Source organism: Meriones unguiculatus, chromosome 17 (assembly GCF_030254825.1).
Source record: "Meriones unguiculatus strain TT.TT164.6M chromosome 17, Bangor_MerUng_6.1, whole genome shotgun sequence".
NCBI lineage: Eukaryota > Metazoa > Chordata > Mammalia > Rodentia > Muridae > Meriones > Meriones unguiculatus.
The window spans coordinates 36,396,883-36,512,257 of NC_083364.1; the positions used below are offsets into that span (position 1 = coordinate 36,396,883).

General features: G+C 43.8%; 2 protein-coding genes across 10 annotated transcripts; one reads left to right on the plus strand and one right to left on the minus strand.

Moving 5' to 3' along the window:
• Window positions 1–22,947: 22,947 nt before the first annotated feature.
• On the minus strand, window positions 22,948–86,240 carry Rubcn (rubicon autophagy regulator). 8 transcript variants are annotated; one of them, XM_060370250.1, is made up of 21 exons: window positions 85,768–86,240; window positions 64,758–64,911; window positions 54,968–55,051; window positions 52,575–52,734; window positions 51,961–52,067; window positions 50,965–51,121; window positions 49,445–49,978; window positions 48,035–48,079; window positions 45,174–45,289; window positions 43,340–43,550; window positions 42,789–42,890; window positions 40,751–40,825; window positions 30,860–30,917; window positions 30,026–30,158; window positions 29,291–29,436; window positions 28,620–28,684; window positions 27,958–28,196; window positions 27,322–27,383; window positions 26,771–26,924; window positions 25,664–25,757; window positions 22,948–25,449 (listed from the first exon to the last, which is right to left on the minus strand). In XM_060370250.1, exons 2-21 carry the CDS (start codon window positions 64,794–64,796, stop codon window positions 25,271–25,273), a joined length of 2,760 nt encoding a protein of 919 aa, XP_060226233.1. In that variant the 5' UTR covers window positions 64,797–64,911; window positions 85,768–86,240; the 3' UTR covers window positions 22,948–25,270. The 8 variants fall into 8 exon arrangements, with proteins under 8 accessions (XP_060226233.1, XP_021491001.1, XP_060226228.1 ...); XM_021635326.2 differs by lacking the exon at window positions 85,768–86,240 and adding an exon at window positions 76,936–77,202; XM_060370245.1 differs by lacking the exon at window positions 85,768–86,240 and adding an exon at window positions 76,855–77,193.
• Window positions 86,241–86,281: 41 nt separating this feature from the next.
• Window positions 86,282–114,891, plus strand: Fyttd1 (forty-two-three domain containing 1). Of its 2 annotated transcripts, XM_021635347.2 has the most exons (10): window positions 86,282–86,505; window positions 92,510–92,638; window positions 96,292–96,336; window positions 99,588–99,736; window positions 102,835–102,947; window positions 105,938–106,034; window positions 106,436–106,497; window positions 108,241–108,315; window positions 109,824–109,950; window positions 112,589–114,891. In XM_021635347.2, exons 1-10 carry the CDS (start codon window positions 86,403–86,405, stop codon window positions 112,685–112,687), a joined length of 999 nt encoding a protein of 332 aa, XP_021491022.1. In that variant the 5' UTR covers window positions 86,282–86,402; the 3' UTR covers window positions 112,688–114,891. The 2 variants fall into 2 exon arrangements, with proteins under 2 accessions (XP_021491022.1, XP_021491023.1); XM_021635348.2 differs by lacking the exon at window positions 96,292–96,336 and having other exon boundaries at window positions 86,284–86,505.
• Window positions 114,892–115,375: the final 484 nt, after the last annotated feature.

Genomic DNA, 115,375 nt, shown 5'->3' on the forward strand with positions numbered 1-115,375 from the left:
ATCGCATGCTGCTCTGAGCCCAAGGGCCCGGGAAGGAGAACCAGTGTGGACAGATGTCTTAGGAACACTTAGGAAATGAGTTTCTCAGGCAAGGAGCGACACTGAGAACTGTATTTCCCATGAGCCTCTCCTGAGAGGACTCTTATCCCTCAAGGGCCAAGGCCAAGTGCTCTTAGGGACACACATGGGGGGGGGGGACGTTCCTTGGGAATTTTAAGCTGGATGAACGCAGCTCTGGGATGGAGTGGACACGCTGACTGTGTCATAGAATGGAAAAGCCGGAAACTGGAAAGAAATTTAAAACTGTGTCAAAAGCTCTGTCCTGTCCTGTTTCCGGCTCTGTCCTTAAGAAGAAGCTTTGTGGTCTCAGAGTACTCTGGCCACTCTGGGCCTCAGTCAAGAAGAGCTCTGAGGGTTGCTAGGCCCTGCAGTCTGGGACTTGCCGCTGGGTGTGTGACACTGACTTCTAGAACTTTATTCCGTACTGAGGTGACAGGCTGCGCTGCCTGGGAGAAGGAGTTGCCATCTTGGGACAATCTTGGGGCACTCCTGGGTATGTCAGGTATGTCAGGCTCTTCAGAAGGGGTGGATGGAGTCTGTGTGGAGCTGCCTGCCACGTGGAGTTGAGGGTCTCGGGACCAGACCCACGAACACAATCTGTAGTCTGAGCCTGTCCCATCCTCCCCCTCACCTCAGCTCTGCACAGGTGGAGAGAGGAGAGCCACTGCAGGGACCCGGGTTTTGGGAAACCTTGTCGAGCAGCCATGACCCCATGTGAAGGGCATGCAGCAGGAGGGCAGGTCCTCTGGGTACTCTTCCTCCCTCTCCTGCCGCACCCCTGCAGGGCTAGGGGCTTCCTCATTCCTGAAGCAGGTAGGTCCCTACCTCTGAGCTTCTCAGTGCTGGAGTGCCTTTTTCACCCCAAGGAGGAATTCCCCCACTCCATTTCCTTTTCCACCTGGGGGCTGACAGCTCTCCACACTTGCCCATGAAGAGAAACAAACGAACAAACAAACCCTAAGATCTGGGCTAGTTTTTTTCTTGATTCAGAGTCATTTCCAAGCCTGGCTGGTGGCTGGTGGCTCTGAGGGCCATCTCAGACTTCACCAGAAAGTTCTTGGGCCATTTCTTCAGTCCGGCTCAGTTCACCCTGAAGAGAGAGGGAGCAGTTCCTACAGGAATAGGTGGATTTGCAAATGATGGAGGAAGAAGACAAGAAAAGACAGTGTAGGGGAGGGGCGGGGCAGGATGTAATTCATTCCAACAAGTGAGGAGGTTGTGAGAACAGCCAGAGAAAGGTCAGAAGCTGAAAGCAGGAAAGTTTCCCAGCTCCAAAGAGCTGCTGAGGTCAGAGTCACAGCAGTACAAAAGATGGAGCGCGGGGAGGGCAGCAGGAATTTTGGGGGTATCGGAAACGTCACTCTATCAAAATACAAATTGCAACAGAATTTAAAGATCTTTGGTGGCTTTGTCTGTGTTTCTGGAGTCTGGCTTCATCCCATAGGACAGAAGGGCCTTCCCTCCCGGTGAGCTCGGCAGGCAAAGAAGGAGGAAGAATATGACAAGAACAAAACAGCACAGGGCTCTGGTGGGGTTCACCGCAGGGCTGCAAGAAAAAAATAGAAGCAAAAGCAAACGGTGGCTCCCTGAGTTCAAATCTGCTTTCCTGGGAAGGTGGCAACAGGGAAACAGGCAATGAATCACTGACTGGCCAATAGCAACTCCCTTGTTTTTGGTAAGAGCTAAGAAGGGACTTTATCAGCATCACCTGTTCTCGAAATCTGGCCACGACCCTCTTCTGATCTCTAAATTCAGATCATTTAGTCTCAGGGACGTGAGATGAAAGCCACTGATTCCTTTTGGTCTGTTGACCTCACTCAGGAACCTTGTCCAAGACAATGGTGCCCTGTGATTTTTAACCTGACAAGCAAGGCGGCTGGAAGGGTCCCTGGAGAGCTCTGGGCAGAGTGCTGGGTCCCAAGTCGGGATTTAGAAGGCCAGACAGCAGGACCCCACTGTGGCAGCTGTGTCAGGAACAGCATAAAGACTAGGAGTTAAGTGGCTTTTGGCCCAGTATAGGCATGACATGGATGATTGGGAAAGAAAGACCTAGGAAAGCTCTCTGATTAGTGATACAGTTTGTTTTTGTTGTTGTTGTTTTGGTTTTTGTGGGTTTTTTTTTTTTTTTTGCTTATTTGTTTTGCTTTGTTTATTTTTTTGGAGGGGGGATTGGTTTTCAAGACGGAGATCAATGCAGCTTGATCTTGGGAGGTGTCAGGGGGGAGTCAAGGACGAGGGCAGACTCTCAGCTTGCACATCAGGAAGGATCCTGGAGTCACCAGCACCAGTTAGGTTTGGCTCTTCCACCTTCTGTCTGCCATAACACCAGGGCATAATGTAGGAGTGACTCTGACTTGGGACAAGGCCTAATTGACAAAGCAACGAAAAAAAAATGTCCTGGAATCACAAAGTCATCCACATAGTAGGCAAGGAACTGAGTGCAGTTCCACAAGCCGCAGAGGAATTGTTTTGGGTTTCTTGTGGAGACACCGTCTCTTTTTATCATCTTGGGTCTAGGAGTTGGGGCTTGAGTATCACCTGAGAGAGGGACAAACTTTATTTACAGCTGCACTTGAGTGTGCTCCGTAAAAATAGCTCACCGAACAGCCGGAATGAAATGTTTATATACCAAACTTAGCATGGGCTTGGGGTTTTGGGACAGCAAAGGGAACTCAGGAAAGCAGCTCTGAGGTTTGTTACGCTCATAGGATGGGCAGTCTTTCTCCAAGGCAGACAGAGTGGCAGGAAACTGCACACCCTGCATTTTGAAGGATTATATTTTAACCAGATAAATTAGGGTATGATATTGCCTGGCCCCCAGTATTTTCACCTTTAAAAAAATCTTCAAACAGGACTAAGGAGATGGCTTGGTTGATGATGTGCTTGCGTGCCAGCTGAGTGCTTGAGTCTGAACCCCAGAAACCACAGAAAAGTTGTCGGGGTGCTGTGTGCTCTCAGTCCCAGAGCTGAGGAGGTGAAGAGGATGGAAGCATCTGTCGGTCTTGCTGGCCAGATAGCCTAGTCTAACTAGGGAGCTCCAGGCCAACAAGAAACCGCGTCTCAAAAGAGGTAGAGAATGTCGCTGAGGATGCCGCCGAGATTGTCCTCTGACCTCCACATGAGTGTGAATACACGCATCAGCCTGCATCTGCACAATCTGAGAGTGTGCGCACACACACACACACACACACACACACACACACCCCTAAAACCTCTTCATGCCATCTGTCAGGGTTCTGAGAGGACTCCACAGATTCTGCAGGTTGTGTAAGCACAGACCGCGTGCGAGAAGCATGTCTGGAAGCTCACCCTCAAGAAGGGCAAACTCAAGATTGGTCAGGGCTCGAGTGAGCTCAGTGCCTGCCCGAGAAACTTTGTGAGACCCTGTCTTGCAGTAAAAGTTGAAAGTAGAGTTGGAGGTACGGCTCCATGGTAGAGAGTTTGCCAGTTGTGAGAGGCCTTAGGCACCATCGCCAAGTCCACACAAAATGATAGTAAACGTGCTTCCCTGGGTGCCCCCTTCAGTCATGTCCCCTTCCAGATGTGAGCATTCCCCCTCACGGCGTCACCATAGATGGGTTCTGGTTCTGAACCCCATGGGAACAGGAAGGTGCAGACAACTCAGTATTTGGCTTCTTTCGTTTAACACTATGTCTGTGAGGCTCCCTGGGCCTCTTGTGTATAACAACGCTTTATCCTTTTGTGCTGCATGGTTTTTCCATTGTAATAGCCAACCACAGCTTCTCCGGCCATTTCCTTATTGACGGATGTTTGGGTTTGGGTCGATTCCAGTTTGTCCCTGATCTGTGTGCCTAAGGCAGTTGCTCACTTTATTGCATATGCTTTGAACATATATTTCCAGGACTCTGCAGGCCAATTTGTAACCCATGGGTAAGGGGACAGGCATACTGATGTCACCAGACAGACTGCCTTTCAGACCCATTTCCCAAGGCCTCTTAGAAGATCCCACATGAAGCAACCCGTCAGCCGCAGCTAGAGCTGACTGGAGGGCAGGTCTTTGTGCTGGCTTTCCCTTCACGCCTGTTTTACTTGCCTCACCCTAATCCCATTGAGGTTATGTTCCTAAATAAATGACTCAGAAATGAAAGCCAACACAAAACCATTAGCCAAGAGCTGGCTCTGTGCCGACAGGGATCCTCGCTGGAGTCGGTTGCTCAGAAACCAGTGCTCAGATTAGCGAAGGCCTGGGCAGGGAGAATGGGTAATTCTGTTCAGCTGCAATCAAGAGTAGGCAGAGGGGATTAGCAGAGGCTAAAGCTGGAACTGGTGTGTGTGGGGGGGGCTGGACTGTGGTAGGGCAGGCCCAGCACTTTCGCCTTTTTTTTTTTTTTCTTCTTTTTTTCTGTAGAGAATGGAAAGCCACTGACCTCTCAACAAGCAAATGGCCACACAGCAGAGCTTTGGCGACGCAGTCTGGCCAGAAGCCAGTCAGAGAGCAGCACCAGGAAGGAGCCACTGACCTAAGACTGTAACTGTGGGAGTATAAACAGAAGGATGGGACATTGTGACATAACATTAGAGGAAAGTCATTGGCAGAGGGAAGTAAGAGATGACCCTGTGGCTAAGATCCAGGAGGTCGGATGCAAGAGAGCTACTCATGGCCCAAGAAAGAACATGGGGGGGGGGGATTACTTAACTAAAGGTTTTTGTTTCAGGTTCTTACTTTCTGCTTTTCTTGTTTGTTTGTTTGTTTGTTTGTTTAAGACAGGGTCTCATATAACCTGGGGGAGAGGGCTGTACTCACTATTAGAACAAAGATGACCTTGAATCATCTCTGATCTAGCTGCTTCTACCTCCTCCATCTCTCTAGTGCTAGGATAATGAGCAGGTGCCAGCATCCCTGATTTCTGGCGTGCTTATCACTGACCGCAGGCTTTTATACATGCTTGGCAAACACTAGCCATTGAGCTACACCCCCGGCTCCCTTACTTTCTACTTTCAAGTCACTGCCATATTGTAATAAATAGATCGTAATTGTATATACATGTGATCATGACAAAACGAGCAAACGCTATGAGCCAAGTGTGGTTTTGTAATTTTTTTATGGCTAATTCTGTGCACTTTTAAATGCACTCACAAGTCCAAGTTTCCGTTTTCCACAGGCTAAGCCAATGTCAGGGTTCATAGGATGGTAACTCATACACAGACACCCCTGGGCTGGACATTTGGCCCCTGCAAACCAAAGGTGACCTCAGTTCCACGGGTCCTGCTGGCCTTGGCTGGAGGAGGAGCTTTGGAGGAGTCAGGCTCTCTTCCTGATTCCCCTCATAGTTACTGAGAGTGGCCTTCTGGAGAGGGTGTGGAGGAGCTGCTGGACCTAAGTGAGCAAGGAAGCCCGTCTGAGTTGTTGACACATGTGGTCTCGTATTCTAACCATCCCTTGTGCCAGCAAAAGCCATGCCCTTCCTATTTGCTCTAATTAAGTTGTCACTACTGCCCTAGGACTCAGAAGAGCAACAGGCCCAGCAGCTAGAGGGGTCAAGCTGGGTCCCCCAGGTCGCAGGTACCAGGAGCCAGGACCCTCGCACCCCTTCCTCTTGTATAATAACATGAGGTGTGTCCATCTGTCCGTCTTTGCTGGGCTGAACACTTTGGGGACAGGGCACAAAAGGAAAAAGGAGGACAAGGAGGGATTGAGAACACAATTTGGCACGCTGCCAGTTTCTGTATGACTCACAAGCTAAGAATGTTTTGCGTATTTTTGAATGGGGAGGGGGAGAGAATAGTTTGACACGTGAAAATGAGATGAGATTCAAATAGAATTCTGCCCCAGTTCAAAGGACTCCTTTCCTCCCCTCCCTTCCTTTTCTTCCCCTTCTCTCCTTTCTCTCCCCTTCTTTCCCTTTTCCTCCCCTGCCCTTCCTTCCTTCCCCTCCCCTCCCCTCCCCTCCCTTCCCTTCCCTTCCCTTCCCTTCCCTTGTGTTTCTCCTCCTTCTTCCCTTACTTGGGTGGGTCCTAGAGGTCCGGAGAGGCAGGAGCAGTCTAGCCCCAATAAAGGAACCCCCGGGGGGGTTAACCAGGTTTTGCACCGAATCTTGATCCTTCCTGGCTGAGGCAAGTGGGCTCCTGTCCTCAGCACCACCTGCAGCACCATCTTGGGGGTGTGAGAGGCTGAAACACAGGGTGAAAGCCCCCGTCTTCATCCCTGCCTCCCAGCCCACGGCTGTTCAACATCCGACACTTCTCTGAGGACTCAATTCTGACACCTCCAAGCAAGGCCAAGCATCATGCACACAGAAAAAAAAAAAAAAAAAAAGATTGGGTCCACCACATTCCCCTATCCTGGTCTTCAACACCAATAGCTCAGCCTCTCCCCAGTGGGACCTAAAAAAGACTTGCTGGAGGAGCATGGGTGAAGCGAGCTGAGAGGACTCTGAAGACACTGCAGGGGTGGTGACCACCATCTAAAGGACAGGCTTACCTCTGCCAGTTACAGCACCCAGCTGTGCCATGGGTGGCCGTGAGCCTCCCTGAAGGTCACCAGGGTTGCAGAGGGCCCTGTGATCTGGGCAGCAGTCTGACGCCACACGGCAGAACTCATCGCAGTAGCAGTGTCCTCGCTTGCAATGGTGATCTGTTCCCTGGCAGCAGAGAGGCTGGGGTTGAGAACAACCGCCTGGAGAAAAGACATTGAGAGAGAGAGAGAGAGAGAGAGAGATTGAACAAACAATGCAGGGACAACCGGATGGGCACATACAAAAAGAATGACTTTGGATTCCCACCTCATACCATCTACAAAAAGCAATTCAAGATGGCTCAAAAACCTGGCTGTAAGACGTAAAACCGTGAGGCTTTGAGGGGAAAGGGTATAAGAGGAAGAGTGAATCTCTGCAAAGGGGGAGGGAGATACCTACCTTTCATTCTCACGAGTAAGTTTTGTCAACTCTGCTTCTCTAACCATTCCCCTAAGCAGCTCAGCTCACTGGTTACCTGTTTATCAACCCATAAGCAAACAGGTATACCTTTTTTTATTTTTATTTTTATTTTTTATATTAATTAGTTTATTCACTTTGTATCCCAGCTGTAGCCCCCTCTCTCCTCCCCTCCCAATCTTACCCTCTTTCCCTCATCTTCTCCTATGCCCATCTTCAAGTCCATGGATAGGGGAGGTCCTCCTCCCCTTCCACCTGACCCTAGCTTATTCAGTCTCATCAGGACTGGCTGCATTGTCTTCCTCTGTGGAGATAGTAAGACCTGGAGAGGACAGGAGCTCTACAAGGAGAGCAACAGAACCAATATATCTGGGCCCAGGGGTCTTTTCTGAGACTGATACTCCAACCAAAGACCAATCATGGAGATAACCTAGAACCCTTGCTCAGATGTAGCCCATGGCATCTCAGTATCCAAGTGGGTTCCCTAGTAAGAGGAACAGGGACTGTCTCTGACATGAACTCAGTGGCTGGCTCTTTGACCACCTCCCCCTGATGGGGGAGCAACCTTTTGAGGCCACAGGCACACCTTTTCTAAGAGTTGGAAAAAAATAAAGCATGGGCAGATAGGGATGAGGAATGGGTTACCGGAGAATCTGGTTCGTGGGAACGGCCCCAGATATCTTAACGCTGTTCTCTCTTTCCTTCTCAATTGAGTCCTGTGAGCTTAGCACCTGCCTAGGGCCTTGTTTAAGGATAAACTTGAGGACTTTCCGAGTTGACAGGGTCAACAGGAGCTGCCCAGTGAAAGGACGCATGGCTGGGTGTGGCTCGCCTGGGTGTTGTGCAAGTAAGAGCCTGATGAAAGGAGATCAGTGGCCTGGGACCTCTCATGGTGAGGGTGGGCTGGGCTGGCGGCCTCCTACAGATGATCTGTTTCCATTATGTCATCCCTCGTCCCAAGTACCTGCTCCATTATTCAAGACTAAGAATCAACCAGCGAGGAAAGAGTGGGAGAAGCCGTCCAAACTAAGACTGCCCTTGCTTACGAATCAGAGATCAAGCCAACGGCACCAATGTTTAGTGTGACAAGGATGGGATGGACTGGAGCCAAACTGGATTAAACAGAATCAAATCGACCTGCACACATTATATTCAACAAGAATAAGCTGCTTTAGAAATTGTCCTAACTACATGCATGAGTGAACTAGGTCACAGAACAATTAATGTTTATGAATATGGATCGGGGAACAGAAAAGCCTGAGGTCCCTCATCTAGAGAGACGCTCTCGTTCCAGAGATGGAGGATGGGCATGTACCTGAGGCCATGACTGAGGTGGCCACAAAACTGGGAGAAGCACCGTCCTGGCTTTCCTGCCACTCAGAGTGTCACTCACACAGGTGCTTGTCGCCTATGGCATCCATGTCCATTAGTCCCTGAATGCCCTGGCTGCACTGCTTCTGAGCCTCAGCTCGTGCGATGTCGCTTAGGAGGCTCATGCTATGCCAAGCTTGGAGGGCCCGTCCCTTCCAAATCCATCAGAAGGAAATAACCTTCCGTATAGAGGTCACACTGGAACCCAGCCTTCCTTCAGCTGTAAAGGAAAATGCAGTCATGACATTCGCAGGAAATTGGATGAAGCTGGGAGACATTATGCTAAATGAACAACCTCAGGCTCAGAAAAGACAAACATAGTGTCTTTTCTCCTACGTGCTGAGCCTAGATTTTAGTGACTACATGTGTGCAGGTATGTTGGGGTGGGTGTTAGATATGAAACTGCACCATGAGAGGGGGAAATGAAGCCTCAGGGAAGGGATGAGGAGGGGAGGAGAGAAAGAATAATGAGTGGGATAATGGAATACATGTGACATGAAAGCTGGAGGGACATTGAGGAGGGACAGGGAGCTGGGAGAAGGAAATAGAAGAGGACCAACAAAATTACTATTTGTCTGAAAATGTCCTAATGAGACCTGTATCCTTCATTCACTAAACAGACAAGTGAACCCAGCATCCCCAGGGCTGCTAAAGAACTAGATCGTTACTGTGGCGGTGTTCATCTGCTAGAAATGTAGTTCACTCGCAATTAGCTGGCCATGGTGACGCACATCTATAATCCTAGTACCCAGGAGGCTGAAGCAAGAAGAGCCTGAGTTCAAGACTTGCACTACATAGAAACTAGGCAATCTGAGACCAGAGAGAGAGAGAGGGGGGGGGGGCAGGTTAGAGAAATATTTGGTTTGGTGGTTAAGTGTGCATTTGGTTCCCAGCATCCATATCTAGCAGCTGACTGAAACTCCAGATCCAGAGGGGTCCCATGCTTCTAGCCTCTGTGGACACATGGTACCTCCCTACACATAGACATACATACATACACATAAATAAAAACAAAATCTTAAAGAAAGGAGGGAAAGAGAGAAAAAGAATGAGTTAAAAAAAATCAGACATAGCCAGTGTTGGCGAACCTGTAATTCCAGCACTCAAGAGGCGGAGTTAGGCAGAGGCAGGCAGATTTATGTGAGTTCAAGGTTAGCCTGGTCTACGTAGTGAGTTCCAGGATTGCCAGGGCTATATAGAGAAACCCTGACTCAAGCCAAACAAGCAACAAACATATCACCAGGTACTGATTGTACAGGAAGACTATGGGAGACCGGGGAAAGAGAAGATCAAATCCAAGAGCTGCTTAGACTGCAGAGTGAGTTCAAGCCAGCCTGAGTAACTTAGCGAGGCCCTGACTCAAAATTTAAAGCAAGGTGGAAATGTGAAAGACCCAGGGCAACCAGTTTGGCTCCCTCTCTGTTTGGCAGTCTTCTAGAGAATGGTACAGGGGTGTGGGAGTCAGGGTGCAGGGCAGCAAAAAGGTTCTGGGAAGTACACCTTCATTGAATTTCCTGGGCTGAAGAGATGGCTCAGTGATTAAGAGTGCTGAGGGGACCCAGGTTCGATTCCCAGCACCAATGTGGCAGATTACAGCTATTTCTAACTCTAGTTCCAAGATCTCTGGCTTTCGGGAGCATCAGGCATGTGTATGGCGCACAGACATACATACAGGCAAAGCACCCACACACATAAAATGCTACTACTGCTACTAAATAATGATAATGATAATAATAATAATAATAATAATAATAATAATAATAATAATAATAATAAAGTCGGGGATTTCCTGCTCTATTGCCAGGTACTTTTAAGCCAACCCGATCTAGTAGTGGCTGATCAGCCAGGCTCCTGGTTACTCTGGACCTGGGCTTGTTGCACTCACTCTCTCTCCCGATCTTTCACCCCCTCCACCAAAAGCGTACACACCAGAACCCGGTCTGAAGACTCCATGTCTCACCAACCAGGCTCCAAGCTCGCTGCAGAGACATCCGTGTGGACACCCAGAGAAGGCACATGAAGCACACTGGGATACAGGTAGCATGTAAATGGGTTACCTGATCAGATCAGTGAATGAGTGCTAGCTAGCCACCGCCAGGAGGCCTGCCTCACCAGAACCGAATGGCCAAGGGAGTGAGAACAAATTCGGGATCTCTCTGGCCTCTTGGCAGTCGGCTCAGCTGCTCACCTGTCTTCTGGTTTGGAATCACAGGGCCCAAGCACAGCAGGAGAAGAAAGACCAGCCGCATAACTGCAGGGATCAAGGCTCAGTTTCAGGAGCTACCCACCGGAGAGTGCTCACCAGGCATCTGCACACAGAGGAGGAGCCGGGCGACACCTGGTAGTTGGCAAGGGGGTGGCACTGTGGCCTCAAGGTGCAGGTGTCCCAGCTGTTCGGATTAACTTACCTAAACAAGGGCAGTTTTTACATCTTACAGCTTCCGAGCTCCAGGAAGAATCTGAAATGCCAAAGTGGCAGAGATGCCAGGGACCTCAGAGAGTATCCGACCTTCCTGTTGGATAGACAAGGACCCGGAGGCCTGGGGCGACATGAGATGCTTTGGGTTCACATAGGATAATATGGAGAGCTGAGGTGACAATGCCCCCCTCCCCCAAGTGCTGGTCCAAAATGAAGGATAAAGTAGGCGTGGCCCTATGTACTACAGCAAAGAACAGGGCATCTCTGTGCCCTTGCAGAGGTCCTCTGCCTGGCAGAGCCGCTGCAGTTCTAGCTCAGACTCAAAGGGTTGAGGGAAAGTCATTTCAAGGTTAAGGGATTAAGACTTTTTCCTGTAGCTCCTATTTAAAAATGAAAAAGAGAGAGAGAGAGAGAGAGATTGTTGGGTATTTGGAAATGACTAGCTGTAATTTGAAATTGGTTATATCTCTGGCCAAGCAGGTTCTGATCAAGCTCTGAATGCATCAGAGGGGAGAGTGGGTGCCTGGGACAGAAAATAGCCTGTCCTAACCCTAACCCGAGATTTTCCACTGGGAGCTGCCGAGAAGACCCACCCTAAAGCTGGGCCCCCCTTTCTGGTGGCAGTCCACATAAAAGACCACGGAAGAAGAAGTCTTTTGCTTTTTTGCCTGCCTACCCTTACTCATGCTGGCAAGTTCATCTATCCTGCTGCGGAGGCATTCTCCCAATAGTGTTAGAGCCTGCTCACTTTGGTATTCCAAACCAGAGTGGACACCAGCTGAGACATCCAGCCTCACTGATGAAGCAATTACCAGATTATTGGCCTTTCCGTCAGGAGACAGCCAATGTCGGACTAGCCAGGCCGTAGCCTTTAAACCATGTTAATAGATTCCCTTTTTAATATACACAAATTCTCAGTTCTATTTCTCTAGAGAACCCTAATACAGGACTCCCTTTCTCCTCTTTGTGTCCTTAGCATGTTTATTTATGCTCTTTAAAATTTCATTTTAGCTACTGTTTATTTTGTACGTGCAGACACACACGCATGCCACCCAGGTGCATTTGGAAGTCAAAAGACCAGTTCTGAGAACCAGCTCTTTCCTTCTGCGTGGGCTCTGAGGATGAAATTCAGGTGGGCAGGCCTGGAGAGCAAGCTCTTTACCCACTGAGTGCTAGCACCCTCTCCTGTCTTGATTAGCTTTTTACGTCCAGGGTTGTGGCAACCACAATCACAAGGAGAGGATGAAGAGAATGGCAACACGATGAGCCTGAATGAGCAGAAAGATGGAAGGGGACAGGGGTCCCAAAGGAATGGCTGTGCACAATGGAACCGGAGTCATCAATTGATGTGCTTCACCCTGGGTGGCTGGCCTCCTGTTGGGGTTCTTGCAACGTGCAGATGAAAACATAATGGTACAGTAAAATCTTTAAAAGTGCTGGGGCCGGGATGAAAAACTGGCTCTCGGGGAGCTGGCGGCCACGACTGTGATTTAGTGAGACCTGTTCTCTAAACTAACTGATAACACCACAGAAGGGACTTGTTTATCTTCTCACAGCCCCAGAACTCAGAAGTCAAACACCAGGCCTCACTCTGTTAGTTTAGATGTGTTTGTTCTTAGAAAAAAAAAAAATTCCTTGGGATTTTCTACATCATCACGTCATCTGCAGACAGAGACCAGTCTTACCTCCTTTTCCTGCCTCATAGAGTGGATAGAACTTGTTTCGCTGTGTTGACTGAAGAGAGTTGAGAGTGGGCATCTTCTTAGTCCCGATGTTAGGGAGAAGGCATGCAGCCACAGGCCCAATATCTGTGTTTCCGTGAGCTAGCTCAGCATCCTGAGGAGTCACTTAACACTGAACTTCCAGGGCCTTGAGTTGTGGGGTTTGGCATGGAAGAGATTTGTCTGGTTGTTTGTTTCAAGATGGAGTTTCTCTGTCTTGTCCTGGTTGCCCTAGAGCTCTGCAGACCAGATGGCCTCGAACTCACAGAGATCTTCTGGCCTCTGCCTCTCAAGTGCTTTTGGGATGCCTGGCTAGGAGGGATTTCTTTGTTTGCTTGCTTGCTTGCTTCTCTCAGAGGCCTATGGGTGTCATCATGCTGAGTTACAGCATGAGGTTTTCCACAGAATAGAAGCAAAGACCTAGAGGTTGCTGTTTCTCTAGGCGACTTGGCTATCTCTTCACCCACCGGGCCAGGTTGCCACGCTTGGGAGCAGATAAAGAGCCTCAGCAGAGGACTGGAGGGAGAGAAAGCGAATGGAGCAGAACACCAGGACCGTCAGCAGATGGCACCACCAGCCCAGGGGAGGACAATGTCCTTTTTCTCTAGGGGAGACTGCTGTAGGGACAGCATTGGGCTACTTCAAACATCACAGAGGAGTTAAGAAACAGTTCACTCCGGTAACCCCTCCAGATGGCACAGGGGCCTCTGGGCTGACGTATTTCCAGTGAGGTGGGAGTAGGAAGGAAGTCCAATTTGGCTTAGTTGAGAGTAGTGGATGTTCAGAAGTTGGCAGAAAACGTGACCATTGTTTTGGAGGAGTTTGGCCATAAAGAGGAAAGGGAGGGAAATAGGCTTAAGAGTGACTGTTTTCTTCTGTTTTTTTTTTTTTTCAAGATTATTTATTTGGGTTTTGTTTTTTTGTTTTTGTATATGGTTTTGTTGTTGTTTTCCCTGAATGTGTGTGAAGCACATACACGAAGAACCTGTGGAGGCCAGCAGAGGACATAATAGTCCCCCAAACTGGAGTTAGAAGCAGCTTTGAGCTGCCGTGTGTGTGTGTGTGTGTGTGTGTGTGTGTGTGTGTGTTGGGAACCAAACCCAGGTCCTCTGCAAGAACAGTGAACTGTCTTCACTGCTTAGCCATCTTGGCTGGGAGCCTGGATTTCTAAAATGGAAACCCTGTCTGTACTTTATCAGTTATGGTTCTACTCTCTCTTGAGAAGTTAAACATTCAAGAAATGGCCACGGTGGCGGATTAAGCCGCATCCTCCCGGGACAACAGTTCATTTTCTGTACGCATTGGGTCTATGGGATATTTTTATCTGGCTTATCTTTCTTTTCTTTTTTTTTTAAACAGGGTCTGGCTATGTAGCCTGTGCTGGCCTACAACTCAGAATCTTGCCTCAGCCTCTGGAGGGCTGGGATTACAGGCTGAGCCAGCACGCCCAGCTGGGGGAGAGTGCCTTCTAAACACGGTTCAGCATTTCAGCAGGGCCCACAGAGACTTCTGCATCGTGGTCCCTGTAACTTAGCGACAGGGCAGAGAATCACAGGTGGGGCCTGGCGGCAGAGTGAGGAGGGCGTCTCTTCTAGATGCCACGTTTTCCCTGTGACCCGGGGAGTGGTCCCTGTGAAGAGTGGGAAAGTGGGGGCTGGAGAGATGGCTCAGCGTTTGTTAAGGCTGCATTCAGCTCCTGACGATGAGTTCTGTTCCCAGCACCCACGGCGGTGCTCAAAACTGCTTGTAACTGCAGTTCCACAGGAAGTGGCCTCCACGGGCCCGTGAACCTATTGCTTCTCACCCCCACCCAGCCCCCACACACAGACAGTGCACACATACACGTACTTTAAAATAATAAAAAGAAATATTCTAATGTAAAAGTGAGCCTTCGAGAGACAGTATTGCCTTGTTGCTTTGGCCTGAGACCTACGGGACGTGAAGGGCCATGATTTAACAGTAGCCGACTGCACAGCCGTGTCCATCTTCCCCCAGCCCTGACAGTGGGACTGGGTGGCCCCAGTACATATGAGCAGGGATAATGTAGAAAGGGGTAGGAAGGGCGGGAACTGCTGGGGGTGATGCGCCAGGAGCTGGACTGCAGGGCCCCAGGGGTTGAGGAGAGAAAGATTTGTTTGTTTGTGTTTGTTTGTTTGTTTGTTTGTTTTAGCGCGGTCACCGCCCTGAGCCCCGGGGAGGGCTGGGTGCCCCCTGGCGGTGTGGAGCGCATAGACAACACTGCGGTGAAGGCACAGTACCCGCCCCCATGGCACTCCTGAGGCTGGGTGAGGGACCGAGCTTTCTAAACAAGCCTGGACCCCACCAGGTGGAGGCAGAGAACCCACTCCAGCAGGTTGTCCTCTGAGCTTCACATGTGCACCATGGCATGGCCCTCCCCACCCCACCCCCCCAAAAAAAAAAGAAAATTAAAAAAATGTAAAGCCAAGCTTTACAGTGGAAGCGACAGCAGGCTTCCGTTTTTGTTTTTTGTTTGTTTGTTTGTTTGTTTGTTTGTTTTTAACGACCAGCTGACCCTTTTGCAACAAGGGACACGTTTTGTACGGTTTTTGAAGGACTCGGATGGGCGCCTCGCAAAAGTGTACGTTCTGGAGGGTGGGCTTTTTATAGCTGAAGAAAACGCAAAGGATCAAAGTTTCTGTGCCGCTTACAGTGACTTAACACGATCATGGTTTGGGGCAGGCACCCTCGAGAGGTGGCCTCCCGCAGCTGCCCCCCTGGTAACTTGAGTAGAAGGGAGTGCCCGGGACGGAGGGAGGGCCTGTGCATTCCTGGATAACTTCAGGGCGAGCTTGGTCTATAAAAAGAAGGCTCGGCTGGGCAGCTAAGCCTCAGGAGACAGGGTGGGGTCTTGGGGGAGGGGGAGGCATGTTTGAGCTTTCAGGCCAGCTGTAGGTGAGCTGCGGAATGTGACCCCAGCGCTGAGCTCTAGTAGCAGCCATCCTCCAGAAGTGTAAGAAGACAGCAATTGTCTGAGCAGGGCAGGCACTCCAAAATTCAGTAATTCATACTCTCACACCCCATCCCCACCGTTTCCCTCAGTACACACCCACTCCGTTCTAACCACCCCTCCACACACACCTGCCATTGGCAAGGCCCGCGGACTTGGGCCTCCAGGGCCTTTCCTGGTTTTTACTGTCCTGAGTCAAGCCTTTTCTGGAGCACAGCCTGGCCCCCTTCTCTCTCCTTTTGCTTATCTTCTAAAGCCTGCAAGATTCAACCCAAGTGCCTCTTTAGAGGTTTCCTGTGAACTCAGGGTGGATCAAAGACCCAACTGCAGTAAAATGGCCAGCCATCCAAAATCCCAAATGGACCAAATGGAGTGTGAGTAAATAAAAATGCAGAGCTGACTGTGTAAGCACTGTGTGCAAGTCTACCTCATTCCTTTAAAAAAAAAAACCAACAACACATTACCAGCCTGGTCTACAAAGGGAGTCCAGGACAGCCAAGGCTACACAGAGAAACCCTGTCTCGAAAAATAAAAAAGTTGAAAGAGGGCCGGCAGGATGCTTCAGTGGGTAAAGGTGCTTGCAGTTTAAGATGATCTAAGTTTCTCCTCAGTCCCCACGGTGGAAGAGAACCGACTCCTGAAGGTTGTCCTCTTTCCTCCACACATGCGCTGTGCCGTGTGTCTACCTATACACATAGGTGCACACTCACAGACACGTACAATATTTTTTTAAGTTAAGAAAGAGATGGTGAGAGACATAAGCCAGCCTCAAGAATGGACCTTTATTTCTTGATTTATTTTATTAGCTGCTTAGTAATTTCTCAGGGAGGATCGAGGCTTCATGAAGCAGCCCCTTCTCCCTCCCTGATGGAATGACCTTGACAACAGCCTGATCTTCAGTGATCATGCTTACGGGGAGTTCAAAAGCACGAGGGCTATGCCGTGCCTGCCAGACAGAAGCGCTTTATAACACTCTCCTGCCTCAGGCCCCATGGTGTTCCCCAAGCTTTGGAGGGGCTGATACAGCTAGCCATGCGCAGAGCTTCTTACCTGTGTCATAGGAGCTGTAGGAAGAACGAGAATCGGAGACAAGGCTTCCGTTTCGGTCAGGTCAGGCTTGTCTGTGATCTCAGCGTATGGGTCCCAAGACTTGAGAAGTTCTCAGCAGCTTCCAGCTCCTGTGGCCTTGACTCGTGAGCTAAAATAAACCCCTTTCCCCTTAAGCTGCTTTTGTCCGAGTATCTTTCCACAGCAAAATGAAAAGAAACTAAGAGAGAGAGTTGGTGCTGAGAAGTGGGGTCTTTGGAGCTGATTTTTGGGAGGAGTATGGAAGGACACGAAGATGTTTGTGTTCCGTGTGAATTCTCATTAGATGACTTCTGCAGAGAAAGAGTTTAGTAATCAAGGATATTTATTTATAAATAAATAAATATTTATATTATTTATGACTTGCTGACGGCAGTCATCCGCTGTCCCCGGCCATCGCTGACACCACCCAGTAGACCCAATGGATCATCAAAGTGGCCATGGAGGTTGTGCATGGTCTCCATAACTTCCTCTCCCCAAAGCTGACATGGCTACAGTTGCTGCTGAGTGCCAAATTGGTCAGCAGCAAAGGCTGACACTGAGCTTCTGATACAGTGTTATTTCCCAGAGTGACCATCCAGTGACCTGGTAACAGACTGACTACATTGGCCCACTTCTGTCATGGAAAGAGCAACCGTTTGTCCTCACTGGAAATCATACGTGTTCTGGTTATAGATTTGCCTGTTCTGCCTGTAATGCTTCTCTGCTAACTATGGTCCACGGGCTTACAGAATGCCTTGTCCGCTCTCGTGGTATTCTGCTTTTGACCAGAGAACCTACTTCACAGTCAAAGAGGAGCAACAGAGGACCTGTGCTCACGGAACCCACTGGTTCTGCCATGTACCCCACCATCTTGAAGCAGCTGACCTGCTAGAATAATAGAATGGTCTTTAAAAGACAGAGAGCCAAATAGGTGGCAGGGCTGGAGCAGGGTACTCTGGAAGGCAGTACATGATTCGAACCAGCACTGGAGTATGTGGTACTGTTTCCCCCATAGCTAGGCCTCACAGGTCCAGGAAGCAAGAGGTGGAGGTGGGAATGGGGGACAGCTCACCGGTACCCCTAGTGACCCACTAGCAAAAGACTGTTTCCTGTTTCCTCAACTTTATGACCCGGAGGTTTAGGTTCTAGAGGAAGGAGTGCTTCCACCAGGAGGCAAAGCAAACGTCCCACTGAACCAGCAGCTTAAGACTTCCTCCTGGCCACCTTGGGCTCCTAATGCCTTTGAGTCACAGTTTCGCAGGAGAGTTTGATTCCAACTACTAAGGGGAAATTGGGCCGCTTTTCCACACTGGAGGTAAGGAAAGAGTGCATCTGGAACGCAGGAAGTCCTTTAGACATCCTGTGGTATTACCATGTCCTAACTACAACAATCCAATCCAGTCAGGATGAGAAATGGCCCAGGCCCTTTACAAATGAAAGTACGGTCACCCCTTTGGGTAGAGAGCCAACACTAAGGTGCTTGCTGAGGCTGGAGGAAATACAGAATGGATAGCAGGAAAAGGTGCTCATAGATGCCAGGTAAGGCCACGTGACCAGTCCAAAAAACGAGGGTTGTAATTGACATTAGCGTTTCTGTCCTATTTTGTTAACAATATGCTTGTTCATCACACACACATACACACATTAAGCAGACAGTTGTGTCTTCTTCCCTGTACTTATCATGTGATGGAACAACAATTAAGACAGTGTCGGGAGCTAAGTGTTGTAAACCCAGAGTATATTTAAGATCTGGGGCACTAAAAGCCTGTGGGGGCTGAAGAGACGAGCTGCCGGCCACACCTGCAGGGGTTCTCTCGCTCACATTAGTTAAGGTGAGAACGCCATACCGTGTGGGCATCTTCCACTGGCACCCAGAAAAGTGGGGTCCCAGGGAAAAGCTTCACTTCGGCGTCTCACTGGCGAGTCCGGAAACTGTTTGCCACTGTCACAGCTTCTCCACTCATCAGGACGCAGCTTTTCCAGACCTCCAGTGTGGGCCGAAGACCAGCAACTCTCCAGGGACCTGCCAGGCCTTCCACAGCACGCTGGAACTGCCGGGGCAGCCAGCCCTGTGTGCTGAGCAGCTACTGGGTTCTTGGCCTCTCCAGTACGAAGGCAGCCATTGTCTGCCTGCCCAGCCTAAATCATCTAAGACAACCTGGTGAACCTCTTCCATATCTACTCATTCTATCAGTTCTAGAGAATCCTGACTACTGGGATGTCTTAAGCAAGTTACTTAAACTCTCTCTGCCTTGGTTACTCGTTTAGAGTGGAATGATAATGCTACCTACTTCAACGAGTGTTTGGGAGGGTTAAGGAGTCATCCCATCTAGAGATAATCTAGAGTGGTGCCCGGGACACAGAAAGCACTCTCTGTGTAATACTTTCACTTATGTGCTCCCATCTTAAGAACTAAGTAGTAAATCTCTAACGGTAGGAACTGCAGCCAAGAACTAGTTACAAACACACACACGAAAAGGACCACACAGCGATGGCTTTGATCATTTTAACTTGAACAAGCAAAGTCAATATCCTGCCTTTGCTTTTGCCCTCTCTCAGTGTGTTCCAGGGCTCTCTCTCCTGTCCCAGTGAGTACCAAGGCTCTCTGGCCTGAACTGAGGTCAATCAGACTTTTAAGGCAAGTGCTTTATTCTCTGAGCGATCTCACTAGCCCTAACTTCTTTCCTTAACCCAAAGCCCATTTAGTCTCTAGAGCAGTGGTTCTCAATCTGTGGGTCATGACCCCTTTGGGGTTTGATTAACCCTTTCACAGGGGTCACCTAAGACCACCGGAAAACAGGTATTTACATAACAATTTATAATAGTAGCAAAATTACAGTTATGAAGTAGCAGCAAAAAGGATTTATGGTTGGGGACCACCACAACATGAGGAGCTGTACTAAAGTGTCACAGCAACGGAAGGTTTAGAATCCTGTTCACCCACCACTGCCTTACCCTCAAAAATTATACATATACCACAATTAAAATAATGTTAAACATGCTGAGAATGAAAAGATCCACAAAAGGAGGAAAGTACATAAAAATAAGTGTAGTTTTATTAGAATGAGAGATTCCTAATTTTAAAAATCAGTAATTCAAAAGTAATTGCAGCTGGGTATGGTGGTGCAGGCCTTTAATCTTAGCATTGGGAGGCAGAGGCAAGGAGGATCTCTGTGAGCTGAAGGGCAGCCTGGTCTCTGTTACACAGAGAAACCCTGTGTCAAACAAACAAACAGACAGACAGACAGACAAAACAACAAAGAGTAATTGCAAAGATACCACAGCTTAGGAGCAAAACAAGTTAATCCCCCTGACTCTAGGACTCCAGTAACCACATGGGAAAAGGAGACAGCCAGCAAAAGTGATAGCGGGCTCTGCCTGCCTGGGCCTCCTTTCCCTTCTCTTGGCTTAACTGGGCAAAGCAGAACTGGAGCATGCGGCACACCCCGGAGCTCTCTGCACTCCTGGAGTAGTGCTGGGCAGACCGTTTCCTTCCTAATCATCCTCATCTTTGCTGCCAGGAACTTCAAGCTCCTGAAGCAGGCAAGTCAGGAGCCCTTTGATGTCCTGGGCAGAAGGTAAGGCACGGGCTGCAGTTGACCAGGGCAGAAGAAGGGCAGTGATCATTCGTGCGTATTTTAAACCAAAAGTTCAAAGGGAAACAGCTTGGCTCCTAACTTAGCTCGTATCTCTGTTGTTAGTCCAGGCGCCCCACCCACGCACCACAGAGGCCACAGGAATGCACACAGAGCGTGGCCAGTGCCACAGCGTGACTGCTCGGTTCAGCTTCCTTTCTTTGGGGTGTCCCCATTACTCAGGAGCGCGTCTTCGGCTCAGCTGTTACTGTGTGGCCTGCCTTGCTGGCAGCAGGCTCAAGGGGAAGTCTTGGGATCCTTTGGTCCCTGTCCTTCCTGAGGCATCCCCAATTCTCCTGAGCCTCTCTACTCTACCCTATCTTGTGAAATGTGCTGTTCCCAACATTCTTCTCTGCTTAAACTGAGATGGGACTGATAAGAGATGGGCTCTGTCTTCTTGTAGGTTCTTAGGTGATGAGGCGACAGTCCAACAGAAGATCTTCTGAGCTGTGCTAGAGCCGCCTCCCCAGGAGAATATCCCGCTGCTCCGCCCTTTCTCTGCAGCGGATGATGGCTTTTTGACCAGTCACCCACCTCTTCAGATAAAACTCTTCAGCAGCTTTCCCACTGGCTAACTTGAGCTGCTGTTTTAAAAATACCATAAAGAGGGAGGCTTACCTGATAAAGATTTCTCTCAAGGCTCTGGTGGTTCAAGTCTGACATCAGGATGCTAGCAGGGTTGGGGTCTTGGTGACTATAAACTGGGCACCTTCTGTTTACAGGTGCCTCTGTGCCGCACCCCAACACGATAGAAAGAGCTGCCTGCTTTCTTGCATTCATTATAAGGTGTATCATGTGGCTGGGCTGTAATGATCACCATTTTTCTCCCAAAGCCTTCAATATGAGTTTTAGGAGAATACATTGTCTATTGCACCAATTATCAATATAAAAACCTAAAATTTCTAGATCTATTTAGAGGCAGACTCCAGGACTTGGAAGATGCAGAGACAAATGGATTAGTTTAGTCATTGTCAGCTGTACAGCAAGGTCAAGTTCAGCCTGGGTGATGTAAGTCCTTGTCTTTAAGGGGGGCAGGGGGAAGTTATGGGGAGATTACTCATCAGGTAATAGCAATAGCCTGATGACCCAGGTTCGGTCCTTGAAAACCACGTCTCAAACTCAAGTCTGATCCTCAGAACCCATGTGAAAAGCTGGATGTGGTGGTGTACATCATCTGAAAGCCAGCCCTCCTACACCAAGATGGGAGGCAGAGACAGGAAAATCGCCCATCTAGCCTGGGGTATGCAGCACAGCAGAAACTGATCAGAGAGCCCCACTCAACAAAAAGGGGATGGCTCCCTCCCAAAAGTTGTCCTCTGGCCTATACAAACGCTGTGGCACACACGCACACTTTTTTAAACTTAAAATTGTAATTGGCTGTGATGGTGCACATCTGTGACTGAGGCAGGAGAATTTTGATGCCGGTGTGGGCTATAGAACATACACAAATCTGAATCAGCAAGTCCTTTTATGTTCCTGCTCCAGGTCCTTGTAGGGTCCTCACACGTGCCAGCCCGTTTGGAGATCTCGGCCCCTGAGCCACGTTCTTGGAGAAGTTGTTACAGAATTGCTCTTAGAGGCTTTACCTTTCTCCAGTCCCAGTTGGGTATCTTGGTTTTTTGTTGTTGTTGTTTTCCTTTGTAGCATTAGCAGGGATTAATGACTAGCTGTGCCTTATCTGCAGATTGGTTCTAGGGTTCCCAAGATCCACCAATGCTCAAATCTTTCACATAAAATAGCCTAATATTTACATCTTAATATCATTTGCATATTCATAACTTTGCATATTGAAAATCATCTTTATGTAACTCATAATATTTAATGTAATGGAAATAGCTACTAGAGTGTGCTCTTAAATTTGTGGTAGCTTTTACTGTATTTTTTCCTGAATATGTTGGCTTCTTGAGTCTCCCAAGTGCTAGGATTAAAGGCATACGTCACCACGTCCAGCTTTTTAACCAAAGCCTGACCACACACATTCACCCTGGTGATTTTGTGCAGTGTCTGTCTACTGCACAGTGTTTCACTTCCTTATAGGTAGGGCCTGTCTACATTTTGCTCTCTGTTACAGCCCCACAGACTACCAGAGAAATTGGTATATAGCAGGGACCTGAATATCTGATGAAAGTGAATGAACAGGAAGAAACTGACATGACCCCAGACAACTGAGAAGAGCCTGAATTTGTGTGGGAGGGGGAGAAATAGAACAAGATACAAAAAAAAGAGACCATCAATGAAGTTGAGAACAGGTAGTGGGAGGGAGTCAGAAACAACCAGCTTTCAAATCCGAGCGACTGGTGGTTAGGCTTGTAGAGGTAAGTGTAGGTTTTAGACAGTGGTGGGAGATGATAAAAAAGACATTTAAAGAGCCATGTACACAGTGTTCGGTGTATGTGACCTATTATCCCAGCACTTGGGAGGCAGAGGCAGGAGATTCCAAGTTTGAGGCCAGGCTGGGACACATGGTGAGACCCTGTCTTTAAAACCCAACAATAATAACAATAATAAAAAAACTAACAAAAGCAGTCATGTGGAGAACACGCCACAAAAAATTACACGGGTAAAGCCAGGCTGCCGTGGTGCATGCATGCCTGTAATCCCAGTGCTGGGGAGGCAGAGGCGGGTGGGTCTCTGTGATTCGGAGGCCAGCCTGGTGCACAGAGCGAGTTCCAGGAAGGCCACGGCTATACAGAGAAATGCTGTCTTGAAACAAGAAAAAGAAATCACACGGGTAATTTTCAGATGTGGCTGCTTTTCAGCAGATACATCATACCACTCCACAGTCATCAAGACAGCAAAATAAAAGGCAAGATTTAATTTCCTTAGTTTATTAAAGATGACCATGAACTGTTAGGATCTGCACGAATTACAGCAGCTGAAAATCCAGTTCAAAACACAAGTTGTACACAAACAGAATGCTTTTATTTAGACTCTTGCTCCTTTTCTGTTAGTTTAGCACACGCTCTCAATCCTCGGCAGAGGGAGCCTCCTAAGTGCAGAGCACTCGGCTTCCACACCTCTCAGTGCCTTGGAGCTTGTCTCCCTCTGTACAGATGTGATGCTCCCCTCCCGCCTCACCCCAGAGGCAACTCTCCTCAGTGTATTGGATGCCTCTCCCCGCAGCAGGGGAGACTCAGATACTGTAAAGTGACAAAACAAAGTGCTTTCACAAGAAACACCCCCTCGGTCCCTTCTCTCCCATTCCCAAATAAATAAACATATGGGTATTTGGTCAGTAACGACAGCACAGAATCCGGAGCACTGCAGAGATCTGTGCTCTAAGGGGGTAGGGGGGCAGGGAAACTGGAAAGTCAGCGAGAAGGCTGAGGTCAGCTGGAGAGTGGGTGGCGGCAGCCTCCTCCAGTGTGGTGACTTGGAGTGAGCAGCTGGACGGGAAGTTAGCCATGAACTGGAACTGGAGGCAGAGTCTGAATCCGAGGTCTGACTCAGTGACAACTGAGTGGAAGGGACTTCTAACCAACTCTCTCTGGCCCTGGCCTCAGCTTTCTGCCTGAGAACAGGCCCCACCATAGAGCCGTCAGCTCCCAAGGCTGAAGCAGAGGAAGGCACCTGGATCAGTTAGTTCCCTGACACATTCCCTCTTGCTCCGTTAGAGCTCAGCTTAGCTGTCACGTTGACCGCCTCTCGGGGAGATCCCTCGTCCCCTCCGGCTCAGTTACCTGTCAGCTCCCACCAACCAAATGCAACTTTGTCTGGCTTCTTGGGGCAGTGCCCGGAGCAATGATTTTAGTAGCTACCACGGACAGGAAAACCCAGAAGTCAGCTCCAGAACAAAAGCATGGTGGTCATTAGTTCACAGAACCACCAGGCTCTGAGAGGCAACTTTGACCAGTCTTTACACAGACGTTAGACCTGCAGCAATTCAAACACCACCACAGACATGTCCAGCCTCATCCAGGAAACTTCTCACAGAAATGCACATTAAGTGATGGGGGGAGGGAGGAGTCTATTACAATCAGTAACATGAAATGGATGGTTCAATGTGTCACCGAGGCTGAGTGTTAAGTGCATAAGTGGCATAAAGGCGCCTGTTATTCTGAGCAAACAGAAACATTCACAAACTGTCAAGTTCTCTAGTGCTGCTGAGTGGGAGGGCTTCTCCCAACTCTGAGAAAAGAAACTAAGGCAAGAGATCAGCCAACAGGGAGGGCCCAGCTCTGCTGGGGGAAGGGGGTGGAGAACGGAGTTGGGTCACAGCTGTACTTAGAACCACAATGGTCACACAGTCAGACAGAGCAGTAAGGGACCCATGTTAAGATGGTGGGTGGGGCTTCTAGCCTCTCCTGAGGTCGGCGTCAGGGACTTGCCTGAGCTTGAAGCATACCTGCACTCAAGTTAGTTAACTGAGAGACTGAACACCCCAGGGGAGGCCGCCGGCTCCTCTGTCTGAATAAACATGCCTTAAGCACCAGTTGCAGCTTCACTTATGCTTGCGGTGCTGACTACAGATGGGCCTGGCCCAAGACTCAGTTCTGTTCTTTGCTTCAAGCCCACCAGAGTACACGAGCAGCTCGTGCCCACCTATGTCTGGGATATTTGAAACAGGGGAGTTATGGTTGCCTCTTGAGGTCTCTGAGGATTCTAGGACAATGACGGCTCTGTTCCTACCTGTCCCTTAAATACCTAAGTAAGTTGGACAGAATGCCCACTGTGTAGTCCCATTCTCTTCCGGGCCTCAGGACTGGGACAGAGAAAATACCATTCTCCTATTTCAGCAGCAAAGGAAAAGATCATTGGCTGAGAAAGGCCTGGCTCAGAAGTTGAGGACTACGTCAAGAGTGGGAATGATCCTTGAGCTGCAGCTGTAACCAGATCTGGTCCCAGTGGAGCAGGACAAACGTGTCAGAAGAGCTGGATCTTGATGTCCTGACAAAAGTCCCTGACAAGAGGCACTCCCAGTGTCAGTTCTGATGACAGTACTCGATGCCCACAGCATCTGTCACAATAGACTGGACCCATCAACCAATAAAGGTTGCCTACATCTGGACGGCAGACAAGTCATAAAAAAATGACAATATATATATTTGAAAAGGCCTCATCTTCCTTGAAGGTGTGGCTCAGTTCTCTATCTGACCCTAGTCAGACCCTTGGACAAAAGAGCTTAGGTGCGTTCCTCAGGTGGTCTCCAGGATGGTGGCCTCTAGAGCCAAGGCTTCTGTGGGCTCCTCCTCATAGTCAGATAGGTAGGACTCCAGGCTCTGCTTGGCCAGCAACTCCCGCCGGGCCTGTAGGCGCTCACACCGGGGGCAGCTTCCAGACTTGAAGCAAGCTTTATGGTAACATGCTTTACACTCTATTTGGTTGAAAAAGAGGGAGAGAAAAACGATTTGTATTAATCGGAGCTGGAAGCAACTCACCAGCACAGCCGCTTCTTCCCAGAGCACATGCTCTAGTGGAGGGCTGCGGAGCTACTCACTGACACACACTCTTGCCAACAGAGGCCTCTCGGGGAACACATTCACTCCGTGTCCAGCCTTGCTTGTCTCAATGCTAGCATCCGTCCTCACCTTCACAGGTCCGGCACTTATGCAGCTCAAAAGGAAAGATGATGTCATCCTCATTCTGGCAGAACTCACAGATGAAGCCCTTGGCTTGGCACAGCTGTGGGGGAGAATGGCATCAGGAGAGTGAGGGACTGGTCCAGAAGGGCTCTACTGTCCATGGTGTAGAGCCTAGGGCTGGACTTCTGAACATGAGAGCCAAACCAGGGCTGGGCACCATCACACAAAACTTAGGGTAAGGACAAAAGACACAGGCTTGAGAAGCCCTGGCCTCTGGAACAGCCTTCTAGGAAGGTATGGAAGGCAAGGAATGGTACTGAGTAAGAGGGTCCTCAAATCTGCAATCCAGTCTGAGTATCGATTTTATCTTGAAACATGTACCACGACTAATTAAGATGAAAGGTAGAGTCAAGGGTGTCTCCCCCAAACAATGCCCTCTAGTTGGTTACACTACATATGGCCACCCCACCCCCACCACACACAGCCCTCACCCCATCACAGGCCACAGACTGGGCAGCCGAGATGGGCAGATCTAAAAGTATCATGTCCAGATTTCTAGCACTGTTGATCCTATTATGAACGACAGTTAAGTTATACTTGTAAATAGAAGTTTCAGAAATGCTATCAAATAAGCTATTTCATTAGCCCTCAAATGCTCAAGAGGAAAGGACAGTTCATCTAAGAAATACCTTCATTCCAGAAAGAAGAAAACATGCTTACACAGACAGCAAACTGTTTGAAACTGTGATTGAATTAACAGCCTCTAGAATCTGGTCCAAAGTCCTCTGGAGTGTGGCAAGTCTTCACTGAAGGCTGCTCAGTCTAGCCCAGCATCGACTCCTGCCCAGATTCTTTTTAGTTTCTCAAGACAGGGTCTTGCTGGACAGCCCAGGCTACCTCTGAACTCATGGCCTCCTGCCCCAGCTCCCCAGTGCTCCTTTTCTAACCCCAGGTGAGCTCAATGCTCACTAAAGAGAACAGCAAGCCCTTCTGGTTTCTCTCCATGTCAACTGGCCATGTCAAGCTTCTGGAGCTAAATGGCAAAAACCCTGCCCCTCCATTCCTCTTTGCTAAGCAATGGCTAGGCTGCATGGTAGAGCTCAGCTCCCTCACCATGCATCTCTCCACGTGGGCAGCTCCTGCTCTAGTGAGCTCAGCCAGACGGGGCCCCAGTTCCCCCTTCTTGGTTGCAGTCAGGTCGTTCAGTGAGTATAGGTGGAGATCCTCTGTCAGGTGGCCTGGGACTATGTCAAAGGAATCCAAAAGCCTACAGGAGATGAGAGCAAGTGGGGGGGGAGAGGAAGCAAACATCTCTTACGGCATGCATGTGACAGTACAGAAAGCCTTACTCAGCAGGAACGAAGCAAGCGGGGGCTGGCGACATCCAGCCAGCCCAGGTATTCTAGGCTACCCCAGCTTCCCCATACTACCACATATTTCATTTATACACCCTGTAGAATGAGCTTGGAAAATGATGTCCGGCCCTGGACACGCAGTCCTTTCCAGAGAAGACACAGATGTAATTACTGTCAAGGATTCCCATTTACTGGTTTCAGACATTTCTGCAAACTCTTTCTGGCGTAGAACAGAGCCAACTGTTGGGACATGCTCGTTTCAGAGACAGCAGGGTGGCCAGAGGACCCTGGCCTCCGTACAAGACTTACTCTTTGGCCAGTCGGCACGTCTTAAACATGTTCTTCATGTGGCACAGCTGAACCCGCAGCAGCTGAGGACAAGACAGTGGAGAAGAGGAGAGAAGGAGCACTTAGAAGGCCAGGTAGTGCCTTCAAACCTTGCACTAAGTAGCCAGAGTTGCACTGCCCTTGAACCTGTCAGTCAACACCTTCCACAACTCACCTCAAAGTGGTCTTTGGCCAAGGAAGGCCATTCTTCTAGCTCAGTATGCTCATTCAGATACCTGGCAGCCACTGAGAACTCTGGGATTCACATTCCCAACCCTGTTCTCGGTGAGTGCAGAAACTGTTTTGCTTTCAAGTGCTATCTACAGCCTTAGAGCTACTTGAGGTTCGAGACCCTGGAAGGACAAGTACCCAGGAACTGCGGTAGTGTAGCTCTGTGGTACCCAGGATCTGTGGTAGTGTAGTTCTATGGTAGGGAGCTTGCTGGTCCTATGAGCATCAATGGGCTATGGGCTCAGAACCCAGCACTGAATATCAGACAGACAAGAAAGTACAGAGAACATGAATGGTGACTGTGACAAGGAGTGTGGTGACCTCAGAAAAGTGCAACAACAGACCCAGAAGCTAGGAGAGGAGGAACAGGCATGTCAGGTGTCTTACTCGGACTTGATTGAGCAGCTTGACCTTCCTATAGAGGGCGCTGTTGATGTCCTGCACGTTGAAGAGGGGATCATTCCAGATCTTAATGAGCAGGTCCTTGGAAAAGTTGCTGACATAGTACTTGCTGAAGTCCCACTTGCGCAGAATCCGGCTGGGGACGACCATCTGGGTGTTCTCGTGGCAGCACTGGCAGAAGTACTTGCCCAGGTACTCACAGTACCGAAGCCGCTTGATATAATCTAGGAAACCGGGAAAGCCAAAGGCCAGTTGTGACTTTGTACTCAGAGGCTAGTCACCATTCAAAGGCAGGCAGGGAGGGTCAAACGGCTTCTAACCACTCCTGTGGGAATTTTCTAAAGCTGGAAAAAATGCACACACTGGGATCTATGGTTCCTGCACCCCCTCCTGGAGGCCACTGAGGAATCCAAACCCACCAGAGTTGATGAGACCCGGTCTCTAAGAACCTAGCTGCCATGAAGCGGTTTAATCAGGATACTGTAGCGTACTGCTCCCTCAGGTAATTCCCCACAACTGCAACTCGAGCCTAGGCCTCGCCTCCTATTCCAGGCCCTTCTTCTCCCCTTCCATCTGCTCTGACCTCCTCCTGCTACCTCAGACAGACAGGGGAGAGGACAAAGCTCTGAGTCCCGATGGGAACTTACCAGGGTCTGTGCGGATGCCACATCCCGCACAGCGGTGATTCTGCTTGGCCACAGCAATCTTCCTCCTACAGAAAGGGGAAGGGTACGGGGCTAGCAGATGGCAGCTACACAAGGCTGAGGTGTGAAGGGCGAGGATACAAAGACTCTTGTTAAGGGTGGGAGAGCCGAGAATTCACCACTTCCTTTGTAGAGTTGGACAAAGCTCACTTCTACTGGGAGAACCAACACAAACTGAGTGTTTATGAGGTTAGGATTTACTGGGTCAGGCTATGGCAGTGATCGCATGATTATCCTCAACAATGAACCACAGTTTCTGTACAAATGCAAGGGATGAGGAATAATAAATAGGAAAGAACAATGGAAGATGAAAGCATTTATCTGAAAGGAGAAGTGAGCTGATGAAGTACTGGGAGGAAGGCAACAGTTGGGAAATGCTGATTTAAAGGGGGTGGGGAAGACATTTCAGGTAAGTATGGGGGAAAGCTGAAGGGCTAAAACTAAAATGGGGAATCTTCCTTCTCTGCTTCTAAAACACAGAAGTGTGTGGGAACCCAATGAGGCAGAGGCAGGGAGGCAGAGAGGCAGAGACAGAGAGGCAGAGGGAGAGGCAGAGGGACAGAGAGGCAGAGAATGGATCCTTCTGACAAAGGGCATGGCCACTGGGAACTCACGTTGGGGCTGGATGAACATTAAAGATGATCTGAGGCCGGGGTGGAGCCCACTCCAGGTTGCCACGTACACGGATACGCAGTTTGTAGATGTCCGCGTGCTGCCCATCATCTGGTGAGATGGGCAGTGAGTCGGGGATAGGCAGGAGCTGCAGGAGAAAAGAGCATGTGAGTGGGCTTGGACAGTCAATGGGAGCACATATGCAGTCCTTCTGGACACAAGAGGAACAGAGACGATGAAGCATATTTCAGAATTACCACTGGCCTGAGGCTTCAATGAACCCTGATTTTAAAACAAACTAGTAGGTACCACACTACCAAAAGCAGGATCTTGAGTTCCAAGAAGCAAAGGGAAACAGCATTCTAGGGTGCTGCTGCCTATTGCTGATACTGTCCCTACACTTCCCACAGCCTTTACCATGCCAGCTCACCTCATGTCTTAAAAGATTCAACTACGGAGCAAAATGGAGTTTGAACAACACACTTTCACAGTGTCTTAAAGTTAGCCACAAAACAGGAGTTTTTCCTATGTGGAAGAGCACAGTGAAGGAGCAACTGCCAGGGAAGACCTAGGCAAGCTAGGACTCACCCATCCAAACATTCACTCAGTCACTCAACACACTGTAGCAAATGGGCTTCCTGAATAAGGAAAGCTACATGCTTCATTCTAGACTGGGGCCATTCGAGAAAGGAAAACAAGATCATAGGCTCCAGGCGGGGAAGACTGGAAAGGCCTACCTTCTGTGGGGCATCATGCTCTGGAACTAGCCACTCCAGCTCGGAGGCAGCTGGAAGCTGCATCCCCTCAAACTGCTTCAGAAGGCCCATGGCCACCGCTTCAGCTGATGTGGAGTGTAGGAAGCAGTGGGAACTAGGGAAGACAGAGTCAAGGAGAGTTAGTGCCCACAGTCAGGAAGACTGGAGCTTCCTTTTAGGACCCAAGACCATATGCCTGAACTTCTCAGCTGCACCTGGTGTCTGTTGAGTTTCTTTGCTCATTGCCAGACACACGTGCACTGCGAAAAAATAGACAGTTCTGGGCTGGAGAGATGGCCCAGCAGTTAAGAGCACTGACTGCTCTTCCGAAGGACCTGGGGTCAAGTCCCAGCACCCACATGACAGCTCACAAGTGTCTGTAACTGCAAGATCTGACACCCACAGACATACACACAGGCAAAACACTGATGCACATAAAATAAAAATAATTAAAACTATACAGTTCTTAATCGTCATATGACCATACAGGAGCCCTGAGCTCGCCTACCAGCATTACGTGGTAGTACTACAGTACCTGTACTTCTGTACCTGTACAGTTCTGTATTTTCCTTTCTCTAAAGTTCAGTTTCTTTAACTAAAATAGACACTACGCCTGTTGATAAAATAAAGCCAGTAAAGCTGCTACTGTACCTCTCAAAGATGCAGTGGCCACCACAGGGCAGGGCAATCACTTGAACCCTGCCTCTTCTTGAAATGGGATGGCTTTCGCTGTGACCTTTCTCAACCACAGGCCACAAGCTGGGTTTGTTTCTCCATGTACCCCAAGGTTATTAACATGAATGAAAAGATACTCACAAGGCCTGGGAGAAGGATGCTTTGCCATTTGAGACCGCACTCCTCCGGATGTCGGCATCTGTGTGGAAACCAGAGATAAGGGGAGCAGGAAATGGGAAGGGAAGAGGAGCTGAGGGAACCGTCACAGGGTGCTGCAGCTAAGTGCCAGGGTGGCAGCTAGGTGCTACATTCTATGCAGAGTGTGGAGCAGGAGAAGCTTACACACTACTTCAGAGTCATCTCCATCCATGTCACAAACACGCCAAATTAGTGACATCATGCAAAGCACTGAGAAGGCCAAAGTGATTACAAATCGAGGGGGAAACACAAACTCGGATTTGGTGTAAGACAGTGGTTTGCAGGCACGTAGGAATGCATTCACTACAGGCACACACGATGATGACTAAATCTCTCCTTCTTGCTACAGTCTCGAGCTTTCTTAATTGAGATGCTCCCAAAGCTGGTGTGGTAGGTAGCTCTCGCCTGTAATACCAGCACTGGAGAGGCCGATGCAGGAGGATCGTGTGTTGACAGCACCTAAAGGTAAGGGCTCTGCCTGGCTTTTTTAATGAGCTGTTATCACCTAGCACAAAGCTTAGATTCTAGAGGTTTGTAATTACATCCCTGTGGAGCTGCAAAGTTGTGCCCAGCTGCTTACCGCTACCCCCAAACACAGGTGCTTTCTCCAGCTTTACAATAAAGTTGCACGGGATGATTTTACTTCCGGCTTGTGGCCAAGGGCGGGAAAGAATTTCACCATCGCTTGAGACCTCCTAGACAAGCCTAATCCAGCTTCCCACTAAGATTGCCAACATGCCCTTTACTATAGAAACCTCATGCATAATTACAGAAAAAAAAGAGACTTTCCAAAGCATCTCTCTTCCCAGACAAGGTTTCTCTGTGTAGCCTTGGCTGTCCTGGTCTCGCTTTGTAGAGCAGGCTAGCCTTGAACTCACAGAGATCTGCCTGCCTCTGCCTCCTGAGTGCTGGGATAAAAGGCATGTGTTATCATGCCCACCCCCCCCCAGCATATTTCTAGAGTCAGGCCTGAGCCCCCAGAGACCTCATTGTGCCAAATACTACAGAAGTCATATTCTAGAAAGTTAGTCAGCATCTAACAAAGTCAGGGAAAGGCTATTTTGGTAATTTTGTCTCTTACTTCCTTTGATACCCACCAAGAAGTTCCATTTTTCCTTAATTAATCCTGCACAATGACCAGTGTCCGCTGTTTGAGCCCCTCAGCAAAGCATTAGGCTCATATGACATCACTCTGCATGTGGCCATGAGTAGCTCAGTTATGCTTCATGTGTAATTGCACATAGATTCTTTCATATGTGCAACTGGATTACAGGCCATCTCTGTGAGGAAATGAGATTAAATCTAACTCACTGAGCTTTACAACATCTAATACACAGTTCTGGACACAGCGCAACTCAAATAATATTGTTCACAAGCTAATGGCCTCAAAGCTACATGCAGCTTTCAAATGCATTTTGGTGGGCAGTGCTGGACATCAAACCTGGGGCCTGATCATGACAGGCAAGCGCTCTAATACTGAGCTGTGTCCCAGCCTTTACTCGATTTTAAAGCATATAAAAACAAGACATCAACTTCTTTATTCTTTTTGCTGGCAATTACAGAAAGACCATTCTATTTCACAAGTATGGCATTTATGTCATATTTTCTGTCTGAGCTTGAGTCACTCAGATTGTATAGATCCCCAAACTGTTGCCTAGTCCACTGTCACTAGTGTTGGTGAGGAAGAGGATGAAAATATCTGGGCAACAGCAACCAGACCTTCACACAACTGTGTGTTCTGCACCAATGACTCGGGGATCACAAATGCTGCTTGGGATGAACATGACTCTTGTCAAATAGCAGTCATGATGCTTCCTATATGAAAGATTTTCAGAGAGACTTTCCTGAATGGAACTGGCTAAAAGCAATTATAATTTTTTCAGATTTCATCCTGCTTGGGAGTGATAGGGAAAAATTAAAGAAAATCTTAGACAGACATCTTTCAAGAAGGAGTTAACCAATTTTCAGACCATAGAGCCAGGCTGTCAAAGAAAGTGTTACATACTACATAGAAAGGAGGCAGTTGGTAACAGTTGTTTAAGAAAAACCATTGTCTCCATAAAACTACAATCATGCCACATAATGGTGTTTCTGTCAGTAGAGGCCAATGTATATGACAGTGGTCCCATGAGATTTTATCATCAGTCATCTCAGCCTGTATAAGAAAATTCTATGATCTGTGATAGTCACACGAAATCACCTAGGGATATATTTCTCAGAATATAACTCTGAATTTAAGCGAAGCATTTCATCTTCAAATAAGGAAGTCTTTTTCCTCCCTCATTAGTCTCTTTTCTTTACAGCCTATATAATCAAGCTACATTTAACATGCTTATTATTCTTTTTAACCAGATATACAAAAAGGTCAGAGGAGGTATGTGACAGGGGCCTTTTAGCTAATCATAAATACCACTAGTGTGTGGAGGACCACACTACCTTGGGGTAAGGATCCTACCCCAGAGCAGAGAGTTGAGACAGCACTGATGGCAAAGTGGATATGACGCCTGCTGCCCACCAAACGCCCTGAGTGTACTGAGGTGTGGGGCATCCTGCTGACTCGAGTTAGTTCAAGCAGATGAGTAAGTTGATGTGGTTGGACCACGAGTTGAGCACCGTGACATAACCACACCGAGGCCTAGAACAGTCAGGGAGGAAAGTGCTCTGTTGAGAACAGAAGGATGCACCGTCCTAGTGGAGTTTAACATAGTTACAAAAATTCTTATTAATCTTTTGAACAAGAACAAATATGTATTTAAAGCAAATACATTTTTCCAAGAAAATTGATTTGAAGTGCTTTTTGCCAGTTTCCACAGAATAAGACAATTATTACTCCAGACTGGGGAAAGTTATAAAATGCAGCAGGGGCTGGCAAGATGGCTGCATATGTCCAGGTGCCCTGCCAGCATGAGGACGCGAGTCAATCCCAGAGTCCACGTGGATGCTGCAGCCTGTGCCTGCCCTCACACACAGAACAGAAAGAAGACACACAATAAAGCAACGTCACATCGTGAGGGGAAAAGGTGCTCTACGGGGTGACTGGACTGATCAAAGGAGTGGGTACAATTTTGGCATCTTAGCAAAATCTACACATCTTAAAACAAAGTAAGTAAAACTTAGGACGTTAAATTCAGAATTTACTGATCACATTGATAATGATTTCCATTTACTTTCCTTTTAGCAGATAAAGTGACCTTCCAACACGTGGGGACCCAATGCCGATGAATTTTCTGTAATTGCTAACTCAAAGACAAAAACTGTAAAATGGTGAGCTATTATTATTGTTAAAAGATTATTTAAGTGGCTGGAGAGATGTCTCAGAGGTTAAGAGCATTGGCTGCTCTTCCAGAGATCCTGAGCCCAATTTCCAACAACCACATGGTGGTTCACAACCATCTATAATGAGATCTGGTGCCCTCTTCTGGCATGCAGGTTCTATATGCAGATAGGGCACTCATATACATTAAAAAATACATAATAAATCTTTAAATTTTTATTGGGCTAGAGAGATGTCTCAGAGGTTAAGGGCACTGGCTGCTCTTCCAGAGGTCCTGAGTTCAATTCCCAGCAACCACATGGTGGCTCACAACCATCTGTAATGAGATCTGCTGCCCTCTTCTGGCATACAGGTGTACACGCAGTCACATACATAAAATAAAATAAATCTTTTCAAAACTTTTGTTTAAAAGAATGAGAGGAAAAACAATTGATTACCTTGGACTTTATCCTAGTTAGGGTAACTGCTGTGATGAAACACCATGACCAAAACACTCGGGGAGGAAAGGGTTTATTTTAGCTTGCAATTCTGGGTGACAGTGCATCACTGAAGGAAGTCAGGACAGGAATTCAAACAGGAACCTGGAGGCAGGAGCTAATGCGGAAGCCATGGAGGGGTTCTGCTTACTGGCTTGCTCAGCCTGCTTTCTTATAGAACTCAGGACCACCAGCCCAGGGATGGCACCAGACACAATGAGCTGGGCCCTCCCCCATCAATCATTAATTAAAAAAAAAAAAACAAAACTTTACAGCCCAACCTTATGGAGGCATTTTTCTCAGCTGAGGCTCCCTTCCTGCAGATAACTCCAGCTTGTATCAAGTTGACTAAAACTATCCAACACAAACTTGATACAGATTTTTCTTATCAGAATATATAGTTCATGACTACCCTTCTTTATATATCTTTCAGGTTTCAATTTATTGCCTTTGAGCTCCAAATCTGCAGTGCTTCCAACATGTCTCCTGGGTCAGCTGGCAAGTTAAGCCTTGTCCCCAGAGGGCACTGGGAGGATGCTGAGGAGAAAAGAGTTGTCCTGTTGCAGTCGGCTGTGCTCCTATCTCCGTTGGCAGTTCAGTACACTGATACTGCCCAGGAAGTGTGTCTGAGGTAGTGCCACAGCAGAGTGCAATTAGCGGTTTCTCTCACAAAGATTTCCCACAGCAGTTTGGAGAGTTTTATGGTGTCAGCGGCTTAGCCCTTCTCCACCAGCTGCTCCCTAGTCCTGCCTGAGTTCTGAGGTGAGGCACTGAGAGCAGCTTCCCAGTGGAGGATGTTGGCATGACCTCTCCCTACGAATGGCACCCACAATGACACTCAAGGCAGCTCTGTGACTTCAGATGCTCCTCTGCCAGGCAGCCTGGATCTGAGACCTGGGGACATAGCCTGGTGCTGCTCTATTCCAGCCCTTGGGAGAGTGGCAGCCATCTGTATCCACCCTTTCTGTGTTCTCAATGGTTCTCTTTATTCCTTCTGTACTTCTCTACCATGACTTCAACTCCCTATTGCAGTGCAAAACTTTAACATTCAATGTTCCCTATCCAAACTGCCAGGCTATTTTCTGTCTCCTATTGGACCCGGAAGATACATATATGCAGAGGACTGAAACTCTAGAAAAGTCTACACAGGAAGAACTGATAAAGCTACAACACAAGAAGATGAAGGTGGGTGGGGATACGAACAACAGGATCTTAACCTCCAAAGTGAAAAGGCTATCCAGAATTGGAGGTTTATGGAATCATTTTGGCAAACACCAAGTATCAAACCAGTTTGCCAGATACCACATACAAAAACAGACAGAAGCAGGGATGAGAAATCATATACCACATACGGTGTGATTCCATTATAGGAAATGCCCAGAAAGGGCACATCTATAGGTGCATGCCTTAGTGGTCAACTGAGGCTGGGGCGGGACAGTTCATAACTGTGCACTAACACAGACATCTTATTAAAAGGAGAAGCACCAAAACTAGACTACAACAGAGGTTGCTCAACTCAGCAAATTATCAAATGTCGCTGAGTTGTGGTAGGTGAATTGTTATGTAAATTATACATCAACAGTTCTGCTTTTTAAATAAATATACGATAACAGATTCTCTACAGTTTCTAGGTTTGTAATCTTTACTGCTTTGAAGTGGCTTTGAAGTCCATTTTCCTTATGAATGCTCAGATTCATACAGTCTAATTATTGAGCCATAATCTGAGGAAAGTGATTGCATTAATCAGAGGTTTATGCAATATGCAGATTACTTATCGTAATCAATATCCACAATGCAATACTTCAACACCTTACTTTTTCAAAGCTGTTATAAATTCTGATAGCCCTCTTGATCAGAGTATCTGTGGTAGTTTGAATAAGAATAGCCCCTTTAGGCTAATATATTTGAATGCTTAGTTATCAGGGAGTGGCACTCTTTGAAAGGATTAAAAGGGTAAGGAAGTGTGGCCTTGCTGGAGGAAGCATGTCACTGGGGTGAGCTTTGAGGTGTCAAAAGCCCATGTGAGGCCCAGTGTCTCTCTCTTTGCCTACAGAGGAATATGGAGAACTCTCAGCTCCTTCTCCAGCAGTATGTCTGTCTGTGTGCCACCATGCTCCCTGTCATCATGATAATAGATTAACCTCTGAAACTGTAAGCAAACCCCAATTAAATGTTTTCTTCCATAAGTGTCACCTTGGTCATGGTGTCTCTTCACAGCATCAGAAGAATGACTAAGAGCGTATCCCAAAAGGATCTTCAATAGTATGGAATTATTTAAGGAGATCAAGAGGAAGCACACCTGAAAACCTCTGGTCAGTATCAGGGAGACTTCTCCCAAAAGTTTGATATTTTCCAGGAAGATTTTTACATAAGCCCAGTTAAAGACCAGAAGCAGATGACAATGAGCCAAAAGCAAAAAGAAAGCGGGGGAAATACATTTAAAGTTTTTATTTTCACAATTAGGAACCCATGTGTAGTAAGAACACAAAACTTAAATCATTACGTTAAAAATATTTATTTTTAATTACAAATATGTCGTGTGTCTGTGGGAATGCGCATGTTGATACAGACACCCCAGGAAGCCAGAAAAGAATATGGATCCCAGGAGCTGGAGTTACAGGTAAAGGCTCTGGGAAGCAAACCTGGGTCCTCTGGAGGAGCAGCAGGTGCTCTTTACCACCCGGTCATCTCACTACTTTTGAGACATCTGATCTCATCCTTCCTCTTGCCCTTCCGTGCCCCAAACCACTGTGTGGCAATGAGGGTCACAAGACAAAATGTAGGTAAATTTTCCTTTTTCATTCTTCTTCAAAGGTCTCGTAAAATCCAGCAGTGAATCTGCCTGGCCGGGGACACTGCTTCTGCTTGGGCCTTACTGCCTGCTACAGACCTGCCATGTCCGGTGAGCCCCTCCACTGGACTTTGGCAGCTCATACGTGTCTGGTAATGTATCTAGTCCTTTTAGATTACCCAGGTTTTTGCAATTTAAGTTTTCAACGTAGTCACAAATGATCCCATGGACTTCACCTGTATCTGTTGTAATGTCTCCTTTCTTCAATTTGAATCTTAATTTGGATCTTCTGGTTAGTTTGGCCCTCCATTTCTTAAGTTTTTCGAGACAGAGTTTCTCCGCCTAGCTCTTTATTTTTTAAAAATCTGACCTTTTGACTAGTAGGGTACTGAAATCAATCATCATTATTGTATCTGTCCCCTCCTGTCCAGAATTGTTTTATGAAGTTGAATGCACCAATGTTCAGTGTAAAGATTACAATTACCATATTTTCTTGTGTTCTTTATTACTGTGTGGTGACTTTACCACTTCCAATTAATTCTGGCTTACAATATAGTTTGTCCAATATAAGCGCAGTTACACCTGCCTGTTCTCAGCTCCTGCATACTCAGTGAGTCATTTTCTATTCTTTCTTTCAGTATCTCTGTGTGTGTCTTTGCCAGTGAGGCTTGCTTTTGACAACAAACAGTTGGATCTTGTTTTTATCCCATCAGCTAGCCTGCCTCTAGAACTGGAGAGCTGACCATTTACCTACGGTTTTTTACAGTAGCCAATGAGGGCTACCTGCTGAATTCTGTGATCTTGAGGATTGTTTACCTAATACTGTTTGTTCTTTTCTTTCTCTCCTTTCCGTATTAGCGGCTTGCTGAGTTGGCATGTCTGATTCTTTCCTCGTTCACCTTTGTAAGAATTCCCTTGATGAAGTTTATTTTTTCCTGAGCTTTTGTGTTTGTGACTCTCATCTTCCTGTGCATCTGCACTGTTGGCCTGGACAGACACTGTTTTAGTTCGTGCTTTTCCTGGAAGATTTTTTTTTTAATTTTAGAATTGTTTCTTGTGATTGAATGTGTGTGCATGTATGTGTGTGTGTAATGCATGTCCACATGTTCACATATGTCTATATGTAAGGTGTGTATGTGAACATGCATGCGGAGGCCCGAGGTTGACACTGAGTATCTCCCTCAATCTCTCCACTTTAATTATTGTATAGGGTCTCTTGCAAAATCCAGAGCTGGCTAGTTTGGCAATCTAGTATCTGCTTCCCATCACGTCTGCCTGGCTTTTACATGGGTTTTGAGGATACAAACTTCAGTCCTTCTCTGTGAATTTTCAATGATAACTTACACAGGACTTGAAATCGTTTTAGACTGTCTATTGAAAGGAATGGTGTTCTCTCAGTCTGCCTCTGTAAACAATGTGAATAAAGTTTGAACCTCTAGTTTGTATCTCAGCTACTTCTACCCCATGCTTAGGTTTGAACTTTTTAGTAACTATTTATTTGTAGAATGTGTACTTCTGTGTGAGTGCTTGTGTGCATTGGCAGACTGGAGATTGAGAACACTTGCAGGAGTCAGTCCATTCAGCTTGTGAGTTCTGGGAATAAAGCTCAGGTTGTTAGCCTTGTCAATAATTGCCTTCAGCCAACTGGGCCACTGCACTGGCCCTCATATGCACTCAATTTTTAAGTCCCCAAGACTGGGGAAGAAAGCCTCTACAGTATGCCTGATGATATACTCTGCCATAGACGACAGTTCCAAAGCAGAGTAAAAAGAAACTCTACTTTATTACATGGCTTAGTCTTATATAATTATTTCAAATCCTAATGCATCATGGTCTTAGCAGTAATGAAAAATTGTATTAGTATTACTAAAATTCTCTGAAACTAAAAGTTTATAATTAAAATTTTGAGATTTTATTTTTAAAAATTTCAAGTAGAAAACTTTTATTCTCTTTCAGTTAATTCTACTGACTATATTCCTATAAAACATTATAGCAGTAACTCCTAATTGTATATGAAGTTACCTAGAACAGATTACTTTCAGGGAGTCTGCTCTGTAAACTCAAAACTCTAAAGAGACTCTTAGCGTCATGCCATTCTGTCCTACCTTTACTGTTTGCAGGGGTCCCAAGCGCTACTACAGGTCTGAAGTTAAACTCTTTACAAAAATCTATGTATTTATATGTATGTGTGTGTACACATATGTGCGGGTGCCTGCAGGTCAGAAGAGAGCATCAGATGCCCTGAAGCTGAAGTTACAGATGGCTGTAATTGCCAGTGTGCATGCTGGGAACTATGCTTCAGTCCTCAGCAAGAACAGCAGCCATTCTTAACTGCTGAGTCTTCGGTCCAGCACCTGGACCTTCTTTTTTTTTTTTTTTTTTTCCTGACACAGCACTTCTCTATGTAGCTCCGGCTGTCTGGAACTCACCACGTAGAGCAGATGGCCTCAAAGTCACAGGAGTCCACCTGCCAAGTGCTGGCATTAAAGATGTGGGTTACCACACCTGGCTTGAACTTAAATTCTTTCTTTAAATGTGTTTTTATTATTTTGAAAATTATGTAGTGTGTTTGTGTGTGTGTGTGCATGCGCCCAAGTGAGTACAAATGTCCACAGAGTCCAGAGGCACTGGATGTCCTGGAGCTGGAACTGCAGGTGGCTGGGAGACACCCAACAGGGTTCTCGTAACTGAACCTGGGTCCTCTGGAGGAGCAGCAAGTGTTCTTAACTCCTGAGCCATCTCTCCAGCCCCTGAACTTAAATTCTTAATTTGATGGTTTCTTTTCTAATATAAACTTTATTATTAAAAAAAACTTGCAAATAGATAAAAATATCAAACGCCAAAATTAGCTAGACCTAAAGTCTGTACAACTCTGAGTTTCTATACAGTTAGAGTAGGCATTCAAAAAGGAAGCTGTGGAGCTTCACATTGAATTTTACTCAGCATGAAATATTATGCCCTTATCCACCATCAGTACCAAAAACCCAAGACAGAACTGTTTTTCTGGTTTTGACTATTTTTTTCTAAACTTTGGCTCCTCCAAGTCACATGACCACCTAATCTAAAACTCTCACTGTGCGGGGGGATGGCAAGGACTGCCTGGGTCATGTGTGAAAGGGCATCTGAATATCTGAATTGCGCCTGTATTAAGACTAGTGTTTTTCAGTTACTTCTCCAGGCCACGTAATTCTCATAACCTTGACAAGTATCACAAGGGCAGACATGGTCAGAAGCTGGTGCAAACATTCACACACATGCGTGCAGAAGCACACCCACACTTCCAGCATGGCTACCTGAGAACAGCGAGGCCAGTGACACTGAGAGTCCACTCTTTGACATGTGAGTCAGGTTAGAGCCTTCACTACCATCTGTGTAATAATAATTATAAAAAGGGGCCCTTTAGTTTTCTGCAAGAGAGTTGCTGAGACTGACAATTTCATATGGTATGTCCTTGGGACCAGGTTGTGACTTCTGAGCAGCTTTTAAGAACCCACATGCATGGGAAGGCTTGGAAAACAGTTACTGCTACTTCCCCAAACCAGTCCAGCCTCAAGCACCTCCTCAAAAAGGAGCTAAGGGCGATGTCAGGAATACCTGGCCGTGTTTTTGACTACTGAGTATGAAATTAGGCACTACTAGCGGACGGTGTGTAGAGGCCGGAGATGGTGGCAAAAACCTCAATCTTTAAGGCAGTCCCTCCTAACAAAGAATGAAAAGGGCCTAGAGACTGAGAAATCCTGCCCTATGACTGTTTCCTTTAAGGATTTCTGAACCAACAGGGAATTAGCTGATTACACACATGCTTGGGGCCCACAAATGAAGTAACAGGTTCCAACAGGTGTCCACTTTGTGAAAATTATGGTTAGAAAGAAAAACCACATACAAACTAAGGAGGGAAATGGAGTTTTAAGTGACTATTATCATCAAATAATTAAGAAGAACACAAAGAAAACTTTCTTAGAGGCCTGGAAAAGTGGCGTAAAATCTGAATTTCTGAGTGGGAAAGAACTCTGGTTACTCAGGGGGTGAAGGAGCAACTTTGAAGACTAAAATAATAAAATACCTAGTTGTTATCATTTTACAGTGTTTCAATGGAGTGCAGACAATTCAGCTCTATAATATAGTTGTTATCATTTTACAGTGTTTCAATGCAGTGCAGACAATTCAGCTCTATAAGAAAATTATGGTTAGTTTTACCATAAACTCTACCATGGGAAGAGTTTATGAGCCTGAATTGTTTTGTTTATTTGCTTGCTAGTTTGTTTGCCTCTTTGTTGGGACCTGAAGAAATCTATGGTTTGCAGAACAGGGCTGTTGCGAAGCACGCTCTTCAAGCATGACATAGCCACTGCCACCTTGGAATCAGGGCAGCCGACCCTGGCCAGCCTCAACAAGACCTTCCCGAGATTGAACCTACCGATCTTCCCTCATATGAACCGGGTAGAAGATCATACCCTTGCCTGAGAGTTCAGCTACTCATTTTCTCTTGTGGCTCCACCTTTCCCTGCTTGGAGTAATGCTGTACCAGCTGCATGTGGTCTCAGGTTAGCTGAAGGGGGGGGGGGACTCCATCTATGCAGCTCTTGCGAGGCTGTCATTCACTGTGTGATAGTATTATTATTATTATTTTATTACTGGTGATGCAGCCTGTATGTAAACCAATAAACCCTTTGACTCACCAGGTTGGACTTGAACCTGTTTCTTTGATCTGTTGTCAGTTTCCCTGCTGGGGTGATTAGTGATGCCAGAGGAGCATTAACCTGCTTGACTATAATGTCTTCCCAGAAGGCAGCCCCTCTCCTCACTACACTTGATTCCAACAACGAGGCTAGGATTCTGCCTTCAGACTGCTAAGACAGAAATTAAAGCTCTACTTTGTAAACCTGATTGTTTCTCTCTCTCTTTTCCTTCTCCTTCAATGATTCTTATCTTTTTTTTTTTAAATTGCAATAAAACTCTTTTTTTAAAAAAACATTTTGGAAGAATTTCAATTGTGTTGTGGAGCCCAGGGAAACATTCTAATTCATGTGGTTTGGCTCAGCACAAAGTGCTGGAAGGAGGAAAGTGCTTGAGGACCCAAGAGAAAGATACAAACATAAGGACTGAGAAGCAGGGTGACTCCAACAGCCAGCCACCCTCTTCCTGTCAAGGCTCTTGTTGGCGTCAGTTTTAATGGGGTTGGTTTTAGCAAGAGTAGCCATCCCTTCCAATAACTAGCAATGTTCCCTAATGGGCATAATGAAGCGCTACTTCAGGGATCACTCAGCCTAACATTCCACACTGAAAGAAACAAGTGGTGAACACTCCCTTGTACCACATCATGCTCCTTACCGTGGATGTCAAGTTCATCAACATCCTCAGCAGAGCCAGAGTCGGAGAACTGTGTAGAATCACGTGAACTGAACTGGGAGCTGCTGGAGGTGACCCGGAAGCCTGTGACGGTAAAGACCATCATCGTCAGATACGGAATAAAGGGCCTTTCGCCCTTCTCAATGCCACAGTAAACAACCTAGACTGTAACAGAGGAAGTGCATAGAATCTTGGATGGGACTGGCCCTTCTTGCTGGTTCACTCAACTTTGGAGAAGTCCATCTGTGACCCCTGGCCTGGGAACCCATTTTGGAAGAAAGCTATTTCTGATATAGGAAACATGGGTTCTAGCAGTATTCCTAGTCTAGCAAGTGAAAAAAACAAACAAACCAACAACAAAACAGACCACCACAGTACTACCCAAACCACCATAGTACTACCTGTTGATTGCAGAGGTACCCTTAGCTTAACATAACACCTCTCCTGAAGAGCGGAGGAGAAAGCCCACCTGGCCCTGAGCTTTGTGACACTGTACAGAGGCACGCATACAGATGTTCACAGGCCTCACTCACTTCCATGCTCAGTCTCCTGGTACGCGGGGAGTAAGTTTTTGGTGCGGATCTGTTGGCGCCGAAGGCGGATCTTCTGTTTCAGTTCCTGGATCTCTCTGTCACTGTCTTCCTCCTCTACTTCCTCCTCTTCTAGACACTGGCTCATCATGTTGCACTTCATCAGCTCAATGGCGGCAATCAAGGACTCTGAGATGCTGAAGTGGGCATTCTCCTGGAGGAAGGAGGGCACCAAAGACATTGCTTGTCAGGGGACTAGAACTATGAACACCTTGCTGAGGATGATGTGGGGAAGCAGAGCTTCCAAGACACATGCTTTCCAAAACCCAGGGGAGATGCATGTGTCTGCTGTAAGGAAAGCAGACAGGCACAGTCTAGAGTCCTAGAGTCTCTCTGCTTTCAGTTATCTCCTCATCTGTTTATCTTCTCCATAAAAATGAGAAGAGAATCTCAGCTGTCAGCCCAAGATCCCAGTGCCAACCTTAGTCCCTGTGCTCTGCTCCACACAATGAAAGAAATTATAATTAAGAAAAAAAAAAGTCATCAAACTGCAATTACAGGGCACATTGGTGGGAAAGCAACTGCTTGAAAAAAATGTGCTTCACAGACCAGCCAGAGAGATGATGAAAAATGTCAGTTCCTTACAGAGGGTAGGCATAAGACAGTATCTCGGATACCGAGGAGTATTTACACACAAAGGAACCACCTCCACAGCCCTAACATTCAGGTGTCTGGCAGCAGACATTTCCACATTTCCACCATCATTGGCCACTGAGAAAATGCAACTGACAACACCACTCTGGCACTTAGACCAGCTGCAGATGGTCTGACGGGCTGAAGCTATGCCCAGCGCATGATGGGAAACACCACTTGCCCTGGAGATGATGAGACAACTCCAGGCCTTCTAGAGAATTCTGATGACATGGCTTCTAAGAATGAAACAGAATGAACTGAGTCCACTGCTGAAGAAGATAAATTTGAAGTTTTACCAGCTGCTGTTTTCTCTTATGACTGCTTTTAAACATTACTCATGCTGGGCTGACACCACACACCTATGATCTCAGCCCCCAGTGGGCAGAGACAAGAGAATCCTGAGGATTGAGACTAGCCTGGGCAGTACAGTAAAACCGTGCCTCAAAACCAGCAACAAAAATGTTGTTTATAGCTGGATCAAGTGTGTGTCTAATAGTTTTAGGCCTATAGGACATGGCAGCTCTTTTCAGATGTTGCTGGTAGATAGTTCACTCTTTGCCACTAATTAAGCTGATGAAGCCAGGCTAATGAAAGGAGAAAACAAGGCATGAATTCCAAGCAGGGTCTTTTCCCAGAGTCATACACCCATAAACACTGTAGTAAGGTAAATATCATGTCCTCGTGTACAGATGTTATTTACACATATTTAAGCCCGTAAATGTAGACCTTGGCTAGGCAGTGGTGGCACACACCTTTGATCCCAGGAATCGGAGGCAGAGGCAGGTGGGTATCTGAGTTCAAGGACAGCCTGGTCTACAGAGTGAGTTCCAGAATAGCCAGAGTGACACAGAGAAACCCTGTCTCAGAAAACAAAAGAAAACTTGATTCTCGTAGAAGTAGTTATGTGAGGTCATAGGACCAAAGAACAATAATCATGTGACTAAAATTCAGTGTTTCTGCATAGAGTAGCACTGGACTAACGAGGAGCATAAGCTCCCTGAGGTGTTGCCCAGATAAGCTCGCTTACTGCAGTTCATAGGCACTGCCAGGTACTCAGCTCATTAGACAAGGATGGTGGCAGCAGAGACCATCAGGCCAGACGCCCTGCTGAAGTCCCTCCTGATCTGCCCCTTTAACACCTCACCTTTTCGAGGTCTGCACAGCTGCCAAAGTCTTGCTCTGAGAGGTAACTGATGAGGGACTGTCCTTCTGACGGTCTTCTAAACATGCCTTCTCCTGAGCACAGGTACTGACCACCCTCTGTGGGAATTGGAGTGTAGACATAGCATTTCAGACTTGGAAGTAGACCTTGTAACCACCATGCTTCTTCGAGAAGCCTGACGATTGCTACTAAAGGTGCTCTCGACTCTTCCCGGGGAAGGTGGACCAGAACTTGGATAGAGATGGCTGTCTATCTTCCAATGACAGTACCTCTTGGATGGAGAATGTTGGAATAAATGCTGAGAGCCTAAGGGTAATCCGTTTACTATCTAAATATACAAAATAAACTGTCCTTCCTACCCCACTAAAAGGGAGGCGAGAATTAAGTCAGTGCTGAGCGTTGAGAAAGGATGAAGGGAAATGCCTCCACCTGAGAATGATTCCCATGTGCAACTTGTTCTCTGGGAATTACAGAAGAACTGCAGTCAAGGCTCTCACTCGTTCAGGCTATCACACACAGTACAACAGACACTCATGGTGGCACCCGGAGTGTAAGAGAGAATGGGGACCCTAAGTCAGGGAGGACCACAGGATAGCGTTGAAGTGACACGAGGACAGGTGGGCGCACACAGGGTCTTCCACAGAGAAAGATGAGCTCCACAGCTCAGAGCTCAGCAGGAACAAGGAGTGAGACTTTCAGCCCTTCCCTCCCAGTGCTCACTCACCATACTCCATGCACAGGGAGCTGGGGATGCTGCTCTGGCCAGAGGAGGGAAGTGGCCTCTCAAATTCAACTTACTGTGAGAGTCTAAGGTCAGTGACCATTCCAGCGAGCAACAGATATGCTCCCAACCCTTGAATTCAACAGGTAACCCTCTCATTTCCAAAGCCTTCACAAACGGGAAAGAGCTGGCACACCAAGGGCAAACAGGCCAAGAATACAGAGCGCCTGGAGGAGATGAGATGTCAGTGCATCTAAGGGGAAGAAGGCCTGGCAATGGGAAGGTGAAAACACATCAAATTGGGTTTAGTTCCCCTTCCTTCTAACTTCTAGCCAAATGTACAAAAATAGCGGCTAATCACTAACTTCCTGACAAACTAGCTTTAAAAAGTTTTCAGATAGTAAAATAAAAATAAGCACATTGAAATTTTTCCAGTGCCTTGACACTATGTTTTAAAAGTGTCAGAAAATTTACATTCAGCAATGAAAATGAAACTCATAAAAGTGCTTATAAGCAGCATCGAGTCAATCCTGGAGTCGCCAAGGATGAAGGCTTCAAAAGCAGAGGGTTTAGTCACCACAGAAAAGGAGAGAATTAAAGAGAAGAGTTGCTGAGCCTGCTGACACATTCCTGTGATCCTAGCACTTGGAAAGTGAGGGAAAAAGAATCACATGAGTTTTAAGGCCAGGATTGGTTATATAGTGCATTTAAGTCTAGAAAAACCTTGTCTCAAAAACAAGAGGGATGGGGAGGTTGGCAAAGGGGTCAAAAGGTATGAGAAACTGATATTCAAAACTAAATTTTAAAATGTTAGCCAGGTGGTGGTGGTCCACACCTTTAATCCTAGCACTCTGGAGGCAGAGACAGGTGGACTGAGTTCAAGGCCAGCCTGGTCTACATACTGAATTCCAGGACAGTCAGGGCTACACAGATAAACCCTGTCTCAAAAATCCAAACAAAACGTCTAGTGCCATAGAAAGAAAAGCAGTGGATGCCTGAGACAGGAGCAGCATGCTCTGGGAGAGCAGATGATTATACCATATCCAGCTGTTCCTCTGATAGATAATGCCAAATTGTCAGCTGCTACACACACACACACAAAGCTATTTTGTATTCTTCTTATGGCTCGGACTCTGCTTCTGTCTAGGGACCTAATGAAAAGCCAGCAATCACCATGATACCTTGATAAGAAACGATGGAAGAGACTGTTCACTGCCTACCCAGGTGGCACACCACATAACCTGTAACATCATTACAGTGTTCTTCGGCTATGTAAGCCACCAGCGCCTTCGTACTGAGTTCACTAGCTCATAGGGGTGCCCATTCAACTGACTCAGCATTTCCTTTCACTCACTCAAAGTCTGTTTTCTCTCAGTCTCTCATCTCCTTAAGGTTCTGCAGACTTTATTCTGTAATTTTCTTTTATTCAAGATAACATGCCAATGTCTTCTCCATTACTAAGAGGCTGTGCTTCCTCATCCTCCCTCACCACTGTTTTAGTAACACACACCCACACATTACTAACTCCATCATTACAGTACTCGGAAGAGAACACACATCTCAGTTTGAAAACCACCATGAGAGAGAAAAAAGAAAAAAGACAGACGTACTGGAAAAATGTTCAATGACTAGTATGGGATATGCAGGTACACAAGGGAATGAAGACTGGTGAAAGGGAAAGGAACCAGGGACTCTTGAACAGGCAAAAAACATGCACGTACATCCAAGACCACATAAAAGGAATAAAACATATTCTGGTGTTAAGTCAAGGAAAATAATCTTCAGTAAGTCTTCAGTTCAGAAACACCTGCACTGACCCATCATGAGGCCTTAGTCAAATAGCAGCTTCAGTTTCACCCTTGGGCAAAGCAGAGTTGCTTTCTCTTGCCTCTGGCTTCCAGAAGGTGTTGGTAGAATGACTAAGGCATTTTGGAAGCATGTCTAGGGCACAACATGTATCATGTGAGAGAGCAGAATCCTGTGACAGATAGGTCCCAGCACCATGACACAATCAAACTAGCCAGACTTGATTTGACACCAGACTGGAAAGGGAGGTTTTGAACTGAGCGAGGTGGTCACGGAGGAACAGAAGGAAGAAGAGGTGGGGGACTGGCTCCCAAACCTGCAATGGGATCTTCAACTATAATGGTGATATTCCTGGGGCCTCCTGCAGGTAAACAGGTACAGAGGAGAATCCAGACAGAACAAACACGATTAGAGAGGGGGCGCGGACACCCAAACAAACCCCATGGCTTTTACCTGGCAGCAGTGGTGACATTAACTCCCCAGAGGGAACATCTGGGCTGAAGGAGGGGCGACTCGGACAAGAAGCTACAAAACCCATGCTCAGACCCTTCTGCACAGGCTTCGTCTGGCTCCCTTTTCCCATGCAGGTTACCATGGTTTCTGGAATCCACACAGATTCAAGAATGGAGCCAGGGAGGCTGGGAATGTCGCCCTGCAGAGCTCTGGCCCAGCAGGAATTAGGCCCTAGGTTCAATCCCTAGACACTTAAAAAAAAAAAAAAAAAATGGGATGTGGGGAGCAGCTAAGTTTTGTCTGCTCAAAGGCCAGTCCTCATGCAGAGCAGACACCAGGGTTGCAGAACATGGGACTTGAGGATCCGACCCCAACACTCCACATGCTCAAATAAGTCATGTGAAATTCTTGAGGGAAGACAGAACTATCAAAGTTTGTTATTCAGGTTTTAGTGGAGGCCCTAAGTTTTCATCTTTCTAGAAATTACAGATTGACAAGGGCAGCTCCAGGTGCCAAAGGAAATCTTCATTTTGTCTCCTTAAATACTTATTTTATTTTTTATATTTTGTATCTGACCCATAATGGCTTTGAGCACAAAAATGAGGGTTAAGCTTACTGCAAAGGAGATTCTACTCCAAACAAGACCCAGGCAAAGCCTACAGACACAAATTAGCCAGGGAAGATGTGGCAGCGCGATGCAGAGGCAACAACACTCCCTTCCCCATCCAGGTTTGCTCCTCCCTCCAGCTAGCATTCTATGAGGGGGGGGGGTGTGCAGGCAAATGCCCTTATCTGACTGCTGCAGTCTCAGTTAGTGACAGCAGTCACCCCATCCACTTGGCCCAAGGTCACACTGACCACCCTACTCACTATTGACCCTGTTATAATTAGGAAACTCTAACAGGGCTCTGCTTCAGTATTATATTGTGTCCAAACTCTGAAGGAATCACAACAGAAGGAATTTTAAAGGATTACCTACAAACCTCTTTAAGACTGCCAAAGTCTGGGAGATTCAGTTAAAACTGCGATGTTCAGTCTGTCCTGATGTTACCCATCATGTAAAGGAAGACACACAACATATGAGGGCTTCCTCAGGACTACATGCTAAATGTCTTTCATGACAGAGCGTAGTAACACGCTATCCAGAAATGTTTCTTCTCTCTCTGCCATCTGAAAAGCCTCAGGAGTAAGCCTTCCCTCCAGCCCTGAATTTGGGGGTGAGGGTGGGTGCTGTGGGGACATTGCTAACTAGTAAGCTGGTGTTCATCTTTACCTGAGGCTCCTCTGGAGGCGATGTTGGTATCCGAATGGGAGCGAATATGGCTCTTCTTGGTCCCGCTGGTGACAGGGACTGTCTGCCCTTCTGAGAAGCTGGACCTGCGAAGGACGCTGCCTGTCTGACTCTGCCTACCTGCCTCCTGGTCCCCTAGAGAAGAGGCAGCAGAATCTGCCTTTTGAGAGCTGCCGGAGGAGAACAAGTGAGGGCTGCTACTCTCGGCATTGCTGCTGTGACTCTGGCAACTGGCAGTCCGGCCGTGGGGGTCTGGGTTGCCAATGGCCAGGTACTCAGGCCCCTCACTGGCATCACTTGGGGAGTCATTTTGGCTGCTGACCCAGGATGCCTCCATGGGGCTAGTCAGAGTGCTGGAGCTCATCTCCTGGGGGGTCAGTGGGGAGTTCTGGGCGAGAGTCGAGTCTGGAAGCAGCGGAGCTTGGGCCGGTTGAGTCTCTGCTGGTGAGAGGGGTTCTCTGTCTTCCGGAGGTTTCCAGGGAGAGCCAGAGAGTGAAAAGGAAGTAGATCTTCTCTCTGGGATAACAAAGGTAGGGGGAGAGAAAGGTGAGCTGGAGGCCCACAGGTAAGGGTGCTCGGGTACACATCACTCAGAAGAGGTCAGTCTCAAGTGGCTTAGAGGCAGCTATGGTGAAGGCATGGGGACATGAGCTGCACTAGAGGCTTCACTGACTCTCAGCATGAACTCAACTGAAAATGAGAGAAATCATGAGAACAGCAACCTCATGGGATCATTTTCAAGATCAAATGAGGTAATACATATAAATTGATTCTAACAGAGCCCAGCATGGTGCAGGCCCTCTAAAAATGCTACCAACTAAAGACCTTAGTTGCAACTTGAAGGGAAGCTCAGCTGCCTCTGAGAACACCTTTGCTCTGTTACTCTAATAATGCTACAAAATTATTTCAAGCTAGCTACTAGATAACTTTCTGGGTTTTTTGTTTGTTTGTTTGGCGAGGCAGGGTCTCACTCTGAGGCCCTGGATAACCCTGAACTTGTAACAATCTTCTTATGTCTTCTGAGAGCTGGACTTAAACACCATGACCTACTACATCAAGCAGCCGCTGCCACATGTCTTTTTACAATGCTTATTACAAAGACCTGAGGCTTGAGGATTTATGCCAGCCCAAGCCCCAAGTCCCAGCCTGCATCACTCTCAAAGGCTCCCTGCTTTCCAGATATATGAAGATATATATAAGGACTGCCCATTCCCACCCCTATACCTAGCCCCACATTTAAGGTCAGCTTGGGCTACCTAGTAAAACTCTACCTCAGTAAACGGAACAGAACAAAATGAAGAGGTGAATGAAGGAGAGAGAGAGAGAGAGAGAGAGAGAAAGAAAGAAAGAAAGAAAGAAAGAAAGAAAGAAAGAAAGAAAGAAAAAGAAAGAGTGACTTTTGTTTTTGCTTTTTAAAGCAGGTTCTGGCCCACGAGCACTCACAGAGGGCCTCTATTTCCCAGGCTAAAATACATGCAGGTAATTACACATTCTCCCCACACCTGAGCTGTGGTTGGGCATGGACTGGTGAAGGCTGGAGGAGGACCCAAAGTAGGAACGCTGAGCACAGCTGGTTGGAGGGGTGTATGTGGAACCAGGCAGGGCTGTCAGGCTCTGGCTCTTTGCAGCCAGCAGCGGGCTCTCGTGCTTTCTGGCAAACTAAAACAAAAGAAACCATGTCAGAGTGAAGCATAGAGGCCCTTGGAGGAGGGGCATTCGTTACTGCAGGAATGCCGACAGAAGCTAGTCTTTGGCGATACACCTGGACCACACTACCACAGCATACAACACTGGAACTGTGAAGGGTCACCGCACTGCATACCTCCTGCACTGGAATCCTAGGGTATTTTCTCCTGGGAGCTGACTTAGTTAATCCTCATGAGGAAGACATTAATCTCTTTATAAAGAAAGTCTAATTGGGGGTTGATGTATGTGTCTGTTCTCATTGTAGCTTGTTATGCTGAGTTTGATTGATGTCCCTGGGAGGCCTGCTCTCTTCTGAGGGGAGGGAGGCAGATTTGAGTGAGGGGGAGGTGGGGGTGGGGAGAACGGAGGGATGGGAAACTGAAGTCGGAATGTAATATATGAAAGAAGAATAATTTTTAAAAACTGGAAAAGAAAGCAAGCAAGCCATGGGGAGCGAGCTACCAAGCACTGTCCCCGCCATGGCCTCTGCATCAGTTCCTGCCTCTACATTCCCGCGCTGAGTTCCTGTCTCAATGGACTCCGGCTCAGGAAATGTAAACCAAATAATCTCTTTCCTCCCCAAGTCTCTTTAGGTCAAGATGTTTTATTACAGCAACTAAGACAACTAAGATAGCAGACTAAGGTAACAGTCACATACCACCAAACCCAGCTCTTTGCAGGCATTTAAAAGAAATATGTCTTTCAGCTTACAACCGCCTCAGTGAGGAAGTCACTAGCAACTGAGGAGTATACATTATGGTGAAGTGTAGAGGCCCAGGACAGATGCGGGGAATTCTTTGTCCCCCCTTTACCATAGATGCATCAATCTGAGCCAGGAGACGGGGGTTGTTCTGTTCCACTGCTTCCAGGCACTGAAGCATGGCTGTGACGTGGGCATCACTTAGCAGGAAAGCAGATTCTAGGAAGAAAAAAGGTAGCTTAGTGACAAAGAGAGATGCTCAGAGAAAGAGGCAAAATAAAGAAGAATTGAGGAAAACCATGCCACTGTGGAGAGAAGGGATTTGGGCACAAGTACTGGAAAAGCTAAGTTGCAGTCCAACATAGGAAGTCTCAAAATCAGAAAGGTCCAGAATAAGATCTTGGCTCTGTGTGACTCTGGCCGGGTTACCTAGCCGCTCTGATTAGAAAGCAGGGATCCTCCTGCCCAGTTCTAACAGAGACCGGCGCATAGGAAGCTCACTTCATGGCATTTCTTCTAACAGTCTGCGTGGACCAGTACAGGATCAACTTAGCATGTGTGTTTTTCAAGGGACGTGAGAAGAAGCCTGGTGATGTGTTCATGAGCAGAATCTACAGCAGTGAGTGAAAATCAGGAGACCCTGGCTTTAGAAGTAATCTACAGAGGACCCGAGGGATGGAAGACAACAAGGCAGCACACACAGAGCCCTGAGTGGCCTCTGCTTACCTGTGTAGAATTTCCTGATATACTGTCTATCCCCAAGCAGAGGCCGGAGCTGGGCTGAGAGGCAGTGGCACTGCAGGCTGTGCTGCAGCCACAGCTCCGCGACAGCACGCTCGCTCACACCATCAGCATCTCTCTGGCCATTCTCATGCAAGTTGATGAACTGGAGAGGCAAAGAGGCATGAGTCAAAAACACAGATCCTGGCAGACACAGCTTAGCTAAGGTCCAGTGACTCAACACAGGTAATGGAAGGCTACCAGAGCTATTTCCAGGGCAGTGAAGGGGTGGACAGCTTTTCTACTCTCCCAGACCCCGGGGGAGGGGCTAAGCAGTTAAGCCCTGGGATGTGAATCCCAGGAGAAGCGAGGCTGCTACATTTGGCTTTTTATGCTCTATCTCCAAAGAGGTGCCTGCTCTAGGTTATTTGCAGGAAGGACTCAAAGGGATGTGACCTCTTGGCTTCTCTTACAGAGTCCTCTATTTCAGATAAGCTCCAGAGAGAAATGTGGTAAAAATCTTCACATGTGTATATGTGGATGGGTGGACCTAGAAAAAAAAAAAACCCACCAAAGATTTACTGTAATTTTTTTTTCAGTTTTCATCTATATGAGTGTTTTGTCTGAATATATGTTTGTGTATTCATTGATGCATTGCCTGCAGAGGTCAGGAAAGGTCATCATATCCCTGGGGAATGGAGTTACAAATGGTTGTGAGTCACCGTGTGGGAGCTGGGAACTGAATCTCTGGAAGAACAATAAGTACTCCCAACCAATAAGCCATCTCTCCAGCCTCAAGATTCTCTTAAGAGAAGCCATCTGAACACCGCTTTTTGGTTCTAGTCCTAACAACCTCTCCTTGGAACCTCCTCCTCTTCCTTCAGTGTTTCTAAGAACAAGGTCACAGAGCCAGGATAGACACCACAGAATGCATCAATAGCAGAGTCAGAAGCTCCTTAGGGGTAGGCTACAGCACCACATCGTCGGAGTGGCACCCCAGTTAACTGAAGGACAGCCTGGGCGACCTAGCGAAACTATAGAACAGAATGAACAAATGAAAGAAAGGAAGAAAAGATGAGAAGTAAAAGTAAACAGCAACAGCTGGGTGTGGAGGCTCACACCATACCTGTAATCCCAGCACTCTGGAGGCAGAGGCAGGAGGAGTAATCTCTTTGAGTTTGAGGCCTGCATGGTACAAAGTGAGTCCAAGAAAGCCTAAGCTACACAGAGAAACCCTGTCCCAAAAAACAAAACAAACAAACAAAACAAAAAAGAAAATAGAAGGTTCTGGCCTTTTTGCATACACAGAAGGCCAGTATGAAACCCTGAGGCTTTGATCTCTGAATATTTAGACAAAAAAGTATACTTCCTGACCTCATCTTAGCAATAAATCCAACGGCTGGGACGTACGTGAAACAAGACAGGCTACACAGAAAGAAATAAAGAGGGACAGTGATGGATATTTTAGAGTCGTTTCATTAATCTAACTTAGATGTGCTTAAGTTTTTCCATAATAAAAAGTTAAGTGCATACATAAAATTGTCAGTGATTATTCTAGAACCAGCTGTGTAACCCTATCAGGTCACCTAACTTTATTGAACTGTTTTCCTGACTGGAAACATGGAGCAGCATGTGGAGCTAGAGACAGGAGAGCCCAGGGCAAGGCATTACTCTTAAGGTGACATTCAGGGCACTCGACTCTGGACTCCCTAACCACGTTCCTTCTGCCTGAAGAACCTTCTGCGGTAGTTAGTGTATCAGCCACAGTACCTCTACTTAACTGTAGGGAAACTCTTGCCATTTGTCCTGAATTTTATTTTATTTTATTTTGGTTTTTCAAGACAGGGTCTCTCTTTCTGTATTCTTGTCCTGGAACTTGCTCTGTAGGCCAGGCTGGTCTCCAACTCACAGAGTGCTGACATTACTGTGTGTACAACCACACCCAGTTGACTTAGAGAGAGAAGGAGAGAGACAGAGACTCATTAAACCCTTTTCACCCCGTTCTCAGGAGGAGAGAATGCAGCCTGGAGTAATGAGCTTGTCAGGTTGGTAGGCTGGTAGGTTACCCTCCCCTCTAAGTCAGTGCCACAGAGACCATTTCTATCCCCCACTTAAAAGGAAACCGGACATTTTCCATTTCAGGGAGACTCTTCCAACAGAGCACCAGTGAAGACTTGCAGCCGCACTCCTTTCTTTTTTTTTAAGTTTAGTTATTATTTATATAGTAATCTGCCTGCACACCAGAAGAGGGCACCAGATCTAACTATAGATGGTTATAAGCCACCATGTGGTTGCTGGGAATTGAACTCAGCACCCTTGGGAGAACAGCTGGTATTCTTAACCTCTGAGCCACCTCTCCAGAGCCCCCCACCCCCACCCAGCTCTCCTTTCATTCTTACCTTCTCAACATGAAAGGCTGAGTGTGGACTGAGCCACCGAATGTCTTTCACAAACTGCCAGTAATCAGCCTGGCGGCAACACACCTATCAAACAAACAACAACATAAGCAGATCACTAACCGCCCAGACACAGAGAGAGAGGGACAGAGGGAGAGAGAGAGAGAGAGAGGGAGGGAGGGAGAGAGAGAGGGAGAGAGAGAGAGAGAGAGGGAGGGAGGGAGGGAGAGAGAGAGGGAGAGAGAGGGAGAGAAAGAGAGAGAGGGAGAGGGAGAGGGAGAGGGAGAGAGAGGGAGAGAGAGAGAGAGGGAGAGGGAGAAAGAGAGGGAGAGGGAGAGAGAAAGAGAGGGAGAGAGAGAGAGGGAGAGGGAGAAAGAGAGGGAGAGGGAGAGAGAAAGAGAGGGAGAGGGAGAGAGAAAGAGGGAGAGGGAGAGAGAGGGAGAGGGAGAGAGAGGGAGAGGGAGAGAGGGAGAGAGGGAGAGAGAGGGAGAGAGAGAGGGAGAGAGAGAGAGAGAGAGAGAGAGAGAGAGAGAATGCCCGACAGGTGGAGGCAGAAGATCAAGGCCAGCCGGAGCTGAACAGTGAGACCTTATCTTCACAACAAGAAAACAAATCAGAGGGGCGGGAAGGAAGAGGGGCGGGAAGGAGGGAATGAGCAGATCCTTCTGCTTTAACAGTCGCTGCCAGTAGCAATCAAAGGAACACATGCCTTCATGCTTTAACAATTATTTTAAATGTTTTTGTGTGTGCGGGAGCACATGTGTACGGAAGCCAGAGACGGGGCCTGGGTGAAGTTCCTCACAAGTGCCCCCCTCCTGGTTTTTGAGACAGTCTCTCGTGGAACCTGCTCAGTAGGCTGACTGGCTGGCCAGTGAATCCAAGGAGCCGCCTGTTCTCTCCCTGAGCAGCACTGGATTACAGTGAGTGCTGCCTCACACTGGTTCTGGGGATTGCAATCGGGTCCCCATGCTTGTGTGGAAGCCCTTCACTGAGTCCTCTACTGTCTTTCTGAATCAACAATGAACGGCACTGTTTAAATCATTGATAAAATGTGTGAGCTCAGGACCAGATGGCTCCACTGATAAATTTCCAAACTTCTTAAAAAAACAAAACAAAACAACAAACCCCAAAAACCTGTGATATAAAAGGCAGACACAGACAAAACAAAATAAAACAAAAAAACTGTTGGTCAAAATCCCCAATAAACATAAACACAAAGCTTCTTAGCATAACACTAACAAAATGAATCTGCAAGCACATGAGCATGCATGCCAGCCAACAAGTGGGCAAAGATGCCTGCCATCAAGCCTGCCCACCTGACTTTGATTCCCAGAACCAACATGGTAGAGAAAGCAAACCAACTCTGACGGCATGACCCCCACAACAAGTGAACAAATAAATGTAAAACACTTTTTACAAAGACTATATGATCAACAAGCTACCCTTACACCTAAGGCTCAGGACAGCAGAATGGAGGAGAGGTCAGGAAGATTATAGGAGCCAGAGGACTAAGATGTCTGCCGTGAGACAGAGACATCTATACGTGACAGGGAAGCTGCGCCATGAGGTCTAAACGAGACCCGCACAATGACTACATCGAGTGAAATGGCGAAGTGGAGGGCAAATGTTCACTCGGCCCTACCCTTAGAAGAAAAGCTAGAGATAATCAATACCTTAAGGAGGGCAAATCGGTGTTCTCTGGAAACATTAGCCTTTTGTAATCACTATTTTACACTTTGCCCTTTTCACCTAACATATCTTATAATTACTCCCAAATCGTAACTTAATACGGCGTGTGTGTGTGTGTGTGTATGTGCTCAAATTATGCCACAGGGTGCATGTGAGGTCAGAGGATAACCGGTGGGAGTTGATTTTCTGCTTCTACCAAGTTTGCCCCCCAGGTGCTTGCTTGGCAGAAGCACTTTTTTCTCACTGAGGTATCTTGTTGGCCCACTGGTTGTTTTTGTAAATTTTATGTGTGTGTGTGTACATATTTAATATAAAGACCAAGAGCTGAGCATGGTGGCCCATGCCTGTAAATGTAGCATACAGGAGACAGAGACAGGAGGATCTCAAGTTGGAAGTTAGGTTGAGCTACATAGCAAGACCCTGTCTCAAACATACAAAACAAAACCAAAAATGAGGACAAATAACAAGAAGTTATTTGTATTACTTTCATAAGTGTACATTCTCTGGAAGGAAGTTAGTAAAAACTTCTATGATCAGAAGATAATGAAAGACAGACTTTTCACTATATGGTTTTATATTCTTCAATTTTTTAGCCATGTAACCATGTAAAGTGTATTATCTACTAAACAATTAAACATTTTTTAATAAAAAGATTTACTTATTTTATGTATATGAGTGTTCTACTGCATTTACATCTGCCAGAAGAGGGAATAAGTTCACATTATAGATGGTTGTGAGCTACCATGTGGTTGCCAGGAATTGAACTCAGAACCATTTGGAAGAGCAGACAGTGCTCTTAACCCCTGAGCCATCTCTCCAGCCCCAAAATTAAACATTTTAAAGTAAGTTACCAAGTGACAAATATGGTACAATATTATTAGCTTTTTTAGAAGGCATAAAATACCTTTTAAATATAAGAATTTAAATATAAAAAATATATAAAAAAGAACGCCTAACAGAATGCTAAACAGTGATATTATTACTTGGTTTAAGATTACAGGTGAGATTTTTTTTTTTTCGGAGTCTTTTAGGCATATGTCAAAGTTTCAACAAGTAAGGAATATATTACCAGCTGGGTGCACTTGGGAGGCAGAGGCTGGCAGATCTCAGAGTTCGAGGCCAGCCTAGTCTAGAGAATGAGTTCCAGGCCAGCCAGGCTACACAGAAAAACCCTGTCTGGAAAAAACAAATCAGGCTACCTTGGGGCTGGGGAGATTCTGTGAGGTGAAGAGCGTAGGCTGCTCTTGTAGAGGACAGTCCCAGCACCCACATGTGGCTCACTACTGCCTGTAATCACAGTTCCCAGCGCATCCACTGCCCTCTCTGGCTTCCATGGGCACCAGGCACACACACAGTACACATACACACATGTGGACAATAGACACACAAAAATCACTAAACATTTCTTACCAGGCCATCTACATTGTTAAGCAGTTTCTTCTTGGTGCTAGGAAAGGTGATCCTTTCACTTCTACTGAGTCATCTCTGGAACTGTCTCCATATTTCTTCTTCTTTTTTTTTTTAACTATTTTTTAAATGACTTTTTTGATTTTTTTAATAACTTATTTATTTTATGTGCATTAGTGTGAAGGTGTCAGATTACAGTTACAGACAGTTACAGACAGTTGTGAGCTGCCATGTGGTTGCTGGGAATTGAACCCAGGTCCTTTGGCAGAGCAGGCAGTACTCTTGACCACAGAGCCATCTCTCCAGCCCTGTCTCCACATTTCTAAGCGGCAGAACAAAGAAGTTATCAATATTCGTTGCCTTACAAGAGGAGTAAAAGGTGTCCCAGATGCAGGCTGACAAAAATGAGATTCCTCTAAGAATACAGTCATGACGTTACAGCTGCCCAGGGGCCCTGAGTGATTAAGACAAAACACAGCTGACATCCACAACACATCCTCTTGAAAACAAAGAGGAGATATGCCGGGCAGGGGTCATTGTGTCCCTTCCCCTTTCCAAGGACACAGCATCCAGAATAGCTTCCTGATGACACTGCAGCCTGAAACCTTTGAAAGCACTAAACTTTTGAAAGGAAGTGACAGGGGAAAAACAAGTCTGCCACCGACTTTAATTCGGAGCAAGACACAGGGCAGCAATAAAACTGACCTGGAACTTTTGTTTGAGGATTTTTTCCTACTGGGGCCTCTGTACTTCCACGTGCTCTCTGTGTGTATGTGTGTCGGTTGGCTTTCTCTGCTTCCACTTACCGACACTAGAGTGCTTTAGTAATGTTGTCATTCTGATTCCCTGGGTGCGCTCATAGAAGGGCAGCTTCCATGCTATTGCTTTTTAAGAACTCTGACAAGATATGTTAATAGCAAGCTTGTTTTATTTGAGAATCTCAGGAGCATTTCTCCCTTTGTGGTTCAGATGGTAAAACTATCATGTAATATGGTTAGGTTACTATGTGACAATGTAAAATTAGTAATAGAGCCAAGAAAAGAACTTTTGTTATCAAGACACAAGTACTTTAACCACTGAATGGCAGCCCCACTAATCTGGTAGCTATTTTGGTCACCAGCCTGGGAAATTTGCACTTTGTTTTTAACAAAACATTTTGGCATGAATCCCAAATTTCTGAATGGAACACTGGGTAGTTCAATGCTACAAATTAGCATAAAGAACACCACGATGAAAGGCAATCTCCTGGGAGAGAACATATTTAGTCTTGGCTGTGCTTGCTGGGTGGGACAGACAGCCAAATGATAACACAGAGGAGGCAGCTGGTCTAGATCTAGAACTCAGCACTGAGATCTGAGCCGAGTGTCACAGATGCATGGGTGAGACAGACTGCTCCCAAGAAAACGAGAAAGGAGTCAAGAGTACCCAACATGGCTCCATTCTTGAAAATCTTGAGGGGCAAGGGAGATGAAGGCCCTTGCCAAGTCTAGCGCCCTGAGTTGAACCCCGAGGACCCACATGGTGGAAGGAGACAACGGACCCCTGCAACTTGTCCTCTGACCTTCACTACATGTACCCTCCCCAAATAAGTGACTTAAAAATCTTTAATCCAAGAAGACATTCCAGGGACAGAAACCGAAGCCTGGTCACAGACGCTGGGCAATGCGTCTGTGACGTCAGAAGATAATATCACACAAATCAAGACATGACGGCAGTCAGCACTACTGCATGTGTGTAGTCAAAGGAGAAATGGTCCTTGAATTTGCTAATAAGGACGTCATTTTCTTTTTTGTCTTTTTTTATTTGTTTTTTAACACACACACACACACACACACACACGCTGTGGTGTCTGTGTGGAGGTCAGAGTCAACTGGCAGTGAGATGTCTCCTTCCATCGAGAGTGTCTCAGAAACCGAACGCGGGTTGTCAGGTGTGGTGGCTTTACCTGCTGAGTGTATCTCTGGTTATGTGCCACAAGCCATGCCAGACAGACTTGTCTGCTACTTTACTTATGGTTCTATCGATCTACTTCATAACATAAACGTGTGACTCTTGTTATACAGATGGGAAGTTAAGACAGGTTATGAGACAGCTGAGGGTGCTTGACAACTGTGTCTCCTAGTACTTTACAGTTCTCACAGCAGTTCTGTGAGGCAACAGTGTTATCTCATTTCACAAGCGAGAAACAGAAACAAAAGGTCTCTGAGACTTGCTTAACACTAATCATGTGCAAGTAGGAACAAAATGTGGGCAACAAGCCTTCAAGCCTACAATTTTTAACTACTGTGCCATTTTATTTCTCAAGAAGCTGAGCACCGAGCCTAGACTTTCATCTAGGTTTCCATGGTTCTGAAGACATGTTATGGTCTATTATATGATGTTGCCTCTAAATTCCTTGAAAGATGTAATTTTTGGGGGGAGGAATCATCAAAATCCTTTAAGAAATATGGCCCCACCTTCAGAGTTCTATAAGCCAATCTTTCCAGTGAATTCTAAGACTAGCCAACAAAACAAAAGCTATTCAGAGGTAACACACCCCTATTCTAGAATGGAGGACAACATATTAAGTCCTTTGATGTACTTTATGCCAATCAGATATTTCAATGTGGCTGCTAACAGACAATACATTCAGGACAAAAGAAAAGAGAGACTTAGCTTGGGTAAAAAGGACTTCCTAGAAGAATACTCATGTGGTACGGGCAGAAGAGTGTTTAAGGGCATTCAATTATGTGTGTGCTAGTGAGGGCTGACGTTGTATATGTGCGGGCGCATACATGCATGAGGCAAGAGAACACCCTTGTGTGGAATTCCTCAAGTGTTGTCCACCTTATATTTTGAGGTGGGGGGGGTAGTTCACTGGCCTTGAACTCCTCAGACAGGTTAGGCTGGCTGGCCAGGGGCTGGAATTCCCATCACTCCATTTTGTTCTTCTCCGACTGGACACAGGCGCTTAAGATAGCTGAGGCTACCTCAGAACAAAAGGCTGCAGATTCTCTAGGTCTAAGGTTCAAGGAAAGTCTGGGCTGACAGAGTGGATTTAGGGGTTTCTTCTGGGCAGAAAGCTGAGACACAGTCCTACACAGTCTATAACACACACACACACACCTCACACACACTCACACACCGCTGCCACCATGGCTCAGAGAACACTGAGGAAGAAGAGGGAGGAGGAACCTAAGGACCAGAGGATGGAGAGGAGTGTTGTGAAATGCTGTCTTCTGCATGGGACAGCTGCCCTCATGAACTCGCTGCAGCTACAGTTACCTGCAGAGGTCAGGGCAACAAGAGCAGTCACTATCCCAGCAGGACACTAACTGCACTCAGAGGGTCATAAAAACTAGCAAATGGATGGAGAGGACATGAAGGGGGGGTTTGTCAGGGAGTGTTCAGGTAGAGGGGAAGATGAGAGTGGCAAGTGGATGGCAGGCATCACCAAGATATACTGTATACCTGTAAAAACTGTCAGCGGATAAATAAAAATATGCTAAAAAGAAAGCTAAAAATTTTAAATTACAAAACAACAACAAAAAAATAGAAAGGCAGGAGATGCTGTCAAAGGGCTCGTTCTACCTCCCCACATCTAAATTGTTTTTAAAAAATATGATTTCGGGGGTCCATAGAACTAAGTTCCTTATGCTTGCAGAGAAAAGACTGCCTTAACTATCATCCAGCCGTCTTGAGTTTTAGTTTGTAAATGGACAACACTAAATATCAGTAACTCACAATTTTATCTAGAACGGAGAGGCTTTACTTAGAACACTGCACACAGAGTATCTGTCAAAGCAAAAGCAATTGTTATTGGATTCTACATATTTTCAAAACTCAGAACTTATTAGAGAGTCTGAAGGAAAGTTAACTCGACACTGCTAATATTTATACTGAAAACGACTTAACCAAAACTGTCATTCAGGACTAAGAGACGGTACAATGTTAAGGGCACCGGCTGTTCTTCCAGAGGACCCTGGTTTGCCTCTAGCAACAATATGATGGCTCACAACGGTCTGTGAGAGGACATGAAGGTGGGAGGGGATGTGTTGTCGGGGGTATCCAGGTAGAGTGGGAAATGAGAGTGGCAAGTTGATGATGGATATAATCAAGATACACTGTATACATATAAACTGCCGGACACTCTACCCTGCACTGTATCAAAGCCAATGCTGAGAATTATGGTCAACTTTTCACAGAGTGCAGGGAATCTTATGAAAGAAGTAGGAAATAGTAAGACCTGGAGAGGACAGGAGCTCCACAAGGAGAGCAACAGAACCAAAAAAAATCTGGGCACAGGGATTTTTTCTGAGACTGATACTCCAACCAAGGACCACTCATGGAGATAACCTAGAACCCCTGCACAGATGTAGCCCATGGCAGTTCAGTGTCCAAATGGGTACTACAGTAATGGGAACAGGGACTGTCTCTGACATGAACTAATTGGCCTGCTCTTTGATCACCTCCCCCTGAGGGGGGAGCAGCCTTACCAGACCACAGAGGAAGACAATGCACCTACTCCTGATGAGACCTGATAGGCTAGGGTCAGAGGAAAAGGAAGGAGGACCTTCCCTATCAGTGGACTTGGGGAGGGGCATTTGTGGGTTAGGGGAGGGAGGGAGGGAGGGATTGGGATGGGAGGAGGGAGAGAGCTACAGGGGGGATACAAAGAGAATAAAGTGTAATTAATAAAAAAAAATAACTGCCAAAGAATAAATAAAAATATATGCTAAAAAGACGGAAACAAAGATTTTAAGTTACAAAAACAACAACAAAGAAAAAAGAAATTACAAAGACAAGAACTGCTGCCTTCTCCTAGAACACACCATGTGTACACTGCACATAGATGATGCACAGACATATGTGCAGGCAAAATCCCCATACACACAAAAATGCAAATAAATCTTAAAAAAAACTATAGCTCATAAACATCAACTAATTGTCTACAAAGTAATTCTCAAAATTTTTAAATTATTTCTCAAGTGTGTCTTGGGATATTTCCAAAGAGAAAATCCAAATGACTCAATCACGTCCACTAATACTCATGCTTTCTTCCTATGTTTCTCTAGTCCCTTCTAGTCCTGTGAAGAGTCTTCAAATTATTTCAAATTATCTCACTAGTCACGCAAAGACAGAATACAATTCTTTCACCCTGTTACTAAATTAAAATAATAACAGAAGTCTAAAATTAAGGAAATACAAAGAGTCACAGGAAGAAAGGACAGTTTTAGATGAGACAGGAAACTTTAGCTCCAATTACAGCAAACTCATCAAGCCTGAGTAATTATCTCTGCAGCCCACACTGGTCTTTGGGCCAATGCCTTCTCCAAGCACAGTTTAATTGATGACTGAGCTCCTGGCTCAGTAGAACCATTTCCCAGATGAAAGAGACTGAATACGATTTACATTGGCTCAGTCTTCCTTTATTCCATATGTTTTATTTTGGAGAGGAGTCTTGGGGGCAAAAGCATGGTTTTCCGTCACAGATTAACTGAATGAGTGAGTGTTTGCAGCACTGGAGCTTGAACCCAGGGCCTTGTATGTGCAGCAACTGCTTTACCACCACTGAGCTCTAGCCTAGATCAAAAGCATGGTGTTTTATTAAACAACACTAAAATTAAAGGAGAGGAAACTTCCTGACCATAGTTAATAAAAAATGGTCTTCTGAGGGCTAGAGAGATGGTTCAGTTGTTAACAGTTCTGGCTGCTCTTCCAAAGGATCTGGGTTTAATCCCAGTACCCAGTTACAAGCATCTGTAACTATAGTCCCAGGGGATCTGATGCCCTCCTCTGGTCTCTAAGGGCACCAGGCATGCAGGCAGCATACAGATATACATTCAGACAAATCACTCACAAACATAATAAATAAATAAAAATTTAAAGAAATTTAAATTTAAATTTTTAGTCATTCTAACTAAAAACAAAAAATCTGGGCACGGTGACACACACCTTTAATCTCAGCACTTGGGAGGCAGAGGCAGGTGGATCTCTGTGAGGCCAGCCTGGACTACAGAGTGAGTTCCAGGACAACCAAGGCTACACACAGAAACCCTGTCTTGAAACAAACAAACAAACAAAAACATCAAAAAAAAAAAAAAAAAAAAAAGAGGAGGAAAAAACCGTTTAGAGCGTCTTAGAGAAGTACAGCATAGCAGACAACTTGGTTTGAGCCTAATGAAACTCACTTGAGAATTCTGACCTCAAGAGCTGAAAGATAGTAAACCTATAACTAGCCAGCAAATTCAACTTTGTTACAGAAGCAACAGGAAACAAAGTGATCTAACCTCTTGCTGATGTGCTGCCCCACCCAGCCGTTTATTCATCCGTCTGACATCTATGGTGTATCAGGCACTAAGTGAGATGTTCTGGACACAACAGAGGGAGGGAGAGAGGGAAGAAAAGCAGATGCATGCACACTCACACAAACCAGCGGCCTTCATCTTTTCTCTGCCAACCATCTTTTTTTTTTTTTTAATTTATTTACCTTTATTTTATGTGCATCAGTGTTTTGCATGCGTGTATGTCTACCTGAGAGCGTCAGTTGCAGACAGCCATGAGCTGCCATGTAGGTGCTAGGACCGGAACCTGGGTCCTCTGGAATTAAGTACCTCCAACCACTGAGCCATCTCTCCAGCCCTTCTGCCAACCATCTTAATGCAACGGTTTTCCAAGTGATTCAGCCCACTAGATGGAGGGAATGAGTTCTACATACCTGGTCATGGATGAGCCCATGATACAGAATGTTCTGCATGTCTCTGCAAAGCCGCTCCAGGCCACCATACTTGGACCAGACATTGGGGCAGTTGGCTGACACCAAACCTTCCACAGTAGTCTTCAAATTACCCAGCAACTGCCAATGTTCTCTCCTGAAATCATACCAATGGTTAGTTAAGTTTGTAATACCTGATCATACATGCCAAAAATAAAAAATAAAAAAGTCTCCTGCTTACATCCTGACATTCTCTCCCCAATTAATTTTTCACTTCCATAAAAGGCTCTACTCTGAGAGCATTAGTTATCGAGACTTAAACCCTCACATTTACATGGCATATTATGGCACCCCATGATTCATTTCTGAGCCCGGCAGTGGTGGCACGCACCTTTAATTCCAGCACTCCAGAGCCCAAGGCAGGTGGATCTACAAGTTCGAGGCCAGCCTGGACTACATAGTGAGTTCTAGGACAGCCAGGGCTACACGAGAAACCCTGTGTCAAAAAAGGAACAAAACTAAAGACTGATTTCTGGATAATACTAATGCATAGGCAAATGATGAGAATACCCACCCACAATCAGATTTTTTTTTTTTTTTTTTGAGACAGGGTCTCTTTTTGTAGCCTTCGCTATCCTAGACTTGCTTTGCAGATCAGAATGGCCTCAAATTCACACAGATCTGCCTGCCTCTGCCTTCCCAAAAGTGCTGGAATTAAAGGCATATGCTAACACACCTGACCAGAAATTAAAAAAAATTATTTTCATGAACATGAATGTTTTGCCTACATATGTGTCTGTGACCATGTCCATGGTGGAGGCAAGAAGAGGGCATTGGACCCCTTAAGACTGGACTTACAGACCGTTGTGAGCTGACATATAGGTGCTGGGAACTTGAACCTACGTGCCCCTGAGGAGTAGAAAGTTCTCCTTACCACTGATCCATCTCTCCAGTTCAAAATACAAAATATTTTATGCTAGAAACCCAACGCAACCCAATGCTGCTTTTTATTCACTATGTTCCCAAGCACTAAGCAGAGTACAGTAAAGGACAGAAGGCACTTCAAACATATCCACACAAATATTGTAAATAAAAACACAAACTGCTTGACAGTTCTTCTGAGACACTCTCATGTATCCTAGGCTGCCCTCACTATCCTCACTGTGTAGCTGAGGATAACTTTGAGTGTGTGATCCTCCTGCTACTCCCTCCCAAGTGCTGAGATTCTAGGTGCCGTGCTACCACGCAGGGTTAGGGCTCAAACCCTGGGCTTTCTTCGGCTACACAAACACTCCAGCTACTGAGCTACAGCCCTAGGCTACCCAGGATTCCCCACCCCGCTGCCTCCATGATCCTTAAGTGAACATTAAAACAGAAAGGCTTTAAGTTTGCATCGAAGTCCCTTTGAGACATATCCCCAAACCAGACAGCTGTCACCTTGTTCTCCTAGACTATTTGATGTACTTCAAAAGTCAGAAAAATGATGCCCTTGATCATCTTGGTTCCTCTTAATCCCTAGCATTTTCTCACCACAGCTTTTAACTGGCAAAAATCAAAACCAAGTACAACTGAATGCGGGATCTGGGTGTACTGAGCAAACTGGACAAGAAGGCGTAAGGAGATGATGACATGCCACACTTGGCCTCCTGGGCCCCCAACTATTCCACTGTACACATTATCTTCTTTCCCATTACTAGACTGTTGCTCTTTCCTCCTTTCATGGTGGCTATAGGACACAGTAAAGGTTTCTTCAGAAAACGTTATCAAAACTATTTTATATCATATAAACACCAGCCAAAGACAGACTCTTCATTATCTCCCCTTCCATCAATACAAAAGTAATTTTTTGTGCATTTGCTGAGAAGTTTTAGAAAAGTGGATGAGTAAAGGCAGACAAGTAAAATCCCCATATAAAATAAGTGACAGGTATAGAGTAGAAACATCATCCATAAAGGGAAGGCCAAGAAGCCTGGGCTTTTGCTCTGAAAACGAGGTTCTTCGAACTGGGAGACCTTCAGGTTTTCCTTTCCTTACTAAACACCTGAGTTATCAGCTGGGCAATGATGACATGGGGGTGCGTTCACACCCATGTCCCCAGCACTCAGGGCTTCACCATAAACTCAAGGGCGTAAGTCCATAGGCAGCTCAGTCTCAATGTGCATTCCCTAATAAGGGCAATAGGAGCCGTCTCTGACATGGACTTAGAGATGGCTCTTTGATCACCTCCCCCTGGGGCGGGGGCAGCCTTACCAGGCCACAGAGGAAGACAATGCAGCCAGTCCTGATGAGACCTAACAGGCTAGGGTCAGAGGGCAGGGGAGGAGGACCTCCCCTATCAGTGGACTAGAGGAGGGACATAGGGATAGAAGGAGGGAGGGTGGGACTGGGAGGAGATGAGGGAGGGGGCTACATCTGGGATACAAAGTGAATAAATTGTAATAAACAATAAATGGAAAACAAAAAAAACCAAAAACCTCAAGGACAGCCTGTACTACAAAGAGAGTTCCAGCCCAGCATGAGCAACAGAGTGGCACTGCTTTAAAAACAAAAACAAGGGCTGGAGAGATGGCCCAGCAGTTAAGAGCACCAGCTGCTTTTCTAGAGGAGCTGGGTTTAACTCCCAGCACCCACATGGCATCTTACAACTGTCTGTAACTCTAATTCTAGATGATCTGACAACCTCACAACAATACACATAAAATAAAATTACAATAGAAATTATTTTAAAAGCAAAAACAAGCCAAGGGTGGTGGCGCACCCCTGTAATCCCAGCACCCTATGCGGCAGAGGCAGGAGGATCTCTGTGAGTTTGAGGCCAGCCTGGTCTACCAAGTGAGTCCAGGACAGCCAAGGCTACATAGAGAAACCACATCTAAAAAAAAAAAACCAAACAAACAAAAAAATTGAGTCACCAGACTTTTCTTGTATTTCTATACCATACAGGACTAAGATAATCGCTTAAAATTCCAGTTATCTTTGTATTACGAGAAACTGCCATCCCAGAGGCCAACTGACTACCAATTGTTGCTCACGAGCTGCATCACCCAGGCTTCAGCAGAGCTAATCAACTTCGGCTCTCTTTTGGCTGACGTGGTTTTCACATTCCAACAAACTACAATCAAGCCTCACAGGCTGGGGAGGCTCAGCAAGTGGCTACATACCCGTGCTCTGATTCACTCTGGGTCAATCCCACAGCAACTCCTTACAGAACACCAAGGACTACACGGCACTCTCTGCTCCCAACATTCTACAAAGAACACTCGGGTTCTACAACATCTGAGCACTCAGCTCTACCAGCAGCTTCTTCTGGACAAAGCTAAAGGACCTTCCTGTCCCACAAGGAAGTGTCCCTGGGATGCCAAAGCCACAAAGAAAAAAGGCTCTTCTTACGGTATCCCGAGCACTCTATACTTAGCAGGTGCCCATTTGGAAGAATGAGCCTCTAAAATTTGTATTTACATAGTGTAGCATGCCTTTTAGTATTCTCTATCTTAATGATATAAATGCTTGTAGAAAGTTGAGATACCAGCTTGAAGTTCACAAAGTGGGATTACATTAACCCATTCATGCCAGAATCTTAGATTTAAGTAGAGAGACCACCATGAAGAATCAAGTACCTTTTCCCATGAGTGCATGTGTGCATTCATGTGTCCATGTGTTTGTGTGTGTGTGTGTGGTGGGGGTATTTGTACAAGAACTCTCGGAGGCCAGCAAACAAGCGCAGAGTGTCATCCTGAAATGCAGTCTCTCTCTTTTGAGATGGATCGGTTATCTGGACCTGCTGCCTAACAAGCCCCAGAGATCCTTATCCTCCCCCCCAGCCACAAGCCCCACTGTCTGCACTAGGATTACAAGTGTGCTCCACGTGCTTAGCATGTTTGCTTGGGTGCTAGGTACTGAACTCAGGACCTTTGGCTTACTAGGCAAGCAGTTCTCTGACTGAGCTATCTCCCTAACCCTCCACTATTTTAAAAACATGTTTAACAGGCAAGATGAATGTCTGCTAGCCTGTCTGAAAGTAACTGTTTGGATAGCATCATATCACCTTCACATGTAACCTTTACCTGAACAAAGTCAAAGCCTTTGAAATGTATTCGGCTGTCAGAAGTTCTTGGTAGTCACCTTTGCAAGCACACAGAACATTTTCTCTTGCTTACCTTAAAAATACATCTTCGGGGCTGGAGAGATGACTCAGTAGTTAAGGCTGTGTCCTGGTTTTGCCCAGGACCTGAGTTTGGCTCCTAATACCCACGAGAGGTGGCTAACAACCACCTGTAACTCCAGCTGCAGGGGATCCGCAGCCTCTGGCCTCCACAGGCACTCACATGCGTGTACACACACCCATACAGAGACACACAGACAGAAGACACTTCTAGATAAGAGAAATTCTTTTTAAAGTACACCTTCTTAAGTGTCTCATTCTAAGCCGATGAAGAACAAGGCCATTCAGTCTCAGAACTCATAACGCTGGCACAGACGGAAACACGAGTCATAACCCATCTCTGCCCAAACCTTTTCACCTACTCACAGTAAAGCCAGTCTCAGGAGGCAATCCTCTATTTTCTTGTGGGAGGGTTTTAACCACAATTCTCCTTTAAAGAGAAATAGAAACTACCTAAGTGACTCAACTATTTGGGGGCAAAAAATGTTTTTCTAAATACTGATTGTCTTCGGCTTGCCAAATTATAATAAGAAGTGGCACTTAGAGGGAGACAGTGGAGCTGGATGCTGGATAGGTGGCTCAGGGGGTGGGAGCATGGGCTGTTCTTCCAGGGGACCCAGGTTTGATTCCCAGCACCCACTCAGCAGTTTACAACTGGCTGTTAACTCCAGTTCCAGGGGCTCTGACACTCCTCTGGCCTCCACATGGACTAGGCACGCAAGTAGGGCATAGACACACAAAGAAGAAACGTCATACACACACAAATGAATTTAAATTAAAAAAAGATAAACCAAAGAAGTTATAGATGCTTTTTTAAAAGCAGTATACTGTATATGTGAAATGAAAATATAACCATGGAAAAGAAATTTAATATATGAGATGATAAAAAGTGAGGATACTGCACCATTGTAAAATGACATTCATTGTAAAAAAAAAAAAAAAAATACAGCCAGGTTAGCAATCCCGGATGTGTTCTGTGCGTGTGTACAGGTACACATGGAGGCCAGAGGACAACCCGAATGCCATCCTTAGAAACGCTCTTGCACATGTTTGCATAACTGGCCATCAGAGGTCAACCTCAGCTCTTATTCTTAGGAGTCACCATCTTGTTTTCTGAAACAGGCTTTCACCCTGGGACCTGAGGCCTGGTGCTAAGGTTAGGCTGGCTGACCAGCAAGCCCCAGGGAACTGCTCGTCTCCATGTCCCAGAACTGGGATTACAAATACATGCTACCACACCTGGACTTGTTTGCTTGCTTACTTTCAACCTAGGTACTAGGCACAGAATTGGGGCTGTGTGCTTGCAGGGCAATCCCTTCATCTTCTGAATTACCTCCCCGAGCCCTCAAATGTTCTTTTTAGAGGTAAAAGGAAACTACTCTAGCATATCCCTTTCACAGTCTGACATTGATCTAGGATGGATATCAGTACCAAGATCACAGTTAGAGGTCAGGTTGTACCAAGTCGTCAAGTAATGATTTGATCCCTGAAGTGGAGGGTGGGACATGATATCAACATGACAGAACGCTAGAAAAGAATTAAAATTTTGAACAGAAATACTTTCCAAAGCTATGATAGCATCCTAGGGAAGTGGGGGAGAAGAACTGACCTCAATGTAAAAATACTAAAAAAAATGTTAACAGCGATGTGATGTGAGACTACATAGGAGAAGGGTTGTTTTTATTTCTCCTCCTACTACTCTTTTTGATTTTTCAAGACATGAGTTTTCTGTGTATAGCCCCAGCTGTCCTAGAACTCTCTGTAGACTAGGCTGGCTTCAAACTCACAAAAATCCACCTACCTCTGGCTCCTGAGTGCTGGGATTAGGTGTGTGCTACCACTGCTTGGCAATTTAGGCCTTTTCTGAGATTAGCAATTAATAAAGGATCCACAAGGCTAGTGTATAGTGTGCGCATACATACATGCAAGGAGACACTCATACACATAGAATGAAAATAAATTAAAACATTAAAAAGATGCAATAATTCAAACCAAGTTAGCAAACAAGAACTGGAAAGTACCATAAAGGACTTTTAAATACTGAAATGTCAAAAGGTTTCTCGTGCTGAAAGGCTAATTAGGCAAGCCCCTGGGACTTTCAAGGCCCAAAATCACTCCCTAGAAAGAATTAGTTCCTCCTCTAGATACAGAGAGACACAAAATAAAAGAGAGATAATTATTAATAATACAGAGGTAGCAAGAGATTCTCATCCTTAATCTGAGTGTAACGTGTCTTTATATCTGGCTATATGATGTTTTTAATTGCATAGTATTTAACTTTTAGATACTGTGATTAAGTATTTATGCTGCTTCTTAAATACTATGCTTATGGGAAAACATAGCTGACTCTATTGTACAGTCTCTCAACCTTGAGGCACGCAGGAGAACCTAGTCAGTGGCTGGCCCTGTTCTCTTAAGTGTAGCATCTTCGGATCGAGGAAGAAATAAGCAGTGTCTCTAGACAGCTTTCTAACTGATACCTATTCAACAAATGCCTCACCAGTCATACCAAACTTGAATAATCCTGGAGTGATTGAATTTCAACAATGAGTAGATTTAACAAAAAACAAAATTCCTTACACTAGGAACTATAAGCACGGGTGACAGACAACAGCCTCAGTATGGGGTCTGCATATTCTCCGTCAGTTGGTTTCAATCTTAATCCTGACAGTCCTGCTAGAACTCCTCAATCAATACAGCAAACTCTACTTAGTATATCCTATCCCAGGCATGTCTGCCGCATTCTGACTTCTGGGATGTTATTCACCAGATCTTTCCACTTAGAATATTTCTTCTTGTCACCTCATGCACGGATTCAGGCTTATCTCTACCTGAACTTCTTCTCAGAGACATTAAATAATGAGCTTTACTATAATTCCTTTGTTAGGATCCCTAGATACCATGCTATCAATAGACCAATCTTCCTCATAATACTTAAAAATCATTATTTTAATTATCACTTGTGGCTAGTACCAATCGTGCTGTCAAAGCAAGTTATATAATCAAGTTTTATCAATCAAGTTGATGAAACATGTAATGGAAATTATTTTAAAAGAGAAGGGTGAGGCCGGGCAGTGCGGCACACACCTTTTGTCTCACCACTTGGGAGAAAGAGGCAGGAGTATCTCTGAGTTCCAAGACCAGCCTGGTCTATAGTGGCAGTTCCAGAACAGCCAAGGCGATACAGAGAAATCCTGTCTCAAAAAACCAAAATAAATAATTAAAGAGAAGGGTGGCAAAGATGAAAAGGGGAAAAAAAATCATCTAAGGACTGAAAACCTGTGTGAGGTAAAGGCCACTGAAGTAGTGCTTGAGGTGCACACAGTACCTGCCGTCAGCTGACACACCTCCCCCTCCTGCCTTCTCACAAAAAATACTTTTCCTAAAAGCTTCATGGATGTATTTGCAGGCAGGGGAGTAGAGGCGGCAGTAGGAGCAGGAGGTGTCTGACACAAATAACTGAACTCCACAGTGCAGAATACTAAAAAAAAATCATGTGATCAGCTGCTTTACCCCCTGTCCTTACGCACTGTCAATCCTTGGCATTTTCAAGGTGAAAGAAAAAGAATGGAGGAGGAAAAAAATAATGAGAAATGAAAATGAATGGAGAGAAAGGGAAGGGTGTGATGGACAGATGGAGAGGAACAGGTCGGGAATGCCCTTCAAAGAGCATCATTGAAAGGATGACTAAGCTCTTCAGGTCAAGAGGGAGAAAGATATTGCAGGGAGTACAGAGAAGCAAGGATGAGAAGGTTGGGAAAAGTCTGAGTAACTGAGTGCCATGAGTCTGTGACTATGTTTCAGAGGGACCAAAACACAAACTGAATACTTGTGTAAGGAGTTTGGACTATGTTCTGTTTTCTTTTGTCCCTTTAAAGTGCTGAATTCTGTATCTTACAATGTGATATTCTTTGTTATTACAAAAGACTATTCCAATGCAAGTATAGAATGTACTGTGAGCATAACCCTTTTTCCTCCCTCCCACTGTCCTCTCTGTTTCTCAGTTTCACTTCGACTTTCATGTTATCAGTACACGTATCACTTTATGTATCTGTAAAGTTTAGAAATGTAAGAGGCAATGGGATATTTAACCTTCTGAGACTGACTTTATGTTTTTATCTTCAGTAGCAGTCATTTTCCTACAAACAATATCATTGGTCCTTTACTGTGGCTGAAGAAATTCCATTGTGTATGCAACCACAATAGGAAACATCACTGACCATCCTTTGTTTCTGAAAAGTAAATAAGTAACAGTATGGAGACCTGGACTGGGAAACTACATTCAGAGGAGAAAATTAGTTATGCAATTACTAGAATAATCCCCACTGTGAGACCATGTCTGCAGCGGCCATGTGCACCTGCCTGGAATTTATGACTTTTTGAAAATAGAACTACTTTTCAGAGGGGAAATGCCTGTATCACTTAGTTTGGTCAATGAAGTTCTGCAAAGGTTTCACCCTACCCTATGATCCATCACAACCCAGGCTCAATTGAGCTGCGAGCTCTACTTCCTGAGCATAAGAAAGTCAGTCAGCCTGGACTATCTTCGTTGGCTGGAGCTGCTGGACTGCATCCTTTCTGTTACTGTTGTTGAGATCACCAGCCTTGGGGGTGCTAAGGGTTCCCTGTAGAAAATCTCATTGAGAAAAAAAAAAAAAAAAAGCCAACAAAGCAGGACCCAGCAGAGAGAGGGGCAAAGCCAACACCTGACTTTCCCACCAAAGTTTGGCTGTGCCTAAAAGCAATACTATGCCCTAGGTTTTTTAAAGAAATAGATATCATTGTACCTGGAATGGAATTAGCAAAGAATTCAAGGATGTATCAGGGAAGAACTCACAGAAACTAGTGCTTGCGTGGATAAGGGACCCAGGGAAAAGTATTATTGTGAGGTTCTGGCTTAGCTGACTAAAAGGAAAATGCCAGAAACCAGGGCTGAGGACATAGGAAGGGAAGGTGTTGGTCCACTGGGTGTTCAGAGTCACTAGAATGTGCCCTACTATTTGATTCTGACCCTGTGTGGGCCACTGCACCAGGAAAACTGAGCAGGGGGGAGAGATGACTTCCTGCCTCTCACGTAGACCTGCACAGCTCAATGAAGTGCAGGGCGGCAGAGCAATGATGGAAGGAAGGACTACTGTTTAAGTGGTAGTTTCAGCAGACAACTCTCAAACAACTGGCATTTAAGGAAACTTTAGGGAAAGATAAATATTATTCTTAAGCCCAGTGGTATTTTGCTATCACACAGTTAACTACACGAAAAACAATAGGAGAACCTCTGATGTAAGTACACTTCTAGGGTGAAGTTAAGAGCTAGGTCAACATCCCAATTTCCCACGTGCTCAACTTAGCTAGAGGAGCCACGGAAATAGGAAGAAAGTAATACCACTGCAAATAATAACCCGTCGACAACTACCTAGCATATGGAAACCGGAGACGGGACAAGAGTAAACAACCTTTTGTACTTTAGTGCATACCAGGCATTCTGTGGGGAACCTGCGCTCATTATTTCATTTACTTCTCACGATCTTCTGGCAGGGAAGAGCACTGCCACACAGGCAGGATTTAGTAAGAGGACCAAGTCATGGGGCTACAGAGATGGCTCAGACGATAAGAGCACTGGCTGTTCTTCCAAAGGTCCTGAGTTCAATTCCCAGCAACCACACGCTGGCTCATAACCAAAATAAGATCTGGTGTGCAGGCACACATGCATGCAGAATATTGTATAAATAATAAATAGATCTTTAAAAGATGACCGAGTCAAGTACACAAACTAATGTTCAACTGTAGCTTTGAATATAGGAAATGAAAAGAGAAGTCTGAAATTTCATTGTGGGCTCGGCTCTGGCTTGGTTGACTGAGTGAGGAAATGCTATTAACTGAAACAAAAACAAGGTGCTTCTGGGTTTAAATTATGCACATTTCACGATCATGTGCCTTCACTGGAAAACTGTATATCCTTCATGCTTAAAAACTGCTGCCATCCCGTAAAGATGACTTTCTGAATTGTGTGTTGTAGTGACTATAAAAAGGTTATGTCTGCAGTGGCTCAGCCACAATGCCTCAATTCTCGCACATAAGGCATGTATTTACCAGTGTCTATCTGGAGCTAAGGAGGCCATCAGTACCATGAAGCTTCATTAAACACACATTCTGAACTAATCAGCCACCAACAGAGAGTAGCCTTAAACAACAGTCTGAGTGAGTGACTGTTTGTGTGTGTTGTGTGTGTTGGAGGGGAGGGGTCCCACTGCTGGAGTTGTTTAGACTAATGCACACTGGTTAAGAAGCAGGTATAAAAGAGTTAATTGACAAAGTCATTGTCTTGCCCACCTAAATGACAGGTACAGACAGTAAAACTTTAACACCATTGTGTACATTTGTCACTATTATCATATTGGGCAGCAGCAGAATATAGATATTAAAAGTAACTGGGTGTGGATCTCAGGTCTACCAGAGATTCACTGCATGACCAGGGCAAGTTACTTATTCTGTCTGTATCTCTGCTTCCTCGTGTGGGAAGTGATAATAGTTACAGGAGCTACTTCACACAACTGTTAGCATATTAAGTAAGTCAGACCTCACAGTGCTGTCAAGACGGTGTCTGCATGTAAGAAATAAGCAATAGGCAACTAACCAGCCAGCCAGCCAGCCAGCCAGCCAACCAATCAACCACCCAACCAACCCAGTTGTAGCTAAATGGGAAAGAAAAAACAAACTTAAAATATTCAACTCACATAAAACAGTACAGGAAAATCAAAATAACCCTAAAGCTTGCTTAGCAGCTACCAGTTACCTTTTACATAAAACACTTCATAGACATCTGGAGGAAGAATAAATAGCCAAATACACAAAAGCAGAAACTAAAATGTTGAAAAGGGAAGTAAAACATCTAGTTTCATTTAGTATACACCATTCATAGACCCCAGGCAAGAACTCCAAGTCTGACTAATTCAGTAGGCCACAGGCTACTTTGTACTCAAGAAAGTACATCATACCAAGCACTTTTCAATTCTCACTTAAGAACACTTTGAGGTAAATTACTTTGCTTCTAGTCTTTGGACTTCATCTGCTCTGAAGATCATCATTGTAGTGAACCTATTTCTAAGTGTCAAGAAAGGCTCCCATACTCCATATTTCTGCTGTGTCTCTGCTTCAGTATCCTTTCAAGAGGTTAAGACCCTGCTTCTGTTGTTCTTGTGATGCTGGGGATGGAACACACACGCACACACACACACTCAAATAAGTCGGTGTAATTGTCTAAATTAAAAAAGAAATAAAATCTTAAATCCCCCTATTTATAGAAGCTAAGACTTTCTGACAGAAGTTCCACATAAACTTGAGTTTGCTTAGTTTGCTTTGTGGGGAAGAAGCAAAGGGATTGAAGATGAAAAGGAAATGACAGGTCCTCTCCGGACAGCAGGATCTCACTGACAAAGGACATGCACACAATTTCTGTCCCTTCAGCAAGCCTACACCCAGTGCAATCAGTGGCTTTTCACACACAGGCCCTCTTCTCCTCCTCACCCACATTCATCCCTTCATAACTTTGCTGAGCCAATCATGACGTAAAACCTTAGCTCCCAGAAATTCTTATAGCACCCTGTTAATATTAGTCTGAATTGCCGCCACAAGTTTTAAGGCAGGACATCAATCTTGTCCCTGCTCCTATGTATAGATCCTGGCCTATAAAATCTCATAACAGCAGCTCAATCCTTTCCCCCAGACTTTCAATGTCCACCTCTCTTCCAGCAGTCTTGGATCTCAGCTGTGGTGTCTTCTATTCCTCAGCCCTCAACGAATCACACCCATCCTTGCTCACCGCCCCTAAACTCGTCTCCTCCCTCGTCCTTCTACACACCCCGCCAGTCCCTCTTCTTGGAAATTCTTCCCAAACAAGTCACTGGCAGCAGTGGCTCTCAGGTCTGCCGCGCCCCGTACCGCGTGTCATTCGAGCTCTGCCAAGTCTCCCTGTGCTCGCGCGCACCCAGCAGCCCAGACAGCCAGCCGCTCCCAGCCCACCTGCTCTCCTCGGGCGGGCGCTCCCCGCCGCCGCCGCCAAGATCCATTCCCGCGCCCTCTGGACGCATCCGGGACTGTAAAGACCGTCTCCGGGCCGAAGACAGGCTCTCGGCCGCTTCGGCAGCCAGGGCACCCGGAGCACCCTCCGGACAAGAGAGGCACCACGCCTGGTGGGCTCAGAACCATGCACTACACCCTGGCAGCGACAGCACCAAGGAGTGCTGCCTCAGCTGCTGTTCTACCCTCGCCTCCCCCACTTCCGGCTCCAAGAACTACAATTCCCAACAAGCCCTTCGAAGATCGGTCTCTCCCGGCATGCACTGCCTTACCCAATCCCAGGCTGACGGAACCAGGACACACAGTCTCCTGCCACGTGCTGGGCGAGTTTGCCTAGGCAGGAAACCTGGATTGAAAGGTCCCGCTAGCGACAGTCAGGAAAGCGAGAGTACACATTCCTGTCACACTTTAGTCAGGAAATAGGACTCTAGTCAATAAAGCTGATCTAATCCGAATTTGATTAGATTCGCTACAGTCCGTCCTGATTTAACACCTTTTGGTGTTAAGAGATTTCAAGTAACCAAGAGATCACAAACTGAACTTCAAAAAATAGTAGAAAGGTAAGGCCGCGCAGGAGTGATGTCAGGGTACAGTTTTTTTGTTTGTTTGTTTTTTAATATTCTTGTATGTATATGCGAATGCCTGGGTGTATGTGTGTGCGTCACGTGCCTGTAAAGTGCCCGAGAAGTCACCGGGAAAGGGACCAGAACCTGGAACCGGGTCCTCTGCAAGAACATGTAGTTGTCAATCGTTTAGCCAGTTCTCCACCCGGTTTTTTGTTTTGAAGCACAGACTGACCTCGAATTCAGGATCCTCAACCTCCAGCGTGCTGAGATTATAAGCATACACCAGCAAAGTCAGGCACAGCAGTTTCCAGGATAATTAAGAATTAACAAGTGGGGGGTTCAAGAGAGAGTCACAGGAAACAGACTGACGGGAAGAGAGGAGGAAGAAGGATGCGATGGTGTGTTAGCGTGTGCGGAAAGACAGGACTCCAATAATGTAGAAAGGCCCAGATGAAGAATAAAAGCAAGTACCATGGGATTATGGATGGAAGGTAGACCAGATGAGGAGGATTAAAGTGGATGGCATTGGATGGGGCTGGGAGATGAATAGTGAGGATACTGAGTCAGTGTAAGAAAAATAACTGCCTGACCCAAGGTAAATAAGGCAACTATGTATATTTAAAAAAATTAACAAGTGGGTAAAAGGAGAGGTGAGGAAAATGGACAAAACAGCTCTGACAGATACTAAGAAAACAGCAGTCTTGGAAACTACTGCTTCTTAGTAATCAAAACTGATGATCTAGTAAGCAAAGCTGCCTGCTACCAAGCCTGTCTACCAGAGTTCAAACCCTAGATACCCACGGTGGAAGGAGAGCACCAACTCCTGAAAGTTATTCTCTGTCCTCCCCATGAATGTATGTACACACACACACACACACACACACACACACACACGGAGAGAGAAAGAATAAAATGTAATATAAAAGAAGAATTAAAGCAAAGAAGGGAGTGAGATGAAATGATGGGCATTCTCATGCAAGCAGACCAGGTTATGAAATGAGTTGGAATCTTAGCCATAAAAACGGTGAGGTTTATCAAGGATGTGCAAATGAGGAGATACAGCAAATCTGCTAACAGAGCCAAGTCTCCGTGTGGAAGAGGGATAGGGAGGACAGCACATTATAAGTAAGAGAAAAGTAGAGATTAGAAATCCCAAGAAGTCAGTGAGTGATGGAAAAGAGTGAAAGGAGTCAGTTGCAAGAAACAGAAGAGGATAGCAGAAATTCTGAGCTTTCTTCCAAGAGGGGAGTCTTGTTTTAGGGTAATTGAGTGTTGTCAAGTGACCACTGGGACCTTGGGTTGCTAGCTACTATAGTTTTGGCTTTCTTTTTCCAAACAGGCTAGAATCTGCCCTTCACAACATAATTGACTACATTTCTAAATGTTGGTAGATTATTGTTCAGACCAAGGAAAGCTTGTCTCTAGGCTGAGGGTGGCCCATTTGGTTGTTAATTTGCAAGCCCAGGTCTAAGCTAGAGCAGGGGCTGGAAGAACAGGGAGGTTAAGATTCTGACAATATGAAGGCAAGAGAATCAGTATTATTTTGTGAAGGACTGGATATGGCAAGGGTCGAGGAAGAGAGCAAGGATAACTCCATTAAAACTAACGACTGTTAAAAATAATGTGGCTTCTAAGGATCTTCAGTTTGGGCTGGGAATGTAGCTCCATTGGTAGCCCTAGATTCAATCTCCAGCACCACATAAAAGGGACATACTGGTGTGTAACTGTAACCTCCACACTAGAGGCTGAGGATCAGAAACTCAAGTTCATCCTCGACTACATACTGAGTTCAAGGCTGGCCTAGGCAATGTTTGAAACCCTGTGTCAAAAACAACATACACACACACACACACACACACACACACACATAAAGCAGTTTCATTGAAGAAAAGACAAAGTCCAAGCCAGGTGTGGTATCAGATGCCTTTATAAGTCCATCAGACAAGAGGCTGAAGCAGAATTGTGAGCTGAGCTACACAGTTAGACCTTGTCTCAAAAAATAAAAGAAAAGAAAAAGCTTGATTAAACATCTGAAATTAAACATTGAAAAGATGAAGGTGGGTGGTGATGGCATATGCCTTTAATTCCAAACACTCAGGAGGCAGAGGCAGGTGGATCTCTGAATTTGAGGCCAGCCTGGTCTACACAGTGAGTTCCGGGACAGCCAGGGCTACACAGAGAAACCCTACCTCAGGAAAAAAAAAAGAAAAAAGAAAAAAGAAAAGGAAAGAAAAAAAAAAGGGAGAGAGAGAGAGAGAGAGAGAAAGGGTTAGACACATTTATCTAAGAAATGCAATATTCAGAGCTGGAGAGAAGGTTCAGAGGTTAAGAACACATACTTTTCTTTCCAAGAACCTGAGTTTGGTTCCCAACACCATGTCAGATGACTCTCAACTACCTGTAACTCACCTCCAAGACATCCAACACCCTCTTCTGGCATCTTCAGGCACTACATTCACACACACACGCACACACGTAAATAGACATAGTAAAAATTAATCAATTTTATTGAGCATCAAAAAAGAAAAAAATGGAAATCAATCTACCATGTTAATACAATTTTAAAATAACCATTTGCTTATCTCACTTGATACAGCAAAAGCATTACATAGAGTTCAACATTCACAATTAAAGCTCAACAAACCAGGAGCAGATGGGAACTTCATCATCTTAATAAGGAACATGTCTTTAAAAATGTGATGCTTAATAAAAAGCATCTAAAACAAAAATCTGCCCTACTTAGGGGTTAAATGCTGAGGACAGTAAGATGACTCAGCTATTTGCTCACCTTATTTAGGTGGTCCCCAAGCACCACAAGGTTAAAAAAAAAAAATTCAACTCCTGAAAGTCTCCCTCTCACCTCCACACATACACATTAAAATATATAGAAATATTAAAAAGAAGAAAATAAAACAAAAAAGAAAGAAAAGACCCCCAAAGCGGAATGCTTTCCCTCTGGGGTTGAGAACAGGTAAAGATGTTCAGTTGCATCACTAATTAGAGCATAATACTAGAGTCACTGCACAGCAAGTAAAAGACACAGAGACTCGAAACAGTTAGACGAAGTGAAACCATCCAGCCTTTTAAAAGTACTGTATGAGCCCATTCATGGAAAAAGCTAAAAAAAACCCAAAACCTGAAAACATATCAACAGCGGAAGAAACCAAATTAGTGGCCCCCTAGACGATAGGTGAGGGGAAGAGACACAAAACAACATTTATAAGTGGTTGATATATTTATTATATCAACCATTTGATATAATTTCCACAGGTATCTGCTCTGTGAATCTAGTATAAATAAAGTATAGGCTGTATATTTTAAATGAATGTTTTTTATTGGCTGTCAATTATATACCAATAAAAGGGGAAAAGGAAATCTAAAAAGTACATTAAACAAAATATAGTGAAGGGGTTAAGTGTGAGAAAGTTGTGAGCATTGTGTCTGAGCTACATAGCAAGACTCTGTCTCAAAAAAAAAAAAAAAAAGATCCACGCTTAATGGCAAAGTGATAGCAATTCAAACATGAAGACCTGAGATGACCTGAGTTCTAGCCTCAGAACTAAGCTAAAAAGCCAGGTGTGGTGGCACATTGGAGGCAGATGGATTCCCGGGGCGTCTGTCCAGCCAGCCTAACATAATTGGTGAATCCAGGGTCCCGGGTAAGAGCCTGTGTCTCAAGCAGGAAGAGGGAGGGGTGTTCCCAAATTAGTAACAATAAAAGTATGCCGGGCAGTTTGCGAGGAAGCGCACCAGAGGTTCATCTCTGGCATCTACACACACGCGCACCTGCCCACATACATGAACACTATATGCCTACACATACATACGTACACTGTATAGAAAGCCTCTAGGTGCTCAGGAAGTACTATTTGCTCTTTTGCTCAGGAAGTACTATTTGCTCTTTAAGCTGAGCAAAGATAAGAGGTACATTATCCTCTGAGCCTAATACAAGGTCTGGCATTCAAATACTACCCATATATACACACACGCATACATCCACATACACCACTAAATACCCACACACATATAATATATCATCTTAAATACTACATCACATACAAATAGTAAAAATTGCTGTTTATCTGAAACTTGTGACATATTATGTCTTCTTATCTGAAACTCACATTAATTGTCCCTCTATTTCCTCTGGCCATACAGATGTTATCTTATCTATACGGAATGAAATCAGGCCTCTACAAGGGTGGCTGCTTGACTTCTCGTCCTTTTGACTTAGATGAGGACCCTGAACTGCTCCATTCCAGGCAAAGACACGTACGCCACGCACTCCAGCACAGTGCCTCATTCACACAGGGCTCAGAAAGTAGCTTTTGCTCTGCAAGTTGTCTGTGTCCACATTGTTTACTGTTTCTCCTCTGAGCCTATTACAACACCTGGGCACAGTGAACGTATAATTAACTGAGTAACTGATGCTTACACCTTTTAACTCCAGCCTTTGTACCTGGCTGGGCAACAGTTCCAGTTGTGAGTGGCGCCTGTGTGTGTACAACTGTACCAGGGAAGGCACAGAGGCGGGAGCAGTAAGGCAGTTGAAGGAGATGAAGGGCCAAGCTCAGCTCATAGAGTACTGCTCACGTGGAATGTGAGCCTTCTACCTCAATTACCTCCGTCTAGAAACTTCCTAATAGACATGTCTGAAGGGTATGTCTCCCAGTTGATTCTAGAGCCTGTCAAATCGAAAATTAGTATTAACTATCACATGGCCATAATGACGTAAGTCATTATTTATACCTAATATTGTATTCATGACTTTTAATTATTTTATTTCAATATGAACCCTCAAAATAATGCACAATTCAGAATGTTAAGTCTTGACTATAATCCTGGAAATACAACTTATTAGTATGATATGAGGGAAGTATAATTGAGAGTCAGAGAATTTAACCATTTACCTCAAGTGACAAGGCTTATGGGAATCAAACTGTAACTCCAAAGACAGTTTATAGACAGTCTGACTACACCACCTAATTGACTTAGATTGATTATTTCTAAGTCTAGTTTCTATGGTAATGTTTGTGCAGGTAGAACACATCTTTGATCACAACTTCAATTGAAATACAAGTACAAAGTCAAATTTCTTCACAAAAATACTAGCAAGTATTAATGTATGTGTGGAGCATGTAGAAATACTAGTGCCCTCACATGTAGTTGCTGGGAATAAAATGTAGGTGTTCTGAAACAGAATCTGCCAGGTCCTTAAAAAGTTAAAGAGCTGTCATATGGGCCAGCAAGCTATATCTAGTATATTTCTAAGAGGTGAGAACTTATATCCACACAAAACTCATATATGAATGTTCATATCATACTATTTATAATAACCAAAAAGTGAAAACAGTCCAACTCTTTCACAACTGACAAATGAATAAAGAAAATGTGGTACATCTATGCAATGAAATACTCTTCAAGCATTAAAAGGAGTGAGGGTTGGACTTACTGCTAAAAAATGAGTAAACCTAGAAAACCTTGAAAGAAGCTGGACACAAAAGACCATACATTGTATGACTCTGTTTACATGAAATGTCCAGAATGAGCAAATCTCTAGAGATAGAAAGATTTATGATTAATTGCTATTTTTGTTGTGTTTTGTGTGTGACCTATCTAGTGACACAATATTACCACAATACTTTATTCTGCTATCCTTTGAAATCTGGGAGAGTCTCTGAATCTCTGAGACCTTAGCCCTTGGGAAAACTTGAGATTCCAAACTAAACAGGAAGGAATACTTGATGGGAGACCGGGGAACATTCTAAAGAACTAAAAGATTTGGAATCAGGCATCTGTTTTGAGAGAAGACTGGGACAAAATGCAGTATTTACTATATTGGTATAGGAAAGGTTTTAATACAATGGACATTTGTTATCTGTTCTATAAACACTTAAAATTAAAAAAATCCAAAATCTAAACATACCCATTTTTTTAATATCAAATGCATGCTTCCAAAATCTAAATGCCTTTTTTTTTTTTAACATAAGATTAGAAACAAGATGGGCCAGTAATATGGTTCAGTGGGTAAGAGTGCCTGACAAGAGTTTGATCCCATTCAGGTCCAGTGGCAAACACCTGTAATCCCAGCACTCAGAGAGGCAGAGGAAGGCAGATCTCTGTAAGGTCAAGGCCAGCCTGGTCTACAAAGTGAGTCCAGGACAGACAAAGCTACACAGAGAAACCCTGTCTCGAGAATGGACTCCCACAGTTGTCCTCTGATTCCACACTGTCCAGGTTACATGTGCTCACACAGAGACATATAATAAATAATAAAAAGTAAGTAAATAAACAGATAAATGTGGACTGATTGTCCAGGATGAGTATAGTAGCACTCATTCGGCACTACAAAGGCAGAGGCAGGCAGATCTCTGTGAATAAAAGACCAGCCTGATTACTTAGGGAGCTCCAGGACAGTCAGGGCTGCATATAGTACCCTGTTGTTAAAAAAAAAAAAAAAAAATTAAATAATCTACAATTCTTCTTTGTAGTAAAAGGATCTCAGAACTGTAAAGAATCTTCTCCCTCTTCCTCCAAGACAGGGTTTCTTTGTGTAACCCTGGCTGTTTTGGAATTCATTCTGTAGACCAGGCTGGCCTGAAACTCAGAGATCTGTCTGTCTCTGCCTCCCATGTGCTGGGATTCAAGGCATGCACTACCACCACCCAACTCAGAGTTGTGAAGAATCTTAGGATAACTTAGAATAATAGCCTATGTACTCTCTGTTTTGAAGATGACTAAGGCCTATAGAATTTTATAAGGTAATATATCAAATGACTGAAGAAAACGGCAATAGATTTAATAAACCCAGGAACTTTAGTAACTTTTTTGTTTGTTTGGTTGGTTGGTTTTGGTTTTGTTGTTTTGAGACACAGTCTCATTATGTAGCCTTGGCTGGCCTGGAATTCTGAGAGATCCACCTGTCTCTGCTTCCTGAATGCTAAGATCACAGGCGTGCTCCACTATGCCTGGCCCCAAACATGCATTCTTCTTTACAATCTAGCTTTCCCAGTTGCCAGCAGTTCAAAGGAGGTGGGAATTGGAGAGTAGAATAGCAAACTCTAGGACCTTGTGGCAAGAGCATCATCAGGCTATTCTACCTGATGTGCCAGATTCTATTGCTGGATCCGGCTAATTCAGATCTTTGACCATTAGTTTCTTGTATGTCTCGATAGGTGTGTACTATGTTAACTGACTCTATACAATTATATTCTTGCATGGGAAAGAAAACATCTTGATTTTTGATGTTTTGAGACAGGGTCTCTTTACATAGCCCTGATTGTCCCAGAACTTAACTATGCTCTGGCTGGCTTCCAACACATAGAAATTTGACTCTTTGGCTCCCAAGTGCTGGGATTGAAGGCGTTGGACACCACACCTGGCCTAACTTGACTTTTGATAATAAAGAATTGTATTTCTCAAAGTCTCAACAAAAAGTTTACGTTTTCTCCACTAGTGTGTTTCATCAAACATACACACACACACAAATGCTTTTGGCTGGAATCAAAACTTAGAATGGCTTTTGGCTTTAACCAAATTACAAATATAGGAAACTTTAGCATATAGTTTTGTTTTAAAATATCAATCAATAACTGTCACAACCTTTACTGGAAAGGGCAGATGTGATATAATTAGGTTTCAGTTGGTAAAAGTTAGAGAATACGTTATTTATAAATACAATTGTGTGTGATAAGAGATATTTTAAGTTATGGAAGGCCCAAGGAAAAAAATAGTAAAATGTGTCACAGCTGTTGAATTTGCAAACCACATGGATTGTGACATTACTAAATTAAATATAGGATACTGTGGTTTTCAGATACTTTGGATCACCACAAAGCTCTGGCTCAGGTCTCTACTAAAGAAATTTTAGGAAGGGGAGAAAATGGCAGAGATTTCTACACGGACAGAACATTTGACACTGGGTCTGTTTGTTTGTTGTTTTCCTTAGATGAAAGTTTCAGAGATGATTTTGGGCTGTTAGGGGAGGTACAGAATAACAGGCATGCTTCCACGCAAGTGCGTTGTGGGAGAATGAGGTAAAAAAGGGGGGGGGGGAGAACACAACGTTTTGTAAAGCGCAAACGAGTTATAAAGCAGGGATGCAAACAGTAAGTTTTCCTATAAGGACGGTTAAGGGAAAACTGTATGATTCCTCTCACAACTCAATTGAGTAATAGAAAATTGCAGCTAAATAAACAGAAGTACTTACCCTCCCCAGGGAAGATGAGGTCTCACTAAGGTAGCTAGTACCGTGCCAAGTGTTCATAGAGTGCCGACCGAGAGATGGTGCAGGTACATTGGCATTTACTTTTATTGTTAAGGTGACGCAAGAACTGTCACTGCAGCCTTCGCCGTCGGACGTGGCCACTCAGGGAGAGGGGAGCCGGGACCCATGGCTGCAATCGACGCTCGCAGGGGTCCGTGGGTCGAGCCTCCCGAGGTGGCACAGCGGGGGGACGGCCCGGAGAACAGCGGGGCCGAGCTAGCGTCTCAGGCTGGGTTTCGGAGGCGCCGGGGTCCAGACGCTGTCGAAGATGCGGGGCGTCGAGGCGCGAGGGCGGACGACCAGCGGCTCTCCGCGGCGCCCCAGGACGCGCCTCCCGTCCGGCGCGGCGCCCCCGACCGGCAAGGGCCGCTGTGCGCCAGGTCCGCGCGGGCCGCTCTGGGCCGCCGTTTGTCTCGGTGGCACCCTCTCCGCCCGCCGCGGTGGGTGGGAGGGCGAGGACGCCGCCGGCGCGCGTGCGCGCTCCGCGCTGCAGCTAGTCTGCGAGCGTGAGTGGGAGGCGGCGGGCCTGCGACTCTGGCCTTCCCGGCTGACTGCTCCGACGCCGCATCCCCCCCGTCATGAACCGGTTTGGCACCCGGTTGGTGGGAGCCACGGCGACCCCGCCGCCGCCGCCGAAAGCCCGAAGCAATGAGAACCTCGACAAAATCGATATGTCCCTGGGTGAGGGGCCGGGGTGGCCGCGTCGCGGTGGGGGAGGGGGCGGCAGCCGCGGTGGGGGGAAGGGGCGGTTAGGTGGCCGCTGCCGCCTGTCGGCTTGGCCGGCGCGTGGGCGGGACCGGCGCGGACCCCCGAGGCGGGGCGGGAGAGGCCCCCCCCGGCGTGCACCCCGTTCCCCGCGGGGGCGGGGAGGGGCTGCGGTGAGGACCGCACGGGCGGCGCGTTCGGCCGGGTCCGCGAGTGCTGTCACGCTGCCCCGCGGGACGCGGTCTCCTGGGGGCCCCCCCTGGCCCCCGGGGCCTTTTCCTCGTGAAGGGCTCGTCTGACGTGACCGTGCCCGGACGTGCGCCGGACACCGGCGATTTCCAACCGGCGCCCCCCCCACCCCCCAGGGGAACGCCGGGGGCGGGGACGCGGTCCCAGAACGGCCGCTCGGAGGATCGTTCAAGCGACGGCCGTGTTGCCCTGCTTGAGGAGGTGTTTACCGAGGCGCGTTCCCCAGCCGGGTTTCAAAGTTAGCTGGTTGGGGGCGGGGAGGGAGAGAGAGAGGTACGCAGATTGATAAGAAAAAAAAAAAAAAAGTCAGGTGTGCATAAAAGGGGTCCAGGACGCCTGGGAAAGGATGCCGTGGCTTGCCGCTGGTTATGTAAGACAAGACTGAGGATGGTTGCTTTAGTTTCTTACAAAGAAAAAATTCAGATCCAACACTACGAAGGCTTCTGTTTGGCTGAGCAGATCCAAAAGTAATTCCTTTTTTTTTTTTTTTTTTTGGTAGAGTCAAGTTACGGTATTGGATAGAGTCAGTGCCATCTCCTTTTTCTCTTTCCGGGTCTTTTCTCTCCGCCCCCACCCCTCTTTGATATATTTAAAAAAATAAAATACCTGACTACTGAACTCAGGTGTAACCCTTCTTGAGGATGGTGGCTAGGGTAATCCTGGGCTTGGAAACATTCTTTTCCTTGTTATTTAATTCGTGTTATCGCTTCTGTTACTTGGAAAGTTTTTGGTCAGTGGTTAAGAGCTCTTCCTTGGTTTCTAGGGTTGCCTCAAGTCAGAACCTAATTTTTGAATTAGTGAACTAACAGGAATATGTTTGCCCACACTGCTGATCAGTAATGAACTTAAAAAAAAAAAAAAGACAGCTTTTGAGCAAAAGCCATGAATTAGTATAACAGGTTTTTAGTCAATGCTTACATGCTGCTGGGCAGTGGACCAAATATTTACTATACATGTAATTTTCTTTTCTTAAAAAAAAAAAATCCAAGAAGGAATTTCTCTGCATAAGCACCCTGCCTATCCCAGAACTCCCTTTGTAGATCAGGCTGGCCTGGAACTCACGGAGATTCACCTGCTTCTGCCTCCCAAGTGCTAGAATCAAAGGTGTGCACCACCACACCCTCACAAGGGTTGTACTTACTCCTAGTGGTAAGTGATCTAGAGCCCATACTAGCCATGGGGGTCCTGCTTCTGACACTTACATAGCCCTTTGACTATGGACAAATTGGTGCTTCTTGGCTAAAAAGGTGATAGTGGCCTTAGATTGCTCAGTGGGCAGGAGTATAGTCTGAGACCCAAATTTTGGTTCCCAGCACCCAAAATGGCTCACAACTTTGTGTAACTCCAGTTCCAGAGATCCCATTCCCTCTTTTGCCGTCCATGGGCGCTGTGCTCACACGCACAAATCTACAACCATACAAATATAGCTAAAAATAAAAGTGTAAAAGTGATAGTGACTACCTCATGGAATTGGTTAGTAAATGAGTCAACAGGTAAATGAAAACTACCTGTAGACCAGGGTGACGTCAAACTGACAAGATGACCCGCCTCTGCCCCATGACTGCTGGAATTAAAGGCCTTGTGCTGTGTATACGTCCACACTACATACATAGAATGTGTGCCATTATTGTACCATTTACAGGAGTCTGAAATAGAGAAGTAATTTGCTCAAAGTCTTAAATAGTCAGTAGGTGAAGTCAGGATTCCGAAATAGAGAATTGCTCAAAGTCTTAAATAGTCAGTAGGTGAAGTCTTCGTGCCTGTTGGGTGAGCACTTTAGTGACCAGCCACTCCTGTAGCCCCCTTTGTGTATATTTTGTTTCATAATTAGGACATGAATTAAAGAGGGCTGATTCTTGTTCAAAGTAGAAAATAAGTGCTGTCTTTTCCTCAGGAGAGTACATCAGCCTGTCAGGTGTTTTCCTTCTAGTGAGACTCTTAGAGATTTGTGATGGAGAGGTGATTACCAGGTCTACAGAAGTTAGAACCTGTAGCTGGTTGTGATGAGACACACCTTTAACCTCAATATGGAAGCTCAGGCAGATCTCTGAGTTTGAGGCAAGTTCCAGGTCAGCCATGGCTGCATAGTGAGGATCCTTCCCCCTCTCACCCCCCCAAAAAAAAACCCCAAATTTTAGAATATGGTTTTCTTTTTTTTTCTCTCTCTCTCTCTTTGCCAGATTTATGTGGGAATTTATGTAGATTATCTACCAAGTTAACTGGTAATTGACATTAGCTCAATTTCTTAATTTAAAAAACAATTTTGTAACTTTTCATAGGAGTGTTGTGAGAATAACTGAATGCACTATAATTATCTCATACATACACATGTACAATGCTACGGAAGAAATGTTTTTCTTTTGTTAAAGAAAAAAACAAGGTTATGTGGATGAGTGTTTTGCCTCTGTGTACATCTGTGTACCACATGAGTGCCTGGTGCCGGTGGAAACCAGAAAAGGGTGTCAGATCCCCCTGGAGCTTGAATTGTGGTCACTGGGAATTAAAATAAACCTAGGTCTTCTGGAAGAGCAGCAAGTGGCCTTTTTGTTTTGTTTTTCTGAGACAGGGTCTCTCTGTGTAGCTCTGACTGTCCTGGAACTCACGCTGTGGACCAGGCTGGCCTCAAACTCAGAAATTTGCCTGCCTCTGCCTCTCAAGTGCGGGGACTAAAAGTGTGCACCACCACCGCTGCCTACAGCAAGTGCTCTTAACTGCTGACCCTTTGTCTGGCCCCAGAAGAAAGTTTTTATAAAGTAGTTCATTGTAATGGATTTTTTTTTTTAATACCTCTGTAATCATTGGGTTGGAATGGCCATTTTCTCCTATCAAAAGGCTTTGTCTAAGGACTTAGATAATAAGTCCTTAGATAATAAGTTGTGGCAAGAATTGTGTTATAGACCAGTATGCCTGCACTGTGGAAGATGAGACAAGAGGATCATGAGTTTGAGGCTAGCCTGGGCCACAAGTTAAGACCTCATCTCCAATTCATTTCAGCCATGTTTAGGCTGATTATGCTCTGTGTAAAAATTACCGTGGTATGCTGGGCATCGTTGTGGCACAGGCCTTTGATCCCAGCACTTAGGAGGTAGTAGGAAATAACACTTAAGTTCCAAGCCAGCCTGGTCTGAGGTAAGATAGCCAGGGCTACATAGTGAATGGGACCTTGTCTCACAGCAGCAGAACTACGCAAGTAGTTAAAGCCAACACCTCCTTTGCCCTAATCTGACCAAATCCATGGTTTGGTATGTTCTGAGAGCTTTGAGGTTGTACATGTCTACTGGAAAGTAAATAGTAACCTTTTAAGGGAAAACAGTGCTTCCCATTTTCTTCTCCATGAGACTTTAATAAGTTTATATATGTGGTATTTGTGAAACCTTTTGTTTTAAACCCAGTGTTAATGGTTTAAAGATAGTTTCTTCCAGAAAGCTCCTGTATAAGGTCCCCCAGCTGGTGGTGCTATTGAGTGATTGAATCATGAAGGCAGTTAATACTGGACTAAATAGTGGACTAAACCGTGATGAATCCATGACTGAATGGGTTATTTAGGATAGGCAGGGCCTAGTTAGAGGAAGCAGTACTGAAGCTGTGCCTTTGAAGGATTGTACCCACTTCTTTTCCTGGATGTCAAGAGGCAATTAGCTTTCCCTTGTGCCCTTCCGTCATGATGGTAGGTGTCACTGCCGACTTAGAAACAATGGGGCTAGGTGACCACAGGCTGAATGAAACCTCTGAAATTATGAGTGCCTCACCTCCAAAAAAAACCCTTTCTCTCTAATTGTTTTTTGGGTATTTTTCTTCAGTGGAAGGATGTGTCTTACACAAATGGTTTTTAGTGTCTTTTATCTTATTAACTGGTATTGAGGGTCAAACCTAGGGTCTTAGAATGCTAGGAAGCCCTCAGCCATGAGCCACACTCTGAGCCCTTGTGTTTTTAAGTTTAGTGAGCTATTTTGCAGTTGGAGATTGATCTAAAGAGAAAACTGTATTTTGCAGTACTATAAATTACATATATTTATTTTTGTGTATGTGTATGCATGCTGCTATATGTGTCAGAGGACAACTTCCGGGAGGAATAATACAAATGATGTAAGAAATTATCCTTATAGCCTCGTGGATTTCTTTCTTTGGTTTAGGAAAAACTAGTTACATTGACACATTTATGGTTAAAGTGATTTGGAAAAAATGATTGGAATTAGCTTTTAGCTTTAGTAGAAAGTTATTGACAGTGCAGTTTCTTTGGTTATTTGCTGTGTCAGTCATCACAACTAACATTGGCTTAGAGATTAGAGAATCTCTTTTATTGTTTTCATCCTTCCTTTTCTTTCGTCCTTTCATCCTTTTTGTCTTTTTTGGGATAAAGTGTGGCATTATATAGCCAAGGCTGGCCTTGAAGCTACAGCAGTCTTTCTGCTGGGATTACAAGTGTGTGCTACCACACTCAGCTGAGTTTGGCTATTTCTTTCATTTCTTTAAATGCATATTTTTTTGTGTCTGGGTTTGCACGCCACAGTATGGGTGTAGAAGTCAGAGGACAGCTTGTGGGGATCAGTTCTTTTCTTTTACTATGTTGGTCTGGTAATAAACATTTAAATATTAGTAAATAAGTAATTTAAAAATAATAAATAAAATTAGAGCTGGTGGTAGGTACCTTTATTTGCAGAGCCATCTTCCTGGTGCCAGATCCTTTTTGAATGAGTATTTGGTTGGCTTCTAGTAACCTCTGACATGTAATAAGAATTTGAAATACATGTAGTTTTCTCACCTTTACATTGTTCATTTTAGTATTAACACGGTATGGTGTGTATGAATTATTTTGAGGTGGTTTTGGAAATAATAAAGCCTACAGAATTAGAGTGGTCAGACTAGAAAGAAGTCATTATGAATGACTTCTAGAGAAAAACAGAACCGAAATACCTTACCTTTATATGATACTTGTTAATTTTGCCTGCTGTTTGCATGCCTGTTTTCAAGAATAACTTAACCTTACTGAGAATGGGGACTATCAGCAGTCTTAAACATGAATAAAGTATGCATCTAATAAGTGTTTTCTGAATTCAGTTGTTTTTAGAAATTTGCTCTTTTGAGGTTGTTATTGTTACTATTTTTGAGCTTGTTGATTGTTGTTGTTGTTTTTGTTTTGGTTTGGTCTTGGTGGTGGTGATGGTGGTTTGTTGTTGTTTGAGATAGTCACTCTTGAGAGCTGAAGCTCACCTCAAACTCAATATGTAGTCAAAGCTGGCCTTGAACTCCTGATCCTCCTGCCTCTGCCTCCTCTTGCTAAGATTACAGGCATGTGCCACCAGCCCAACAGCAAGAGTGTATATTTTGTTGTTCATAGTACAGATTTGAACCCATGGCTTTACATGTAGCCAAATACTACTAAGCTGAATCTACCTACTGTCCTGTCTCCCAGGCAGAACTCAGTAATTGGTAGATCTGCTTTTGTCTGTTGACTGGAACTGTTAGAGAAACTTTTCAAGCATTTTAGCAGGCAAAATGGCTAATTGAAGCTTAGGAGGAGGGAAAGGGATTGGGAGTCCAGGTAGCCTACGCTCTGTAGCAGGTTCATAGCCAGCTTTGGCCTCACACTGAGCCTGTCTGAAAAAGCTAAGATAATAATAATGGGGACTAAGTTAGGGACATAGGAGAAATTTATGGGTTATAAAATGAGACTGAACAATTTATTCATTGTGTTAAAATGAAAATAATTGTGGCTTTACCTCTTTTGTAGATGATATTATCAAACTGAATAGAAAAGAAGGAAAGAAGCAAAATTTTCCAAGATTAAATAGAAGACTCCAGCAAAGTGGTACCCGGCAATTCAGGATGAGAGTACGATGGGGAATCCAGCAGAATTCTGGTAAGGTTTAAATGCTGTTGTCTATGGACTCAGCATAGACTTAAAACCTGGAAGAATACACCAGCATTACTTTGTGATTTTTATTACTCTTAGATTTTTGTTTAATTCTGAAAACCTGAAAAAAACGTTATTTCCTAAAATAGCTGATAATTGATTTCTTAAAATATTTAGTTGTTTAAAAGTAATCTCAGTTTATAAGTAGTTTAAATTAGATTAGATTTAGACCTGCTGAAGATTTTATATACATCAGTTCCTGTTTTCTTCCCCGTGACAGTTTGATGGGTAACTGACTCCAGTTTGATTTGTTGAGTGAAAGAGCATAGTGCACCATAAGAGAATTTGTTCTGTTGTGGGACAGCTGTGTTTACTAGAACATTCTAATTTGAAAAGAAGCATGTCTGAGTATGACAAGAAACATTCTCACTTTGTAAATGAGAATCCTTTACTATGTGGACACTGCTGTTCTGCAAAGAAAATCATCTGCAGATAGATCATTTTTCTTTGTCTCTTTTTCTTTCTTTCTTTCTTTATTTTGAGGCGGTGTCTCACTATGTAGCCATGGCTAGCTCTCTAGATTAGGTTGGCCTCAAACTTCCAAAGAGCTGTCAGCCTCTGCCTTCAGGTACTGAGATTAAAGTTGTGTATCACCTTGCCCAGCTTTCCTCCAGACTCTATCTTATTATCATCTAAGAATTTTATTTGTAAATTTCTCAAAGACAACACTCTAAATTGATTGTTCTAGGTACAGTTAGATAATGTACATGTATAGTTACGTTTGATAATCTAATAACTACTTTCCTGTAGTATTTTGTTCTAAAATAGATTGGGAATAATAATTCAACGTATAGATTATAACCTATTTTTAGCAGCTATATATCAGCATCTTAGAATAAACTTTTGTTCAGATAAAAAGAAACTTACATCTTTTTCATAGAAATAAAAATAACTGCCAAATTAATCAACTTAATTTTTTATTCTGTATTTTAAAAAGCATTAATCTTAAGTAGTAGAGTATAACTTATATTTAACAGGTAATATAGCAGCATATATATAAAACTGAGACTGGAACCTACGAGAAACTCACTGTTCTCTAAAGATTTGTTTTTATTTTTAATTATATGTAGGGGTGTGTTCATGTGAGTGCAGTTACTGATGGAAATCAGGCATTGGAGACCCTGGAGCTGGAGTTCTATGTGGTTGTGGGCTACCTGACTTGGGTTCTGGGAACTAAACTTGAGTCATCTGGAAGAGAACCAGGTGCTCTTACCAGTTGAACCATAGCTTCAGCCTCTAATAATTTTTTAAGTAACTGGATTTAGTTTGTGCATTTTACAGTTATTTATGTAATTTTGTGACAGTTATTTATATAATTCTGTTGGTTTTAAAGATTTCTGTTTTAAAGATTTCTTTACGGTTGTTACTCAGTATACCATATTTAATGTCTCATTATATATATTTACATGTTTTGTTTTGAAGTAATCCTTTAGAGTCTAGCATTGCCAGAAATAGTATCTACTAATATTTTGTGTATCTGATAAATGTTTTTGAACTGCCTGGTTCCATGAATGTGTAAAGATACAAGTCTTTTACTTTAAGGAGTTAATTTCTAGTAACAAGTAACTTAGAGACAATAGTTTAAAAATGTCATAGCTGAGCATGGCAATGCATGCCTGTAATCTCAGCATTTGGGAGGCAGAGATAAGCTTGCTGAAAGTTCAAGGCCAGCTTGGTCTATATAGTAAGATTGTCTTAAAGAAAAAAAAAAACAAAATATAACAGCCAAAGTTGAGATAAGATGATGAGAGATGAAGAGAAGGAAGTAAGGGAGGGAGGGAAGGATGAAAGATGCAGTATGGTTCAGAAGTAAAGAGCACAGAGGCTCCAGGTTTGATTCCCAGCACTTACATGGTGGTTCACAGCTATCTATAACCACACGTCCAAGGGATCTAACACCCTCCTCTGTCCTTGGCGAACACCAGGCACACACGTACATATATACATATATACATGCATGCAGGGCAAAGCACTCATGCACACGTAAAGTAAGTTTTTAAAGATACAGTATCTTCACATAAGGATTTCGTGCTAATAGAAAGTGTGATGAATAAAATGAGATTTGATTTGATCCATGAAGAATCTCAAAAGTTATCTTTTTATGAGGGTATGATTTCAGCCTTGAAGTAAATGATACACAGGGGAAGCTGAGCAACTGCTAAGATTGAGGTTGCACTCAGTTTGGCTCTTTGCTGTCATGCCAGGTTAGAATAGAGCAGTTGTTGTTGCTATTGAATATGCAGAGAGACACAGACATAGAGGGGCATTTTTGTTAATGTGTAATTGGCTGGAAAGAGTTTAAGATTTCCACCTTGTGATATCAGTAATATTAATTTAAGGGAAGAGAATAACTAACAAAGCATATGACCATTGTCAGATACTGAGTAGCTAAAATGTTATTTGGGCACCTGTAGAGAATCCTAAAGACTAAAGGGGTCTTCGAGACAAAAACCGCATTTATATCAAGGTATTGTCATTCTGTAATGATGTGTGATATTTAACTTGATTAAATACAGAAGCAGTACCTTAGTTTATCCTGCTATAACAAAATTACTATGGACTGGGTAGTTTATAAACCTCAGTAAGTGTATTGCTTGGTTTTGGAGTCTGTGAGTTCTAGATCAGCCTTCCACCGCTGTTAAGTTCTGATAAAAGCCTTCTGGGGTGAAGCCCATGGACTTCTGTGGTAGCCTCATGAGGTGAAAAGAGGGTAGAGAACCCTCTGAGGTACTGAGCCCGTGAAAGCTCACTCCTCATGACTTCAGTTACTTCTTAAGGGCTTCTACAATTGTTGAAGCAAAGGAGGTATGTGTGAAGAGAATTCATGGAAAGGACTAGTGTAGCGGTTCAAAAGAAAGGTAAATTTTCTGTGTCTAGTTGTCACAGATGAGAGAAGTCAGTAGAAAGAATAATCTGTGTGGGAGTCATGTTGTATATACTGTTGTATACACAGATGGTCAGAAGTGGGAGAAAGTAAAGGATAGACTCTGAGGATTACTTTGTTTTTAACGTTATTCCAGTTGTTCTTGTTTGTTTCATTAGACCCTGAAACTATGGTATAAGAATCGTTTCTTTCTCCTTTTAACCTTTTTTTGTTTTGTTTTATAATTTACTCTTCTGGAGAGAGAAAGTGAAGTTAAATGGGGATGGAGGGAGGAAGGGTCTGAAAAGAGTTGAGAAAAGAAAAATTTGCTCAAAATATATTGTATATTAAAAAAGTAAACCAAGCCAAGCAATAGTGGTGCACTCCTTTAATCCCAGCATTCGGGAGACTGAGGCAGGTGGATCTCTTGAGTTTGAGGCCAGCCTGTTCTACAGAGGGAGTACAGGACAGCCAGGGCTACACAGAAACCCTGTCTCAAAACCAAACAAAAACAAAAAAGGTAAACTATCATAAGGTAAAAAAATCAGTTCACTCTTATGTAGTAATTTCAGTTTTTGTCCTCTCTTAGTACTGTCAAGTTTGAATCTACTGTAGCATTCATCCTAAGTGGGTTTTTACTGCATTCTTGTTCCTCTGAGGTCTAAAGTACTGAGTGTAAGCTGATGCAATATTATCATGAATTCTTTGTCACACAATGTGTCTGTTCCAATCCTAGGTGATTTGAGCCCAGTACATCCATTCACTTTACCCTTCCCTAGAGGTACATGTCTCTGTATGCTGTGCTCACCTGTGTCTTTATAGTTGTTTCACAAACTAGAACGTCTTTGTGTCCTGTTCAAGTCCTGCTTGTTTTGTAACAGCTATTTAAAGCTTATTTTTTCCTCTGTAAAAATATACTGTGGACTATAATCTTTGATTATTGAATTGTATATCACAGTCTGGAGAAGTATTCCAGTGTTAGAGCTATACAAACCTTCATGTAGAGCATGCTTCTGTTCTCTGTGACCCTTCAGTCATCACTGCTCTTTGCCTTACCTACAGAATTAGGATGGTAGCATCAGTCTCATCAGGTTCTCATGAAAATGAACATTTGACAGGACTACCACCATAAGTGCTAGCTGTTTCAGTAGTTAATACACATAGAAATAACAAGTCATAGATTTTATATTCAAATTCACTCAACATAGTTTAATCATTCCAGGACATAAAGAACATAAATGGTTTAATTTAAAATGTATTGTTACTGCTTTTCTTCTGTTAAAATTAATAGTAGTTAATACTTCTAGGAATGAGAATATCCGAGAAAGGAACATACCTGGACCACACACACTAACACCCCCCACACCTGAATTGACCTTATTGAAGAGGGTGAAATCATGACATGGCCTCCCGGATGGCAGAGAAGTTCATTGAGTTTCTCTCCTAATGTGACTCAGTGGAAGCTGCCTGTGCATGTGTGGGATGTTGCTTCAGTTCATGTAGGGGGAGATAAACAAGGATGGGACCTAGAAAGTGCTTAGGATATACAGTTTTAAGATGTCAGTCACAAATATTGTGCCATCAGCCTTCATAGCCAAATAGTATCAGCCTGGGGTAAGAAGGCTGGTGAGTGTTCTGCAGTGTCCTGTGCCACAGGAACAACCAGGAGAAGCACCCTGGCACCTGGAAGGAAAGTTCCTTCGTTCTCCAGAATCTCCCAGCATCCTCTGCTAACAACAGTGTTAGGCCCACTGATAAAACAGCAGTGTTCCTGTGAGAGGCAGGTAGAAAAGGATGAACTGTGACAGCTGAGAGAGAATAAACTAACAGTGATATATACACCCCTCTCCCCCATAGCAGAATAGCTTTCCTGTCTTCTTGTACTCTGGTCTTAGAATTACTGATAAGGATAGCAGACAAAAAGGTCCAGAGTTAAATAAGCTTCAAAATGACATATGCTATTACCTTTCTCTTAAAGAGCCACAGTACATACTAGTCCTGAGAAATTCTACAGTAAGGAATTATTTTAACTTCAATCTTAGTTTTTACAATGAGACTTTTTTTGTAAAACCTGTTATATGTTGCAGGTGTCATCCCAAAGACTTTCCTTTCCCCCTGAAAATCAGAATTTAATTGTGACTACTTGTTATCCCAGACATCCAAATCAGAATTAAGATGAGACTGCCCACCATCACCGTAGTTCTCTGAAATTTTTTGGCTGTTGAATTAAGAAATTTTAAAAAGTTGAGGGCTCTGGCCTGGCATGCATGCCACTCTGGGTTTAATCCTCAGCACAACCAAAACAGTAGTAGCAGTTAAGACCTTAATAACTCTATGATGCTGTGAATGACAATATGAAAATTAATAGAACTGACACTTTTATGTGATTGATAAGGTATATAGAATATCTAGTGATAAGTGTGACTAAGAAATGGACAAAAAAAGAAAGAATTTCACTTAGCCAACCTAGCACACAAAAATATTTGTATGATGAAATAATATGCCATATTCCTGAATAGTAAAGTGTTGTAAAGATGCTTAAAAGTACTTATAAACAAACGTAATTACCCTCTGTCTGTCTGTCTATATCTAGCTATTTATTTAAGTGTTTCTATTTATTTGGGTCTTTCAACATAGCGCTGGCTGCCCTGGAACTCACTATGTGGACCGGGCTATTCTGGAACTCAGAGAGATCTTTCTGCTTCTGCTTCCTGGTTCTAGGAATAAAAGCATGTGCTACCACACCTGCCAGTTTTCCTCTTAAAACTCTGAAAGACATAACTTAGTCACAGAAATCTGTTTCATGAACATTGATAATGTGAATAAAGATATAAATAGCTAAAAACCCAGAGATACATACAGGCTTATTCTCATTGGTAATCAAGATATCAATTAAAGCATAATTCCATCCTCCCATCTCCCAACACTGAGCAATACAGATAAAAAAAAAGGGGGCTGAGAGTATGAGTGGTTGTTGAACACTTCCCTACCGTGAAATAATAGTCACACTGTAGCCTGTAAAATAGTACACAAGAAAATGAATATAGTTGATGTGAAAAGTTGGTTTAGCTCACCTTTAGGTACTTAACTGCTACAAAATGCTTATAAGTCCATGTGATAACACTTAAATATAATGGAAACATATATATAACTTAAATATAATAGAGTATAATTTTTAGTTAAATCTAAAAATACGTTTTTAGAATATGCAGAGAACTTTTCTCTTTAGGCTTTTAAAATTAATTTTGTTCTTTTATAATCTCATTTATAGAATGGCCATTTTTAAAATAATTATAAAAATACTTAAATCCGAGAGCTATATAACAAAAAAGCAAACTCGGGAATTTTACCTGCCTCAGAGTTTAAAATAAGGTCACTGGCTCTAGTGAAGATTTCAGCAAGGCAGTTTGAATAGAGTAGGGCTAAAAGAAAGAAGCCAAAGTGTAACTTAGTAGGTAAGTAGAAGATGAGCTAGTGACTGGTGTAGATCCACACTAATAGAACAATGTGAACCATGTGCTAATGGACTTATTTAGCCAAGCATATGCAATATATTACCATTTCAACATAAAATACAAAGTCATCAATGACACACTTACATGCACCATCTCAGTTCAGGCTAGTTGTAGTTCAAGTATTTAGTAGCCATATATAATTAGTGGCCACTGCTGAACATGATGGCACACACCTGTAATCACAGCATATGGGAGGTAAGGCAGGAAGATTGCCGAGAAGTCAGGGCTAGCCTCATTGTAGTAACATTTTCAAGGCCAGTCAGGACGATGTAATGAGACCCTGTTTCAAAAACAAAAAAATAAATTACTGGCTACTCTATTGCACAAGTGTGGTTTAGATGGTCCTCTTGAGAAATTGTTAGGGGCTGGAGATATTTCAGTAGTAGTGTTTACATAGCACATGTAAGGCCATGAGGTTGATTCTCATCATCATACACACCACCCTATTTCAGAAGTAAAGTATCTGATGAACTTTGTAGTTGCATTCCGAAGTTTTTAATATTCTTTCCTTCGGTAGGTTTTGGTAAAACTAGTGTGAGCCGTCGAGGAAGAGTGTTGCCTGGAAAGAGACGTCCTTATGGAGTGATCACTGGCCTTGCAGCCAGGAAAGCGACTGGAATTCGAAAAGGAATTAGTCCTATGAATCGTCCACCTCTAAGTGACAAGGTAGGATGGTGCTTTAATCCTAGGCCAGATACCATTTTCCATTTATTTTCATGTATGTTTGTCACACACACACTTATTAGTGAATTTTAAGACAAGGTCTCATTTTGTAGTCCTTTCTGGCCTTCAGAACTTGTTATGTAGACCAGGCTGGCCTTGAACTCACAGAGGTCTGCCTACTTCTGCCCCTTAAGTAAGCTAGGAGTAATGGTGTGTGCCACCACACCTGGCTAGCCTAATGTTTTTATGAACAAGCTTCAGGGTTTTTTGATTGTTTCAAAAAAAAATTAAAGGATTTTAAGTGTGTTGCAGGTGCCCTTGGAGCTGGAGTCTCAGGCAGTTGTAAGCCACCTGTCAGGGTGCTGGGGATTGAATTCAGGTCCTCTGCTGAGTCATCTCTCTAGCCCCCACTTTACTTTTTTAAAGGTTAATATTCTCTGTGTGCAGGCACATGTGCACTGGGCTGCATGCGTGAAGGTCAGAGGACAGCTTTTGGGAATCTGTTTTCTCCTTCCACTTTTATGTGGATTCCAGGGATAAACTGATGGTTGTCAGTTTATCTACACAGTAGCTGCTTTTCCCCACAGAGCGTCTCACTGGCCTCAGAGAATTTTGATTCTTACTTGTATCTTTATTCTTTTGAATGAGGAAGATTAAACTCAGAGCTAGACAGCCGCTGTACTATTGAACTGTATTCCCAGCCTTCATTTTTCTTTTTGAATCCGCTAGCTGCCTCCACCTCCCAAATGCTGGAATTTCAGGCATGTTCCTTCATGCCCATGTTCCTCTGATTTTTATATTTAAACTTATCTGTTTGTTTGAGACAGGGTCTCTCTATTCTGTAGCCCTAGTTGTACTGGAACTCAGTGTGTAGACCAGGCCAGCCTCAAACTGACAAAGATTGGTCTGCCTCTTCCTCCCAAGTATTGGTTATAAAGGTACATGCTACCATGCTCAGATTGATTTTCGTTTTTTAGATGAAGTACTTTGGAATTTACATAAACATTTTAATAGCTAAGTAAAAATCCGCCATTCATAAATAAATAAACCTCATTCTCAAATACAGTTGTCCTTCCATATCTGTGGGAATTGGTTCCAGGACACTTCTTTGATACTAAGATGTTCACATGGCTCACAGTCTTTTACATAGTGTAGTATTTGCATATATATTGTCTATTCTGTGGTGGACTTTTTAAGTCCTGCGGTTATTTGTGATTCCTATTACAATGTAAATATTAGAGTTGTTTTACTGTATGCATATGCATATATCCACACTGGAACACGATTCAGCAAAGTGCTTGGAATGGGCTATTAGTCTAATTTTGTGGGGGTTTATGTTTTTGATAATTTGTTTCCTTGTTTCTATGTTTCCTTTTCTAAAGACTCTTAAGAACCAGTGGGGGTGGGGGTGCTAGGGAGCTAGATCAGGATGGCACCTGCTGTGTGAGCTTGTGGACCTTAGTTCAGTCCACATACAACATGCTATAGTTTGAGATCTGGAGAGGTGGAGACAGCTGGAGCTGTGGGGCAGTGACCACCCAGTCAGTCAGTGTGCATTTGGGGCGCTCCATAGTCATGGGCTTCTTTCTCAGAAAAATAAAGTGGGCAGCTAGTGAAGAAGATACCTGACATCCACCCCTGTCCAACGCATGTGTGAACACACGCACACACATCATAATCCTGGCACTTAGAAGAGGGAGGTTGGAAGATTGTGAACGTGAGGCTAGCTTGGGCTACATAGCATGACCCTGTCTTAGGGAATACTTAGGCCAATTGTTGTGGTGCATGACTTAATCTCAGCATTCGGGAGGCAGAAGCTGTGGTTACACAGTGGGCACCAGGGTAGCCAGAGAAATGTAGACAGACCCTGTCTTTACAAGAAAAAGCAAGAGCTAGGTGCTGGCGGTGCGCACCCTTAATCCCAGCCCTGGGAAGGCAGGGGAGCTTCATGAGTTCAAGGCCAGCCTGGTCTACAAAGCAACTCTAGGACAGCCAAGGCTACACAGAGAAACCCTGTCTCAAAAAACCAATAAATAAACAATAGTAAATAAATCTAAGTTAACTATTTAAGAAAATATTTAAACACTTTTTTTTTATCCATTATCAATGTATGCTTATTAAGCACTTTTCATGCTTAACACATTAGGAAAATGCAGATAATGTATAAGAAATGGTCCATACATTTAAGGAGTTTGGAGACATCTTCATAGAAAATGTGGAAGCTTGAATTAGGGTTTTATGATATTTACATATTTCATGTGTTTTTTATTAAATCCCACCCCAGTCAATTATACTCTGACTTATTTGTTATTAAAACCTTGTTTTCGTTCACTTGTTTTGGAAGTTGGCCTTTATCCTTCTATATAATGTGTTAGTCAGTCTTTTATTATTCTAGTAAAATAATATAATATTATAAGCCTTTTGTTAATATAATATTGAAATAATTAAGGAGTGAGGCTTCTTTTAGCCTTGCTTTGAGGGTTTTGTAGGTTCTCCTGCTGAGAGGTGAGGAGGAGCCAAATGCATAGTTGGGCCTCTGGTGAGATAGGTCATGGCAGGCGACTAGAGTGGAGCAAAATGCTCATGACCGGAAGTCAGAGAGAGGGAGGGGCAGGCCTGACAGAGTGCCTTCAAGGCGATACTCCTCCCCCAGTGACCTGAAGACTTCCTCGCTGTGCCTCTGAGTCTTTTCTTGAGTTCTTCAGTAACATTCTCTACTACCAGCACCTTCCTGCCCCGGAGCTCAGGTATATCTGTGTCTGAGTGTAATGTGATTGTTACCTTTTAGTTACTCATGAAAATGTCAGATTATTTTACTTTCTCCATCTCCTTTATTGTATTCAAGTAGTTTTGGGACTCTGCCATTGTGCATTAGAAAATGTTAGCCAAGCGTGTTGGCATACACCTTTAACTCCAACACTCACGAAACTGAGGCAGGTGGATTTCTGTGAGTTCAAGGCCAGCCTGGACTAAATAAGTTCCAGGACAGCCAGGGCTGTATAGAGAGACCCTATCTCAAAAAACAATAAAAAACTTTTTATTGTGGTAAGCTATGTAACAGATGGCAGTCTAATTAACATGGTTGTCTTACTTTCTAAAAGAATATAGAACGGTATTTTCCAGCATTAAAAAGGAAGACAAGCCTTCTGAGACAAAATGAAGTACAAAGGAAACCAGTTGCAGTTCTCAAGAGACCTAACCAGTTAAACAGAAAGTAAGTACCCAAGTGGGAGAGGAGAATGTGGGACCTGACAGTGTCTGCAGTAGTTACTGGCCTTGTTGCTGTGCCAGAGTAGCTGACAAAGACAACTTAAGGGACGGAGGGGTCTGTTGTAGGTTACAGCTCATCTTGTCAGGGAAGGTGGCAGCAGGAACAGGTTAGTCACAGTGTCACAGGCATGAAACAGATGGCTGAGGACGTGTGCCATCTTTCTCCTTTTTATTCAGTCTGGGCCCCCTCATGTAATGTGTCTCAGCTGCTTATCTATTGCTGTGATGAGACACCAGGCCCAAGGCAACTTAGGGAAGAAACAGTTCATTTGGGGCTTATGATTTCAGAGTCCATAACCATTTCAGAGTCCATAATCATTGTGGGGAGCATGGCTACAGGCAGGTATGGCTCTGGAGCACTGAGAGCTTTCATTTTGATCCATAAGTAGGCAAAGAAGAGAACACTAGGAATGTGCATGAGTCTTTTGAGACCTCAAAGCTCACCTATAGTGACATTCCCTCGCCAGCAAAGCCATGCCTCCTAATCCTTCCCAAACGCTTCCATCAACTGGGAACCAAGTATTCAAATAGATGAGCCTTTTGGGGCCATTCTTAATCAAACAGCTATAGAATAGTGCCCTTTTCTTATATTGTAGGGGTTTTTCCGCTTCTGTTTAATCTAAATAATTTTTCACAGACATGTCTAGAGATTTCTTTCCATAATGATTATAAATCCTGCCGTTTTGCCAATGAAGACTAACCGTCAACAGTGTACAAAATACTTTCTTAGATGCTCAGAAGAATGGATGTACAGTCACTCCTAAAGTTGTGCAGTCGCTTGAGTATAGATGCTTACTTGGTGGGGCTGGAGACGTGGCTCAGTGCGCTTAGCCAGCATGTAGGAGGCCAGGGTTTCATCCCTAACACTGGGAAACAAAGAAAAAAGAGAGATTTGAAATATCTGTCCAAAATCTAACATGGAAAGCATTCCGTAGTAACTTTCCCATTAGACACAGTAATATTAAAGAATTTAATTAATACAATCTTTTAAAGGTATTACTTTTTAATTTTGTGTGCGTGTACATGTATATCATGGTACATATGTGGAGGTCAGAGGACAACTGGGGGGAACTAGTTCTTTTTTTCTGCCATGTGGGTTGCAGGGATCCAGCTTGGGCCATCTGGCTTGTCTGCCTTTACCTGCTTGAGCCATTTCTCTGGAGCATTTTTACCTCCTTAAACATATAAAATAAATTTGTAAAAGTAATCATTTTGGTGAAAATCTTAGCCCTTGAATCAGAGTTATTCAAAATTGGGAATTTTGAAGGCTGAATTGATCTGATTTATTTATTTATTTGTTTATTTATTTATTTATTTATTTATTTATTTTAGCCTTTACTCTTACTAGAACACCAAAGCGTAATACAGATAATTTGTAATTACTTTGGATACAGGAAAGTTAGAAAGCCACATAACTATTTCTTTGTTTTGCTTCTTTTTTTTTTTTTTCCTTTTTTTAGCCCTGTAACTGTGTAGACCATACTGTCCTTAAATATGTAGAGATTCTTCTGCCTCTACCGTCCCAAGTGCTAGAATTCAGCCATATCCCACCAGCCTAGGATGCATGGATGTTTCTTAAATTGAAGTTGCTTTTACAATAAATTAAAGAGCACAAAACTCCTAAAACTATGAATTGTTAGGACATTCTGTTCTCCATAAATGACGAATTAATCAGAAAAGCAGCTGATAATCTGTGAAGTTACTTTATTATTTGAATTTCAAGTGCTATTATATATCTTTTATAAAAAAACAACTTATAAAAATTACTGTATAGACATGTAATAATCAAATTACAGTATTGCCTAATCATTTTTGGAATCATTTGGTGGCATCTTTTGTGAAAGCGGGTTCTTTGCAAATAAAAATCTGTCATTTATATGAGATTTCCGTGTTAATTGTGCTAACTAGAGAAATTTCTCATTTGAACCTCTGAAAGCTGGAAGTGAGATTTAGGTAGCCTTTTAACTACTTGATTATCCAATAGGTAATTATGAAAGTTTGTTTTTCTCATATTAAAGAAAAAGAACAGACAAATACAATTATTTATGTTTTGTTTTTCAAGACAGGGTTTGTCTGTGTAGCCTTAGCTGTCCCGCACTCGTTTTGTAGACCAGGCTGGCCTCAAGTTCACAGCAATTTGCCTGCCTCTGATTCCTTGAGTGCTGGGATTAAAGGCATGTGCCACTGCAGCCAAATATAATTTTACTAATTGTATGTTGTTCCATGTCTGAAAGAATTAAAAAGTAGAAGTGTAACTTTAAAAAAATATTATTGTGTGGGGATCAGAAGACAACTTTGAAGAGTTGGGATTTTTCTTTCACCATTATTTGAGTTTTAGGGATCAAACAGAAAAGAAAGACAGAAAAGAAAGCAAAAAACAATAGAGGTAGTTTCTCCTTTGTTTTTTTTTTTTTTTTAAGATTTATTGAATATTGTTTTATGTGTTTAAATGCTTTAACTTTGTATATCTGTGCATCACATGCTTGCAATGCCCACAGAGGTCAGAGAGGATGCCAGATCCCCTGGAACTGGGGTTACAAATGGTTGTAAGCTACCGTGTGGGTAATAGAAAGTGAGCCCTGGTCCCCTGGAAAGAGCAGCCAGTGTTCATATCTGAATTGTAATTTTAAAAACAAATTTAGGGATAGGAAATAATAGAGCTAAAATGTAATTTTGCAAATGTCTTCATAAGATGTGAAATATTAGAGAATAGACTATTTGGGAAATAGATTAGTTCAAAGTCAAGTTGTGATGTGGTTTACTTCAGAGGGAGATATTTGTAAATCAAATTTAGCAGCTTTGTGTAAATAAGATGGCAAATTGGAATCATGTTCATCAAATTTTAAGCTTATGAGTTTAACTGTTTTTGCTTATTTTTTCTCAGAGTATTTGAAAGCAAAGTGGCTGAGATCACTCATTTTTTTGTTGTTGCAGAAATAACATTCCAGCTAATTTTACCAGGAGTGGAAATAAATTAAGTCATCAGAAAGACACTCGTCAGGCAACTTTTCTTTACAGAAGAGGCCTGAAGGTATTGAAAAGCCCTGATTGTGCTTTCTCTACTCACATGGATCCCTTAGTAATCATAGACTTGTGAGAGTAAGATTAAGTTTTAGTGAAAAAAAAAAAAAGACACTAGGTTCATTCTTTCTGTTAATATATGCTCTTCTTACTTCCTGTCTCTTCTTGTTTGTATAATAGTATCTTATAGTAGTTTATCTTGGTTATTTACTAATAAACTTGTATTTGCACTTGTTCTAATCCATTGACTCCAACAGAGGATGTTGCCAGCATAGCACAGGCCCTTCCTGAGCTTATGCTCATGTTTACCCTGAGCTGTAAAGTTACTGGGCATGATAACTGATTAGACTTAAATTTCCTGTTTTCTATGAGATCTGCTGGGGTTTTTTGTTGTTTTTATTTTCTTTTTAGGTTCAGGCCCAGTTAAACACAGAACAGCTGCTGGAAGATGTGGTAGCAAAGAGAACTCGTCAGTAAGTTTCACTTTGTTTTTTTGAGATGTTTTTAAATTCAAGGTACTAGTTACTCAAATTGCCATTTGTCCCAGTGTGCAAGAAATTAATGAAATCCAAAATGAAATTTTTCCTGCAGTAGGTGAATGGAACCCAGGACTTCAAATGTGCTAGACAGATAATTACTGAGCCACATTTTTAGTTCCCAAATGATTTGGGTTTTAGATGTCTTTATCCAACTTGAATGGTATAAGTGGTTTCCTTCTTTTGCCTTTCTTCTTTCCTCCATTCCTTTTTTCTTTCTTTCTTTCTTTCTTTTTTTTTTTTTTTTTTTCTTTCTCTGCACCTTCTTTTAAACAAATGAACCCGTTCAGGGATAAAATTCATAGATTTTTTTTTTTAGAGGTAAGCTTCTGACCATTATTCTTCCCAAATGTAAATTGTACAGTGCTCTGGTTCTACCGAGGTGATCAGAATTTTTAACTTAAAAAAAAAAAAAAAACAACTACTTTTTATAAAATAAAATGTAAATAAGGTCATGGTCCAGATGTAATGATAAGTACAGTGAAGTACAACTTTGAGCAGTCAGTAGGAAATTATTTAAACCTGATGCTGGCAGTGTAGGAGACAAAAACTACAGGAAGAAAATAATAGTCTCTTTGCCTCATCAATGAACATTTACATAACGGTGATGGTATTTTATGCTGGGAGAGAGTCTTGTTCCTCAGATTCAGTAGTCATCTGAGCTTAGCATTCAACTATTAACCTTTCGCCTCCACCTCTCAAAGGCTGGGATCACAGGTGTGTGGCAACATGCCTGGCATTATTTGTTTTGGGCGTTGACGGTGAAAAGTAGATACAGCAAAAGGTAGCTCGTTTGGGGAAAATATAATGGGATTACCAGATTTGAGCTAATGTAAGTAAATGTAAAGTAGAGTTGACAATAATGGTGTCATTCACCTGTGATCCAGTTTTGGAGGGCTCACACCGGAACATTCCAAGTTTAAGAGAAGTGCTAGACCACATGGTAAGACCACTGTGGAGGATGAGGAGGGGAGGGAGACGTAGAAAGCAGGATGAAAGGTGGAAAGGATTAGAGAGGCTCTTAAACTTCCATACAAAGCAGGCAGAATTTAGACACCATTAGAAGGACTGGGGTTTTATGTTACAATGAAAAGGAAAATAATAATACAACCATGAAAATAAAAGTAGGTAGGAAAGCTGAAGGTGGTGTTCCATTTTAGGAAAAACTTTCTATGCAGATGTCCTGTTTAGTAAACTAAAAGTAACAAACAGTCACTGAAAACAGGAAAGGTCAGAAATGCTACCTCTAGATTAGAAAGGTTGAGCAGGAGCCTGGGATGAGAGACTGTCTAGTTTCATTAGATGCTCTTCTGCATTTAATTTTTCAAATGTAATATATTAATTACTTTGAAAAATATCTAACAAATCCATGTTTTCAGTTCTTAAATCTGGAGAGGCAGATGCATTAGATCCTGGTGGGATCCAGCATCTGTGCGTGCAAGTATGTGTGCATGCATATGTACGTGTGTGTGTGTGTGTGTGTGTGTGTGTGTGTGTGTGTGATGTGTTTTAATCTAAAAAAAATAAATAGCTACTTTGAAATCTATAATTCTTGGTAGTGGAACACTTGGTTGGTTCACTAAGACAGATAGATGGGCAGAGAGTCATAATGAGTATCTTTGAGTGAATATACTGTAAAATTTATAAGCTTCCATTTTAAGGAAAAAATTTCAAACCTAGATGGCGTACTTCCACCACGAATGGAGGAATTTTGACTGTATCCATTGACAATCCTGGAGCTGTCCAGTGTCCGGTGTAAGTCTTTTTCTTCCTTCCTTTTAGTTTTCCTTTCTTCCAACGTTACAGCCTCTTGGTATGTAGTTAGGGAAGTGAACAGTATTGCACGGTGCTTAGAGTGTACTGTCTAAGTGAGGGTAAAATGAGATACAAGGATACACTTACTAAACATACATTCCCAGGGGGATTGCCATGAGTTTTAAGACCAGGGTTAGTTAGACACATAGTGAGTTCAAAGTTAAGAATGGTTCCGTGTCTCAAACAAAAAAATGGAAATCATAAGGGTGAAGTCAAAGAAAAAGCTCCCTTGATTCTTGGCTCTACATTCCCCAGATAACACCCATTCATCTGTTTCTGTATATGTAATACAGACATTACCAATTTTATTTTAGACAGTCTTCATATGCAGCCCAGGCTGTCCTTGAACTTCTTGTCTTGGGCTCTTGCATGCTGAGGAACCGAATATATGCCACCATCCCTGCTTATTGTATGTTTTAGTTTTCAAAACTTCTCTTCATGGAGAGGAACTCAGTGGGGAGATGGCTCAGTGGTAAAGTGCTTGCTCCAAACACGTTGAACTGGGTTTGTATCCCCAGCCCTCACCAATTGTGACAGCATGAACCTGCAATCCTAGAAAGGAGGTGGAGGGGTGGGGAGCAAAGACAGGTGGACAGGTGGATCCCTGGCCAACCAGTCTAGCCAGATATTCGCTCTGGCTGCCACATGTACACACGCCACTCACAGAGTTCTCTAATGTATATATGTGTGTATATATGTATGTACATATATACAGTTATACGTGTGTGTATATATGCGTATATACATATAAATTTACATGTGTATGTATATACATACATTTTATGTGTATATGTATAATGTATATATGACAGTAAGTTAGATGACACTTGTGCTTACTGCTCTGCCTCCACCCCTGGTATATTTTGGATGTCTTTACTTTGAGACCATACAGACCTGTTTTCTCTTTAAAGTTTTATAGTACATCTTACCAAGGTGAACTTAAAATAGTTAACCATTTCACCATATGTATTGCACTAAAAAACATAGGATGCTTTAATTTAAAGATCACCACTTAGAAATCACCAGTCATTTGACTTGTTAAGGTGTTGTGTGGATAGGATGGAGAGATGACTTAATAGTCCTGCATAGGATCTGAGTTCAGTTCAGCACCCACAAGGCAGAGCACAGCCTTCTTCAGCTTGAACCCCAGGGGCTGCAATCCCGTGTCCTCAGCTTCATAGTCACTGCACACATGTGGTGCATATGTGTATAAGGAGGCAAACACTCAGATATGTAAAGTGAAAAATTTTTTTAATGTGTAGTTTTGCTTGAAAAGGTTATTTTATGAGCAGTTATAACTTTGGTAACTAGAGTAGTTCATTAAGAGCCAGCACTTTATTTTTATTTTTGAGAGTACAATGTAATAGTCCTAATTCACTTCAACATGCATAAAGAAATTTTGAGTATTTTTATCTAGTAAACTAATTAAACTTTTTTTCCTTTGTTAGAACTCAGAAACCGCGATTAACTCGTACTGCTGTACCCTCATTCTTGACAAAAAGAGAGCAGTCTGATGTTAAGAAAGTTCCTAAAGGCGTCCCTCTGCAGTTTGACATAAATAGTGTGGGAAAACAGGTAAAAAAATTAAAATTAAAATTCCTGTATTTCGAATTCCTGTATTACGACTCACTGAGAGCCTTCTGATAACCAAAAACATCGTATAGCAAATTAAATAGCGTAGTCTAGCCCCTTCCCCAGTCCCTAGGCAACTGCTAATCTGTTTTCTTTCTCAGAGATTGCCTGTTTTGACATTTCTGATCTTGTAATATATGATTTGTTACTAGCCTTTTATACTTACCATAATATAAAGTTTGAGCTATCTCATTAGCATTTTAAATTATTTGAATAGTGTTCATCGCATGTATATGTCACATATTATGTATTCTCTTAATTAGTTGGAAGTTTTTGTGTTCTTTGGCTGCTGTATATAATTCTGTTTTTTGTTTTAATGTTAGCTTTCTTTTGGGAGGGGAAGGTAAATGCTAATGGATATATTTGATTGATTTTGGTAGACTGTATGGCTAACTCCACATTTAAACTTTTTAGGAACTACCAAGCTGTTCCCCAAAGATGCTCATTTATATTCTTACAGTAATATATGGATTTCTAAACTTCTCCACATTTTTGTCAACATTTGTTATTATCTGTCACTTTGAGTATAGTGACAAGTTAGTGTGAAGTAGTATGGACAGTTTGTATTTTGTGTTCTTTGATCTTGTTAAATTTACTTAATTCAGGTGACTGGAGAGATGACTCATTGGTTAAGAGCACTGGCTGCTCTCCCAGAAGTCCTGAGCTCAATTCCCCAGCATCCACATGGCAACTCACAACTATCTGTAGTGGGAACACTCTTTTGGTGTTCAGGTGTACATGCAAACAAAGTGCCCACATAGAATATATAAATACATCTTTAAAAAGATAAAAATAAACCACCTTGGTCAACTACTTTTTAAAAAATTACTTAATTTTATAGTCAATCTGTGTATTCTTTAGTCTTTTCTATATAAATACTTATTCTGTAAATTCTTTTCCAGGGTTTAAACCTTTCTGTTTGTTTGTACTGTAATGGCTAGCACATCCACTGCAGTGTTGGATAGACATAGTAAGACTAGTGTGTTTGCCCTTTTCTGAAGCCTGAGGAAAAGCATTAAAAATTTGACCATGTTTCATGGCTAAATTTGCCCACTTTTCTGAGTTTAAACTCAGAAGTATAATTTGCCTTTTCCCCTTTCTATTCCTTCAGATACTGACAGTCTGAAGCATGCTTACCCCGACACTTTGGACCTTTTCATTCTCTGCTCTAAAAACACCCACTCCTTTTCTACAGCTCCTTTCAGGACTCCATTTCTGACTCTACATTTCCCTTTTTCATCAGATGCTGAGAGTTACAGCTTGCCTGCCCTGCAGTTTTTCCTTTTAAACTCAAAGAAATAGTTTTTAAGTTAAAAAAAAAAAAGTATATGGCTAGGTATAAGTTTATTGGAGACTCTCTGTCAGATTGAGGTAGCACCCATCTTTCTAATCTGCTGAGAGTTTTTACCGTGAATTTATGTTGAATTTCATTATACACTTTTTTTTGGAAAACAGCTTGTCAGAAATAAGGTCCTGGAATTTAAGGTTAAAAGTATGGGGGAGGACGGGGTTCTGTTTAATGAGAGAGTACATGTTTAGCACAAAGTCCTTGATTTAATCCCTAATACCAAATGTGGAAGAAAAAAGACAAACTTATTCTTTTTGTTCTGTTTTGATTTTTTGAGACAGAGTTTCTCTGTCTAGCCTTGGCTGTCCTGGACTCAATTTGTAGACCAGGCTGGCCTTGAACACGCAGTGATCTGCCTGCCCCTCCCTCCCTGAGTGCGGGATTAAAGGTGTATGCCACCACTCCCAGCTGTTCTATTTTATTTTGATCCTATTCTTAATTTCTTTTCTGTTTGAAAGCACTTTGTTGGTTGTTAATGAGAAGCCAGAGTTTTATTTAAGTCTTTGTAGGGCACTCAGTTAAAAACTTTGTTGAAAGACTCTTCAGTTGAAACAACTCTGGGTCTATTATTATTTTTTTTTTTTAAGTCGCAGTCTCATACTGTTGCCCAGGCTGGCTTTATACATGATAATCTTCCTGCCTCAGCCTCTTAGGATCCATTTCTGGCTAGAATGACTTGTTTTTGTTTTTTTGTTGTTGTTTTTTTTGTTTGGGGGTTTTTGTGTATATGTGTTTTGTTTGTTTGTTTGTTTTTGAGCTAGAGTCCCACTTATAGTCTTGGCTAGCCTGGAACTCTGTAGGTCAGGCTGACTTCAGATTTGTAGTTCCATCTGTCCTTGCTTCCTGAGTGCTGGAATCAAAGGTGTGTGCAAATACTAGTTAAATTAGCTGTTTTTACCAAAGCTGTCACTAAAATCTGTGACAGTCTTTGCAGAGGCCCAAATTAATTCAGATAAAGGTATCTTAGATGTATTTTATATAGACAGCAGTAATAATAGTAGTATATATGTTTATATAATGTAATGTAGGCATTATAATTGGAAGATAAAGATTCTTGAGCTATCTAGTTTTGGGTTCTGGAATGTTGTATGCCTTAGTTTTTTGTTAGAGTCAAATGAAATTATACACACAATTTAAGATGTCATAATGTGTTATTAATTATTACTCTTAAGATCACATATAAAGGGAAATTTTTTTTTCAGTCAAGTTAATTTTTTTCCTCCTTTTCTATAGACAGGGATGACTTTGAATGAACGATTTGGGATACTGAAAGAGCAGAGAGCCACTCTCACATTCAACAAAGGAGGAAGCCGCTTTGTGACTGTGGGATAGATCCACATAAAAAGAACTTTTAAGTGTTGACTGTTTGAAAAGTTGAATTGCTTGAAGAGTTCATCAGAGGAGTTCAAGAAACTTTACTTCAGAATATTCACGAACCTAAATAACTTTATTTTTGAAGGTTTTTTTTTTTTAAATGTATAAATAATGCCCTGAAAAAATAGCAGGGAATATACCTATCTGTTCTTAAAGATTTCATGGTTGGCCCAAACAAAGCAATTCATTGTTGACTTCTTTGATTCTTCGTGAAGCAGAAGGAAGACAGAAAAATAGAAATTGATTATTTTTATGAGCGTGATATTTAGATCTCATCACTCTTTTGTCCAGTTTTTAGACTTTGCCATGGTAAATATTAAACTGCAGAAATAAGAGTACACCTCTGTGTTGCTGTCACTTATCCATTAATGTGCTGGTATAATAAGTACAGTTGCCTTTTTGTCATTAGTGATATTTTTTTAACTATAGGAGAATTTCAGTTCTGGCTCTTAAGATTTATGGAAATATTTGGAACTTGGTTCATTTTTCAGTTACTGTAGAATAAACCCCCTGAGTTCTAAGCATTTAGTATTGAACTTTTAATAAGAAGTGTGGCTCTCAGCATTAGTCTCGGAGCAAGTGTGCCAGGGCTATAAATGCTTTTTTACAAAGTGTCACACAGGGTCTTGGAGGAGATACCCAATGTAAAACCCTGATAGTTTGTGTTTCATATAACAGAACAGTAGCAAATTGTAGGATTGGAAATGGAAAAGTAAAACCAAAACGACAACCTGGGTCACAGTTACACTTTTCTGGATTAGTCCTGTCTTGAGTCTAATGTCCAGAGAGTCTTCTCCAAATGATGCTTACAAGAGTACACTTACTAGACATGAAGTCGTATGCTTTGTATATAAAAGGTTTTTTTAAAGCTTTTCGGCTTGATAAGTTCAATAATTTACAACTCCCCAAACAAAAAAATTACTTGTCTATGTCACAAAGAAAAAAAAGGGAAATTATAATAAATTTGTACTTAATTGTATATATTCACTGTTTGTATCACTCCAAGTTCAGGCATAGGGAGAAAAGGTTTTTCTTTTACTCTGGAAGTCTGCTGTGCCAAGATAGTGCTGAGAGCCCCCACCTAATTCTATACCATAAATGACAGTAAAATGCCGAAATGCGGTGACATATTCCAGCTACAGGTTATCACATGGTCATTTTGAAGCTTCAACTTTTGTTTTGCTATGATTTCAGATCTCTTGAGTGGGTGTTTAAATATCTCTGCTGTTGATTTCTCCTGTAAAAGGAAGCAAAGCACCATGCTTCCTGCCCGCCTTCATTGTATCTGAGACTTCACTGTCTGATGTGCTTTGAGTTTCTTACTGGCTTATGCTAGTCATGGGAAAATCAGCAACAATTCATGCTTATACCAAAGATCTAAATCTACCCTCAATATCTGTTATTTGCCAGTACTTCTACTTAATAAGGGACTTTTGGAAGCCAGTCACAGAATTTGAAAATAACTCTAGTTTCTCCTTAGCTGTGATGCTGTTCATGAGGCCAAGGACTCATTATAAAACATTGTTGCCAATTTGAATACTTATTTTTGGTTCAGGAACAAAACATTTTAGAGTGGTTTGCTGGGAAAGGAAAAACTGAGCATGAACACTATATTTGGAACAATTTTTAAAAATATGGTATAAAAGTCTTTGTTTCTTGTTGTTTTAAATATTATTATACAGAGGTATTAGTAATTCCATTTTCGGAAAATCCTAAAAATTGCCCAAATGTTGATTCTAAGTACATTGAAAAACAGTGTCTTTGGTATAATAAATGTTTGCTCTTCATGCGTCTGTAATTTAATTTTCTCTCTTAAGTTTTGCCTTTGATACAACTCAGTTAAAAGTAACATCTTGTATATAAACAAAACAATATGCTTTGTTGGAGGAAAATTTCCTTCCTTGGAATGTGGTTGTAGTCATCCTTGTTCAGTTCTTGAAGCCTTTTTTTTTTTTTTTTTAATTTAAACAAGGTGCAACTTAAAATTTCCTTTGCATCAAGGTGTATGCAAAACATTGATGCAGTGCATCACAAAATGAAAGTTTGTATTTAATGAGGAGGTGCTTTACACTGTACTTTTTGGTGTTTTTTGGAAAAGTTACATTAGATTTATTCTGAAGCTGTTCATTTTTGACAAATAAAATGTAACAGGTTTCACATGAGTTATTCTGAGCAAAAAGATTGAATTGTGGTTTTTTTTAGATTGTTCTGTGTTACAAAGCATTTTGTAGTGATTATATTTATGATTTCTAGGAAGATACTGATCAGGTAAATCTACACTCTTTTGGTATTCCTATAACTGCTTTTTGGCCATTTCATGTATGGGTAACTGAGTTTCAAACCTGAGGTAACCAAGAGAAATTAAAGACAATCAAATTGTTTATAATGCAGAGCATGAAACAGGACGAGCCATCAGAAATATCTGCTCTAGACCCTCATTTTACAGCTCAGTAAAGTGAGACCCAACATTTTCTAAACCTTAAATGGAGCAGTCATGTTTTGACCCTCACATCTTATAATTCTCAGTGGACAGTAAACTACTTCACACACAGAAGTTTTGTGGTATTTAACATCAGATATCTAAGAGTAATAGCCCTATACCAGCATTTGTGGCATGTTCACTAAATCTACGTTTTCAATGATAAT

Coding starts and splice junctions, on each gene's coding strand:
- Fyttd1 (XM_021635347.2), top strand. CDS start 86,403: ATGAACCGGTTTGGCACCCGGTTGGTGGGAGCCACGGCGACCCCGCCG. Junction 102,948..105,937: donor CCTAACCAGTTAAACAGAAA/GTAAGTACCCAA, acceptor TTGTTGTTGCAG/AAATAACATTCCAGCTAATT. Junction 106,035..106,435: donor TTTACAGAAGAGGCCTGAAG/GTATTGAAAAGC, acceptor TTTTCTTTTTAG/GTTCAGGCCCAGTTAAACAC.
- Rubcn (XM_060370245.1), bottom strand. CDS start 77,003: ATGCGTCCAGAGGGCGCGGGAATGGATCTTGGCGGCGGCGGCGGGGAG. Junction 64,912..76,854: donor CAGAGCTCGAATGACACGCG/GTACGGGGCGCG, acceptor GTATGATTTCAG/GAGAGAACATTGGCAGTTGC. Junction 43,551..45,173: donor GCTGTGCAGACCTCGAAAAG/GTGAGGTGTTAA, acceptor TCCTTCCTCCAG/GAGAATGCCCACTTCAGCAT.